At 36.3% G+C, this 144,179-nt stretch overlaps 7 protein-coding genes across 15 annotated transcripts; 3 read left to right on the forward strand and 4 right to left on the reverse strand.

Annotated features, from left to right (window-relative positions):
- Positions 1 to 4,880: 4,880 nt before the first annotated feature.
- LOC141435346 (uncharacterized) lies at positions 4,881 to 11,678 on the forward strand. The gene is made up of 3 exons (XM_074098061.1): positions 4,881 to 5,034; positions 7,546 to 7,606; positions 7,683 to 11,678. Exons 1-3 carry the CDS (start codon positions 4,927 to 4,929, stop codon positions 8,234 to 8,236), a joined length of 723 nt encoding a protein of 240 aa, XP_073954162.1. The 5' UTR covers positions 4,881 to 4,926; the 3' UTR covers positions 8,237 to 11,678.
- Positions 11,679 to 11,757: 79 nt separating this feature from the next.
- Positions 11,758 to 37,928, reverse strand: LOC141435330 (sodium/potassium/calcium exchanger 5-like). Of its 2 annotated transcripts, none has more exons than XM_074098048.1 (11): positions 37,820 to 37,928; positions 30,550 to 30,668; positions 28,881 to 28,983; positions 26,960 to 27,147; positions 24,341 to 24,488; positions 22,206 to 22,307; positions 21,087 to 21,209; positions 17,089 to 17,304; positions 16,640 to 16,741; positions 15,390 to 15,511; positions 11,758 to 14,691 (listed from the first exon to the last, which is right to left on the reverse strand). In XM_074098048.1, exons 1-11 carry the CDS (start codon positions 37,914 to 37,916, stop codon positions 14,479 to 14,481), a joined length of 1,533 nt encoding a protein of 510 aa, XP_073954149.1. In that variant the 5' UTR covers positions 37,917 to 37,928; the 3' UTR covers positions 11,758 to 14,478. The 2 variants fall into 2 exon arrangements, with proteins under 2 accessions (XP_073954149.1, XP_073954143.1); XM_074098042.1 differs by lacking the exon at positions 37,820 to 37,928 and adding an exon at positions 34,409 to 34,743.
- A 139-nt stretch (positions 37,929 to 38,067) lies between these two features.
- zyd (sodium/potassium/calcium exchanger zydeco) lies at positions 38,068 to 55,483 on the forward strand. Of its 3 annotated transcripts, none has more exons than XM_074098023.1 (10): positions 38,068 to 38,278; positions 50,052 to 50,240; positions 50,773 to 50,960; positions 51,349 to 51,535; positions 52,314 to 52,376; positions 52,461 to 52,759; positions 52,924 to 53,086; positions 53,657 to 53,758; positions 54,439 to 54,560; positions 54,729 to 55,483. In XM_074098023.1, the coding sequence occupies exons 1-10, from the start codon at positions 38,260 to 38,262 to the stop codon at positions 54,954 to 54,956; spliced, it is 1,560 nt and encodes a 519-aa protein (XP_073954124.1). In that variant the 5' UTR covers positions 38,068 to 38,259; the 3' UTR covers positions 54,957 to 55,483. The 3 variants fall into 3 exon arrangements, with proteins under 3 accessions (XP_073954124.1, XP_073954117.1, XP_073954133.1); XM_074098016.1 differs by lacking the exon at positions 38,068 to 38,278 and adding an exon at positions 38,333 to 38,636; XM_074098032.1 differs by lacking the exon at positions 38,068 to 38,278 and adding an exon at positions 38,633 to 38,683.
- Positions 55,484 to 56,611: 1,128 nt separating this feature from the next.
- LOC141435356 (sodium-coupled monocarboxylate transporter 1-like) lies at positions 56,612 to 71,499 on the reverse strand. Its single transcript, XM_074098069.1, has 13 exons — positions 71,228 to 71,499; positions 70,971 to 71,130; positions 70,459 to 70,576; positions 70,067 to 70,134; positions 69,784 to 69,938; positions 68,917 to 69,057; positions 66,065 to 66,283; positions 65,548 to 65,675; positions 64,901 to 65,043; positions 62,081 to 62,265; positions 60,563 to 60,683; positions 59,573 to 59,713; positions 56,612 to 56,817 (listed from the first exon to the last, which is right to left on the reverse strand). The coding sequence occupies exons 1-13, from the start codon at positions 71,410 to 71,412 to the stop codon at positions 56,740 to 56,742; spliced, it is 1,842 nt and encodes a 613-aa protein (XP_073954170.1). The 5' UTR covers positions 71,413 to 71,499; the 3' UTR covers positions 56,612 to 56,739.
- Positions 71,500 to 75,786: 4,287 nt separating this feature from the next.
- On the reverse strand, positions 75,787 to 92,683 carry Hk (potassium voltage-gated channel subfamily A regulatory beta subunit hyperkinetic). Of its 6 annotated transcripts, XM_074098109.1 has the most exons (18): positions 92,582 to 92,683; positions 92,135 to 92,229; positions 89,356 to 89,457; positions 88,746 to 88,874; positions 88,138 to 88,246; positions 87,691 to 87,823; positions 83,146 to 83,219; positions 82,700 to 82,933; positions 80,691 to 80,784; positions 79,318 to 79,460; positions 79,140 to 79,219; positions 78,649 to 78,781; positions 78,192 to 78,328; positions 78,015 to 78,114; positions 77,783 to 77,898; positions 76,364 to 76,512; positions 75,942 to 76,104; positions 75,787 to 75,853 (listed from the first exon to the last, which is right to left on the reverse strand). In XM_074098109.1, the coding sequence occupies exons 2-17, from the start codon at positions 92,141 to 92,143 to the stop codon at positions 75,993 to 75,995; spliced, it is 1,854 nt and encodes a 617-aa protein (XP_073954210.1). In that variant the 5' UTR covers positions 92,144 to 92,229; positions 92,582 to 92,683; the 3' UTR covers positions 75,787 to 75,853; positions 75,942 to 75,992. The 6 variants fall into 6 exon arrangements, with proteins under 6 accessions (XP_073954210.1, XP_073954181.1, XP_073954190.1 ...); XM_074098080.1 differs by lacking the exon at positions 92,582 to 92,683 and having other exon boundaries at positions 87,691 to 87,811; positions 92,135 to 92,223; XM_074098089.1 differs by lacking the exon at positions 92,582 to 92,683 and having other exon boundaries at positions 79,318 to 79,445; positions 92,135 to 92,223.
- A 2,888-nt stretch (positions 92,684 to 95,571) lies between these two features.
- On the forward strand, positions 95,572 to 109,633 carry LOC141435408 (uncharacterized). The gene is made up of 11 exons (XM_074098113.1): positions 95,572 to 96,417; positions 99,969 to 100,118; positions 101,099 to 101,231; positions 101,412 to 101,574; positions 101,878 to 101,993; positions 102,064 to 102,830; positions 103,070 to 103,217; positions 105,282 to 105,445; positions 105,943 to 106,067; positions 107,023 to 107,235; positions 107,639 to 109,633. The coding sequence occupies exons 1-11, from the start codon at positions 96,022 to 96,024 to the stop codon at positions 107,709 to 107,711; spliced, it is 2,448 nt and encodes an 815-aa protein (XP_073954214.1). The 5' UTR covers positions 95,572 to 96,021; the 3' UTR covers positions 107,712 to 109,633.
- Positions 109,634 to 116,039: 6,406 nt separating this feature from the next.
- LOC141435424 (secernin-3) lies at positions 116,040 to 119,494 on the reverse strand. Its single transcript, XM_074098114.1, has 6 exons — positions 119,025 to 119,494; positions 118,756 to 118,943; positions 117,775 to 118,078; positions 117,478 to 117,669; positions 117,229 to 117,363; positions 116,040 to 116,410 (listed from the first exon to the last, which is right to left on the reverse strand). The coding sequence occupies exons 1-6, from the start codon at positions 119,202 to 119,204 to the stop codon at positions 116,177 to 116,179; spliced, it is 1,233 nt and encodes a 410-aa protein (XP_073954215.1). The 5' UTR covers positions 119,205 to 119,494; the 3' UTR covers positions 116,040 to 116,176.
- Positions 119,495 to 144,179: the final 24,685 nt, after the last annotated feature.

Below are 144,179 nucleotides of genomic sequence, written 5' to 3' on the forward strand. Positions count from 1 at the left end.
CTATCGATTAGTACATACGAGATAAATAATTATGAGGTCACTTTGCGCGGCTACAAGGTACAGTGTCCGTGCGTGTCATCAGACGGGTTAAATTTGTCAAATGTTTTAAAGTTGCGCGTAGCCGTGAACGTATATATGATTGTAGCTGTTGTATTATTTGAATCCAGGGATGTTACGTGTAGCTTAGTTACCTACAATAAAAATCATCCAAAATATACCAAAGTATCGAATAACTTCGGGTAGAACTATCGAATAATCCGAAATTTCAATACCGGAACCGAAAACGTTGTAATACATATTCATAAGTCCGCATGTATTTGAATCCTATTTTTTTGTTCATGACATCCCTGGTTTGATCTTAACCTTAACCTGAGCATGATATCATTTCAGAAGTTGAAGCTTATGTAACGGTCAGTTAACAAAAATCAACCTGTAAGGTTGACTAGAAATGAAAGGAGGAAGAAATTATGTACAATATCACGTCCTGGGGGAAAAATATTATGTTAAAGCAAATGGGCTTGTGTCAAATACGAGCATGCGGCAGCATTTCTTCAGATGAACATCGATAAGAATAATAGAATTTAAAAATGGAACGAAAAATATAATTTTTAAAGTAATATATTTTAACCAGCAAATCATTTTGTTTTTAGAAATGTTGCGACAAAACTAGTCTTAAGCCCAGTTTAGACCTGCAAGAAAAAATGTGCAAGTTGCTTTACACTGCGGCGCTCAATTGACCACTTTTGAACTCGGTGGCTTTTTACGGCCTAGCAATCTATTGCAACTGAAACGATTTTTCCGGCTAGTCTAAACGCTGCTTAACTATACTCAGTGGCACGAAATTCGGCCCACTCTACATACAAAATGACCTGTTACTGTCTACATTTCAGGGCCAGATTTTTTGGCCGCTCAGTATATTTCAAAAACATTTATTTGTCGAAGGAAAATAAAAATAGGTCGGGGAGACCGGGGACAAAAGTATCATTTGGCATTTGTGCTCCGATTACTCGCTATTTATTATGTATTTGCTCAAATGAATATAGCTATATAAAACTTTTATCGCCCTTATGATAAATAAGCGCCAAATAGATCAATCTTCAAATTTTACTTCAGGGGTCTTAATCTTACTTGAGATATAGGGTTAATACCAAAAACAAGCATAGAAATGATATTTGCCAGCTCTGGACAGCTGCATGTGGTATTTTGATCACTGCATAACTCTACAAGCCGTTGTTACTTTCAACCCGCTGTTACTTTTATCCCCGGTCTCCCCCTACTAATAAATATATTGAAATTGACAAAAAAATTACGGAAACTTACAATCGCTCCTTATGCGTGAACTGGCATCAGTCTTGTCAAAATACTATTAAAAAAAGGAGCAGTCTCCTACGGGATATACAAAGCAATACACTATGTGGTAGGTCGCCTGGGCACGGTGAACACTACTTCCACAACGCTAAGTTTGCGTGTCTATATTATAGGAACTTTCACTGTTCCGGTGTAGGTACCTGATGATGACTGCAAATTTGATAAAATCCGCTGTTATAACAATAAATATATTTATATAACAGTAGTTCATTTTTTTATTAAGTATTTCACAGGTTCAACTGTATACATTTTAAAAATCGTCTGTACAAATCCGTTTACACAACAGAATGTTACATGACAAATAATAGCCGACTGAAAATTCAGCAGTTCTTTTATAAAGAATACCCTAATAATATTTTTCATCAAATAATTTATTTACCATGATTCAAATAGTATAATATTGAGTAACCATTAGAAATCTTTGTTTTAGACAAGGTGAAGACCAACCATGTTTGTGTTAACGATTACGCATTCCTAATTTTTAGCAAAACTTCTCTGTAGTAATAACGGAGGTGCGTGGTAAAATATTTATTATTTAAATTAAGAATTTTTAAATTAATAACTAGTTCGAACGAAAGTATAAAAAATAATTTAATTACCTAAGTAATTAGCGTCCTATTGTGTTTTTGATTTTTATGTGCGTTGCATGTTTGATGATTGCGATTAGTAGAGAACCTAAATAATTTAGGTTAAAAGTAATTGTAATATGACAGGAAAATGATTCAAATTTGTAACACTTTTGTTATCTGTAAATATTAGGTATCGTTTAAATATTTGTAATAAAGATACCTTACTATAAAATTGATGTTTTACTTGTGTATAACTATAACCACAGGTTGAAATATGAGTATACGAGGGGCACACTGAAATGATCGGGAATAGAATATTTCGGATTTAGTTACAATAAAACCTTTTTTAAATTTTGAATACTGGCCTCTTAGAATCTTAATGACATTCAAACAATAAAAAAAATGATTAAAAACAAAAAATTACCCCGACAATTAAACGCCAGCAAAAATAATAAAAAAATGCCCGAAAAAAAACGCCGCCAAAAAAGACAACTAAAAAGTAAAAAATAATTATGCACTACCTAGCTTAGAATAACAATTAAAATATAAACAAATAGGTGCTTAATGGTACAGACAAAATAATCATCAGTCAATTATTTAAATTTCATTTCACTGTACTCATTTACTGAGTACAGGGGAACCGCTCGATTTTAATGAAAATTTGCACTTTACAGTTCAATATTTCGCAAACATATCACTGAATCGAAAAATCGTTTGAGCAACCCCATAATGGTTTTAAAAGACCTATCCAACGATACTCCACACTATAGGGTTGGATGAGAAAAAAAACACCCCCACTTTACGTCTATGGGAGGTACCCAAAAAAAAGTTTTTTTGAATTTTTAATTGTACCATTTTGTCGGCATAGTTTACTTATATATCCGTGCAAAATTACAGCTTTCTAGCATTGATAGTCCCTAAGCATAGCCGCGGATGGACAGATTACAGACAGACATGGCGAAAGTAAAAGGGGTCCGTTTTTGCCATTTTGGCTCCGGAACCCTGAGAGGAATGTGGGATCTAATGAAAGGGCTTACTAAGCCGATTCTAAAAATATATCACATCAGTATATTTCAGTATGTTCGGGCGCCTCCAGATATTATACGGTTGAATCATTATTTGTAAAATGTACTTACCTAAAATGATATGTAATAGCCTCATATCCACCCCAAGAAAGCAATTTTGAAAATATTTGCATTCAGCGTGTAGTGACTGAAATGTGTTCTCGGGGTGTACCGCTAGCACTATTTGTTAGATTGATATGAGATTTGAAATGCATATTTAGGTTAGATAACCACGCAGCACAGTTAACGTATAACTATGGTAGGTACTTAACCTTTTGAACGCCACGGTCGGCCACAGACGACAAAAAAAATATTCGGAAAATCGCTTCATAGGCGCCACGTAATGCCGACATGGCACTTATGAAACGATTTTCAGCTGTCGCGTTTTGCCGACCGTGGCGGTCAAAGGGTAAAACCAGTGCTCGCCTTCTTTGTAATATTATAAAAAACGGAGTACCAGTAGTGGAGTATAATTAAATGCATATAATAAACTTTAACTGGAAATAAAATGCCCACTTCCATAAAAAGCATTAAGTACTTTTACCAGTACCTAATAATTTTATCACAACGCCTTTGTCTGGAAAACAAAATAGCTTTAAAAAAACTGGAGTTTTCCTGTGGCTCTAGCACGCTAGCGTTTATCGCGGACATAAAGCATTCATCATTTTTAGGGTTCCGGAGCCAAACGCAAATCTGCATATCGCTATTCTTCCTACCGACTACTCGGCGAAACAAATAACGCAACGAAATTACACCAAACTTTGCTAGGCCAAAAGAAAAATCTGGCAATAGTTGCCTACGAAACGAACATCTGCATAATTAAACTCGGCGAAATGACAGGTCACCATGAAAAATGCTACAGTTTAGTTTTTAGGGTTCCGGAGCCAAAATGGCAAAAACGGAACCCTTATAGTTTCGTCAAGTCCGTATGTCTGTCTGTCTGTCTGTTCGTCCGTCCGTCCGTATGTTAAAGGCATTTTACTCGAAAACTACAGGATTTAGATCAATGAAATTTGGAGTACAGATGTCTTGTCAAAGCCGCTATTTAGTTTTGTAGTTGAATTACAAAAAAAAATATTTATAGGGGTACACGTAACAGAAATTGAGAAAATTTTTTTTTAACTCATTAACGTTTGGCACATAGTTCGACAGCTCTTTTGAAAAGATAGTAAGGTTTCTCAAAAACTTTTTTGGTTAAGTGAAGTGAAGATTTCTGGAAATAATCGCTTCCAAAGTAGCAAAAATTGTGCCCCCCCCCTCTTCTTGTAAACCGTTTGTCCAGCAAATATGGAAAAGTAACGCTTCATAAATACTTTCAATGAAAATTGGTTTCAACATGATCGGAAATACCGTTTTTGAGTTATTGCCGAAAAACTGCGCTTCTCAACAAAAGGACGTAATTGCCGTGAAGATACGCTCTTTTTCTGGTAATAGATTGTAAGACTGTAGTATGTGTTTTAATTGTGTTATAACGCACATAATTGACTTGATTTTTTTCGTAATGGCTAAGGAACCCTATCTTGGGCGTGTGCAACACGCTATTGGCCGGTTTTTTTATTACTCTCTGGTTAGAAATGGATATGCCATACCTATCTCCGCGACAAAACCTATGCCCTATTTCACGAAGCTATAAGGTACAATTTACAAGCGGTAGTCTTTGTTTAACAGTATGTATTGAAAAGAGACTACCGCTTGTAAATTGTAACTTGTATACCTAGTGCCATCCACGAAGACGCCTGATTTTGTCAAAATTAGACATTAATGACATTGTAATAAGAACCACGGCACGCGTCATCGTAAATGACTCTACCTATAGCTTCGTGAAATGGGCCTATAGTCCCACTGTAGTACTAGTACTACCGTACGGGTGCTTGTAGAAGGGAGCTGGTGCGTTGACGCCGGCGCAGCGGCAGTAGTGAGTGAACATGCATCGGTGGGCGATTCTGTGGCAAGCCTCGACGCTCCTGCTCGTTGGAGGCACGCTGGATTTCGGATACTTCGCACGGCTTAGACCTGATATGCTAAACTCGCAGGTAATTAAACTGTATCAGTTTATGCATTGCGATATGAGTTGAAATTTTTAGTAGAACTGCTTTGTAAATTCAAATCTTTCGCATCTCTTGTTTTTGAAGATATTGAAATAACAAAATTGCAAATTGTTTTAGCAAATCGAAACAACTTCAAATAATGAGTGAAACGGTGCTCTGTCGAGTACCGTATTTAAACGAGCAATTCTTCGAGTACATTTAAACGTATCTATATTAAAATATTTCGGGAATCTCGAAAACGACTCCAACGATTTCGATGAAATTTGGTACGTAGGGGTTTTCGGAGATGAAAAATTGATCTAGCTTGGTCTTATCTATGGGAAAACGCTGGTTACCGAGTTTTAGCCCTAGCGGAGCTCGGTCGGCCAGGTACCTACTTATATTTATGTCAGAAAAATGTGTTTTCATTTATTTTAAATTCGTGCGCCAGCCGGTAAATTAGCAATTGCAAAAAGCGTACAGTCGAGTGCAAACATTAATTTATCCAACGCTTTGAAATATTTCCCATGGACTTTAATTCCGAAGTAGTATTAACTACGTCGGATTCCTACGTAGTTAATAAACTGTGGTAATAATAATAAGGCAGTGGTGACATAACATATTTTACAGTGATAGATTAGTTAGAGATTTTTATTAACTGTACCTACCCATCGAGCACTTACAGCTAGACATTTGATGTAGGTATATACTTTTTCTGCCATTTGTACAAAAAGCGCATAAAATGGGAATGGGTCATTTCGATTGCGAGCAAATGAAAGAGCAACATTACAAAAAATGGTTATTATTTATTAATTTCCTTGGCATATCGATGTTGCATATAATTTAGCAGGCACGGCGACTTTCTGCAGTCGTGTTGCAGTTATGATTGATTACCAACATGTTAACAATTGCTCAGCTTGTTATAGGTACTTGGCGACTTTTTGCAGCGATGCTAACGAGCATCGCTGGAAAAAGGTGCTTAAGTATAAATTTTGATGTACCTACTCGTATATATGATGCTTCAAAATTAAACTACTACTGTAAACAATTTAAGTCTATTTTCAAGTAGCAAAGCCTGGTCTAAATCCGTCATGTAATAGTACATTGTGTCTTAAGGGCGGTAAATAAGGAATTAAGAACGAGAGTCTATTAGAAGCCCGAAGTCGAAGACTGAGGCTTATATTTCAGACCTAATATTGAAAATTGTGCAGTCCTGTTGTGATAATTATGTGGCGCAAATTAATAATAATATTGTGATCTATATGGATAATGAACGACGGTAAAAAGTAGTCGATTCGTGCCCGCGAATAATTCTCGCAGCGCGGACATCGCGGTAATTGGCGATTTGGATCGTTTAATTACTTCTGACATGTGAGACATGCGCTAATATGCGTCAGTTAATTTCCATGTAGGTATGTAGAAAGTTAGATAATTCAATTTTCAGAAGTGTGAATAAGATGCGTTTTTAATCATACCTGTTGAATCACTGCCCCAGAATAATTTTTTCCGTTTCTTGTAATTCGTTAACATTACGGCGGCGCACCCGCAATCTAATGCCTAACTAGCAAAATGTTGGATCAATGGATACTGTACTAACCTCTTGTGTCCGTTGATTCGATGCTGGCAGCATAGTTCTGTTTTTGAATAATAATAGGAAACCCACTACAATACCTAGACGATAACATAACTCAGCTAAGTGCGAATCGGACTCGCGCTCAAAGGGTTCCACACAAATGTGTAGGTATTTTCTATGGATATTTATCCATTGTTAGAAACCTGCTCCTCAGCAAAATCTATGCAGTCTAGGGTCATTTTAGACTAATATAAACAGATAAACAGGCATAAATAACCCTTATTCTTCGCAGTCGGGTAAAAATTAAAATCTTCAAAGCTACCTTCGTATTGTAAGTTTCTAGGACAGTTGAAAGTAGGTACCCATAGGTTTTGACTCTCAGAAAATAAATACCTACTTATTTACGGAAACAATAATATTAAAAATCATCACCACTTTCAAATATTAGGTACTTAGCTATGCCAAATTACAGCTTCTAGTGGTCTCTGCTCTGAGGGACAGACGGATAGTTGGACATGGCAAAACTTGAAGGAAATCATTTTGTAATTTTTCCTACGGAGTCCTAGAAACGAACGGTGTTGCTATTTAGGCACTTTCTCTCATGAAATATATTGTTTGAAAAGTTATAAAAGTTATAAATCACTTACGAAGTTCGCTGTCGTGTTTATAGGCATTATTAATAACTAACTAATTCGTGAATACGGAATCGGATCTTTAATCACCATATCTTTAATCACCATATAAGTTTCAGAGCTTTCAACATTAGGTAGGTACTTGTATTGCTTGTTGTAGGTATGTATTTGTTCAATTATCAAGTGCGTGCTTAAATAAGTAGCAACGAAGCAAGGAAGTGCGGTTTAATGACAGTATGATATAATTTGTTATCATTGTTAAATTAACGTTTCTGTATCCTGTTTTATAATAACAATTCTCCTTTGTTTTAGGTCAATTGCGTTGAAATGCCGAAATACGGTTCTGACTATTTCACCCCGAAGTTTTATTACGGTAAATACGAGTACATTTATAATATTTTATAAACACACTTAGCTTTTCATTGTTTTATAGGTTTGACTTTTTATAGGGCGGCGTTTTCCTCGGCAAACCGGCGGTATATATAGAGCACCTACCGCTGCCTCGTTCCAAAGTGGACCACTTCTAAGCCTAAACAGAATAATGCCCCGGATGGACCGTCTGCTGCCAGACACCAACGACATAGTCAAAGAGCACGCCAAACTGGTGCAAGACATCAACAGCTTGAAGCAAGCCGTTTTTGTTTCCCCATTTGCCGAGGAAAGCAGAGATTACGAAGATTCCATATTTCATGAAATTATAGAGACGGCCACTAATTCGCCTAAGCAGACAACAAAACTGCCCCCAAAGAAAGGAATACCGATAGTGTTGCTCGGCGGCGGCTCAAATCAGCGGCAGACCGTGACTAGTCAACCGATCAAGTTTCCGGATAGAACATCGATAAGTCTGGTCGGGACTTCGAGGTCTCCTTTGCTTAAGCATCCCTATCCATTTGCGGTCAACGAGTCCCAGCGGACTATCAAGGTGTGTATGTCTTCCACACCCACACCCACGAGTCGACCTTCGTTGCTTCAGAGACTGCTGAGCGCCTTTATTCCAAGATAGGAATTAAGTACCTTCATGAATATTATTAAGATAACCAGAAATAATAAACGAATTTGACTGATTGTTCTTTGACTATAGTAATCAGAATAGTGATTTGATTACGTACGATTTGCAATAGTAAGGTACAGTAATGAATGATTAAAAAATTAATGTAACTATAGTCCATTCAGGATAAGATTGGACTCTAGAAGGTCACAGAACCAGGGGTTATAAACATTTTTGTGAAGTCGTAAAAATGATGATGATGATAATGATTAATAAAAGAAGTAATAAGATGAAGTCATCATTTTGTTTATTTTGTAAGTAGATTAATACGTTATTTACTTACGAAGTAACACAATATTAATACGTAATTTGCTACATAATATTTAAGTATACATAATTTAATAACTGTGTTTCGTGGACTCATCCGCTCTCATTCCCTGTTTAAAAATAATCTACTCGTAGTTTCTGCTATGAAGTTCAAGCTTTTTTCCATTCCAAATTTCATCAAATTTAGTGTAGTGTTGTAAGTCTGTATGTTTGTTTGTTACCTACTTCTTCACGTCATAATCGCTGAACCGATTTAAGTGAAATTCGCTATACAGATAGTACAAGGCCCGGGGAAGGACATAGAATAGTTTTTATCCCGGAAAATTGCATAGTTCCCGCAGAATAGCAATAAACGAATTTTACGTGAGCGGAGACCTGGGCAACAGTTAGTTAATGGATAATTGAAACTAATATTGACGTCTTCGATATTCAAAATTAGAATGAAATTTAGACCGTGTAAAAATGCATTTAAAATTACTTCCTAAAGCGTGCATTATAAAGAGTCTATTTTCCTTCTGTCCATTCCTATAGGTATTGAACAGACTGTAGTTACCTAAAGTCACATTTGATGAATTATACATTACTAAGTACCTCTACACTATTTTTTCGGAACAAGATTAAAAGATAAAAGTCGGCGAAGAGATCCTAAGTGTGTTTATTTTACGTTTAATTTCAGATTCTGATAGTTGAATTTTTTTAAATTGAAATTTGACACGAGCAGGCTTGTATCATATAGTTATACTTGCATCTATTACTTCAACATAGCTTTGTCGTAGACACAAGCTAAGTGTGCGTGATCATCTCAAACCTATATTTTTAATGCGCCCAATGTGGATTTCAGACATCAGACTAGCTCACTCGTGTCGAATTTGTCAATAACTATAGTAGTCAGCCGCTAAGAAGTCAATCCTGACACCTGTCATCTTGCTACTAAATACGTCAATGTTTTAGTTTTTTGACACATTCACTAACGTATTCAGTAGAGTAGAGATAAACTACACATGTCAGGATTAACTTCTTAACGGCGGACTACTAATATCAAGATGAAAACGATTCATCGTTACCTACCACTGCCTTTCTGTCCTAATTGATGGACAAAATATTGTGATTGAATTATTAATAAAGGTATAGAATGGTGCCACTGTTTTATTTAATAGGAACTCGGTGCATGGGAAGCGTTAATTTCCCGCTGTTACGTCGCGTCTCGCAGGCACAGCAGCGCACGCGCCGCGGGCGTTGTCACCGCCGATCGCGTGTGCTACTTCTAATTACAGATGCCGATTATGTATTGTCTACTTTTTACACTTTTACGCGTCGGATTGGAAAAGTTAACGTCTTATGTGTCATGATGAAACAGGCTGCAATAAAGTACATGACTACGGGTTATGACGTAACAGTATTTACTTTGATCACCACATACATCTCAATCAAAAAATTGCTGTGCTGTTCTTTGATGAAACTTTAGCGTTGGATAATTATATAGCGGAAAGAGTTATGACATTATTATAGCTGATTTTATTTGAGGAGTTTGTATAGAGGTACCTAAACAGAATACGAAAGTAATTTGAACCGATGATTTCAAAAGTTACTTATATTGGACCCATGCACGGCTGGTAATCATTTAATAGTGATTGTTTTTCGATTTGATTTGTTTAATTATTACACTTGTGCTAGCAGTACAACAATGTATGTTATTAATTAACGCGGTACTTGGAAGCACTTAATTAAAGCATAAACTAATCAGATAAAGCGATTGAGCGCCGGCGCCGCGCGTCGCCGATGCACTGTGCGTTAGTGAAAGTCGCTTTTTGTTCCTACCTCGATTAGTTTTGATTAGTCTGACTGCATATTTGGAAAAAAATACGGTAGAGGTGATAACAGATTCTTTACCCTTAGTGGGTTTACTGGAGCCCGATTTCGGCCTCAGCCCCTACTGCCAGTAAACAAAGAAATTAAGAAACGAATACTTACGTAAACAAGAATAGGGAAACGAAAACTAATTTTATTCCTTAGTTCACACTCGTACCTACTAATTAAGTTTTGTTAATTTTACAGAAGATTAATACAAGTGTGCACGCTCAAGAACATTATAAGTAAGTAGGTATGAATCAGTAAAGAATATGACGCGTCAAAAACATAAATAACAAAATAAACCTCGCAAAATGTTATTAAATTGGACGAAATCGTATTAAAAGAAGTAAACGCATCGATGCTTGATAAAATAATAGGATAATACAATTTAAATCGACACTTAAAACAAATTGTATCTTCAATAGGTACATTATAGAACGAATCGTAGACGTATTAAAATGGCTTAACATTTTTAGGCAAGTAACAAGTTCAAGCAACAAAATCGATTAAAACGCTTCTGACGAACGTGTACCTACCAATTTTTTTGTAAGCGTTTGTATTAAAACTACTTAATTTATTATTGCAGACAAAAAAGTATAACTTTTCGATGGAATTAAATGTTCTTAGGATCGATTATATGTATTTACAAAATGCTGTCTAGATTGCTGTTTATGGGTAGGGTCCCTAAAGGCTGGCTGTGTTTCCTCGTTGTATGGTAATGCCAATACGTTGTCTGAGGAAAGAGTAAGCACTATGATGGATCGCGTGTGGATTGGACCAGCTTTATTTTAATTAAAAAAAGTTTATTACTTACAAGGTGCTAGTTTTGGATTACTTTGTCTCTAAGTAATATGAGATGGTTTTGTTTGACAAATAAATATCATGTCTATGGAATTCAACGTTGAGAAAGAAGTTTTATTGAATTGTCATGGAAATAAAATATACGCTAGACGTTAAAATAATAATAATAAATAAGTTAATACCAATGACGAGGCGATATGGTCCCTGACTTTAGCCTACCTATCCCAGTGATGGGGAAACTTTTTCCTTCGCGTGCCAATATATAGTAACGAAATATATGGCAGGCCAAGATGTTGCATTTTTGGCTAAAATAAAAATATTGATATGTATTTTCTGAAACACTAATTTGGCCATTGCCAATGAGAATGAAATTTTGTAACAATACGAAATCTTCTCTTGATTTTTGTTTGATGGTTGCGGGCCGGATTTCAAGCCTTCGCGGGCCAGAGATGGCCCGCGGGCCGCAGTTTCCCCATCCCTGGTCTATCCGAAACATAAGAAAAACCCTGGAGGTAAGTAGGTATATCATAGGTAGGTACTCGTAATAAAATGCCACATTTATTTTCATTACGGATATTATTTTAATAAGTATATTATGACGTATGTTAGTATAATAGGTACTTATAATTCTAAATAGGGTTTTTGGATCTCTTGGCAGTTAAATTTCAATAATCAAAACCTAGTTATGTAAGTAACATTCGGAAATTTCACTTTGTAACTAAACTAGGGATAACACTGTATACTTAGCTTTATTTGGCTTTATGCTGCATTAAAATGCTTTTTTTCTCCCGGAAATACTAACCTGCGTTATTCGATAATTTAATATTCAAAACAAAGCCTTAAGAAAGTTATTCCATTACTATTTAAATAAGTAAGAAAGTACAGAAAATATGTCTAAGGACTGTATATCGGATGCGCACCGAAGAGTCTCTTCGAAACGTTTTTCGGGAAAAACACTTCATAACTCTGACATGCATATACATCCTATAATTATGTTTATTTGTTAAAAATCAGCCAGAATTCTTTCCAAAGAGATCATGTAAATTTAATGTTCGATCTCAATGTAAATATGATCTTAAACTTCCCAAGATCAACAACTCAATGAATAAAAAAAGAGCTTTAATATCAGCTATTCATGTAAGTATTTAATAATCTTCCTAATGATATAAAAAGTATAGATGATAGCACTTTTAAACGAACACTAAAAAATGGCTAATAGAAAAGGCTTTTTATGATTTATATGCTACTTAGTAAATTGTGAATTAGACTTTACGAAGTTTTGGAAACATTGTATGCCCGGAAGGGTAACTGTTGAGACACTAAACCATTTTCACCATCTTTGTACATACACAGATTATACAATAGTTTTTCTATTCTATTCTAAGGTACTACAGAGCGCATCTAATTAACCGTCGCTTTTCTGAATAATAACAATAACTTATACAGATGCGTTATCTTTTCATAAGCGAGTATCTAAGTAAGTACTTGAAGCGCACCTCAAGGCCGCGTACTGCAGGGCTACTACGAAACTCGAAGTTCGTGTCGTGCGGTCCCTCTGACACTTATGCTATTTAATACGAGAGCGAGAGGGACGGCACAATACGAACTTTGAGTTGCGAGTTTCGTATTAGCCCTGCTGGCCCTATAGTATGAGGTGCAAAATTCGAACTTCGGATCTTGCCGTCCCGCTGACGCTATAGTACATTACTGTAGAGGCCGGGAACCATACCTAACCGTCTATATCTGCTTGGCCGGCAACTCCGCGTTCCGGCCGAGGCTTGTATAGTGCTTTTCTCAAACATGACATAAAATAAAATTAAAAAAAAACAAGAAATGAAGCTGGCGGGACGCTAGTCTCGTCGCCGTGTTGTGTGGCGTGTGGCTGCGCAGCTCGCGTTGAAACAAAAGACGGTCGCATTGCCGGCCAAGGGCGGGAAATTTGTATGAAAATCTCTTTGCACCGCGCGCTGGCAGCCGAGCCGCAGCGCCTGCAGCGCGATACTTCCCGGCCTATTATTTGTACTTAATACAACGTCAATATTTCATGTCATGTTTGAGAAAATAGTACATTAATGTAGAGGCCGGCAACCCCACGTTCCAGCCGAGGCTTGTATAGTGTTTTTCTCAAACATGACAGGAAACAAATAAAAAAAAAGAAATCAAGCTAGCGGTACGCTAGTCTGGGCGCCGTGTTGTGTGAGCGTGTCGTGGTGGCTGCTGGCGTAGGCCGTGTCGCAAAGCGCGCGTTGAAACAAAAGACGGTCGCATTGCCGGCCAGCGGCCTGCAAAGTTGTATGAAATCTCTTTGCAGACCGCTAGAGTGACCGCGCGCAGGCAGGCGAGCCGCAGCGCCTGCAGCGCGATACTTCCCGGCCTAGCTATTAATATTTGTAACACAACGTCAATATTTCATGACATGTTTGAGAAATAGTACATTTTGTCTTAAAGGCGGTAAATAAGGAATTACGAACGAGAGTCTATTAGAAGCCCGAAATCGAAGACTGAGGGCTTTAATGAGGCGATGTTCGTAATTCTAGTACCGCCCGTGCGACATACGGATAGGGATGCGAGGCCGGCAACCCCAGGTTCCGGCCGAGGCTTGTAAAGTGCTTTTCTCAAACATTACATGAAATAAAAAAAAAAAAAGAAATGAAGCTGGCGGGATGCTAGTCTGGTTGCCATGTTGTGTACGCGCGTGTCGCGCTGGTTGCTGGCGGTGCTGCTGTGCGAGCTGTGGTGTTGCTGGGCGTGGGCCGCGTGCGTGTCGCAGAGCGCGCGTTGAAACAAAAGACGGTCGCATTGCCGGCCAGCGGCCTGCAAGGTTGTATGAAATCTCTTTGCAGGCCGCTCTAGAGTGACCGCGCGCACGCAGCTGAGCCACAGCGCCTGCAGCGCGATACTTCTCGGCCTATTATTTGTAACACAACGTCAATATTTGAGAAAATATTATTTAATAGGAGAGTGAGAAGGATGGTACGACAGGAACTTCGATTTTTGAATTTCGTAGTAGCCCCCCTTGACGTTAGCGGGCAGTGGGACGGGCAGCGGAGTGATCTAGACACGCGGTAGCGTGTCAAGCTAAGTTCAAGCTAATAAACGTTTTCTTTGTTCATTGCGCGGCCGAGAACCTCGTCACACAGTGGTTACCCGAGAGCACACACAATGAACAGCGAAATAATTCACCCTGCTGCTGTCCGCCCCATTGCTATCCAAGTATAAACCTTTGCTTTACCGACAAGATAGCAGTCCGAAATCTCTTTAATGGCTCCCATTTTGTCTTAATGTGGACAAATGGGCAGGTTGACAGGAAAGAAGACGTTGAGTTCAATCAGCGCTGCTAGCACCAAGTAGCCCACGTAGATGCCGGCACATGTGAGGCCGATCTTCCAGTCTAGCTGGAACTTGTTCAGAGCTAGGCACCCGTACAGTGCGAACAGCGTCGAAAGGAGAGAGATGGCATTGTACGATAGACCACTGGAGTTTATTATCACCTAGAACGTACAAAAAGTCTCAGGCTTATTATGTTTCTGTGTCATCAGGTCAGTAGGTCCTAGCGCATAGCGTAGCGTAGTATTTTTACTTCACAGCAATATTCAAGAGGATTATAAAAGATTTTGAAAATTTTCCTACAAAAATGAAGTGCTTTCACACTTGGATTTGAATTAAACGGTTTTGGAACCACTAAGTAACAATTAAATTAATAAATATAAATTAGGTACTTAAGCTAAATAAGTACCCAAGTTTTTTTGTTATTATATTTTGTTAGTTGGTACACTAAGGTACACAACCTGCCTGAATGAAAGAGATTGCTCTGTAGCAATAAGAGCGCCCTTAGCTTCCATGTTAATTTTGTATGAAGAGTTATTGTGTTGTATTGTGCTGTAAGTTATGATAGTAATAGTAACAAAGAATATTTTATAATAAGTACTTGAGTGAAGTGAGTAGGGCAGATACTCCGTCAGGTTACTCTGTCAAGTAAATTTAGCAAAATGCTCACTTGTTCGAATTTTCATTTAGGTAATAGAACTATTATACTGAAGTGGTATTTACGGTGCTTAGAGTAGGTATTTTTAAGGTTTAGTAAACAAGCATGAAAATTGAGTCAATTTGGTGTTTAAAATGTTCGTGATTTATTTGTTGGTGCGCTACGAAAATAATGGAAAAGCTTTTTGTTTCGGAAGTCACTTACCCAGTGGTCGCCCGGTGTCGCCGGATAATACAAGGATTTGACCAACCAAGGCAGCCCGAGACATAGGAGGATGTCGAACGTATTAGAACCAATGGAGTTACTGATTCCCATAGTACCGTGCCCTGAAAGTCATACACCTATTTAAAATGCAATCTAAAGGTGACTCTCGAAAGTATCGACAGAAATATCCTATTTTGTATGTGTATGTGCTTTTCCTCCTTCACGCTAAAACGACTAGACTGATTTGGACAAGGGCGTCGCGGGGGGGGGGGACAAGTTGATATGGAGAAGGAGAAAAGTATGAATTGTAGGTATTTATTGGAATTGGTGAATTCATTCGAGATTCGGTTTCGACGTACAGCAATGATCGATCAAGCAAGTCAAGTCAAAGACTTAGGACAGGTTTGGTTGCTTTACATTCGGCAACTTTTTTTGAATCTCTATGGGGGGGAGGGGCAGGGCAGCTCTCCCCTGGCGATGCCCTTGGATTTGGATGATAATTGGTGTGTAAATAGCTTGATGTCTGGAATAACGCTACCTATGTATTTACCTACTTCTATTTTCTAAAATCCTAATATCATCTCATCACAGCTAATTCTATTGCATTGCCATGAAATTTGGCATGGTTTTTCTTCATACAAATGAAGACCACAATATAGTTTTTGAGGATTCCCATGAGAATTTATCAAAATCTCGGAATTTCAACAAATACTATTTCAAACACAAAAAACAGGTAATTGTTTAATAGTCCAATTGCAACACACAATTGACAAGATTTCATATTTCTAAGACTATAATTTGATTCGTTCTCTGTATTCTTGTTGGAAAGAGAAAGACGCTGATATTTTAAAAATTTCGCTACGACTATTAATTAATTTATTACATTTTTTTTAAGAAGTGCTTATTCTAAAAGGGCATAACTCCAAAACTACCATACATTAGATCCATTACTTTTGTCTGGTCTTTATTTAAAAAAAGATCACGTAAATCTGACGTAAAATTATGTCAAAATTATGAGAGCTCCTTTTTCTGGTGAAAAAGGCAAAGTCAATATCTATTCTGTGGTAGTGTTGGCAAATTCAGCTATATATATATATTTTGTATTTTTTTAAAATATGGAGAAATAAATGATAATAAATATTTTCACATGTTCAGGAGGCAAAACTCTTTCGATTCCTGTAGTAATTTACAGGTGTTTAAAAAATGAAATCTTGTCAATTCCCACAGCCTCGTATTGAAACCAATTTTACCTTGGTTTGTAACGAGTACACTGGACACCGCCTCCGGAAGACTCGTGCCGGCCGCTAGTATGGTCAGCCCTGTGATGCTGTCTGGGACATCGAACGTGTCACCTGCACGAGTGAAATACAAGTACCTTTAATAATAATACAAATAATACTTAATACTTTTTAAGTGATTGCCAACTAGATTTAAGGTAGGTCATGCATAATTTCTTTTAATATTGACCTATGAGTCAACATTGATTAAATTGACAATAAAACACCAAATATTGTCAATTTAATCAATGTTGATGTCATTGTCAATAAGTTGACGATATTTTACATTTTTTTTTTCTGCCGGTACTTTAGCCGACTTTGGCATCTGTAGACGCAATAAACATCAGTTATTTGTTCTGTTTCTGTACTAATTCGGAGACACGAAAATTTGAGGCTCAAAACATGATTCATAAGGTTTGTACCTATTATTGTGATGATCCAAGCTACAAGGTACGACACGCCTCCGATCCAGACAATGCACATGATAAAGGTGAGCGGGTACAGCGCGCGGCGGCGGCGGCAGTCCGGTACAGTCATCCAAAGCACCAGGCTGATGGGCCATGTGAGGATCCACAGCAACCTGCGCGCTCCCGAAGTCTTCTCGTCGGGCCACGGCCATATGGTGCTGTTGCTTGAGTCTGTATAACAGACACATACATCGATAACGACGGTGCCCAAAAATATGCTGACTATATGTCAGTTATATGTGAGTCTTTATTACACTGCGAAAGGGGCACGATGATATCGCGCTATAGAAGCGTTCCCCATACTAAACTTTAGTCTCGTCGGTGTCGGGGGTCCGCTAAGGTTAACAGGAAACTAAAGTACATATGTTGAATTTTTTAAAGTATTAACCTTAGCGGTCCCCCGACACCGACGACGCTTATATAAAAAAATATTACTAGATAGGTACTTATACTAAATTAACTTCGGCTAATTTTGCGGGAAATCAGCATAGTCCCCACGGGATAGGGATAAACGAATTCTTCGCAGATGAAGTCGCGGGCAACAGCTAGGTAGTGCATAATTATTTTTTACTTTTTAGTTGTCTTTTTTAGTGGCGTTGGCAAATATTCAAGCTAGACGAGAGAGAATGAAGTCTACTCTTCAAGAAAGAGGAGTGTGCTCGATGGAGTACCCCTATAAAAGTTAATTGAACTCATACATTATTTATCTGATTATGGCTGTAGCATAGCTGATTGCAGATTTGGAATATATATATATATATATATATCCATATAATATTATAAATGCGAAAGTAACTCTGTCTGTCTGTCTGTCTGTCTGTCTGTCTGTCTGTCTGTTACGCTTTCACGCAAAAACGCAGTACCGATTTGGATGAAATTGGTACATGGATATATAGACCATGGGAAAGAACATAGGCTATCTTTTATTGCGAAAAAGAGGCTTTAAGGGTTGAAATGGGGGGTTAAAGTTTATATGGTGGAAGTTCGTCGCTGTCGGAAATAAAACATGAACTTGGCATTTAGGCACTTAATAAAAAATAAGTCGGGTGTGTTTTAGCTTTTTGAAAATTCGACGTATGTGGGGATGAAATAGGGGATGAAACTCATATGGGAGGTCGTCATTATCGAGACAAATCGATGTTTCTTTATGAAACTTGGCATTTGGGCACGTGATAGAGATAAATAATTGTTCACGCGTTTTTTAAATTCTTCCTGTGTGGGGTGAAATAGGATGAAAGTTTATACATGTAAGATCGTCATTTTTGAAGATAAATCGATGGTTCTTTATGAAACTTGGCAGTTGGACACGTGATAAGAGACAAATAGATATATATTTTCGCGCATTTTTTTTTAAATTGTCCTGTGTGGGGGTGAAATAGGGGGTGAAACTTAATATGAAGGTCGACATTGTAGAAGATAAATCGATGGTTCTTTATGAAACTTGGCATTGGGCACTTTGAAAAATAAATAGATTTTTGTTCAAGGTTTTGAAAAATATTACCTACCTGCGAGGGGATGAAATAGGATAAAAATTTATATGGAACGTCGACATTATCACAGATAAATCGATGAATCTTTGTGTTTAGGTATTCGAAAAAAAACAAAAAAAAACTTGTTAAAATCGACTCGGACTCGCGCACCAAGGGTTCCGTGCATAGGTATTTATGAATATCCAGTGTTAGCAGAGCTTATTCTAAGCTCATAAGCAAAATGTACGCAATGTGGGGTCATTTTAAATTACTAATTGACATAGACAGTCAGACATGAAAAATTATGATTTCAGATTTTTCTTACTTATTTTGCTATAAAGGGAATAAAATTTGCTATAAGTAAGAGCTTCCTTTATACAATATTTCAAGTTTCTAGGACAGCCGGAAGTACCCTATAACTTTTTTTCATAGCTTCCGGGACGTTTAGGGTTTTAATTTCAACTCGATACATACCTACTCCGTACGTTTACGGGATAAAGGGTCTTGACAGACAGATGGACGGACGGACAGCAAAGTCAACCCTAAAAAACATTTGTGCCGGCTCTTTTCAAATTTCTAAATTTTTCATACCTACTTGAAAATATGGGGATGAAAGTTCGTAACGAATTCCAAACAAATTTACTATAAGTATATTTATCGGAAATATGTGTAGCTATGCTTAGTAAGAATGCCGTCTTAATTATAATCCTACCCTCCTAACTTACAATACAGGACGTAAGATGTCAAGAGCTCACTATGAAGAATTAGTCCTTTTGTGTTGGCAGGTAGAATACTTATGTTTTACCAAAGAATGGAAGAACAAAAAAAAATAGTTTAGATATAAAGCAATTTATTAAAATAGGTTATTTTCAGTAAACCGTAGAAGTTTCTATCTGCTATTATTGACAGAATAGGTTACCCTATATAAATTAAATACTTTCCAATGTTACTATTCCACGCGGACGAAGTCGCGGGCAAAAGCTAGTAATATTATATTACTTACTTTTAAGGTTCCGGAGCCAAAATGGCAAAAACGGAACCCTTATAGTTTCGCCATGTCTGCCTCTGTCTGTCTGTCTGTCTGTCCGTCCATCCGCGGCTTTGCTCAGGGACTATCAATGCTAGAAAGCTGTAATTTTGCACGGATATATATATATGTAAACTATGCCGACAAAATGGTACAATAAAAAACTAAAAAAAGTTTTTTTTAGTGTACCTCCCATAGACGTAAAGTGGGGGTGATTTTTTTTTCTCATGAAACCCTTTTAGTGTGGGGTATCGTTGGATAGGTCTTTTAAAACCATTGGGGGGTTGCTAAGATGATTTTTCTATTCCGTGATCTGTTTGCGAAATATTCAACTTTAAAGTGCAAATTTTCATTAAATTCGAGCGTCCCCCCCTCTAAAATCTAAACCGGTGGGTGGAAAAATTTGAAAAATTCAGGATGGTAGTAAATATATCAAACTTTCAAGGAAAACTATAACGGCTATGTTTGCTTGAGAATTATTAGTAGTTTTACTCTTAAATAGCAGCCTAAGGTATAAAATATACCTAAACTTGGAAGATTCCCTATAAAATACGAAATCCTTAGAAAAATATTACTATTTTTTACGGAATGGCTACGGAACCCTATTTTGGGCGTGTTCGACATGCTCTTGGCCGGTTTTTTTCTTCCTGCAGTCTGCGCAACGCATGCATGTTTTATGTCAGCAATAAAACGGTGCTAGATGCCTCTGAATCTTTTTAGGTGTCTATATCATTATCATCCCTTTAGCAAAAACTTAGTCGTCATTTTAGAAATAAATAAACACTTTAATGTATTCGCAACAGTCGTTTAAAAATATTAAGGTAGGCAGTTTAAAATTATAGTTTTGTGAGAACAATGTATTTTTGTTGGAGTCCCAGTTCTAACCTAACCTAACCTACTTGCCTGGTAGCGATTTATTTTTGTTGGGGTCGCTGTTTTATCCTAACCAAAACTATTTTTATAATAATAGTAACTATATTCATTTCACTTTTCAGAAGAATATAAGATTTGACTAGACTATTCGATGAAGTGAAAGTACTCCAAGAGAAAATATTAGTATTGAATATTCGATATATCGTTTTCGATGATATGAAATTCGATAATTAGTTAGTCGAAATTTGCCTGCCTGCCATAAAAAAATGAGGGCGACGGAAAAATACTTAACGACCTATTCTCGTGCCTAACAAATATACAAAAAAAATCGGTCCAGCCATTTTGAAGAAGTGGGACTACAAACACATAACCAGACATTTTCATATATTAGAAGAAGAGTTTTAATTTTAATGTACCTTCCTATCTACACTGAAAAAGTTTCCACACTGTTACCTTTTCAAACAAACGCAGTACCAGGAAAACGATGGATTATATTATAACAGAGGAAACTAATTATATCAATACACAATTTAAGTAGTAAGTACATATTAGTGTTATCAGATTATTTGTATCAAACAACTTACCGGAGTCCGCGGAATCGTGCCTTCTTATCATTTCAATTCCATTCTCTAAGTCGCGATGTTTATTTGTTCGGCTGCTTGTTTTGCAAGGCTTGTTGAGAATGGTCTCCACAGAATATCCTTTTTCTGAAATACATTTATTTACAAGCTTTTATTCAACTTCACCTTGTATATTCGTTTGGTTGCTTCAAATATTTTGACTTGATATTTATTTGGTACATAAGAAAAGGTGAATGACAATAAAGTACAGTTAACAAAATGTAGAGTCAGTTAAAAGGCTCGTATTAAAAACTATTTTTTAACAAAAACTATTTTTTTTTTCTAATTGGTACTTTACTGAGACGCTTGGTTTATGCTTTGTCATCAAATCGACACACGTAAGCATATATAGTCGAGGAAGCTGAATCACTCACCAGGGTGAAATCTTTTCACAACGGTGTTAAAGGCAAATGTGTGGTATGTAAACATGGCACTTGCAGCGAAAAGGATTCACCCCGGTACCCAATGCAGTTTCTTCAAAAGTGGTTAAAGTTTACTCCCAAGATTTGATTACGTTGTTAATTATTTATTTAAACGCATCAAGCATATAACCAATACCTGATATTTAGGGGCTGTTTCACCATCCATTGATCAGTGTAAACTGAGGGTGAAATGTGATGCCGTCTCTATTTGTTTTGTTCGAAGAAACGTAGACGGCATCACATTTAACCGTCAGTTAACACTAATCAATGAATGGTGAAACAGCACCTTACAGATCGAAATTTCACTAAATGTTAAAAAAAAAAAATCGTGAAATCACCTCACAGCTTGAATGCTTCCTATTTTACTATCGATAGTGAATGTACTTACAGTTGCAGGAAGGTATAATGAATAACACGCACTAATTTTTATAAAAAAAAAATATGTACATAGTTAATCGTAATCTTAATAAATATAACGGTTTTGTTCCACGTAAGACAATGATTTTTAGAATTGTATGGCCGTTGCATTGGTTTATGTATGTGTTTCACAAGTAAAGCTTAAGCTTAAGCTTTTTAATTAAGTACAGAATATTTATCATTGGGCATTGTCTCCAAAGTAATTTAAAAAAAAGTATACACCCATAGGTAACAAGAAACATACCTTTAACAAGAAGTGGTGTTATTTCTGTATACATTTTCGGTTTGTTGAAGTAGCAAAGTCTACCTCTCACAAATTTTCCTAAACGATCGTTGAATACCATGGCTGAAACAAAATTCAAAAGCAGTTAAACTCTGTAAATACTTATGAGGAGAAAAATACTAGAAACGATAAGTTTGGGAAATGGTATCCTTTTTTTCCAGTGAAGTATTTAGTACCTAGATCTGTTTATTTTCAATTGAGCTACAAAGAGCGCATTTGTAAAAAAAAATGTGAAAAAATAACTTGTCTCTGCATATCGGGACTGAAGCTCGTTATTAATCTCTAGGAATTAAAGTATTATTTTGAAATTTACTCTGGAAAGCCCTAAACAGCCAGTCACGGAGTTTGTGAATGGAGGATTATCGCCATTTTCATTGATTGTGCCTAAAATAACCTCACAATGACAACTGTGCAATAGTACATTGTGTTTTAAAGGCACTAAATAAGGAATTACGAACGAGAATCTATTAGAAGCCCGAAGTAGCCCGACCAGCACGCCAGTACGAGCAGCACGCCATGCAGTAACAAACTCATTTACCGATCTTGGGCTTCATGAGAAGAAAATTAGTATGGGCAATGACTCATTTCCCGACCACGGGTTTCATGACAAGCACATTAAGGTCGAGGGTTTTATTTGGGGGGTTGCAACCAAGGTAGCCTGCATGTTACGACACTGTTTACGAGCAGGTGTAATGAAAAAATATAAAAATAAACGATTTAATTTCATGAACACGACTAATGATTACGTAAATGAACATATTTAATTATATTAAGGTTGAGGGCGAATATTCAGCGTTTTTGTAGCGTTTTTTTGTCATTGGTGTATTCGCAGGTGTTATTAAACGAGGTAATACTCAGGGTAGTTCTTTTATGAAAATTGAATACAATACCGACGCTGAATTTAGTGTGATTAAAATTCTTGTGACTTGTCTTTCTGTTGTGTTATATAAACGTGGGACGCTAATGAAGTTTGACCGCGCGGTCAGAACGCTCGAATATTTGCCCTTGGATTAATTTTATTACGAGTATGCATAGTACAATTAGTTTTAAATAGTTTTCAAGTTTGTCTTATCTGTTGGCTAAATGTACAAAAAAATGTTGTTGTTTAAAAAATTTAAAGCGTCACTTTACAAAAAAAACACGGTAGGTATTTTTTTTGCTATTTGAATTTTAAACAGATGTCCATTACTCGTATTGAGAGTACATTGTAAAAAGAATTTTGTAATTTTGATTAGAGAACGTTGTTTTTTTTCCTCGAACGAATCGAACGATCGAACGATAATGACACTTGAACTATAACCACCCTTGCTCGGGTGGCTAAACGTCTTGTGTCATTATGTCTTGTTTTAGTCCCTTGTTGAACAATCTACTATTCTTTCTTCTCTTTCTGTCAAAAATAAGTATGAAAATATATTTATTGATAATTGCCATTGTTCATATTTTAGCAATGTACTTACCCTGATTCGAAAAACATTTCGAGAGAAAGGGTTTTTTAACACTTTTGTCCTATTCTGATCCAAAAATACAAAATATAGCCGAAAATATGTTTGACCTATTTTTAGTTTATTCGTGCAACAAAAGCATGGTAACAACTCCCGGGAAGATAATTACCTATTCGAATTAGAGAAAATTTGCGACAATAATGGTGTACGGCAATAAATATTGAATACTGCAAAGTTTACGCACAGTATTGTTGTGAAGACCATTTCAACGTAAGTAAATATGAAAAACGTACGTAGTATATTTCTTAAACTCTTGTCTTGTACCATTTTATCGGCATAGTTTACATATTTACCAAAAGTCCCTGAGCAAAGCCACGGACCGACAGACAGACAGACAGACAGACATGGCGAAACTCTAAAAAGTGAATAATGTCAATTAGCTTATCGCAAACTGTATGACGGGCGTCACCTTAAAATAAAAAATAACTTAAATGTTAGGTAATTAATTTAACGTTATGAATCCGCGTCCAGGAAAATCTAACGAACTCTCGTCCTGAGTTCACCAGGATCCCCTGGGGATCAGGCTAGGGGATTCTGGTGAACTGAATGCAAGAAACTGCGTTTGATGCGCTGAAGCCTTGCCCAAGTACGTACCTAATATGTACAGTGTATACATGAGCACCAGCACAAGTGCTTCATGCCACAGCACCTTGTCGTCAAGTAGCGTGAGAATGAGCGCCACCACGGACACAGCGTACATCAGGCAGTCTCGTGACACCGACCACCAGTCCAGCTCTATAACCTGGAGAGAGACGGCAGTGCTTTCTAAAATAGATACTTAGATGACATCAATAATTCCATAACGCGGCTCTTGTATAAAAGTACTACACTTTAACCCTGAAATCTAGTTTTTTTATTATTTCAAATTAACAAATAGTTAGTTAATTGAGTTGGCAAAAAAGTGACGTTCTAATATGCTATTAGACAGTATTGGAGAGTCATGTTTTGACAGCTCATAAAAAGTATGTCCGAACATTCGGTAAATAAAAAAACGAATTCGGCCGAATTTCGGCCGAACTTCGGTTTAATGACTTGCCTCTAGTAAATTTTAAATACGAGTACCTACCTAGTATCTACATAGATGAGAAGAGATTTTTATTTTTGTTAAATTTACGAATTGTAATCAAGATGTTTATTGAAAGAATAGGTACTAAAAGTCTATTTCATTTCTGTTGCATATTTTACTGATATGACAGACTGCTTTCTAAATTTCAGTCGAAATAGTACAAGTCGGTAGCTCCTTTTTTTCTATTGCCGAATTTAAACCGAATTTCGGCCGAATAACGAAGATTTTTTTTTTACACAGAGAAGTTGGTCAGTGAGTACCTACATCAGTTGATGAGGGGTGTTATATATAATCCCTATTGTTCAAGGATTCATCGTTACTTTGAGGAGGGACTTTTTGTGTTGCTGCTCCGCTGCCACATACATATTCACATTAAGTATAGGTATGACAGCCACGTCTGTGCGAAACATAGGTGTTATCTAGAACCCATCCAACTTAACTTCTATATAAATTGACGCGTTTCGAACTATTTACGAGTTCATTTTTAAAGCAAAACGAGCACACAACAGTACCCAAACAAAACGAATGATGTAATCCGAAAGCACTTCCAACATTGTTCTCACAAAACTATAATTTTAAACTGCCTACCTTAATATTTTTAAACGACTGTTGCGAATACATTAAAGTGTTTATTTATTTCTAAAATGACGACTAAGTTTTTGCTAAAGGAATGATATAGACACCAAAAAGATTCAGAGGCATCTAGCACCGTTTTATTGCTGACATCAAACATGCATGCGTTGCGCAGACTGCAGGAAGAAAAAACCGGCCAAGAGCGTGTCGGACACGCCCAAAATGGGGTTCCGTAGCCATTCCGAAAAAAATAGTAATATTTTTCTAAGGATTTCGTATTTTATAGGGAATCTTCCAAGTTTAGGTATATTTTATACCTTAGGCTGCTATTTAAGAGTAAAACTACTAATAATTCTCAAGCAAACATAGCCGTTATAGTTTTCCTTGAAAGTTTGATATACTTACTACCAACCTGAATTTTTCAAATTTTTCCACCCACCGGTTTAGATTTTTAGAGGGGGGGGACGCTCGATTTTAATGAAAATTTGGACTTTGAAGCTGAATATTTCGCAAACAGATCACTGAATAGAAAAATCGTCTTGGCAACCCCCCAATGGTTTTAAAAGACCCATCCAACGAGACCCAACACGACGGGTTGGATGAGAAAAAAAATCACCCCCCTTGACGTCTTTGGGAGGTACCCTAAAAAATTTTTTTTTTAAATTGTATACTGTAGCACTTTGTCGGCATAGTTTACATATATATCCGTGCAAAATTACGCTTTCTAGCACTGATAGTCCCTGAGCAAAGCCGCTGACGGACGGACAGACAGACATGGCGAAACTATAAGGGTTCCGTTTTTGACATTTTGGCTCCGGAACCCTAAAAAACATGAAGTATTCACGATGTAAACTGCAGGGCAGGTGTTCGACACACACATTTAATTATTCACCTATTTTCGACCTTCTGGTACAAATTACATTGATCTATAGCAGTACTGGAGTAGGGCTTTAAACTTATAAAATTTAAGTACTTGCCTGGAGTATCTACCGGTATTCTAGTTTTTTAGGATTTTGTCCCTCCCGGTCAACATTGATAAATATATATGGGTCGTTAAAACACTGTAAATTTTCACAGACTGTGAATTGCGCTCATTTATTACAGAAGAAGTAATAAAAACCTGACAAAGTGAAAAAATAAATAAAGAGGGTCTCAGTGTTTGAAGATTTTGCTTGAGTTTGATAGAGTCGCCATAAATAAATATTGAAGCTATAAGCTATCCGAAATCTGAATACCAACGTACTGTCAATTGCCTAGGTACGTGCTCAGATATTTTAAAGTACTTAAAAAGTACCCTAGCCAATCCTGACCTGTGTTCGAGCCTGATTTAGAGAGGCATTATACGAGCGTTTGTTATTAATCATTTTCGTGAACATTTTTCTGTAAAATTAATAGAAAAATCTGATGTAGTTTTTCAGTTATCTGTTATGTATGTACTGGAACTCTAACAAATAATCGATAATGACATCAAAATCTACTTCGTAAAAAATGTGACCATGAAAGTAAGGCGGTTGGAATGCTCGAATGACCCACCTCCGGCCGGATTTTAGTTGGCTTTGATATCTAGCCTTTACCGTTCCCGCAATGAGCCCGCAGCAAGCAGGCACCGCCAGGACGTTGAAAACAGCGGAGCCAACGACGGCACCGACGCCCAGGTCGCCCTGGGTGACGAACGTGCCGACGCAGTTGATGAACAGCTCGGGGCTTGAGCTCGCCGCCGCCATGAACGTCGCTCCAGCTACGTCCTCCTCCATGTCCAGACCTGGTTCACAGACATGTGCCTTGATGATCTATCCTACTTTTGATGTCTGTTTGTTGCAAATTCTCATAATTTGCATGTATTGTAATGGGGCGGCTTAATCGGTATTGCGCGCGGGCGTTTAAACAGCTAGCGGCGGGCCTGGTTACAAGATTTGGGATAATTAGCAACGTTTGTATTAAAGTAGTTTATTTGTTTTGTTAATTAGTTTGTATTTATATCGTGGTTTCAAAATTTGCAAACTATTTTGAGGCTAATATTGAAAACGACATTTTTTTACAAACGCGCCCACAGTAGTGTTGCAGTAGTTGTAGTAGTTGCCATCTTTAACTTTATATTATAAAGAAATAAAGAAAGAATAAATTTATTTGACGAAATTCGGCACAGCAAAAAAAATACAATTAAAAATTAGACACCTGAAACAATTGTGCCGAAAGAAGCAAAAATTACCATACTCATAGGAATCATGCAGGTATCAATATTGACCTGTATTATGTATTATACATGGAAAACGCTTTTTAAAAATTCATTAGGTACCTACTTGTACGGTCAGCCAAATAAGTGGTCAATAAATTTTTAAACAACTTCTTATAAAATGAACATAAATTTTAGCAACATTATAAGTAGTTTTATGACATGCAAACGGTAATCAACTCATAATAATGATTGACTATGCTCATAACTTACGCCCAAAGTTGCAAAAATATGTGTACACGGCCTTAATGTTAAGTGCATAGAGTCGCGTATACATATTTTTGCAACTTTGGCCGTGTCGATATCTTTGCCCTTGACTGTACATGATATAGTTTAATTCTACATTTAATATTTTTATTTTAATAAAAAATAAATAAATTCGGAAGTGAAACTTCATGTAATAACGACTTATTTGTCAAAATTTCATAGCTTTCGTTCTATTCTTACGTTAAGTTTGTAAGCAGATAACGGTGCAATTGTAATACCCTATATTACATGTTGATATACCTATAGATGTATGGTGATACTTAGAGTAGAGTAACTTTGGTCAGATATAAATTATCATACCAATACTAATGCTAATTTATTTTGTAAATGTACTTCCTAGATCGAATTCAGTCTTAATAAACTGCTAATGGTAAGCATAAATAATTAATGCAAAAAAATAAATTTATTTCTTTTACTTTAAAAATCAAAACAGGAAAGATTAATGCTGTTAACTAAGACAATCAAGAGCTAACGATATACAGCGTGTATTTTTGATACTACCTCAAACTGTAACCAGACGAAGATTTAAGTGCTGTGAACCGATATCAAAACAAATTGTTAATTACAATACAATACACTAACTAACTACCAGAGCGTAATTAGTTTTTGAAATATTTTCGTGCAGCAATGTAATACAAGAGAGAAACTAGAAAAACAAGTGCGACGTTTTGAGAAAAAACAAAGTAGTATCAGGTAGTATCACGTAGTGATACATTGCGTGCTAATTAATTTTATAAGGAAAATAATAAGTATTTTTTTTTACTAATACATAATAAAATGTGTTAATTATAGGGCTTTCACTAACTACCCTTAAAGTTTGAGGTTGTATCAAAAATACACGCTGTATAAAACTCAATTTTGCTGGATAAAGACAGTGACAAACGGTATTAGATCAAGTAAGTAATATTGTCATTAAGGTGCCTGATAAGAAGTCATTGTTTAACAGTTCAGCGAAGTTTGTTAAACTTCTTTTTTTGTGCGTTTGAGATACTCACGTTCGCATATGATATCGATGGCGGGTACGAAGTATTGTTCGCACACCGTACCCAGCAGGAGAAAGCAGTAGATTGCCAGAACACAATGTATTACTACAAAGCCCTGCAATTTGAAATTAAATTCATTGTATATAATATGATGCTATTACCATCTTAAATAAGGTTTTTATATATGGGTGTTACAAAAAACACTAAAAATATGGTAAAAATTCAAATTCAAATAATTTATTCTGTAAATAGGCCGCAAATGGGCACTTTTACATGTCAATTCTTTAAAACTACCAGCGCTTTCGTAAAGACCATCATTGTCAAGAAGAATGCGCCGCAAGAAACTTGTCAAAAAGTATTTTTTTCAAAATAAGTAGTTACAAATAAAATACTTAAAAACTGCTGTATAAAATTAAAGAAAAAAATACATGAAAAAATAATAATATAAGGATGTATGGGCTCCCCTATAGTTATACCACTAAAGCTAAACATGTTGACTATTGGCTCTGTGCACGACATCAGCGCCACCTAGCGTCCGCAACTTTTTTGGCTCTGATGCTCTGACGTTTTGAAATTTCATCGCGACATTGTGATTTATAATACAAAATTACTGTGATACCGTGATTTGGGTGGACGAAAGGTTTTGAATTCATTTTTGGTCATTAAAATTAAATGAGGTAAGTAAAATTTATTCAAAAAGTGTGTTTTATTTTCGTTATGTCAGGGTTTGTTTACTTCATGTTTAGTTGTACTTTTACTGTAAAACGAAAAAGTTATCTTATTGGTTTCTTTGAATAATAGTAATCTCTAGTAATAAATTAAATATCGTTTTCAGATCAAAATGAGTATCATTTTGAAGACCGGTTTTGTGAGTATCACTCAATATAAAATTTCAACCCCAAACCGTTTCATAAGGAAAATTGTTGCTGGACATGTCCGAGATGTAGAAGAATTAAGAACAAAACAGGGATAGTGTTCAATAATTCAAGCTCGCATCATAACACAAACCTCTATTACTATAATTAGGTAGTTAAAGTCTATACAAATTGCTTTGTTAATGACAGATTCATATGAGTATGACAGATGACATAGCCAGAGCTATTTCTACTTTTGGCCACCATGAGCGCTGCGATAGATTTCATCACGCCCACCTAGTACTTCGCACCCTCCCAATATCCTAACCTTCACCACCCTATCTTGAGGATCACTGATAGGTACTTGTGTGTTGTAAAATAATATATTTAAATTATTAATCACTGCAACAACACTCACTTATTAATACACTTTTAATAGAGGTTAATAACATTTTTTTGGTCTTTAAATTCCTGAACCGTACAAAGTTGTAATTTTTTAGAGAACTACAAAGTCCAGTTTAGATACCTTGTTTGTCAATTATGTAGATCATTAATATAAATTTTTGTGTACCTTAATACAGTTTTACCCTCTTGGGGTACCCAGATTTGGAATAGTAATAGTAGTTAATATATACTTTATTTGTAATTATATATTTTGTTCGTTTTGAAAAAATAACTTTCTGCCAAGTTTCTTACGATCTTCTAGGCAATGATGATATTTGAATGAACTGGTAGCAATAATAAAGTGACACGTAAAAGCCCCATTTGCGGCCTAGGTACTTGCAGAATTAAACGATTTTGATTTTGAATGGTTTGAAGATACCTACATGCTGCCTTTGAATCCGGGTGAATCCATCGGACGGGAACTCCAAAATAGCAGCAGAAGTACAGTTAGGCTTCTCCGTTACAGCGAGTAGGCGTCGAACTGTGAACCCATCACCGAGACCTGCGGATGAATGATATAAGTGTGTCAATTATGTCTATGAGTACGCCGCCGCGCCGGTCAAACATGAGGCCTATTTGTCCGATTCTTTCTTTTCTAAGGAGCTATACTCTTGATAGAGTGGCCGTGGTCGTCGGTTTGGGATGAGCAGAGTCTGACTAATGAAAGATGAGCCTGCAAAAACGCGGCAAATTAAAAAAAATTGCAGTTGATATCACCACAGAATAAGTACCTAATAGTACAAGTTCAGAAGCTTCTTTGCCGTATAAAAGTGACGTTTAGGCATAAGAATTGTGCCTACTTTATTTATCTTCTATCGCATGCCTATTGGAAAATAAGTAATGATTTAAAACGATATGTTGAACATAAAAAGGATAATACGAATATTTTTGAGAAAAAGTGAATCTTACCAGACCAGTTCTGAAAGGGATATTAGTATCAAAATATTTTACCATGCCTATTAACCTACAAATACGGTCACCGCATCTAAACAATCTCTTTTCTGTTTGAACAAGGCTTCCCTCTGCTTGTTTTTGTTTGAATTTGCTTATCATGGTAAAAATAATCTGACGCACACCACTTTTGATTGTTTTACCTATGTTTCAGCAGAAAAATTCCAAAAAACTTTTTTTACCACATGAAGGTACTACTCGTACACTCAACAAGTCACAGAATAGTTCAAGCTCAAGTGTCTGTTTTCTTATATTCTTTGGTCTGTTTGCCCATGACATTTGAATAATGTTGCCACTCAAACAATAGCGGGTTCAGCTTTCATTAGCCAAACTTTAGTGAACCTTCATGACGACTTTCTTGGGAAAATAGTGTGGCAGTTTCCCCTTGCTTTCCACGTTGCAGTGCTGTAGTCCGGAGATCTTAGTAATCAAGAGACAGCGCTTCTGCCCACTCTTACATCAGGTCCCTTAAGTAGTTGCCTTTTACGACATCCTCGGGAAGAGATGGGTTATTTCTATTCTGAAACCGGGCACATCCTTTTTGAAACCGGGCACGGCACGGCACGGGCTGTGATTAAGCACTCGGAAATAGTTCAAAAAGGTCTGAATTCGGTTTCATACGAGTGTATAGAAATACATACAAGTAGGATAGGTAGTAGAAGACTACTGCTAGGGCTCATTTTCTGGCTCTGTAGAAAATTAAACTGTAGCAGTACCTCAGAAATCAATTTAACACTGATTTTTAGCATTTTCAGATATTATCGACGTCGTCAAATATCGATCTCAAGAGTGGATATTGGATATGTATTTTCAACAGACAATATTTAAAAATAATCGTAAATTCAATGAATGCACGTAAATATTATTTCTGTGGGTTTATTTGATCTAACTAGTAGTATACGAGTAGTAGTAGGTATTAATCTAGTATAAATCATTATTCGTATGACTTATACAGTATGTGTGTACTCGCAGTACCTAGGTTCAGTCGGAACAGCCCTGACTTCAACACCCATATACTAGTTTAACTTATGATAGCCAAATAACAAATTGTTAACAATGAATCTAGACAGTAAGTTTAAGGTAGCCGGCATATTCTTTGACCTATCTAAGGCTTTTGACGTCATCAATAACGACCTTTTACTGATAAAACTCAAAATGTATGGTATCAGACATAAAATGAGCGAATTCATTCAGTTATTTTTGAAAAGTCGCAAACAAATAGTTGAGATGGTGACGTCGAACGGAAAAAAAATTAGGTCAAAGCCGGTTTACGTCACTATAAGTACTTAGGTATTCCACAGAGATCCTCACTCGGAAATACACTTTTTCTGGCTTTCATAAATAACCTGCCAAGTATTATATCACTGACGGTCTCACTGTGCTGTTCGCTGATGACAAAAATGTTGTAGTGTGCGCCACCACTTATGAGCAGCTAAACGACAAGATACGAGTAAATAAAGTGTGTGGGCAGCTGCAGCAGTGGTTTTCAGCGAACGGGCTTATCATGAACCTCACCAAGTCGAACATCATGCTGTTCTCGGGTAGGGTTATCGTGTTACCGCCATCGATTGGAGGCCCCAATCCACTATGCTAGCAGTGCAGGTTCCTGGGCTTCACCCTAGATTCAAATTTGAATTGGAAGAATCATGTTGACTCCCTGTGTGGCAGGTTATCTGCCCCAAATACTTTGAGCACCTTCCCTCAGACCGCAAAAGCGAAGAGAACGTTTAGCCGTCGACTAAAATACCTTTTGTTAGAAAATACATTTTATTCGGTAAATTAATTTATAAATTTGACATTTGTAATTTTATTGCGAATTGAAAATTATTTATTTTATTGTTTAAATTATTTTTTATTTCTATTTTCTATTAGATTATGTATTTCTGTTGCTGCTATAACAAAAAATACCAAAAACAGAATAAAATAAATATTTGAGGGGACTCCCATACAACAAACGTGTTTTTTGCCGTTTTTTGCTCGATATTAATAACGGCAATAGGTACTCTTCTTCTTTCATAGAATATTCGTATTTTCACTTTTAATTAAATATAAATAAAATCAATATTTAATGGGGCCTCCCATACAACAAACGTACGGAACCCTTCGTGCGCGAGTCCGACTCGCACTTGGCCGGTTATTTAATGCGTTTTCATTATGACGATACGTAGAGAAGAACCAATCTTGTTTAATTGTTATTTTTTATTCACATCATGACATGCTTAGAATTTTATTTTTATATTATTTATACCCTTGACGATTGAATATAAACTCTTTTAACTGACGTTTATGTAAATTATAATGTAGTAAAATACTGAATGATTAAATAAACTAACCTATAAACTAACAGGCTGATGGACTTGAAATAGTACACATAAATTATATAGACTCCGATGACAATGAAATAGAGTCAAGTAAAACTAATTTATTTTAGTAATTTTTAATTCAAATAGATTTACATATTATGATTGGTTATTTGGAGTCTTTTTGTATTTTTTTTTTCAACTTTAAATTTGTTACTTTTACGGGTATCCCGTGAAACCATATCGAAAATACAAACTGAGACATGGATGCACAGAAAAACCAGAAAAAGACCAGCGCTGGGAATCGAACCCAGGTCCTCAGCAATCCGTGCTGCGTGCTATAACCCCTACACCACCGCTGGACAGGAATTTAGACACGAATTTTTCCTATGCATACATATCTCAGGTTGCTTATTTCTACTACGCTACTTATGCAGCAGCACTAGCGACATCTATGTTTCCGCTCTCATCGAGAGACGTCACATTCTTTCGGAACCAACCGCTCACCCAGACAAGAGATGTCGCTACTAAGCAATCAAATTATGATTGGTTGGAGTCTTTTTGTATTTTTTATTTCAACTTTTGTTACTTTTACGGTATCCCGTGAAACCATATCGAAAATACAAACTGAACATGGATGCACTCTTTTTCTGTTTTTCTGTGACGTCTCTCGATGAGAGCGGAAACATAGATGTCGCTAGTGCTGCTGCATAAGTAGCGTAGTAGAAATAAGCAACCTGAGATATGTATGCATAGGAAAAATTCGTGTCTAAATTCCTGTCCAGCGGTGGTGTAGGGGTTATAGCACGCAGCACGGATTGCTGAGGACCTGGGTTCGATTCCCAGCGCTGGTCTCTTTTTCTGGTTTTTCTGTGCATCCATGTCTCAGTTTGTATTTTCGATAGATTTACATAAATGCAGATGTTATGCATTTTGGATGAACTCGAACCCCTTTCTTAATATCTACATTCATTAGGTACAATCGTTTTACCTGAAGCCGTGTCGAATTTTAATAAATGACTGGGTGATACACTTGTAACATAGCGCGCTAAGAAGTAACACAACGGAATACCGAAAAACAAAATCACTCTTACAGCAACAGCCATTCTAACTTTGCACTTAACTTGGTTAGTCCTTATTAACATTTTTGCCATTTATATTTAATTTTGGATTAGATCTTTGACTAGATAAATGTGAGAATTAGGACGATTTGTCAAATAAAGAATTCGAATAATTTGCTGCGTTTACAGCGCAACTGCATTTGTAGGGACGCGAGGGGATTTGAACAATTAATTGTAACGTGTAAGTGTCGCAGACGCTGCCAAGGTACTGAAGATTGCTTTAAATAAAGTAAACAAGTGATGTTATCAATACAATCATTATTATTACAACTTATATTCACGTGTCAGTCTTGCCCTTATCGATTGTAATGTAAATAGAATTGTACAGGTAGGAGTATACCGGGTGTGGCCTGTAATATGAGCAAATAATTAAAAAAATAGATCATACTCGTCAAACTTAACAACATTAGTTCAGCGACTTTTAAAAATAATTAGTTTTTAATTATTATTACACTTTTAAATTTATTCGAAGAAGCAATGTAAAGCAAAATGCTTGATGTTTGTAGCGTGACAGGTGACGTCAGTTTGTTCTAGGATGTCGTACATTGATAGCAGTATTTAAATTGTATGAAAAAAGAAAATTACAAAGACTCCTTTATTTCTAAAAGTCGCTGATCTAATGTTGTTCAGTTTGACGAGGACGATCTATGTTTTAATTTTTTGCTCGTATTACAGGCCACACCCGGTATACAGTATGCCGGTAGTTAGCCCTCTCAAAACATTTGGGTTTAGTGTCACTTTTGTAAACATAGCTGGTAGGTACACCTACGCTAAAATATTATTTTATTGATAACGACTTCCTGAAAACTGACTGATGACTATGATCTATGCTCTTTGTTGGAGCTTTCAACGTTTGCTTAACGCTTGCTAAACCTCTGCTAACTTACTATTATTTTTTATTTATCTGTTTCTTTGACAATTGCGTTTGTAAGACAAAATCAAAACATGTACACGTAACTTTTTTGAATAGGTAAGGAGATTTTAGAGATATTAGAAACTTTGCAGTTCTGATACATTTCAAGCGAAATTAACTTCTCTGCTTTCCTTCCACGAATTTTAAAGTAGGTATAAATTCCTTCTGGGTAGGTACTTAATGTACCTACTTATATAAAACGTATCCTTCACTTATATCCGCATATCAGTTGGACCATATAACATCATTATTTTTTACCACGCCTTGATAAAAATAGGACGATATTGAAATTTTTTTTTTAAATACTGGCATCAACCGCACTAGCCTAATCTAAGTCTAGAAAAAAAGCGTACCTACTTAATTATCAGTTACTTGAAAACTTCCATTAACAACAATGAAGCTTATCTCTAGATTAAACTCTTCAAGTGGAATACATGTAACTTTCCGCTGTTTGTAAAGTTAACACGGCTAAGTATATCATTGCACTTCGTATCCACATCTATGTAACATTCATAGTAACCCATTGTTAAAAGAATTGATAAATTAGAGAGAAAAACTTCTTCTCATGTCCATGACGTCACGTCCTATTTTTGGTATTCGTTGAAGCAACTTGGAAACTTTTATCGGGGCTTAGTACTCAGGTAGGTACCCTTTAAAATCTCAAACAATCAGCCAGTTCTAATTTTATGTGTTGTTAAGACCGTTTTCAATAGCGTAATATTGAAATTTGCAGCTTCGAAAGACCTGTGCTATACACACAGACACAACATCTCTGACTACTGTCACATAACATGTCTTGACTGCCTCGAAGGTGAAATCCCTTTTGTTTCCTATCTCTTCCCTCCCTCTACGAGTATATAGGGAATTCCGATAAAATCCCTTCTTGGTGTATTTCTATGATCTTCAAAGAGTATGTCTGGAAAATTTCATGTCTCTGGCTTTAGTAGTTTCAGGTTCAGTAAACAGGACATGCCACGAGGTTAGCTCAGGTCTGTTGAAGCTGCAAACTTGAATACTAAATACTACTAGTAGATAGTGGCACTAACAATATATTAAAAAGTTAGTAATTGTAGTTACTTTGCAATTTTAACTTAGTATACTACTTAATAGACCTAGACTGTCTAGACTGGTCTAAATGGATATGAAAAAAGAAAGGAGAAATTTTGGTTTTCTGTTACCTCAGTATTTTAGTATTACTTATTCTGTGACTGTTACTGTTCACAATTTAAATAAATAAATATCACGGGACAATTCACACCAATTGACCAAGTCCCAAAGTAAGCTTAGCAAATCTTGTGTAATGGGTACTAAGCAACGGATCAATATGATTATATAGATGTAGATACATACTTAAATACATATTTAACACCCAAGACCCGAGAACAAAATCTGATCTGCTCCGACACGGGAATCGAACCCCAAACCTCAAGCTTCGTAGTCAGGTTCTTTAACCACTAGACCATCTGGCCGTCAAATTTCATGTCTTTCTTTTTGTTTTATTTATTCGAGTGCCCATAAATTAGATATTTCCCATTCACCCATTCATCTCTTTGAGTGAAGGATCCACAAAGTATATCACTCACAATTTTGCGTCAGTTTAAAGCAGCGTTTCCACCAATAACGTGCGAGGATATGTTGCGAGGAATGTGTTTTTCATTAACCAATAGAAACTCTTCATTTACACATCCTGGCACAGCACATCTCTGGTGGAAACAGCTGAGCGAAGCGAGGCGAGGTAAATGAAGCGTCTCTATTGGTTCAAAAAAGCTTAAAACTCCTATGTACGAGTATATTTAGATTGGCGACCGGATGGCCTAGTGGTAAGAGAACCTGACTACGAAGCTTGAGGTCCCGGGTTCGATTCCCGGCCGGGGCAGATATTTGTATATACGAATGTTTGTTCTCGGATCTTGGATGTTTAATATGTATTTAAGTATGTATTTATTTATTTAAGTATGTTTATCCATTGCCTAGTATCCATAGTACAAGATTTGCTTAGTTTGCGACTAGGTCAATTGGTGTCAAGTGTCCCATATGATATTTATTTATTATTTATTACCATACCTACCGTCTAAAATTGACAAGTCGTCCCGGGCTGAAGGCCTGTCGGACTGGCAAGACATAAAATTGGGCGATACCTAATGTATGATTGACATAACTTTACTAATTATTGACTCTACCGATATAATAGTGTCTAATTAATACCTACTTGATAGGCATCATGCTCGTTGACAACGAGCTAAATAGCTATTCGACGTCCGTGCCGGCTCAAATCTCATAACTGCGCTTAATTGTTATAAAGCCGCGTGCCGGCACGGCATCATCCGAGCACAAAGAAAAGGGCCGATTAAATTGACTTTTGACCCACCAGGATTATTGGTATTGCTGCTCACACTGCTGGACTTAATTGTGTTAAAGTAGCTTGTGACTTCCGACCGAATTGGATTTAGAATTTTCCAGTTCATTCAAATGTACTGCATTAAGTATGTATTATTTTAACTTTATTCTTTTCACTAGTATTTTCAGGTGTATTGTATTTATGAGCCGAGAGTGACGGAGAGCATGGAGAAGCCCGATGGCGCGCGGGCAGCTCGTGCGCGCTCAGGGAGTCACTCCCGGACTGCGCCCGAGCGCCGCCCGACGTACGTGTATTGTATGGAAATAAATAATTGGCCCCCGTATTCTTCTTTTGACGAGCTCTCCGACGGCGGGTCCATTATGTCCGTTTGAACGTGAGCGGCGGCATTCGGACGCTAGTGGCGACGTCCTCGGTCGCCTGCGCCGCGCTCCACACAACACCACGTCAGCATGAATACCTCCGATCGAGGTACGATCTTACTTATCATCGAGGGGCTGACTTCGGCAGCGACGCCATTCTCACATCGTTTTGCATCCTGATGCCGGCCGGTCATATTGTGCTTCTGCCTACTAACAAGGTTACATCGAAGGTGGTCGGAAGTGCGTCCAATTCTTCATGAATGGCTAGGTCACTTACTATAGCGGACAGAATTACTTACTCAAACGAAGCAGGAGAAGCATATATCATCTGATGTCCGAGTGGCAGTTATTGAAAGTGAATGTAGTGGCTCGTGTGTGTTGCGGCGGTTCCCGACTCCTGCGGCCGGCCTCGCCCCGCGCCTGGTATGTAGGCTACACGACGTGCCGCCGGTCACTTTCCCAAGACCGTAAGTACAGAAGACCCGGGACCTCATCATGTCTTTGCAAAGACTAGGTACGCATATTTTATAATACTTAATATCAAGTTACTTCTAAATATCTCCAAAATTCAAGTTGTTTACGGTATTGTTCAGGAATCTATTCAATTTATGTTAACAATTTTGTGTATGTACTTATCTACTTACTAACTCACAAGCATACAATGATCCTATTTACAATTACGCTACCGGTGTATCCAAAGTACCAATGAAACAGGGGTGGGGCAACTACGAACGTACGCGTAGCATGCGGGTCGGAATTATTGTAAACGAATTATGCAATGCCGATGATGGCTCAGCAGGCAAAATAGACAACATTACCTTAATAACGGCTTAATTTATAAAACTTGGCCTAAGCTGTTAGTGTTGTATCAATACCAATATAAGGCATTGCGAGTACCGAGAACACATCCATCATCTTAACTATGTAAGTTGATTAGATTACCTGTTTCCTTCTTTGGAACATTTCTTGGTCTTCCAATCATTGTCATCACGCAAGGCGTGCTTCTACCCTATACCTGCCAGTTGAACCGCGGAAGGCCACTTGACAACCGCTACCTATTTCTAGATCATGCTCACCATAAGTACATAGTTGTTGATGATGAATGCCTTCTCCAATATTATCATTAGTTCATCCAATTGTGTAGCTTCTGCGACCCGATTGATAGGTAATAAGAAATAAGGAAGGAGAAATTTGAACACTTTAATCTATTAGTCTTATTCGTGTCTTTGATGTTCAGATGAGTTATATGATAGAAGTATTTAGCTGTTTAATAAAACAACTGAATGAACTTTAGCGAGCGTTCATGATCACTGAACTTTAAGACGCATAATTGCGTGAACGTTTTGCAGTTATTAATGCACTGGGTCAATGATTAGCAACTTTGTAAAGCAATTTGAAATGAAACATCTGATAGTAAAATTTCTGTTGGAATCACAATTCTAACCTAAACTACTACTAGGTACAAACTAACTTATTTTGACGAGGACAGATTGTTAAAATTTTGATACCGCCGAAATTGTTTATCAGTAAAATAAGTCAGGTTAGGTTAGGTTTAATTTGAAATTTCAACAGGCAAAAACGGATGCTCCCCTTACAATAATAATCGATTAAGTATAATGCCATATAATTTACGGCTAAATTTAACCCGCTGTAATATATGTAACATGGCACTGTTTGAGGCTTAGGTATGTAAAATAGCTAATCCTACTAATATTATAAATGTGAAAGTTTGAGAAGATACAAATAAAACAACATACTGTTTGTGTGGATGTTTGGAGGCTTGCATGTTTGGATGTTTGTTACTCAATCACGTCTAAACCGTTGAACTTATTTAGATGAAATTCGGTATACAGGTATTTTGAGTCCCGGGAAAGGATATAGGATAGTTTTTATCCCGGAAAATTTCATAGTTACCGCGGAATAGCGATAAACGAATACTACGCAACATTCAGCTAGTTAAGCAATAAAGTTCTTAGCTACAAGTAGGTATGAGCGCAGTAGCTCGCTTCAAAAAATATTTTTTGCTTATCTTTCTATATGAAATTCAAAATTATTTCATGTGAAAGAAATTTAGGTAGTTAGGTACCTACTAAGAAAGCGTTTTTGAAAACAAAAATATGCCGGAAACTTCAGCAATGTTCCAATACGCTAAAGCCAAGGTTTCGTAGTCGTAATAAATGGTGCGGTAAGGTAAACGTATTTGGCGCGATTAGGCCGACGTTTCTAAAGTCAGAAGGGGGAGGCATGAGCTCCGCCTCGGCGCCTCATCCGGTGCTCGCGCAAATTGTCAATTGGCCGTCGTCGTCAGGGCTGTCAGCGAGCAAGGTTGAGCGCGCCGGTCCTCGTCATCTGCCTCTAACCCAAAATTTCAAGATGCTTTTCGCTTGCTAAGTTTACCGGTTTGATAGGAAACGAGATCTGCGTATAAATATTTAACTAAGTAAACACAGTCGTAGTCCCTTTTCACATGTTACACTGTGTTGAAGTTATTGTACCTATGACAGATTGAGTAACTAATTGAAATTGAGAAACATTAACAATAAATTAATACTTTTAATCTCCATCCATATTTATACTTAATCTTACAGTTCTATAACTTTTTATCAAAATATTGTCTTCTTAATTTTGAAAATCCCGTCGTTTAAACAATACTAAAGAAAGAGATCTTTTCGATTGTCTATACCTAATGTTCTAGCGTCAGCGGATCATTGGTATAGTTTTACAAGTGATAGAAAGAGCAATCGGTTCGAGGCACGACTTATGTGACGTTAATGGCAACTTCCGCCAGTCTGGTCTTTGATGGGTCAATTTCCTTCAGTGCATTCACCGTCGAGTTCGTAGCTCAACAGAACCCTTTAGGTAATGCTAGATAAAGTGGTGTTATCTGTACAAGATTGTTAATAGTTTATGGTTTCCAATTAATTCACCGAAATGTCTTTATGAGTAAAAACCAAATTCATCGATCTCAGTAAAACTACTTGATTAAGTAAGTAGTTTGAGGTTAAGTTACAAAACCAAATATGGACCCACTGATGTTAACCCGACAAACCTTAAGTAGTTTGAGGTTAAGGTACAAAACCAAATATGGACCCCACTGATGTCAATCCGACAAACTCACGTAAGGCGTTTTTTTTCTGCGCGTACCTACGCTCGTTTTTGGCATAGGTACGCGCTTACACGCCCGCTAGATTAAACTGTGTACGCGCTCATTCGTGCGTGTTTTTTCGTGTTTGGTCTAAAGGACATGTTCCTGCTCGTGCTTATACGAGCTTATAATGCGCATATACACGAAGAAAACAAAACCGCATATGTGCGCGCGTGCATACACGCACTTTAAAAAACGAGCTTATACCTACGCGCGTTTAAAACGCTAGTCTGAAACCGCCCGTAGACTATTTTCATCTTGGACGTTGCAGTAAAACATAAAAATTACAATGTAGGTAAACTAGACCAAGTCCGATATTCATAAAAAATACGATGGATTGTTGCTGAAGTGTACTACTGCACTACTGCCCAGTAATGAGGTTCTGGCCCGTTGCTTGAAAGGTTCTCTTAAAACAACGTAGTACAATCTACTAAGTAACTTATTTTTGAACCTACAAAGACAAGTGGTCCGTAATCATCGAATTTCACATCGATTACGTTGAATTAGATAATAGTGTCCTACGTGTAGATGAGAAGCAGCACGAAGTTGACCGTAAAGCCACCATATTTCTAAAATCAGTTAATCCAGTTAAACAGGGCAATGCAGTGGTCATTTGAGACAATTTGTCCAAGATTGTCTTGTTTGCTATCCGCTGGGGCCGTTCCTAAACTGCCGCAGGAAGTACTATTGGTGGTTAACCCCGCTAAGAGCAACACGGAGTCAGTCTCACGATCTAAAAAGATATTTTAGAGTCTTTCGATGGTTGTGTAATAGGTAGGTACATTTATGAAAGTCAACTTACGAAAGCCGGCTTGAATTTAACTTAGGAACCGTTATGCGTTATATTATTAGGAAAAAAACTATCAAAGCATAGACAATAGCTCTGTCTATTTAGTTCTATTAGTGATATTTTAATATGTACATACCTATAATATAATTGTCAAGGTTTTGATAAATGTAAATTGAAATGCAACATTATAAGTATTTAAGAGTAAGTACTTAAAGAAAATGTAAGAAGGCTATATGCTAGCTTTATTGTTTCTTTGTTATAAATATGCAGGCAAAGATATTCCGTTCCGATGCAGAGACGTTCGTTATTGAGGAGTCCTGGTGCTTCATCACCCGTTCCATTTCACCATATCAATTACGATGAGCTTCAACCTTCAACCTGTGAAGTACTTGTTATTGAGTAGTCGCTCCATTGGTCAAATTTGGTCTTCATCATCAGTTCCACTTCACCAAATGATGATTTTCAAGAGCAAATGCACGAGTTACTCCTAAATATATCGAAATTACCATAGGCGTTCCTACAATATTCGAAGATTTCCCTCAATTTTCAAAGGATCCAACCATCAGATCCTGATTTAGTGCAGATGAAACCTAATTGAAAGCATTCCTAGATAAACGAAAAAAAAAACTTTTTAAATCGGTTCATAAATGACGGAGTTCTGAGGCAACAAACATAAAAAAGAACAACTGAATTGATAACCTCCTCCTTTTTTGAAGTCGGTTAGAAAGTGGTGGATTTTTACATCAAATTTGTCTATTTCACCATAGGATAAAGTTTCATTTTTGACGATATTCAGAATGGATAATTTTCCTTGTTGATGTATTTTAAATTGTAATTTTTCTACTTTGGCGTATAATTTTGAGTTGTCCATTTTCCATTTGCACCAAATGACAGTAAATCTTTGGTACGAAGCAACGTCTTATAGCACAGATAAAGGAAAATTGCAAGAACCGTAATTTTTTAGTTACATCATATATAAAAATACTTTAATAATTTAAAAAGTTACTAGGTACCTACAGGTTTGTACGGAACCCTCGGTGCACGCAACACGCAATAACAACTTAATACAGCAAAAATAATAGCTTTAAGTCTACAACTATTCTAAAATTAATTGCATTAAACTAAGCAATAACACCATAAAAACAATATTTACGTTTAAAAGCAAAAAAATAAAAACAATAATAGGCAATGATCGGTAACATTACGGCGTATCACTTCGTATCAACCAAGATTTGATCCCTGATAGAAACAATTCATAGATATGTAAGTAGGTTTATTAGACTATTTAACTATCTTATGCGCTTATGTCACGAGCGATAAAGACAGCAATATCCCAAACGAATATCTAACGCGGCCGTGCGGCCGGCAGGGAAACTTCTCTTAGTTAATTAAAAAAAAAAATATGTTTTTCACTTCTCTTCTCATGCTCTTAAAATGTTACTTTAGTTTCTGCTTATCGGGATTAAAGCTCCTTTTTATTCTCTAGGGATTAAAGTTTTTTATTTTATATATGTTGGAAACCCCTAAACGGTATTTGTGAATGGAGGATTTTGGTGGAAAACCCTCAAAATGACAACTGCGCCAAAACATAAAAAAACACGATTTAATTTCGTGAAACACAATTAATGATTACGAATATCAATCTATTCAATTATGTTAAGAATTAATTCATTTTATTACGTAGGTATAGTCCAATTAGTTTAAAAATAGTTTTCAAGATTCAACTTGGCTAAATATGAAAGCTTTTCAAGCGTCACTTCATAAACAATAAAAAAAATACAAACATTGGAACATAGAACCTCCTCCTTTTTTGAAGTCGGTTAAAAGAAAAGAAAAACCGCGCAACAATTTTTTATGCTATTTGAATATTGAACAGATGGCCTGTCCATTAGTCGAGCGTACGTTTTAAAAAAAATATATTGTAATTTTGAACCATCTCCATCCCAGCCTATATACGTCCCACTGCTGGGCACAGGCCTCCTCTCAGAACAAGAGTAATTTTGACCATAACATTTTTTTTTGTCGCATTAAAAGTGAAAAGTAGAGTGTTTAACGCGAGACTAAACAACCATAATGCCACAAGAAATATAGCCACCTTCGCTCTGCTCGGGTGGCTAAACATCTCGCGTCATTATGGCTTATTTTGTCCCTTGTTCAACAATCTACTATTGACATTACTGCTGTTTTATTATAGCTTTGAGAATATGGCTCTTTGCCATGTGGTTGGTCTTAATTGAACGTTTTTATGTTTTTAATTTACGTTTTATTTTACGTTTTTTTCTACTTCTATACTGTAATCTGTGATTTACTTAATCACGAACAGTAATATAACAGCATACGTAACAAGACTCTGGAAAAATCTATATTGTCTATTCCCCATAACAGCACTGTATCAAATGTACCCCTGCAACCCCTTTTTAGGGTTCCGGAGCCAAAATGGCAAAAACGGAACCCTTATAGTTTCGCCATGTCTGTCTGTCTGTCTGTCCGTCCGCGGCTTTGCTCAGGGACTATCAATGCTAGAAAGCTGTAATTTTGCACGGATATATAAGTAAACTATGCCGATAAAACAGTACAATTAAAAATTCATAAATATTTTTTTTAGGGTACCTCCCATAGACGTAAAGTGGGGGTGATTTTTTTTCTCATCCAACCTTATAGTTTGGGGTATCGTTGGATAGGTCTTTTAAAACCATTAGAGGGTTGCTAAGACGATTTTTCGATTCAGTGATTTTTTTGCTAAATATTCAACTTTAAAGCGCAAATTTTCATAAAAATCGAGCGTCCCCCCTCTAAAATCTAAACCGGTGAGTGGAAAAATTTGAAAAAAATCAGGATGGTAGTAAGTATATCAAACTTTCAAGGAAAACTCTAACGGCTAAGTTTACTTGAGAATTATTAGTAGTTTATAAGTAAATAGCAGCCTAAGGTATAAAATATACCTAAACTTGGAAGATTCCGTATAAATCAAATAAGAAATACTTAATTTTTTCGTAATGGCTACGGAACCCTATTTTGGGCGTGTCCGACACGCTCTTGGCCGGTTTTTTTTCTTAATTCGAACGTTCAGATAGGCTAAGGTGCAGCCAGTTACATATTTTATGGTTTTATACAGAATAAAAACTCTCCGAACATAATCCATAGCCTGCCAACATAAGTAACGCATATTTTTAACATCGTCACAGCAAGTAAACGTTAATAAAAAACAAAATTAAACTTAGATAAATTTTGTCATTTTCATACTTGTTTATTGTTGTTTACCTTCTCTTTGCGTTTGCCATACTTTTTACTAAAGTATGAAAACATTTAAAGTTTACTTTTTGTCTAATTTTGTATTGTAATTAATAAGTACTCGAAGAAAAAGTATTGTATGCAACGTTGTAGGTACTAGGTAGTAAGTCAAAAAAGCTCGTGGCGTCTTTTTCTTACGATGTTCGCTAAAGCTCAAATCGTAACTCACGCCACTTTGAACCCTTTTATACAACTGTTGCATAAAATACTATTATGTGGTTTTCATATGGGCCAAAGTAATCCTCCAATGGGTCATAGTACCCCGACCATTACTACCTACCTAGTTAGCTCAGAATCAACAGTGCCGCCTATTACACTGCACTTTAAAGCAGGTTGTGTTTTTATCATCATTTTTTCTCTATTTTTATTCTTTTTTCTCTAAAAGTTACGAATGCAGCATACACTAATTAAACGAATTAGCGAGCTTGCATGTTATTTAAAAAATAATTTAATTCTAGCCATTTTTCTGTCAGTTTTAATTTCATCCAAAAATGTGCAAATTGCGAGTGCATTTCTGACACAGTACAGTATAGTTCTGACTTAGCAAAATATGCAATATTTTGTGTTTTTTTGTAATAATTAAAGTATTGAAAACGGATGCAATAAACTGGCTTAAAATAAAAATGGCTGTTGGAGTGTCTGACGTTTTCAGTTATTTAATTAAGACCTCATAGATATTTTTAAATATACCAGAAAATTCTTAACTCTTAATTCTCTAATTCTAAATTAATAATTGTCAATTTTTGTCTCCAAATCAGTTTAATATCCTCTTATACCAGTAATTATCCTCCACTCAAACACCCAACTACCCCACCTGTTGTCCTGTCTACGACATATATGGCCCGCCCACTTCCATTTTCTGCTAGCGATCACACGAGCTATGTCGACCAATTTCGTTCTCTTCCGGATCTCTGTGTTCCTGATTCGATCACGTAGAGAGATAGGTACCTAACATAGCCCGTTCCATGGCTCTTTGGGTGACTTAGAGCTTGTGTAACACCTGCTTTATCAGCGTCCATGACTCGGCTCCGTAGACCATGACTCGAAGGAGGCATTGTTCAAAGGTCCGACGCTTGAGGTTAATGTGGATACTTGTGCTCTTGAACACTTCGGACAGTTTGCCAAAAGCACCCCAGCCCAGGTGGATGCGGCGCTCAATCTCACTATTTTGTCCGAAATTGGCAAGGTTTAAGGTTTGTCCCAAGTAGACATATTCCTAAACTCTTTCTATCGCATGCCCATGCACAGTAATGTGATCTATATTGGAGTAGTTGTTGCACATTATTTTAGTCTTCGAGGTGTTCATCTTTAGCCCAACCATCACTGATGCATCATAAAGCTCTCCGATCATAGCTGATAAGTCCTCCAGGTTTTCCGCAAAAATGACTATGTCATCCGCAAATCGGAGATGAGTAAGGCGCTCACCATTGATGTTAACACCTCTGTCTGACGAGAAAATACTTAATACTTCATGTTTTACAAAATATACACAGAATTCTTAGGTCTAGACTAATATTAAAATTTGAAGGAACTTTAATTAGAAATTCTGATTATGTTACCGCAAAAAAAAAATGCAGAAGAAAATTAACGCTGAGCTACAAGCATATTGGAAGAACAGTATACCAATGTCTACGATTAAATATGCACGAAAAACGTCGCTAAAACATTTAATTGGCGTATGCTGCATTCGTGAATTTTATCCTCTGTTTTTCACCATCCATTGATTAAATTTATTTGATGGATAAATGTGATGCTGTCTCTGTTTGTTTTGTTCGAATAGACGGAGACGGCATCACATTTATCCGTCGAATAAAATTAATCAGTGGGTGGTGAAACAGCCCCTTAGACTTACCTATAAAATAAAATAAGAAATTAAAAACAAAAAAAACTGCTTTAACGTATAGTGTAATCGATTCTATTCTCGATTCTGAGCAAACTACTTTCAGGTTTTTAGTTAAATTAATTAACACCTTGTATAGACAGATCGGCGTTGAAAGCGACTTTGTTTTAAACAAGGTATGTAGAAATAAATGACGGAAGTATTTGTCTCTACATTCATCTATTGGGAGGGTGCGAAGTACTAGGTGGGGATGATGAAATCTATCGCAGCGCTTATGGTGGCCAAAAGTAGAAATAGTTCTGGCTCTGTCATCTGTCATACCCATATGAATCTGTCATTAACAACAATTTGTATAGACTTTAACTAACTAATTTTAGTAATAGATGTTTGTGTTATGATGCGATCTTGAATTATTGAACACTGACCCTGTTTTGTTCTTAATTCCTCTACTCGGACAAGTCCAGCAACAATTTTCCTTATGAAACGGTTTGTGGTTGAAATTTTATATTGAGTGATACCTACTCACAAAACCGGTCTTCAAAATGATACTCATTTTGATCTGAAAACAATATTTAATTTATTACTAGCGATATAAGAACAATTATATAATTTTACTTTTATTCAAAGAAACCAATAAGATAGCTTTATCTTTTCGATTTACAACATGAAGTAAAAAACCCTGACATAACGAAAATAAAACACACTTTTTGAATAAATTTTATATACCTCATTTAATTTTAATGACCAAAAATGAATTCACAACCTTTTGTCCACCCAAATCACGGTATCACAGTAATTGTGTATTATAAATTAATACGTTATAGGTTTGATTTATGTCACAATGTCGCGATGAAATTTCAAAACGTCAGAGCATCAGAGCCATAAAAGTTGCTGACGCTAGGTGGCGCTGATGCCGTGCACAGAGCCAATAGTAAAACAAGTGACTTCTGCTACCGAACGGGCCCTGAAGATAGCGAAAACCATTAATTTGGTAGATAAGGGTTCACCACTGTTTTTTGGGCAGTCAATTCAATCGATAGTAGTTGTCTCTAAGTATAGTGAAAGGTAAAATAATAAATGACATTTGTCATAACAAAGGTAAAGGCTTCGTAGGAAAAAAATACACAAAGTTATAAAAAAACGCCTACACAACTGGCAAAGAATAATAGTACATTGTGCATTAAGGGGCGTAAGAAGGGGATTACTAACGAGGGTCTATCCTTACGGCCCGTGATACACACAATGATTATCTTCACATTGCGAGGAAATAAATGCCAAAAATTAAATTATTTTATGTCCAAACACTTCACAGGTTGGCAAAAGAAAGGCGCTAAGAAAACAACTGAATAAAATAATGGCTCCCCGCCAGTAGAGGGGGCTTCTACAAAAATCGAAAATCAATGTTCGTATCGTACCGTCCCTCTCAATCTAGTATTAAATAATATATATTAGAGTCAGGAAAACGATATGAAGTTCGATTTTAGAATTTTATAGTACTCCCCCTGATTGACACTTTTATCGAGTCGTCTACCATAGATAATGCCAAGAACTGTGTTTAGTTTAGAATTCAAATGGTCTTACAGCCAGATAGTTCCAACGTCGTAAAAAAATATTTACTAAAATTATTGAAAAACAATTTTAATAGGTATAAATTTAAAATATAAAAATAACGAAGATTCATGAAGCGTGGCAAATTTTTATGGGGTAAAATTACGTTATAGCTAAGTTATAAATATGTTAATAAAACGTTGGCTGACTTGAAACCTCTTTTGTCCGAAATGACGTACCTACTTACTTTTTAAAACTAAAGCCATAACTGCCTTGGGGAGAAAAACAACAACTATAAGTAAATCCATAGTTCCCGCGGGAACAATTGAGGCCATTGTCATTTAGTAAACAGGCATGGAATAACATCATTGACGAGCAAGTGTGATGAACACTGATGAATAATACTTTTTTATCATCACGACAATGCCATTGTTTATCAATCAAGGCTCGTATTTCACCATTAGTAGGTAGTCGAGTTTTTATATTGACTTGAAATATTTTGTTTTATTTTTTTTTTCAACAAAAATCCTTCATATCTCGCAAAATATTGATCCTATAAGTATGGGTATGGTCAATAAGACCTACACTCGCCTAGTTTGTTTAATTTGCATTTTTAAAATTCTCCCCTCCCCTGCCCATACCCCCTAGCGTGAGGTATCATTTTCTATGTATTTTTTGCGCTGAATCGATTGAAACCATAATATACTTATAGAATCAATATTTTGCGAGATATGATGGGTTTTGAAAACATAGAAAACAAAATATTTTTTCTTTTAACTCAACCAATTTTGGGTTTTAGTAACAATATATATAGGCTTCTCAGGATCACTGAGAGCAATCAGCATTACCATCGCATCCACATCTTGAGAAACTATTGTTGCTAAGTGATTTTCAGACTGTTCAATGTTTTCAACAAAAACCCTTTGTACGAGTACTTATATCACAAAATATTTATCCTAAGCATTTTTTAAGCGTTGCCCCCTGCCCGTACCCTGTGGGAGGGGGTAAGACGTCTAAATTTTGGTAGGAATTGACAGATCCTCATTTCTAGTGCCAATATAAAGTTATAAACAAGGTTTCATTGATGTATATATTTTGGCGCCAAAAAATCCTGTTTTCCTGTACTATAATAGCGGTTAAGTGTTGATTCCTGTCGGTCTGCCGTTCAATTGCTTCAATAGCGGCACTTATACATTCAATTAAGTGATTGTTACTAATAATTAGAGGAATAGAAGTGGAACTTAAGATATAACGTTGGTGTGTTGCAGATGGGTATCTCCAAGGACGGAACTGCACGCCTCCTGCCATCGACGACTTCCCGGCCGAGCTGTTCTCGGAATCGCAACGGCAGCATGGTGCCGTCGTCATACACATCCTCATATCGCTCTACCTCTTCATAGCACTAGCTGTCGTCTGTGATAAGTTCTTCGTGCCCGCTGTAGATAGAATATGCCACGGTCAGTGCCAAAATATTTACAATACTTACCAATATCAACTAACTTATTGAATCAACCGTTACTATGCGCAAGTCCATGACAATAAACTAAAACGATTACCTACTTTACTCACCCGCGACCTTATGATAGCTACGTTTATGCAAGAACTGGGTGTTCATGCAGTTCCTCCACCTCCACACGGTAAGAGCACACACTAATCACACAAACCCATCTATCACCACCACCACACTACACTGACGCATTTCGAACCCAACCAGAGGTCATCTTCAGAGCAACACAACAGCATGGTGAACGGTTGTGTTGCTCTGGTTGAGTTCGAAACGCGTCAGTGTTTCAGTTTAAAGTCAGCGAGTGAAAGCACGAATGAACCTGAATCACCATTAATCTAGCTAGTTGAACATGTCTTGAGACACCTAGCTAAATATGTGTCGTAAAAAACTACGACGAAAGCAATGATTTTTGTTCAAAAGTTAGGAGTCTTAGACATAAGTCGGTATATAGACAAAGGACGAGGTACTTTTTGTTATTTCAGCGCTAAACATGAGTAACGACGTGGCGGGCGCGACGTTCATGGCGGCAGCGACTTCTGCGCCGGAGTTATTCGTGAACGTGATCGGCACGTTCATCACAGAAGGTGACATCGGCGTTGGCACCATCGTCGGCTCCGCAGTGTTCAACATCCTCGCCGTCGCTGCTTGCTGCGGGATCGGCGCAGGGATGGTATGTCACTTGCAGACCATCAGGGGTTATTGTTTCATCATTTTCAACCCTTTCGACACTTGACAGCAGAGCATCTTCCTCAGATTCTGTATTCATATTAAATCTGACCTACAAAATATTATCATATCATAATATGTGAAGTAAATCAAATAAAAATTGGTAGCCTGTACTCATCATGCTTTTTTAGTAAGTAGTTCCAGTATTAAGTCTAGGATTTCATAATTAGTCAGATTTATACTAAATTTGTGCAATTCTCTTACGTTCGACTAAAGACCGAAATACATAAATTTTTGCACACTTCTAAAATATTTCTACGATTTGGAGTACTTTTGTGCTGGTTATTTTTTCAGTAGGTTCTGGAGACATGTATTACAATGGCTATTTGTAGGTTGTGCCTCTCGACTGGTGGCCGCTGACACGAGACTGCCTGGCCTACGGTATCACGGTGTCTATACTGATTTGCATCATGCACGACGAGTACGTGCAGTGGTACGAGGCTTTCCTCCTCGTCCTCTTGTACGGCGTCTACATCTGCATTATGTATTATGACAAGTCTATACAAAGCTTTGCTAAAGGTAAGGATAACAGTTACTTACTCTTACTCTGGTAAACGGTAATTAAAAGCTGTCCATCCGGCTTTCGCGTCTTTGTATCATTTCATCATTCTTAATCTATCTATCAACGGCTACACTTCGAATAATTAAATTATATTATTACGCAGGTAGCTACTTCGAATTCATGAGCCGATCCGATAGGAATTCGAATGTAATATGGTTACGACAGTAATTCTTTGGTTTTCTCATCCCTTTGAAAAAGATTAGCAGTGAATACCGCATTTTATTTTTTAAACTATTATTATAAAACGCTACAAAACTTTTGACATATATTATTTTTAACGGTTACCAAAACAGGGATAACTAGCGTTCGCCTAATCCTACACTTCTTAAAAAAAACCCTGTTTCTATTTATCTGCGTACTTAGGTAGCTAGTACAGATACATACGTGTAATTTCCAGGTCAAAGCAAAGTCTTTTTGTCGATCGGTTTCTTTCACATACTTTTGGTGTATTCATATTTGTACAGTACAGAAGTACAGGAAAAGTTAGTTACAAAGTTGCATTAATACCTATGCTGTCTTGATATGGCCATGATATTATTTATATGATAAATCCGCGTAAGTGCCGTAATACACATAAACTTTATACAAATACAATTAATGGATATAAACTTATTACGTATATATGACTCTTTGTTGTTATTCGCTTACTATTTCTGGTGTACAATAAAGAGTCTTTGTATTGTATTGTATTGTATTGTATGTTTACAACGAGAGATAGATAAAATCTATTTTCAGGCAGCTGGAAGTGCTTGAAGAACTTCATGAACAAAACAGACGAAAAGCAGGACAGTGTAATAGGTAAAAAATGTAGTTTTTTTACTTAGTAGTTTTCAATATTACGAGTACGTTTGCAGTCAAATATTTTTCTGTCTCATTTTGTAGAAATCATAGATACGAAACTGCCAAGTTCAAACAAAACGGATACTCTTGATCACCACCAACATAACGGGAATATCAAAGCTATACTACCAATTTTCAATAGCGATAGCGACTGTGGAAAAGCACTGGAGAACGACGAACAAAATAAAGCAATCAGTGTTGACATAGACAAGGCGAACGATGCGGAGATAGCTTACGCGGACGACAGCCCGCCCACAGCCGCGGATAGCGATAAAAATGCCCCCGCGGAGTATGAGCACTCGTTGTGGAAATTTCCTTTTAAAAGAAGTTGGTTCACCCAGGTAAACAGCATTTGTCAAAGTAATTAAGTAAATTTATAAGTATAGAGACATTAAATAAAATGTACGTATCTAATGAATGTTCTTGGCTCTAACCGAAAAAATTCAGACAGGTATTATAGTTTAAGGTAGGAATTAACACGATACAAATCTGTTTTTTCTTTCAGACGACATGGTTCGTGACGTGGCCTATACACTTGGTATTCCTTTTCACGATTCCAGATTGCGAAAAACCTCGTTTTAAAAATTGGTTTCCTTTGACGTTTATTATGTGTATTGTTTGGATTGGTTCATTGTCATACGTTGTCGCCTGGATGATAACTATAGTCGGTAAGTATATTCCGCATTAATTATTAGTCCTGAGGCTTTATTGTTTAACACACTTAGAAATACAGTCGTTTTCACTACTTCTTTCTGTCACACGGTATAAGACGAGGGTAGAAAGCGATGGTGTATGCGACCGTGAACGTCAGCAGGTTAGACAATACGGCCTCTGATCTCAAAGGATTTTTGCGTTTAGAAAAAGAAGTTTTCTATAGTTTTACATAAAAGTCGGTACAACCGTTTTTAAGTCACCATATTCAAAGGGTGGAAATGGAATCTTAAAACCAAGACTGCACTGTCTGTCCGTATGTTTGTCCGCCTGTACATTTTAAAGCCGGATCCACGAAATTTTTACAGACTGTTTTACTGTGGCCGTAGAAACACTATCACGCAAGCAATATAAACTTAGAAATCCAAGGAGGATCCCATTCATGAAGCGTGATTTTTGGCATTTGTCTTAATTTTAGTAAGATTATTACTTATCTAAACGTGCCCAAACCGGCTCACCTTTTTAAACAAATCCTACTTACAGAACCTGCAGTTCTGTTTACATTTCATTTTGTTTTTCTAACGCAGGGGATACGTTAATGATTCCTGATTCAGTAATGGGAATAACGTTCCTTGCCGCCGGTACGTCAGTGCCTGAAGCTGTCTCAAGTGTTATTGTCGCTAAACAAGGTAAATTGATACTAGCAAGGTAATCAATTAATCCTATATTCGAAGGTTAATCTAGATATCGATTTAGAAAATAAATTTAATTTAATACTTAAAAATCCAAACTGGAAACATTACATAAATTTAAATTACGGCTTGATGAATTTTTAGTTTTTTCATACGATTTCTTTTTCTCTTCCAAAATATTGTAGTCTTTGCACACGTGTTTCTGGCTATTGAAATTTGAATGCCCTACTTATATACTTATATCTACCCATCTTACATGTAGGTGAACGAGTTTCCCATTATAATGACCGAAAGTCTGGCTAGGCTAGACATTCAAATATCTAAATATGATATTTTTAGCACCTTTACAGCTCCGATGTTTATACACAACTGATGGACAAGTACGTAATTAGGAAAAGATTTTACATCTTTTGTTTATTTAGTCATTTACAGCAAAGTTGCTGTACCTATATAGGTACGAATACTAAATCTCCTTTTCAAGAAATTGAACTGGCATAATGTTCTGTGATGCAATTAATGGCAGGTAAAACATATCGTTGAATGCACTAGTAGGTACCTACATCAGTTTTTCCTACGACTCATCGTTTTATCAGATAGGGACATTTGTTATTCAATAAAGACAAACAAGAGTAATTTTTCAAGTAGCACAAAGTGTAATGACCTTCTTTACTATACAGGACATGGATCAATGGGAATCAGTAATTCAATCGGCTCTAACACTTTTGACATCCTGCTGTGCCTGGGACTGCCATGGCTGATCAAGGCGTCGCTCACTCCAGCCGAGCCAGGACACTACTTGGTCAGAATTCAACATGTACCTATTGCCTAATGCGAAAAATAACTTTGATGCGATGTTTACTTGTTTTTGCTGCGCGAACGCAAATCGCTATGCATTTGGTATTTGCTGAGCGAAGAATGTTTTTGTTATGTGACGTAGTTGAAGTTTACGTTGAGACATTGTCTACAGGTGAAAATTAATTCGATGGGTCTGGAGTATTCGGCGATATCCCTGCTGTCGACGCTGCTGATGCTGTACCTCACGTTTTGGTTCAACAAGTTCAAGCTGGACGCGGCAGTGGGGCGCGCCTGCCTCGCCATGTACGCCATGTTTCTGGTCCTGGCCACGCTCATCGAGCTCAACGTCTTCTTCCCGGTCAACGTCCGCACGTGCCGGAGAACGGAACTCAAGTCCTAGGCCAGTGTCGGGAGTCAGGACCTAACGATTTATGATCCCAGTGTGTTGTACTGTATCAAGTTGCATCATGTGTGCAGTCCGAGTGTGCTTAGCGAGCATTCGATGAGTAACATAACCGTGAAACAGCCTTCTAAAATTAACTACCAATTCCTTAGAACCACATCACAATTTTGATACATTTTTGATAATTATTAGCGTAAGGAATGGTCGTCGCGATAGCATAAATCGCACTACACAAACAACTTTGGTAACATTCTTCTATTCGATTCTTGTAAACGAGACCTAATTAATTAAGGCATTGCTGAATTAAGTAAGTAATTTAATAGAGTTAACGAAAAACTTTCTCAATAATATCGAATCTCATAAGATTATTTCGTTACTGGCGAATTCAATTCTTGTTACTTATATTTCAGTATGTTTAATGTAATGCACATTATTTAATGAACGATGTCAAGCAAGTTGTTGTAAATAATTATGCGACTAAATGTAACACTTCTAGAATAACTAAATATATAGATTATCATTTTCTAAGATTGTTTTATTGCATCAGCATAATATTTGATAAACCTCAAACCAATAATCGACTAATCTAAGTTCCACTTTAACAGGTGACGTTATCTTAATAAATTGTCTAACCCAACCTAAAACGATCTTCATACACCGATAATCTCGTTAAGGTTCCGTAGCCCTATTCTCGTGTTACAATGTTTGTGACCAAACTCCTCAGAAACGGCTTGACCGATTTTTACGTTTTTTTTTTTGTGTATATTAAACTATTTTTCATACTTCAACGTGGAAGAAGTCGCGGGAAACATCTAGTAGTATCAATAAATACTTATCATGGGACACTTGACACCAATTGACCTTCTCCCAAATTAAGCAAAGCAATGCAAATTATATACTTAGATAAACAAGCTGTTGCCCGCGACTCCGTATGAAAAATAGTTTACGTCCTATTCTCAGACCTACCGAACAAGGCTCGGAATCGGTTAATAAAATAGCGGTAAATACCGGTTTACTTCGGTTTAACTCTAAACTTTCATAAAACGCGAACGTTTTTAAGAACTTAACCTACCTACCTAAGGTTTACCTATTCGACGACTGACAGCTGGCCGGCCGGCGGCGGGCGGCGATGTTTATCCTGCGCCGGAATAAACCGGTTTTTATTATTCTAAACCGGTTAATCTGACAAGAACTTTATGGAAATGTTCCCTTAAAAACAGGTTTGAACCAAAACAAAAAGGTTTTGAGCCAAGTACATGATAACGGTTTGGAAATTTAACCGGTATCCGAGCCTTGCTACCGAATATGCACTAAAATTTTCATAAAAATCGGTCAAGCCGTTTCGGAGGCGTTTGGTCACAAACACTGTGACGCGAGAATGTTATAAATTAGATAATTACCAAGACCCGAGAACAAACATTCGTATTATTCATACAAATATCTGGCCGGCCGGGGATCGAATCAGGGGCCTCAAGCTTCGTATTCAGGTTCTCTAACCACTCGGCAATCCAGTCGTCAAATTAATGCATTTTCGAATTAAATCCGTTTAATTAAAATATTATTGCTTTTACCTACTTATTTTTTAATCAAGGGAATAATCGAGTTTCAGTTAAAGGCGGGAAAACTAAGAAGGTTAATTTGTCAAAAATCTCTAAACATGTAACACTGTACTTAACAGTTATTTATTTCATTTTACACAATAGTATAACACAGTACTAGGTTAATCTAATTAGTCATATTTATTACACGATTAGGTTTAGGTTACGAGCACTCGTACAGGTTAAACTGAACTGAGAAAGTTGTTGTTCTGCGCAGAGCTGAGTCCCGGAGCACGTGCCTCAAGAGTTCCACAAGTCTTCTAAAAAATAAACAAAATAGGTATATCCATATCCATACTAATATTATAAATACGAAAGTGTGTTTGTATGTTTGTGTGTTTGTCTGTCTTTCACGCCGTAACGGAGCGACGGATCGACGTGATTTTTGGCATAGAAAATTGGCATGCAGCATTCGGCGAACGACTCAGTGTAATTGCCGCTTTATCCGCACTGAGACCGCGTAGGAACTACGGTCCAAGCCTTCTCATTTTGAGAGGAGACCTGTGCCCAGCAGTGGAACGTGTACAGGATGTAATCTTTAAGTACCAGGCGATTATCCGGTAAATATAACAGATATCAGAAAACTTTAAAATGTTATCGAAAATACGTTACCCAATGAGTAAAAGCACATTAATATCTTTTTTTAAATGAAAGTAGTAATATTAAAAATATCAAGTTTAAACGTTCCTTAAGGCTGTTTGCGTACCGCTAGAAACGTGGCGTAGCGAGGGCATCAGCCGCCCGGGGCGGAAGAAAATTTTGCCACCCTCTTATTTAGGGTAGTCATTGCAATCGGTCCGAATCGAAGATGTGATATTTTTTAACACGCTTTTATTAGGTCGACCTGTATGTAACTATGCAATGGAATCTAAGGTAACTAATTTAACCATCTCTTCCAAATACAACCGCTTTTACAATCAAATATTATAATTAAAAGCACATAGTTTACACTTCAGCCCAGAAATAGAGACAACTTGAACGATCCATTTTTATTTTCTGTTTTTACGTGCATTTATAAAAGCGTGTTTTTCTAGTGTTTTTTAAACTATTAATTTGTTATGCAATTATCATCATCATCCCAGCCTATACACGTCCCACTGCGGATTGGGAACTTCACACATACCATATTTTTTTATGGTGTATTGCCGCCCCCTAAATGTGTTGCCCGGGGCGGTGCATATCACAGTTGTATAATTTGCGCAACAACGCACGTGATATCAATACGACTACTTAACACACTCATTTAGAGCACGCATGTTGTAACTTTCATTTCAATTATCCGGTACCAATGATTAGTATTTCATGTGTGTTGGTATGAGAAAATTGACAATGTTTAAATTTTTGTAACGTGGCGGAAGAGACGATGTTGAAGTTTTTGTAGTATAATTATACATTATGATTTTGGGTTCTACATTCGTGCCGTTTACTTGAAGTTGCCTCTGCTTAGACAGTTACAGTCATACCGAAACACGCTGTAGTGTCATGCTAGTTTCTTTGGGCTAGATGCTTGGCAACAAACCTTGGACAGTATTGAATAGAGGCTCTGAGTGATCTCATTCGTTTGATGTTATTTACATTCTTGTGTTATACGTTTTTTTACATTATTTATAAACATTTATTGACCATATTCATGAACCTACGCATCTATAGAATTACTAACGTAAAAGGTGTCCCGACATGAAAGTGTTATTATCTGAATTTAGGACAGGGAAAAATTTATTTATTCCGTTCTGGAATGTTACGAAAACTAAATTGATAAATAATATCTTAATAAGTAAGAAAAAGTGAGCATCTTTAAAAATCTACGACATATTAAGTAATTCGACGGTAAGGTAAACCGACGACATGCCGGGATAATAATTTAAGTCGCGAATTTTTGTTTTAAGCTTCGTTATATGAAAACCTTATACTTATTATTTATTTAAGCGCCCATAAGGGTTCTTGTAAATATACTCACTACAGTGTTGCTTGTTTTTTTGATCTGACACACTGCTTTGTGTCTTAATTTTTTTGTTGTTGTTACTTGTATGAATATGACATTGCATTGCTCAGTGCCTATTTACACTAGGCGAACGAAAATATGGCACTTGTCGAAGTTAGTATTAGCGGCGCATTTTGCTAGACTAGACCAAATTGTCTTCGTTTTACCACAATTATACTTGAGTACTAATTTATACAGCAGGTTAAACACAATTTAAATAGACAAATGGTGTTAATACCCTTTAATATTTATTATATTTGGTAGGTATCTGAAACGGGTTTACTGGAAAAAAAAGCTGTGTCGTACCCATCATACAATGAGGGCTATCGTTTTTTGTCTCACTAGATGGCACACTGTTGCGTGAGGTTTTTATGTATGGCTTTGAAAAACTGTTATTACGGGCGTGAAAACAAAGTTTAGATTAAAATCATATTTAATACAACTTAAAACTGTACCATAAAAATATCGAGCATGCCACAGTGTTCCATAGTCCCCGTTTTGTTCGGAAAAAAGGGAGGACAAAGGTTTTCGAAAGACAAAACTGTCTCAAAACACAGACATTCATTGCCCCGGAACGCATATTTGCCATAATTAATTTCATATATTGCAAAATATTCACAAAAATTTTCTAATTATAAATAAACCCACGTAGCTCACCCAAAAACTATGAGATTTGACATTTCGGAGACCTCACGCTACACTAGCGCCTCTAGTGGCGAATTCATACGCGATAGCCCTCATTGATTTGGCTCAGACTCCCTTATGCTCACTTCCTTTATGCGTAGACTTACAAACACAAATTGAAGTATGAGACGATACGTGATTCATAAATTCATGATTGTTGAAATTGGTGAAACCGTTTAAATTGGTAATTACACGTGCCTTTAACAGTTCGACTCGCTTTCGTCAGGATCAAAACCCCCAGAACCTGTTGCAACCCATGAATGCTATTGCGAAGACTGTGGGTTGTAACATATCCAATCCTCGTAGAGGAAATTACACTAAGTAAAATATTATGGTGATATGAGACTTACAGCTAAGGATCGCGCGCGCAACTGCGCCATCTCTCGCGCATTAATTTCTATGTCGTGCTGCGTAAGCCGCGGGCGACGGCACAGCTGGTGCTGCGGCGGCAGCCAGCGGTGGATCATCGGTGTCAGAAGGTCACGGTGTACCTGGCAACACCAAGAAAAAAAGTTTGATTCTGGCGTTACTTTGCGGAGGTTCGAGTCAACTTACTATCTCCTTTATCAAGCGTAGGTACCGGTAGTCGTGGTAACCTTGTGGTTTTGGTTTGACCAATGGCCTCTCAAGCAGAGGGTCGTGGTTTCCAGCCCGGGCTCGTACCTCTGAGTTTTTCGGAAATAGAAACTACATTTGAAATTTACCACGAACTTTAGGGTGAAGGAAAACTTCGTAAGGAAACCGGCACATGACTACAATTACAAAGACACAACAGTGTGTGTCTGTGTGTGCTTCACACAAAGGTGCATGCAAAGTTTCTAATCCGCACCGGTCCAGCGTGGGAACTACGGCCCAAGCCCTCTCATTCTAAGAGGAGGCCTGTACCCTGCAATAGGACTTATAATAGGCGAAAGATGAAGCGGTAGCGGAGAGGTTTGATAGCGAAAAAGCAAGGTTACGGTGTAACTGAGAACACGAAAACGGACAATTCGATAATTTCCATAGCAAGAAATACTTACACTTAGAAAAAAAAACAGTCATACCCACATAGAATTTAGTTTGCGTCGTTATAAAGGTTTTCATCCAACATTTGCAAGCTTAAGCGTACTTACTTATGTAAAACCTAGTATAGACTAGCCACAAAAATCGCGCAAGTTGGATTACATTGCGATTTCATAAAGCGAACGAGTTTGAAGTGGTCAATCGAGCGAAGTAATGTAATGCAAATTGCACGATTTTTCTAGTAGGTCTAAGAATAAAAAGGGTTTAAAGGAGGATTCGATGAAATGTCCTTGACTCTACCTAGACTGAGTAATAATGTTATCCTTAAAAACACTTGCCATTGCCGGATCGTTTGGCTGCGTGAAATACGAGACCACGACGCCCACCAGTATACAGACGGCCATGCCAACGAACGTGTAGTATAAATAGCTCAATCTGTACAGGAAGAACGTCCCTGACCTGTTGATGAGATGGTTACAGTGTGACACTAGTAAATAAACAAGTGCTTGTCAGACGTGGGTTACAAATTGTACTACGCCAGATATCCGAACATTTAAGAAGATTCTAGCCGTGGTGCATATCCTAATTCGTAGACGCATTCCGGTGTTTGCATTGGCAGACCGAGTTACATTTATAATATTGGTAAGGTTATGTCCTGTAACACGCGTGGCCCGACACGCACTTGGTCAGTTTATATTTTATATATTTTTGGAGATGTTTATTAAGATTAAGCGGCCTATTCCGCCATAAAGACTGTAATAGATATCTAAGTCGAAGTTCGGTAGTAAACAAACCATCAAACAGAATTTATTTATTCGTATGGCTTATTATAAAATACAACCATTCAAATTCACAAATAATATCTGACAGACTTTATATATAAAGTTTCATTCAAATCCATTCAGTATGAATAAAACTTTACTATAATATAGCTCATACATCATAATAACACATAGGCTATAATATACAAAGATATTGTGTAAATTGGCCAAAATATAACAACAAGTATCACGCAAATCGAAAAAAAATCTCATCTGCGAGTTATTCTGGCGTGCGCTGCAAAAACCGTAAGACTTATACGAATAAATGTGTATCTAAAAATGAAGTTGGTTAAATAGTTCTATAAAGAATTCAACGATAGCATGTATCTATCTTTAACGTGTATATCATTATCGTCAAAATAGACAGTCGAAAATAATAATATTTTTTTATATAAGATATATTTTTATCGCTTTTCGCATTTAAATTAGATATTTTTTGTCTCTCATACTATGTATTTTGGAAAAATATTTATAAGTTGCGACGGTGACAAAGCGAGTGTGCGGAAATACTATAGGTCAAGCTTCGCTTAGTGAGGGGCTAGGTCAATTGATGTACTAGTTCGTTGCAGTCGTAAGATATTATTATTATAATTAATCTAGAAACCTGAAATTTGGAACATGGTATATTCTAAGTACTAAGGAAGGATTTCCCAACGATTCCGAGGGAACGAAACATTCGGGACATATAGGTACCTATATATTTGTGTGTTTTGTAGTTTGTATGAGAAAAACTCATTCCTATGGAATATTGTGTGAATATCAAAATCTTCGCGAAAAAGTCGCGGACAAAACCTAGTAAAAATATATAAAAGGTCGTAAATTAAATTGGTGCGAATTAGTGGAAGGATATGGGTTGGTGTAACCTGCATGTGCATTTTAATTCCACGCAACTATATTGAAGGCCATTCACTTGTAACAATCAATTTTGTCCTTCGTAATTTGCTATTTCCACCACTGCTATCGATCGTTGCCAACAAATTGTAAAAATGAATGCACGGTGATAACCTGCGATAATTTTATAGCAAAGTAGCATACCGGTCAAACTCCACTGTTTGCGCCATGGACATGGGCGTGGTTGGTAAAGTCAAGTTAGCGTCGCAGCCAGAAGTCGATACCGGTTTCGTTGGAAAAACTATTTCACCTCTCATCATTGCTGCCTGAGTGCCGAGAGATATCCAACCAACAAACAAAGTGGAAATAAAACCACCCGCTAAAGCGCCCTGTAATGAAAAGTTTTACTCTGAATTGCCTGAACGTGCATTCATATAGGGAACGGCAATATTATACTCAGCGGCACCAAATTTGGCCCACTCTTAATACAAAATTACCGATTACTTCATACATTTGAGGGCCAGATTTTATAATAAAATAAACAGCATCTTACTCGTATTACTAATAATTGATATTTTTATTTTTAAACAACTGAAAAACACTATCCAAAAGTCAAGATCGTAGGCTTAATTAGATAAGAATTATTGCCCGATGGCCAAAAGAGGACCAAGAAGGGCAGACACCCGCGGCGTCACGGTTAAAGACTGTCCACGATAAAATCCGGGCATCTCAGAACAGTAGGTACTATTTCGAACAAAAAAAGAATTATGAAAATCGGTCCACAATTCACTAAGTAATCGGTGAACATACATAAAAATAAAAATACAAACATTGGAACAAGAACCTCCTCCTTTTTTGAAGTCAGTTAAAAAGAAGTTTTTATATGGGAGGCATTTTTAAAAAAGGCAAATTCACCAAAGTTAAAACACTTCCAAACTACCTCAATCTGAAGTCAATTCGAAAAATATTAGCTGTCGTGAAAAGACAATGTAATAAGCTATACTTAAAGTGGATTGTCCAATTAAAAAAAAAAAACTACAAACTTTACATAAAAATCTAGAAAAGACCGTCAGAACACGCTGTACAAAATAATTTGGGCACAGTCTAATATATAAAGCTAAAACTCACAGGCGCCCTAACTTTTTATTATGATTATATATTTATTATGTAGTTTCATAACCACTAATTACTTAAAATAGTGCTGCTTGAAACTTAGCGTTAATTACAAAGATACACCAGATCAGGCATGCCCGGATTTTATCGTGGACAGTCTTTACATAGGAAGCAGGACTATCGATTACTTAAAAAATATTTATTTCATTGAAAAATCCGCAGACCTGATTAAAGTAACGTATTAAATCAGGGTAGGTAAGTAATATAAGATATGTATAAGACCTTATCATATAACAGTCATAATTATACAAGGTGTTAATTAAATAACTGAAAACCTCAGACACCCCAAAAATATATTTTTTAATTTTAAGTAAGCTGATTGAATTTATTTTTGAATATCTTCATTATTATAAAAGATATTGGAGTGTTTTGCTAAGTCAGTAATTCTACTTAATTTTTTATTATTATTATTATTCCCTCAATGGCGGCCTTAAGGCTTGGGCCAATGTCAGTTGCGATGACAGGGTTGCGGTTTTACTTTACACTCATGATATGATTTTGTCAGTTGCGCTTTGACGTTTTTAGAAGAAAATCACACAGTCACAGCAAACCAGTATTAAATTATAGTGGCCAGTATTAAATTATCGAATAGTATGCAACCTCGCTAAAATATTTAACTGGCGCCTGTTGCAGTCGTAACTTTTAGACTGGGCATAATAAAAAAGGGATTAAATAAAAACACAAACACAACCTGATTTAAAACATAGTGTAATCGATTCGACTCTCGATTCTGAGCAAATTACTTTCTGGTTTTCAGTTATTTAATTAACACCTTCTATACGCTCACTTTATATAACCTTGTTTAGTATAACGTTCACTGGATATAATGAACGAAAGGTATAATTTCAAAATATCTAATGTTGTAAGGTATTATAATGTTATTTAGATATAATATCAATTGATATAACGATTAAAACGTATAATATTCAAAACCCATAAGGTCTAACATCAAAAACTTTGATGCAAGCAAACAAGCAAGCAAGCTAAGTGTATATTTTTTCAGCTCTGATAAAAAAAACCTAACATAGAAGGCTAAGGCGGGAGCGAAGCGCAGCGTAGCCTTCTGAACCTAACCTATCCGAGTCGCTTCTGACCTGACTCGTTTTGCTCGCTCGTCGCCAGATAATTTATCATTTAGCAAACTTACACCACTCATGTTATTATATATAATAATTCATATACCTAATGTGCGATATGTTAGGAGAAATTAGTTCAAATAAATCTTATAGAAAATGATGTTATAATAAAATAAATGTTATACATTTTAAAGTTATACTTTTTGTTATTATAGCTAACGTTTATTATATCTTGAACGTTACTATTTTGAAATAAGATATTTTGTATGTATATCTTGTGAAACGCACCCGTTAAATCATTACTCACTATTGGTTAAAGTTGGGAGTTTAAACGGAATTCAGCTCTAGAAAAGGGTTCATGGAAAATAGATTTTCTTGTGACACGGTTATTTCTTTTTAAAAATATCAGGTAATCAAATGAAAGCTAAAATAATTTCTAATAAAATACCGACCAAACTGTAAGGAAACAATATTTATGATAAGAAAATATTGTCAAAAGGTGTATTTTTCGGATACCAGCTCTATCGCGTAACGGGACGGTGTGAGCGTTAGAGCTGCTGGCCGAAAAATACACCTATTAAAAAAAAAACCAAGAAAGTGTCATCGGAGATGTCAAATGTAGGTTTTTGGCGGTATTCGGAGTAAATGGTTGTTGTTCCTATCAAAGTATTTTGATTTCAAAATATACTAAACCTAAGCGATGTAAAAATAGCGATTTCAGCCGGGTGGATTCTTAAAGTTCATTCACCACTTTAAATTTACAAATAAGTTTTACCGTCGAGTTAGTCCAAGGCAAAAATAGTCCCATTGAGAATAAGCCGAGAAGGCTGCCTGCTGTAATTCCAGCTAGGCTTTTTCCGGCTTGGATCAGAGCCCCCATGTGCTCCACTAGAAAAACGAGTGCTACACATATGGCTCCTGCAAAGATACATGTAGCAATATGTATTATCAGGGGTCGGACAAAAAGTGCAGATGACGTAAAAATGACGTAATCTTGCACACAAGATGATGCTTTTATTTAAACTTCCGTGTGACATGTAGTAACAAAGTAGTATTAATGAAGTAACAAAATAATTGTAAATAAATCAATGGAATTCAGTGAATAAAATTAATTTCATATCGTTTAATAAGGAGGTTGATAAATGATAAGTGATAATTGTTTATGAAAATCAAAAATACTATTTAAAATCATCCTATAAGTGGTTTGTCGTCATAGGCACTTTTTGTCCGACCCCTGTGTATTATGTTTATTTGCGAAGATTTTTCAGTAACAGAATGTTCATCATCATCATCATACCATCATATCATGTAGGACGCACGCTGTTGGACATAGGCCTCCCTCAGGACATAGGGCTCCCCCATAGCATAGGCCTCTCCAATAATATGTTATAATACTATGTTACGTTGTGAAAAATACTTTACCAATGATAACAACAATAATTTTCATTACGAAGCTTGCAGTTTTTTCAGATATAGGCTTGTTGTAAGCAGGTCTGACGAGATCTTCAAATATAACTCCACACATCGAATTCAAACCGGTCGACATAGAACTAAAACATACACCAAGAAATATATATTTCTGAGTAGGTATATTGGAGGAACAATTTTCAAAGATACCGCCAACACACAGAAGACTGGAACAATTTGAAATGTTTTAAACTAGTGTAAGTGACCACGTTCAGTCAACGTCATAAATAAATGTACCTTGTCACTTTCATGTCGTGTTTGAAAAACCAAATTGTGTAACGACTTAAAGCGACTAAGTACAGAAGTGATCACTTATTTATAACGTTGACTTTACATAGGTACATACATACATATATAGTTCCTTTTTAGCTTGTGGAAAGTAATAATGTTCGGTGTAGAAATCTTTTCAGCAACGTCCCTGATCTCAAATGTTGATTTCTGTATAGCTTAGCGTCTTTTGTTCCGGTGTTACCTTAATGCAGCGCTAAACACGCCGCTCATAAAGATCCCCGGTAGCGCTGGTATAGACCCGGTTATCTTCATAACGAAGTAAGGTAGGAGCTGATCGCTTTTCCTGATGGCTCCGGTCTTCAGGGGGTCGCAAGTTGCGAATGTAGCATAAATCACCAGGCCAGTGTAACAGCAGAGAGACACGATGACGTAAATGCCCGCAGCCATTATGAATATCGTTCTGTGGAAGGACATTGATACTAACCTGTCTCACTTAAGGTGCGGCCTCATGCTAGTCGCTCGACGCTCGTTTCCAGCGATAAATCTGGTCACGTGACCCTATTTTGAATATCCCGCGACTCAAAAAAGCAGCGTCAAGTCGCCGCGTCGAACAGCAGCGTGCAGGCAGCAGGGCTACTACGAAACTCGAAACTCGAAGTTCGTATCGTACCGTCCCTCTCGCTCTCGTATTAAATAGTATAAGTGTCAGAGGGACCGCACGACACGAACTTCGAGTTTCGTAGTAGCCCTGCAGGACTAATGATTTGGTCTTGGAAGCTGATTTCTTAACCTCCTTTAGTGGCAGTCGTGGCAGTGGTATAAATAAAAGAAATCAGAGTGAATGAAAAAAAAAAACATTTTTCCGAAATTGAAGTGGATTTTTTTTCCAGCGATTAAGCTCAACATTATCAGCTTTATCTGTCACGTGACCAGATTTGACGCTGGAAACGAGCATCGAGCGACTGCACTACTTTACTAAGAGATATTTTAGTATGAATTAATCACTTGCCGCCGAAGGACAAAATTTTCATATAAAAAAAAAAAAACTCTCTTCTCGCTCCTCGCCGGCGGTGGGACTAGTGCCTGAAGAACTTTATTATACTAATCACTTACCTATCTTTGGTAATGTAATTAGCTATTTAGTAACTGGTAAATGTACATACAGTAGAACCCGCTTAAGACGATTTTGAGGGGACTAGCAGGGAAATTGTATTAAACGTGAAAAATAAAAAGCTGTTTCTACCTGATTGTTTTGTGATTTTTCATCGTAAACTTTTAATATGGTTACTTTTTCTTGCAGTGATTGCTTTTTATTTTATTTTTGCCATCACTGAACTAACGCTGACACGAATGAAGATAACAATTTTATAACTCACAACAATCGAAACTTACAACAAATCAAATCCGGGTAAGGCTTACGAGCGTTTTGCCCGCCCATTCCAGTGTGTTATGAATATTGATGCATACGAACGATGACCCGTTTCTACTAATATAAGGATGAATACTTACTTAAAAAGAGAAACAACTTGTATCAGAAGTTGACGCAAATAGTTTTCGTATGCATCAATATTCATAACACTGAAACGGGCGGGCAAAACGCTCGTGAGCCTTACCCATCTAAGGTAGGAATGCACGGTCAAGGACTTTAATTCATGAGCTATCATGGAACCATTTCACAGTAAACGTCATTGTGACACCGCAATAATTAACAATAAAAATCGTAATGATTTTTCCTTTGAAAAGGTTCCATGGTGGGCCATGAATTAATAAGTCCTTTACCGTACGAACATATTAGCCAATCGCTAGGCCTAAAATTGCAGGGACCAGCGTAAAATGGCGTATTATGAGGGAACTCGTCTTAAACGCAACATACTTAAACATACCATAATCGTATTACGCGAGTTCTACTGTATTTCTAAACTTTCGGCGTAGTTTCAATGTAGGACATGTTCTTATACAACTATTGTCCCTTTGTTCCCTCCTGAATAGATTTCTGTACGTAGTTATGCTTGTCTTTATAAAGGTTAATGATCAAACATAAAAGTTTTTTTTAAACTTAGCATGTGCGAAAGCTCAGCAAAGTGTGCAGAAAACCGGCCAAGAGCGTGTCGGACACGCCCATAATAGGGTTCCGTAGCCATTACGAAAAAATTAAGTAATATTTTCTAAGTATTTCGTATTTTATACGGAATCTTCCAAGTTTAGGTATATTTTATATCTTAGGCTGCTATTTAAGAGTAAAACTACTAATAATTCTCAAGCAAACTTAGCCGTTATAGTTTTCCTTGAAAGTTTGATATACTTACCATCCTGAATTTTTTCAAATTTTTCCACCCACCGGTTGCACTTTGAAGTTGAATATTTTGCAAAAAATTAATGAATCGAAAAATTATCTTAGCGAACCCCTAATGGTTTTAAAAGACCTATCCAACGATATCCCACACTATAGGGTTGGATGAGAAAAAAAACCCCCACTTTTCGTCTATGGGAGGTACACTAAAAAATTATTTTTTTAGTTTTTTAATGTACCATTTTATCGGCATAGTTTACATATATATCCGTGTAAAATTACAGCTTTCTAGCATTGATAGTCCCTGAGCAAAACCGCGGACGGATGGACAGACAGACAGACAGAAGACAAACAGACAGACATGGCGAAACTATAAAGGCTCTTTACACAAGGATGTCATTCTGAAGGATCTAGCTGAGAGAGCGCTCTAAATAGTTGCGCAAGCTTTTATAGCCCGTAGTACTATTCCCTACTGTCAAGCGATCACCGAGCATTCGACGTTAATAATTTATAAAGCAAAGCCAACGAGACGAAATAAATTTATGTCATGAGACAGAAAAGGAGCGAGATAGAGATGACGTATCAGAGAAAGATGAAGTATATCTCGTCTCGTTTACTTTGCTTTAGTCGAACAAATTGATTCATGTTACCAGGTGGAACCTTTCAATTTCACTATGATTTCCTTGAAGTACCTACTCGTAAGTATGGTGTGTCAACTTTGACATTAGTAGCACGAGGGTTCCATCCTGGTACACGATACAGTTTGTTCGACTGTAACTGTTAAATTCCCTGGCCCTACTTACGTGCGCGCCCTTTTCAAGGATGACAAAGCTAGACATCTCTGTACCATGGCCTGGCTCACGGAGCAAGATGCCAGCCAACTGAAGTAGTTACCGAATACCGTTGTCCAAAACGTATGCCTTATCGTGGGGTCTGGGTCCAAGCTGGAAATATGACGATTTATTCAGAGTTTAATTGACGTATCAGGACAAGGTCTATAAAAGCTATACATATAAATAAAAATGAATCGCTGAAATATATGTAGACGCATAACCTCCGAACGACGGAATTTATTAGATACCTACATATTTTTTGTTGTGTTAATTAATTTCATTATTGTCAGGACAAGGTTTGTGTTAAAAAATAATAAAAAAAGAAACTGTTGGGGCGAAGCCGCGTGCAACATCTATTATATAAATATATTTTTCTTGTATTATTATACCTAGTATATTTTGAATTAAGTTCACAAGTATTATACTCGTACCTAAATCTACCTATACTATTTTTTATCATAAAGAGCTATGGTTTCCAGCTTTCACTATTTTCACTAAAACCATCCAGAACTTCATCACGACAACCTTATATTGCTAATTAGCTCAACGATACGACCACATATTTACCCTACTTTAATTTACTTGTGACCACGGCCGCTGTAATGTGGTCGAAACATAGATGTAATTTTAGCAATATAACATAGTCGTGATTAATTCCCAGGTTGTTATAGAAAGATACTCGTAAACTTAGTATCTCTGGATTGTTGTTGGTGTTCAGGTATACATACCTATATATCTATCCCAGCAAAGTATGAAATTTCGCAACTGATAGATCGTATAATTTGCCTAAGAAGTTGCAAACAATACATAAGTCAAGTTTAATTATAATATTCTTACTTAAAAAAATCCAGTCGATCTCCTTCACTGTTAATAGCAAATACATTGCTTACACCCCCTAGTCTCCATGTTCCATAGACTAACACAAAGATAACGCCAAAATACATGAGCACAGTTTGCAGCGTGTCTGTCCATACTACAGCTTTCAGACCACCCTGCAATAACATTATTAATTTGAATTACTTAGTTATCCAGAAGAAGAATAATAATCCAGTAGTGAGAGAAGAAATCAGACGATACCTGCTGTATCAGAAGGTATTTTAACAGGAAATTGTATACTTACCAAAGTCGTGTAAAAGATGCACACTATGCAGACGATTGGTGTAATCAAATGGAGATTAATCCCTGTAACTGTGAAGTTAAAATGATTATAAGGCTCTCTTATCCGCCGAATAAAAATTTTATAAAATTTTACTTATTGAAAAAATATTTTATTTTTGTAGATCCTAAAGTTTCTGTCCTGAAAGGTTTGTTTCCAGATGCACATCGGTTGAAAATTAGTACGTGGCACGCCGCTGTAGCCTGTATCTATCTTGTGCTACATATTACAATCACATGTAATTTATTTGATACCAATCGTGCAGCCGAGCTTTTTCTCATCACTGCCACAGAAAACAACAGCTCAGTGAGCTACAAACCAAACGAGGACAAAAACTTTTGGACCTACCGTCGTACCTTGACTGAAAGCTAGTGCCGGCACGTAGATAACTATTGGTATGTAGAGCATCATCTTAATGATAAATATTATTGAACCCATAAGCCTTACGTTCTGACTAAATCGCAGGCGCAAGTACTGAAAATATTACATTGTTGAAATAAAATCTAAATTTAGAACTCAAATAAATAAATAGAGCAGCACGCCAGTCATAGACAAAGTCCAGCAGCCATTAAAATTAAAATGTGCACATTGGTATCTGTAACTATGTAAACTAATCTTCCTAGTCGGTTTTTACCGAACTCCTATGGTATATACGATTGACGTGAAATTTGGTGCTGTTCACCAATTTAATTTATTGATTGCCTTTTCAAATCATGATTGTGTATCCTATTTCATACTGAATAAGTATTTTTAAAAAAACTGATATGCGCCAAATTATTCAGGAGTGAGTTGTGACATGATTGAAGGTGCTGTGTGTACCGACAGAAATACAGAATCGAATAAAATATCTAAATGTCCACTGACTGACCTCATATGCAGACGTAATTTGTAGATTGTAGAACACAGGAAGATAAATAATAGCAATCGTAAGTGATACGGCCCATTCCGAAAACGTTATTGTCCATAGTTGCGTCCCGTAAGTATACATTTCTGCGGGCAATCCTAACAACGAGATACCCGATACATAACTGCAAGAATCACGAATATTAATATTATTTTATAACATTTTATCAGATCTTTGCGATATTAAATAGCAGCTAATATTCTAATGAAAATAATAGTTACCTGGCTATAAGTGACATAGATATTGGGAACATCCCCATCGTCTTTCCTCCCATTAGGTACTCGGATGTGGTATTTTGTTTCTTGCTTGCGAAGAACGCAAAGTAGATACCGATTAAAGCAGAGAGAAGCAGCATAGCACCGAACACCAGATAGTCCAACCAATCGAAATATACAACCGCCGTCATTTTGCACCGATTTTAAATCGGTGGCGACACGTCTGCGCTGCAAGACACTTAAACTACATCTCACAGTACAATAGGCATTTACCGAACGGAAGTTGCAGCTTGGACGAGCTATATTTATACTTGGTAGGATCTCGGACAGGCACTTTGGAGGGATGAGGATATTAATTGGCTAGTTACCGGTGTAACTGTGGCCGGTGGCCGGTGCATGTGTCGCCTGCGCCGCCGGCTGCGACACGCCCGGGACCGCCTGATGCTAGATGGACATAAACTACTTCCGACCTCCTCATTCTTCAATAATTGTATCTCAAACACGAAATGTACTTTGTATTTAGCACTACTAAACGTGATTTGCCGAGCGGACTCACAACAAAAAATAGAGCTTTTTCACATGCCTTTAATGAATTTTGTTTAATTAAGGATCTGATGTTTCAAGCTGCGTTTCTATGAATAATATGCGAGGATGTGTTGCGAGGAATGTGTTCTTCATTAACCAATAGAAACTCTTCATTTACCTCGCCTCGCTCCACTCTCTGCTTCCACCAGAGATTTACTGCGCGAGGCGAGGTAAATGAAGCGTTTCTATTGGTTTATGAAAAACACATCTCTCGCAATACATCCGCCACATTATTGGTGGAAATGCAGCTTCAGCAAGCGGGCTCACACACGTAGAAGTTTTGGCAAGTACTTTAGAAGTTAATAGGTATTTAAGTACTTTCTTCTTACTGGATGACGTCAATGATATTTCATTCGCTAGTCAGTCAGTCAGGGGTCCGTGAGGGATTTGAAAATAAATAAGGTCATATACAACCGTTAACAATCATGGCCTCTTGATAGACGCGCTCCATATCAGTTTAGTAGTTATATGCCGACAAAAGGAATACAATGGCACACTACTCTATTGAAATGAGGTCGCTCTATCCCTAGGTGGTGTAGTCGCATGAAAGGATTACTAAGGGATTACCGACCATTTTAAAAACTTTGAATGGGTAACTTCTACAACCGGTGCAATTGTGTATCGAGATGGAGAACTAGGAGGTGCCCACAACGCAACAACGTCTGCGTGCGTGCGAATTAAATGCATGCATTTCTCGAGATATAGGTAGGTATGTTTATCAATTAGGAATGCATATTTATATATACAAGGTGTTTATTAAATAACTGAAAACCTCAGACACCCCATAAATATTTTTTCATTTTAAGTACTTGATTGCTTTTATTTTTGAATACCTTCATTATTTTAAAAGATATTCGTGTGTTTAGCTAAGTCAGTAATTCTACGTCATTTCTAACTCTACACTCAAAATAGTATTTGTCAGTTGCGCTTTGACGTTTTTATAAGAAAATCACACATTGACAGCAAACGGTCAGTATTAAATTATCGAAATAGTACCTATGTAACTTTAAGACTGGGCACAATAAAAAAGGGATTTAAAAACACAAACACAACCTAACTTAAAACATAGTGTAATCGATTCTACTCTCGATTCTGAGCAAACTACTTTCTGGTTTTCAGTTATTTAATTAACACCTTTTATATATATAAATATGCACAGGTAAGTACAGTGTCTCACTTGTGTACACCACTTTGCCCTTGTAGGTGTACCTACCACCTTTGTTTTTCAAAGTTTTAATAATACACGTATATTTTTTTTGCAGATTAATTTAATCTTGAATAATAATAAGTACATTAATCATCTGGCTTAAACTTCAATAACATATAAATATGAATATCAAGCTATGCTTGATTGGCATGGTCTATGTAAACTTCTTGAAACAAATAACAATAAGTACAAAGATTAAGTGAACTTATTTCTAATGATATGGAACGAATGTTTTGATTGAGTAACTTTACTACAATATACTAAGTAACACCTTTACGCATCAAACAACAAGGTACGCTGTAAATCCAGCTAAGATCTGGCTACCTAAAAAAGGTGTTGAAAATATACGTGGGCAAATTTAGATCGTGGAATCGTCTACAAAGTTATGAATAAATTTAGAAGCCGTTAAACCTAAATTATGTTTGGAAGGAAATATCTATGAGTGTTGCCTATGTACACACAAAACTGGATATGGTTAACAACATATACTGTGAAGAGGCTTTTTAAATTATTTACGATTCTATGTCGGCTACCTCCTTCGTGAACAATCACATAAGATGAATGCTCGTTTTTCTACTGTAGTTGGAGACCTTTAATCGTACATAAGCCACGATTTTCTACATAACTGTTAAACATTGAATTACTGTTAAACTGACGTCATGCTCTTATTGAGACAGTTTGAGCAGATTATCAATTAAAATTTGAACCTACTTTTACTCATAGTAATTTTTATATTTTTCAACGTTCGTTTATTGGATGCTGGCGGTGAATAGTAGGTATAAAATGTGATAAGTATCAGTTTTACGAAAAAAGCGTTAGCGTGTAGGTAAGTACTTATGAAGTAGGCACTATATACCATTTCTTTGTAGTGACTGTTAGTCGTGCCAAAACATTTAACTTAATTGATTTGTAAACGTTACAGGTACAAGACTCTAACTTTAAATTTATTTAAGTATACTCTGACAATAATTAAGAAAAGAATTGCCATTAAACTAATTAAAGAGTTTTAAAAACTCATTAAACATACACTTAAACACTTTGAAACTATTTATTCACACTGGCTTTCAGCCCGAATAAATTTTAAAAGCTAAATTTTTCCCTAATTCCGTCACTAAATAATATTTTCTGTTGGTTTAATCAAAAGTTTCTAAACAAACTTCGCATAGTTACCAAATATTATTAAGTTTGTAATACAATGTAGTTACTTATTAAAACCCAACAGTTGGTTATGAAAAAAGTATCCTTATTCACTTTTCTTAATGTGTTAGTTTTGGTGCATCATGTTTTCAAAATAGGTCATTAACTAGCGCACTCTACATGTCGATTCAATCTGACGAACAAAGTCAGCTTCGACTCTACGTTAAATAAAAAAATGCATTTTAAAATGCTCGTTAGGTATTCATATTTTACCCCCTTATTTTAAAAAATGAATAAATAGTTATTGCAATTATACGTTACGTCTGCGTCAGACAAAGGTCAAACGTTTAAGTAACAGATTAAGGGCCTGTGTTTCACTACTTGTCGACTAACTTTAAGTGATGGATATCAGTGATGCCGTCTCTGTTTGTTTTGTCCGAATAAACAAAGACGGCATTACTTTTATCTGACACTTAAAGTTAGTCGACAAGTGGTGAAACAGGCCCTAAGACAAACGAATGTTAAATTAACGTAAATCTTTAAGCATTTATGAACACGGGGGTTAATAAGCACAATTATTTAATTACGACAACCAGCGCCTTCCATCGAACTACCATTCGTGCTGTTCGCTATAAATTACTATTTTTTCTTTCATGATATCTTATTTTTGAACTGTTTAAGCCAGACAGCCGAAATTGCGTGTCAGTAAAAGATTTAATAGAATTAGGCATTTTTAAAGAAATTTTCCTAACCTAGTACCTTCAAAGGAATCGCCTCCGTGGCGCTTGGCAACAACGCCGCTCTTTAGTTCAATTGGATTCTATGTTATACAATGTTTCTAACAAGACACTTCTAAAACGCACTGGATTAATCGTTTTCTTGAAATCTATCTAACTAGGACTTTGAATTACCGTACCAAACTACGGAAAAAGTACGATAAATTTGTTACTTAACCTTACTTCCCTATTTGACTCGTCGTATAAACAACTAGTTACTTACATGTTCAAAGGTGACAATATATTTTTCATACAAACCTAGATGTTACATTCTTACAATAAATCGTTTTATATATCAAGTAGTACAGATTCATAAGTTCTATTAGACAATTTCACAATTTTGTAATTTTTACATTACAGATTAAGGTCAATTTGATCGAACAATTTGCATAACATGTACTTAATAAATCTCATCACAGATCTTTTTAATCACTTTCAGTTTGTTTTTGTATGTTAGCTTCGCACGGCATTCAGACGGCAGCGTCGGGCGGCGCGCCCTGTTTCTTTCTTGTCAGTTTCCCTATCGTAAAATAAGTCAGGCATAATATTAGTGTTGCGGTGGAGAGTTAGAGAGCTATAAGTCAGCGGGGGAGACGAGGTCGAGGCGAGAGCGGCGGCGGTCGCGGCCGCCGGCGCCGGCCAGTTGGACCGACGACGACCGCTGCAGCGACGAGGAGCGCGCGCGCGCCGGCTCCGATTTCGACTTCTTCACCTTGCTCCCGCCGCTCGCCGGCTGCTTACCTTTCAACGATGACACCGACACCACCACGTCCGTCGACACGCCGTCTTGTTCTAAACAGAAACACTAGTCAGTCATGATATAAGGCTGCCACAGAAAGCGGAGTGGCGTCAATACTGACCTGTCCGCTTGATGACCTCGCCGGCGTTATTCAGAAAGAACTTCGGTTTTGTTTCCTTAAGTGATTCCTGTACAATGTAATCGGAAATTAGAGCGAAACAAGATTAGGGAGAGTCATGTTTTTAAAGATATCTTTTATGATAGGTTTGCACGTACCTTTGATTTACTAGATTTGGAAGCAGAGTCAGTGCTTCCGCGCCACCACGGTCACTGGATCTCACAGAAACCCCGCCCGGGCTCTTTGCCGGGCGTGGAGGGTTCGCCCTCAAGCACATCACCCTCGGGCTTCGGCGATCCCGCGCCGGAAGTTGTTGCTCCACTAATCAAAACAAGCATTAAACATTGTTATTAATTCAAGCTTAAAACTATTAGGTTTTACTGCGAAGATGTTTCATCACTTCTTGTTTTGGACTTAGTTGTACGTACGTACCTAAAGATTTGTATACCCATATTAAAAAATATTTAACTACAACAAATATAGAACTGAGTCACATTCTTACTTAACTTATGTGAGACAAAAACAAGCAGAGATCACACTCGTTATTTATCCTAAATAATGTGAATACGATTATACTAACGTCATATCAACTCGCACAGTGTTGCTGTTATTGAGATTATTCTGCTGGTTGCGCATGGCCAGAGTCGAGACCATCGGCGGCCGTTGAGGCTTATTTGCCAGAAGTCTCTCGATTTCAGACATCACTAAAGGAGTCAGCTGCGGGACAATCTGAAGCAAAAACCATACAAAAATGAGAAACATTCCACTTATACAAATAAGAGGTACATAAAGTATATAAAACAAAAGGACGTTTTTATGTAATTTATCTGTGAATGTTTAAAAAGCCTGTACTGCTACATACTTTAAAGAGCTGACTTATAAAAACGCAAATTGTTAAGATAACACAGCATGTAACAAACAGCCAGGCTTTTTTTTAAGGGTCGTTAAAGTAACTTATTTACTAAAATTCAGACCTTGTTAACTTTGTAACAAAATTATAATTGACAAGATTTAATTTTTTTAACATCTGTTAATTACTACAGGAATCGAAAGAGTTTTGCCTCCTGAACATGGGAAAATATTTATTATAATTGATTTCTTCATATTAAATTAAATACAAAAAATTTAAAAAATATGTCTGAATTTGCTCTGTTTCCTTTGCCTTTATCACCAGAAAAAGGAGCTGTCATAATTTTGATATTGTCTCTATGCAACGTCTACGTCTGATTTACGTGATCTTTTTTTAAGAGACTAGACAAAAGTAATGGATCTATTGTGTCGTAGTTTTGGAGTTATGCCCTTTTAGAATAAGCACATCTTAAAAAAATTGTAATAAATTAATTAATAGTTGTAGCGAAATTTTAAAAATATCAGCGTTTTTCTCTTTCCAAACAGAATACAGATAACGAATCAAATTAAAGTCTTAGAAATATGAAATCTTGTCAATTGCCAGCAATGTACAGCAAAGTAAATTGACAAGTAAGTGTAAATGACAGCCACCCAGCCTATTGCTTACCTTATATTTTCTCTCTGTGTATGTTTTCTGTATCGCTTACTATTTCTGGTGTACAATAAAGAGTCTTTGTATTGTATTATTACTTGTCAATTTAATTTACTGTACATTGCTGGCAATATTGACATATGTACGTTACGGCACTAGACTGGCTGTTTGGAACAAAACGCGCGGCGCATCAATCATCAATACGTTACTAACGTTACTTTGACGCAACGCAACTCCTGTCACGGACATCAAAAAACTATACTGAAAGGTTCACAAATCCGCGCTGTGAACAAATTTTGTGCGCTGTTTTTATGTAAGAAACATGCAGTCTATACATAGATGTCGATGGCGGACAATTATATTTTGTTTAAAAGTTTACAGTCTGAATTTTAGTTTATTAATTAAATTAGTGACACGGTTAAGTTACAGAAATACGTTACTTTAACGTCCCTTAAAAAAATCCGGGCTGCCGATAATACACTGTATTATTTAGCTTACTTGTAACGCATGTATATTTTCTTTAAACTGTTCCACGCTGGTAGCGCCTAAAAGAAGGCAGTTGACCGATTCATTTTTCAAGCACCATGCTACTGCGAGTTGACTCATCGAGCAATCTGAAAAGGTTTTATTTTTAAAAGCATTTATTTAACTTGCAATGTATCTTGTTATTTTCAACTTAAATGCAGGATTCAACGTAAGACTACTGAGAAAGTAAGTTGATGATACGTACTTAATGAGTTTGCCAGATTGGATAGGTCTCGCAGTTTGTCTCCGTACGTCCGAGGTTCTTCTCCTGTAACTTGTTCTTTGCTGCCAGGACTCCGCAATTGCTAATGTTAAGATTTTTATTTTTGAATTCAATATTTTGTTTTTACTAAATTATAAAGAGTCAGTAAACAATAATTACGTCAGGTACGGCCAAGTCTTCCTCACACCAACTGAACGTGCTATATTTTCTGTTGAATCGTGATTTTGCAAAAAGTCCTGTGATCTCCTCACGACCCAGTCCTTTACCAGTTGTAATAGCTGACCATGCCATCATTCCTGCAAGTTTCATAATACTTAGGTTTCAGTTCTACTTTCTTTCCATGGTACTCTCACATTACAACAACTTGTTGGTACTTTATTATACACAAGTAATCAGCTATGCAAATGCTGAGAGTGCGTTAAAATTGACTTGCAAAATTTAAACTATGTTTATTAACAGCACTTTACACGGTACATGGAACACGAGTGTCACGCGTGTACACACGAAGTGTATTGAATAAAGTGTCGTTGTCTGTTTGAGTCTTTAGTTATCAGTAAATATTTCCTGATCAAAAAACCTTGTGGCGGACTATACAAAAATAAAGCTCAATACGTACCGACTCCTAGTTTATGGTATAACTCTGGCATATACAATTCGGGTTTCTCTCGGCAGAACATATGGTACTCTGTCTGTTCTACTATTGGAGTTATACAATTAAACTGCCGGCAATTAGTGTATGCATCCATTATCTGAAATCAATACCATTGTTGGCTACTTAACTATTCGTACTGGTAAGGTATATAATAGTCCACCGAAAACACCACAAGCTGTTTCAGACTCAATAAAAACCGGCCATTAGACTTGGCTGTATGTATACGAGTACGACTTGTGCCAACAGTTCCATAGCCTTTTTAAGTTTAAAAAAAATTGTGACTGATTGCAGGCGCGCTAATTTATTATTGTCGAGATAACGCGCCTGCAATCTTTTTAACTTTTGAAATTTTGGCTGACTATAAACTATGCACTTCACCTTCTGATATGTAAAGAATAATGACAACTTTTACGGACATTTTTGAGAAAAACATGCTCGAAGCTGAATTAACTGACCTCTGCAGGAGACCAGCGCGCTGTTCCCCAATACATGACCCATCCTTGGTTTATGACAAAATTCATAGCCCGGACCAATTCTAAAAATAATTAAAAACGTGACATTGAGTGATATGACGTATAGGAATATGTACCTATACGATATTAGAATGATACATTCACAGTGACCCCTACTAACCTTCCATTGGACACACGGGGTCCACTTTGTGTAAGAGCACTACGTCGATGTATTCGACCTGCAGTCGGGCCAGGGATGCTTTAATGCTTTCAATTATATGCTTACGAGATAGACCTCTCTCATCCGACCTGTCATTAGCAAACCTAATGAATAGATAGTTCGTAACACATTAACGGGCAAGCAGCGCTAAAAGCACACATTTATAAGCGGAAGTGTAAACGGTGACAGCAAACGGTTGAAGAGCTATGTAAAGCATTATTCACTCATCTGTAGTAGGTGGGTACTTTTTGAAATAATTTATGCCTGTGGCAGCTATATTAAATTACTACCGTCGTTACATACACATTTAATCATAACAGTTGTTAGCTTACGTGACATGCAATCGTAACAAATGCTAAAAAATATTATAAGTACACATGTATAAGTTTTAGTGACAAAAAGGAAAACAAAACACTGGAGCAATAGGTACTTACTAACACAAATTAGAGAAGACGAGTATTTGGAAAGACAAAGGTTGATCAGTAGGATGGCTTGTTGGGCCACTGTTGTTAATTTACGTAGGTACATTAAACTAGAAGGCTAAAGTAAGTTGTTATAACTAAGTAGGTTTTGGTCCTTTCAATTCATGGCAGCCTTAAAAAGTAAAGTGTACAACGTATTGCGAAATGATGACGCACTAGGTTCGGTTCCTAGTCCCAGCTTTACTTTTCTTTTCTTTATGATCTAGTTTCGGTAAGTAGGTAGGTATAAAGTGAAAACGAAGAAATAAAAAAGAGATTGAAACTGATTGTCTGCTCGGAAGTTAAAGTAGGTAATACATTTTATTAATTAATATGTATAGATTTACTACTTGCAATATAATAATCACAACTCAAAGATCTCCTTTTAAAAATAAAGTGATTTTGAAGCATATTGTGCCAAATTGCATTGTATCTGTTTAAAAAATTAAGTGAATAAAATTGTTAATTATGTTTGCAACTATAGGTAAGTAGGTGTATAATAAATTACTATTTAAACCCCACAAGTTAAAGGCTAAAAGCCTCGTCTAATTTTTGAAGTGCAAAGCAAATTTGACAGCGAGAATTAATAGTTACTGCTGTAGAGATAACGTTGTTTTCGCTGTTTTTGTATGGAAATGTTATCTCAAAAGCTACCACGCACAGGAAGAAAACTTCGATAGAGATTAAGTAATCCAGTTATAATACACACATTTAACACTGTAATGCACATTCACAGAGTTGCATTATCTAAGTGACTTCTAAAAGTATTAAGTATAGTAAAAACATACACATCTATAGATCAACGTTCATACAGCGCACCATATCATCAAACAAAATCTAGGAATACTATAAACAAAAGTCATGCCAACTTACTTGGTACTCCAGTAAATCTTTGTCGTTATTATAATGCTTGTCCGTCTGACGTTTATTTTCTTTAGTATTCTTCCTAGTTCGGCTTCACCTTTTGCTGAACATGATGAATTCAAATTAAGTCAATTAAGTCATTGACATACTGCGAGCTCATTTAGCGAGAACTAATTCGCCGACAATAGCGCGGTATAATAAATAACGAAGGGGCCGAATTATTGTCTGTGAATTTGTTCTCGCTTAACAGCTGGGATTATTAGCGACCCGCCCCGGCTTCGCACGGGCAAAATAAAAATAAAACCGGCCAAGAGCGTGTCGGACACGCCCAAAATAGGGTTCCGTAGCCATTACGAAAAAAATAAGTAATATTTTTCTGAGGATTTCGTATTTTACTTATACGGAATCTTCCAAGTTTAGGTATATTTTATACCTTAGGCTGCTATTTAGGAGTAAACCTACTAATAATTCTCAAGCAAACTTATCCGTTATAGTTTTTCTTGAAAGTTTGATATACTTACTACCATCCTGAATTTTTTCAAATTTTCCACCCACCGGTTTAGATTTTAGAGGGGGGACGCTCGATTTTAATGAAAATTTGCACCTTAAAGTTGAATATTTCGCAAAAAAAAACAATAATTAATAAAATCGTCTTAGCAAACCCCTAATGGTTTTAAAATACCTATGCAACGATACCCCACACTGGGGTTGGATGAGAAAAAAAACACCCGTACCTTACGTCTATGGGAGGTACCCTAAAAACATTTTTTTTTTAAATTTTTTATTGTACCATTTTGTTGGCATAGTTTACATAAGTATATATCCGTGAAAAATTACAGCTTTCTAGCTTTGATAGTCCCTGAGCAAAGCCGCGGACGGACGGACAGACAGACAGAAATGGCGAAACTATAACGGTTCCGTTTTTGCCATTTGGCTCCGGAACCCTAAAAACGGCCAAGTGCGAGTCTGACTTCAGCACGAAGGGTTCCATACCTATACAACATTAGACATTAGCAAAAAACGGCAAAAAAAACACGTTTGCTGTATTTGAGCCCCTTAAATATTCATTTTATTTTATTTTAATTATTTATTTTTAAGTTGAATGAACATGATAATAAATATTTTGTGAATATTTCAAGCAATTACGAGAACCTGTTGCCGTTATTAATATCGAGCGAAAACGGCAAAAAAAAACACGTTTGTTGTATGGGAGCCCCCCTTAAACATTTTTTTTGTTCTGTTTTTAGTATTTATACACAGAAATACATCATCTGTGAAAATTTCAACTGCCTATTGACAGACAGACAAACGGACAGTGGAGTCTTAGTAATAGGGTCCCGTTTTTATCACCCTTTGGGCGCAGAAAGAAGTCTCTTTCTTTAGAAAGAAGTCTCTAATCAAGGGCACTTCACACACATTTTTCAGCTCCATTTCCCAAAAACTACACCCGAACCCGACCCGCGCGAAGCCAGGGCGCGTCAACGTAGAGTAGGGTAAACCATACAGTAATTGGCCACGATACAGTAATTGCCCACTTGAATTAAATCAAAAATTTACAAAGAAAAGTGATGATAAATCATAACAAATAGTGCTAATTATTATAATAATCTAGTCGCTTTTATCATTAAATTATTTGTGCTATTGTTGTTTCATATAAAAAAATCAAGTGGAAAATTGCTGTAACGTGGTCAATTACTTTATGGTTAACCCTAAATGCATTTTTTGGTTATTCCCCTCGCTAAGTGTGACGTAATTAATGGATGACCCCTTAGTATTACGAGGCATGGTGCCAACGACAGAGGCTATTGCAGCCGTGGGCCACGAGGCAACGGCGACTGTCGACACATTGGCAAACATTTTCGGCAAGGCAGTATGCCAGTGTGTAATTGTAATTGCGCGATGAATACAAATTGCTGGACTGTTTGCAGTCTTATATGCAAAATAACGCTTAAACTGCAAGTTTGCCCTTGGCGACATGCCACCCTTATATAACAAGTTCAGATAAATCACTTACTTACCGCAATGTGCCTCTGACAAATCGAACAGATTTATTCCATTCTCCAAAGCAGTAATTATGATATCCTCAGCATAATCCTCGTTCAGCATGGTCCATATCCCAACACCAATATTGGGGACCCGCAGGCCAGATTTGCCTAGATTCTTGTATCGCAGACCGGGAGTCACTACCGAAGGCATGTTGGCGTGATTTCCCATATACGTTGACATATGTCGAGATACGGTCATTTCCCCAGCTGGTGAATGCATAAAATGATGACTACTCAAGTGTGGTAAATTTAATACAGGATTTAGTGAAATAGTTACACAAGTGCTACGTATCTACGGCGTAGACGCTCTACGGATGATCAATACTTTTTCAATTTACTAAAAGTTTAACAAGAAAAGAACTAGGTACTTATTTTTATTCATTTCAATTATATACTGAGTAACTAAAATAATGACTTGCCTTGATCAAGCATTTGTTGTGAATTTGCACTAAAATCATCCATACAATCGAGCGAAGCAATTGGAGCGCGACATCTAGACAAATAAAAAATTCAAACGTTAGTTTCACCTTTTGATGTTTGCTATATCCATGTGCTAAGTATTGCTTATGCTATTTTGCATGTACTTATTTATAGTATCAACAATACTTTCGTATTTTGAGATTAAATTCCTAGTGTTGTGTTACTACTGACATTATTACCCAGCTACTTATTTTTAACAAAAGCTAGATCTGCTGTACGTAGGTACTTAGTGCCTATTTTTATGTCTACGACTAACATTGACAACTATGGTCTACTGTTACTACCATTGCGCCGTCTACGCACCACGGTAATTTATTATTATAAAACATAAACAGTTCTTTAATAACTTTAACTAGGTAGTAAAAAGTGATTATAAAAAGTAAAAATTGTGTTTTAATGTAAAGCAAAATCGAATAAAATTACCAAAAAAACTACTTTCTTATTCATTTAGTCATGTCCTCGATGTTATTTGTGTTTTTCGAGTCAAATCACTTTTCAGTACGAATAAAGCGCAAGTAAATATCTAGTGCCGTTTTGTTCTAAAATTGTAGCTAGTAAGTATTATTACGAGTAGGTAAAGATATATAATATTATTATTACCTAGTCTCAGTAAGATTGAGTTTATGCTTATGAATGTTGGTATTGTGGTATTAGCAACGACCATGAATGTAATTCATGGTGAATACAGCGCAAACTAAGATAATGATCACAATTTTTATGTATTTTAACGTTTATAACATTTTATAAATATCTACGAAATCAATAACAGTGATAAATTACAATCGAATAATCAAGGTATTTTTTTAACTAAATGATGGGTTCTACGATAAAGTACTTTAAAAGTTGACATTATTCTTTACATATCAGAAGTGAAGTGCATAGTTTATAGTCAGCGAGAAATTAAAAGTTAAAAAGATTGCAGGCGCGCTAGCTCGACAATAATGAATTCCTGCAATCAGTCAATTTTTTTTTAAAGTTAAAAGGCATGGAAATGTTGGCACAAGTCGTATACAGCCAAGTCTAATGGCCGGTATCAGATATTTATTGAAAGACTTTCTAGGGTCTGAAATAGCTTGTGGTGTCGGTGGAAAATAACTGCAGTTTTGATGAAAAAGGCGAAAGCATAAGAAAAATAGAATAAAATTAAATTTTACAATATATTTTGAGAAAAAGTTTATTCTATTTCAGAATTATTCACCATTTTGAGAAAAGCTTTATATTAGTCTCGGCTGGAATAGCAATTGCTGGCTTCGTATTAGTTAAACGGACTCGCAAGCTCGTCCGTTTAATACTCATACTCAGCCAGCTATTGCCTACTTCCAGCCACGACAATATCTACTATTAGACCTATTTATTTACGAGTGACTTTGATGTCTAAAATATGCGGATGTCAGTCTGTCTCTCACAATCCTCTCAGTTTCGCTATAATAAGCATGGCACTGAGGCGCACGGTATTATCAGCCGCAGGTTCACACAAGAAGCTTGCAGGCACTGGTAGCGAGGAAGAGGCAAGAAACGGTGTCGATGCAACAGTGCGAGACAGAAACAAAAGATTACCGTACCTGCGTATCACGGTTGCCAATTTTCCCAATGGCCCAGCATGAGACAAGCCAAGCGGTCATCATAAAAACTCCAGTATCATCAACCGACCGCTAAGTTTTACCAGGTATCATCTATGTTCTGTTCAGCAAGTGTTAAAACTTTTCGATTGGACCTCAGATACTGCGTTTTGCTGTCGGTACCTACTGGCATGCGACGATCGCGGTGCGCGATGTGGCGGAGTGCGCTGTCAGCTTTACTTGCCTTTCGCTTGTGGGAGAAGACAAAAGTATTCGAACCTTCTAGTATCTCAGTGACATTTTCGACTAATATGTATAAGTTTTAAACTGTATTCTATATGAAGAACATTTGTTTTAAACGTACGTAGTTAGCCCTTAGACCATAAATTGCGGGTTCTACTGCACTGCAATTCATGTGCATACCTTTTCTTTTGGCTTTGCCGTCGTCGGGTCAAAATCTTTATGAATTATATGAATACACTCAATTTTATTTGCTTATGGTAGGGATATTATTCCACCGTAATATAATTTGTTATTCCACCGTATTCGTGCTTAATAAAATCCTAATAATTTTCAAATTAACTTCATTTAAGTAAGTATTTAGTTAAATATAGGCATATTATTTGGAAGTTAAAGTGGCTCCACTGTCATAGATATTCCTTAATTAGCTGTAGCAACTAGTGTCAGTGGGCCGTAAACTAAACGCAGCAGATGGGGGGCGGCGCGCGAGCGGTCCGAGTCGACGTTTGTCTTCTCCCTCGGCGGCGGCGGCGCTGGCCGTGGCCTGAGCGAGTTACCGATAGATGGTGGGCATGTTGGAGTCGACGGAGGCGCTGGCCGGTGGGCCCGGCGGCGTGTGCGGCGTGCAGCTGGACTCGCTGCGCGACATCTGCGAGCCCTCCTTGCCGCCTCCCTCCGCCCCCTTGTACTGCATCTCGTGCCGCCTCATTCTCCTCCTACGCTTAGCAACGGCATCTCAACACCCTACAAAGGTCTTATCTGTAATGAAACGTCACACCACCCCACACGGCTGCCTGCAAACCGACCCCCGCAATGAACACGAGATCGGTTTCATAACACTCAAGGACAGTAAAGTAAACATAGAGAAGCATGCATGCCCTACCGCTGACATCTAACGCTAGTCCGCTAAAGGTTCAGGAATTTAAGTGATTCACATCGTTTACATCTAATCTAAGCACTCTCAAAATTCACAATTAAAATTATAAAGGAGGAAAGTAGGTAACGTTATTAGTGGTTGACATGTAAGGGTTTCGGTTGGTGATAGGCAGTGGCTGCACTCACCGGGATGCGGTCGGCGGTTTATGTACTGAGCATGAGTAGATATAGCCTAGCTGGGAGGTTGAGCAGCGGACTGGCGCCGCGCAGGCCACGGACTGTATTGCGGCGCGGCGCGAGGGCGCGGGGCGGGCACCCTGCGCAGTGCAACCCCTGATATCCGCACATGCGCACACCCCAACGCCGTACTGACCTATTTCCAGACTCAGCCCCGGATGAATACAATCTAGTCTCAGGTCACATTGTGCATGCACATATCTCACATCTCCGATATTAGTGCCGTAATGGACTTTTATTGCAAGAGAAGAGGGCGTATAATTTATACCATACCACACATACACATACAACCCACTCTGCTGCGGCTCGACTGTTTTCTTTTTAATTTTTATCCAGCCTAAATGATATTATTTAAATGAAAAAATATATAGATCAATTAGATCTTGTAGGTATACTCACATAGTTACTGTAAAAATCAATAAAATGACAACTACATAAAAGTGCGGGATCCCCTTTAATAGCATTATTTTTTTTAGACTATTATTGTTTTGCATAATTGATTTGGCATAATTTGTATTGGTATAATAGTAGCTGTCGCATAGTAATAGGTACTTTGGCCTACATATTAAGCTATTAGAATAATTTCAGTTGGACTAATTTGTGTGTTTGAAATTAGACTTATACACATTGTGCATATTATTGTTTGGGCTATTGATTATTTGTTATAAATGAACAACAAAATATTAGGTTAGGTTAGATCACGTTAGGTACATCAGGTTAGGTTAGGTTAGTATGATATCCAGGCGCGAAGCGCCCAAGCATTGGAGAAATAGGATGTCCGCTTCGCGGACCTCCGTCGACCTCGCCTTAGTTCCTAAAGCAAACTGAAGCGGCTTCCATGAGATGAGAAGACCCAAAAACGGAAGCGGTCAAATGCGCAGGATGGTGGTCGCCATGGCCGAAATCGTTCGGATCATCATCATCATCATCATCAAATATATTTTAACACAAAACTAACCTTGTCTCGTAGTGCACCAGGTTCGTGATTGTGGTTATGCACTTTGTAATGATGCAAATTTATTATTATGACTTTTTGTATTTATACTATTTGACGTTAGATCATGAAGATGATGCTTTATGTTTTTATGCTTTTTAATTTTATGCGTAAAAAAATATGTGTAATGATGAGTATGCACATCGCTAATTCGGCTAAAAGCAATTACCTATGCGTAAAAATAGTATTACAAATAATTTTATGGCATCCAATAGAGAACCTAAAAGTGCATAACACAGTCATCTATCTGCATTTATATCTGCCACAGCGGAGCGTGCAAAAAACACGTCCTACCGGCCCTAGAAGTAGAGTCGTATCAGATATTTATCCACGCTTGTTGTATCAGATATTGGTTCTGGTGACTGTACCTACATTAAAAGTAAAAGTAAAAAAAATAGTTCCTGCTCTCCTAATGGTTAGAAGGCACTTAGTACAAAGCACCAGAGTAATACGTACCCATAGGTATTCAATAATGCAGTATGAAGGATGGATAGGTTTCTCTGGCGCTAGCAGCAGTGATTCCTTCGACTTCACGTCTGTGCTGAAATTATTCGAGTGTAGTTGGTATATGGCCTCACCCGGGGCAAGAGGGCGCGCGGTCCAGGTCGATGCGCATTTGGGGGCTGACGTCGTTAGCGGAGGCGCGCCAGGCGCGGGGCTCGCCGCCCTCCGCGCCCGGCACCTCGCAACAGTCGCTGTCTACAGATTCGTCTGTGTCATTAAACAAATCGCTTACTATTTGCATATTTTTCTCCTATTAATATATTAAAAAACGAATAATTTTGGAATAAGAATGTATATTTAATATCTAAAATTTAGATTTAGATTCTAAATCATCATAATAACTATATACTTACCTACACCTATCGCAGATGAAAGCATATAAAAACATTATCTACGGCGAATAAATATCGCACAAGTAATTGATAAAAATCGGGTAAATTGAAAACTAGTAATTTATTCCTATCCGTCTGTTTGCTCGTTTCTACTTAATTGGAACTATTGGTGTTTGTATAGTAACGTACCTCTCCGGTTGCTAAGTCTCGAGAGGTTAATCCAGTTGTCGCACTCAGTGATGCTCTGTATGGAGTGAGGCTTCGTTAACTGAGCGCTGCAAGCTTTCTTCAGCATGTACTGTAGATATAGAATTTAATATATAAAACTATCCATAAGTTTCAATGGGTGATACGGGTGGGATATTGCCGATAAAACGTAAGTTGTAAAATTCTCAAAGGGATTTCAAGTCTTAGCACGCGTAGAAAAAGGCACGAACTAATTTTTTTGTTAGACATCCATATAAATTATTTTAATATGACAAAGGTTTCATATTGGCTCCACAATCAAAGCGCGAGACGGTACAAAAACATCACATGTAAAGCGGCTACCACATGGTGGTTCCGAAGTTTAGTGGTCAGGTCACCTTGATTGAGTCGGAACCCGAATCACTCGAGTAGACGCACTTCGCGCCAGCCTTCAAATCGCTTTTGAATGTTGGGATGGGACACAATGTTCCGCGACCTTATTGAGTATTAGGGACCTACGACTTAACTATAGGTGACCTGTTATCATAGCGTCGGAACGGCCGTTTGTTTTCAATTTTCATAATGACCATGCAACTATTGAACTAACTTACCTTGTAATGTGTGTCTGGTATAGAAGGGCGGCTATGGCGCCACCTGGTAGCCATGCGCGGTAGTTCACACAAGCCATGATGCGACCACGACGTATTCATGCCACGCACCTCTTCCACGGCTTCAGCTATCTAATTTTATGGTGCACGCACAATTTACGTTGTGAGAGAGAAAATGAATACATTTCATACAATCTCAAACAAACTTGGATTTTATAATTACTTGTTCTTTTAAAAATTTAGCAAATAAGTGTTTAAAAGCTTTTATTCAACTTTCAGTATTTGCTTGTTAAGGTTAAATCTCGCTACGAGTAGACGAATTTTGTCTAAGGATTGACTTAAAATTATAGTAGGTATGGACATGTAATTCGGATGACAATGCAAATGTATAATCTTTAAAAAGTAGAGTCAGCCGTATTTTTGTAAGGCTCGCAATGCTCTGCTTGCAAACTACTTACTTCGTCTGTCAAATTTCCTATTTTTGGGATCCAGAAAATATTAGAATAAAAATATCTTCCCCTTGTTTTTCTTTCAGTTTCATAATTAATTATTTTGAAAACTGTTTCTAAACCAAACTATATTACATTGCACATAAAAATAATTCCTAACTCACCTCTCGTTTTTGCTCTGCTTCTGCCTCGATGGCGCGTTGGTGTAGCAGTTCTATATCCAACTTCCGGTCCTCCTCGGCCTCCCGCGCTTGACATTCTTTTTCCTGAAGATTTTGCTCAAATACTTCAAAATGTTCTACAATTCCTCATTTAATGATATACGATTTATTATTATAAACAATGCCATTAAGGCCGCTTTTCCACCAGATACGAGAGGATGTGTTCCGAGGTATGTGTTTCTCATGAACCAATAGAAACGCTACATTTACCTATCCTCGCACGGCACAGCTCTATTGGAAACAGCTGATCGAAGCGAAACGCAGCCTAACAAAATCATGTTCTATCGTGACCTACAAGGAAAACAATCTAATTTCTAAAGCCCATCTAACTTGCACAGACCAGAGGCCGTAATGTCTAACGCGCTGACGTTCGCGATCACATTCACCATCTCATTCTACCCTAGTCTTGTGCCGTGTGACAGAAAGAAGTGGTGAAAACGATCGAGATTACAATTGCGTTAGACAATGAGGCCTCTGGCTTGACTAGACTACATAACCTTGAGCTAACTGTTACTTAGGGGTTGTGTCAAAATGTATGGTACTGTCATCTCTTATTCCGGGTAATTTTTTTTGAGCCTGGGCCGTGCATCACGCACTTGTGGCCATAACTGTGAGTGGAACGGTCTCAGGGTCAGAGGGGCTACTACGAAATTCGAAAGTCGAAGTTCGTGTCGTACCGTCCCTTTCACTCTTGTATTAAATAATATAACGGGACGGCAAGATACGACTTTCGAATTTTGCATTCCGTGGTAAAGGACCAGAAATCAAATCGCTCGACTGTAGGTAGTGCAGCATTACAACGCTGCATGCGAGTTGCTTGTTGCATACTTTTTGGTCATTTTCCAAGCATTTTTACTGGCCGGTTGTGTGCTGGCAGTTAACTCTTTTATATTACACATTTGGTTTCTGATTTGAAATTTGAAAATTAAATTCTTTGATTCGTTGGTTCGACTGATGTTTTTGTTTTTGGCCTCGATTCTTAGATCACATGTTGGATAGCGCAGAGCTCTCGTCCGAGTTGGAATTTTGATTAAAAAAATATTCTGCAACCAGTTTTTCCTTTGGTGTAGTGATTGATACCAGTGTCAGTACAAGTGATTTTACCAATTGTGTGTGGCCGGCTTGTGCCGCAAGATGTTAAGCGTTTGCCCGCTGCTTTTCTGCTGCACGCCCGTGTGACGGGGCGTTTTAACGATTTCTCCGATACTGCCGATTTTCATCGGGTAAGTTTTGATTCCGTGGTTGTCTAGGGACGTGTTAGTTTGGGTCTTTTCCTTGTTGTGGGCTAATTAAAATTCTCTTTTCAGTCCTACCTACACTCCTACTCACATCCTGATCTACCACCTACTCGTGATGGGTGTCGCCATGTGGTTATTATCAGCACGTTTAATCTCGGGAGACTGGAGCGTGTGACGTCTACTGCTCCGTGGGATCCGTTAGCGTGGAGGTTCAGAAGAGCATACCGTTTCGTAGTGAACTGTTTAAAAAGAGTTTAAATAACCTAATCATCCCTATAAAAATAATGCTAATAATGTTTTGCTAATATCATATATGAAAGACAAACGTATAATAGTTTTTTTCGCTCTCATAGATTTTAGGTTGGTCACCCGGTGAATACATGCATGTAGTCATTAGTACTAGCTTACATCATATCAGGGATTACCTTAGCTTTTGATATTGTCTTTTGTATAGGTTTTTAGGGGATGATTCCCTTTTCAAAATTTCAAAAAAAGGCCTTTACAAAAGCGCTTTCTACACTGTTAGTGGGTTTTATTTGGCTTGCGGCTGATTAACCTTTTTTCATAACCGTACAAATTATAATTTTCTTACGTACCTAATTCACTAACAGCTCTGTCTAACAACGTGTGATCCCAAAATTTGTTTATTTTTCGGTGTTTTCTTTTTTTGTGTTTATTTTATATATATCTTTTGTCTATTTTTTTGTGTTTTATAGTTATTTGTGTTTTTCTTTTATATATAAAGTGCGGCTGTTAAATTTTTAAATAAAAAATGTTTACTGCAAAATTCTACGTTTTTGATTTATGTCAGCTTGCTTAGGGTTCACGGGCACCTTATGAGCTCTTGGACGTTTAAGTTATGCTGCAGTAGGTACAATACCTACTTAACTATGAACAATCTGCAGTCCAAAAGAAATTACCTGCTTACAGTCGTAGAGAGCTCCATACTGGAACGTTTAATACAGCTCTATCTAAAGCAGTGCTATCCAATCTTTATAATATTCTCTTCATTTCAAAAATAATTCAAAACTCCTTGCTTTTCCCAAATAAAAATGAAATTGAACCTCAAAACAAAGCGTTGCCGTTGGTACAAAATGTACCTAACGAAGTAAGTAACTTATAGCTTCCTTTAATGAGGGACGTTGATTCCCCAAGCGCTCGTTATTCACAGTCTAATACCTATTTAACTTTGGCCTGACGCACTGCCCTGCGTCTAGATTAAGGTAACTTTTAATGTTTCAGTTAGATAGTTCTTTATAGTCTAGCTAGAATCATATGGATTTGGGTAACATAAGAAGATAATAGAAGAAAACGAGCCTATCAATTCCTTAAAGGGTCGGCAACGCACCTGTGATTCCCCTCGTGTTGCGGGTGTCCATGGGCGACGGTGATCGCTCTCCATCAGGTGACCCGTCTGCTCGTTTGCCCCCTCGTTTTATATATAAAAAAAAAGATAATGGTGCTTAGGTAGATACTATTTGTACCTTTTGCATTTGACGCTCGTGCTCGATCTTCTGCTGCTCCAATTCTTCTTCGGGTATGGGCGGAGTCTCATCCCCACTAGATGTGTGTTTCGCCCCTGCCGATCCGACCACCAACAATATTTTTAATTCATATTGTTTCTAGTATCTAGATGCTTGAATAAATATACTGAACACAAACGTAAACCGCAAAACTATATTTTTTATTCTTGAAAATTCCCCAGTATAACGATTAATTAATTCTTCGCAAGCGAAGTCGCGGGCAACAGCTACATAGTATACGATAAAACAAAGAAGGATCCAAGGTGACAGTTGACTATCTGCCGGGTTACGGAAATAAAAATGGATTTATGTCCGAATCTAAACACTTAATTATCAATGAATTCAATGAAGTTGAAATTAAAGGGAGAATCAGAGTTTACACCAATACCAGATACTAGTTGTTCTTACCGGTAGGCGGATGATACGAAATCCAAAATTGGTGAGCCAGTTTTACACAATTTTCACCTAAATATTTGATGCTCGAACTTCTTGGAGTATGTCTATGGTTAATTCAAGGCGTAGACTGAATCGTGCTGTATAAACCGTGAAATTTATTCATAGATGTTTATTTTCATGGTTATGTGCAGTGAAGTTATGTACGAAACCGATTTGGCAGCGGCCCAATACTCAGCGGTTCTCTAAAATCTCACGGTGGCAGTACCTTCCGTTGTTACTCGTGTTCGGGTATTCACGAGAATGAAAGAGATGTACCCACAAGTGAGATGAAATGATCAACTGCTAAAGCCAAATTTTTAAATATGAATGAAGTAGTGTAGCGTCTCCGTTATGTAAGGCTGTTGTCGGCATGACTGACTTTTTTCCCTAGCTACTGCCTTTTGTGAGACAGTTCAAAATATATAAATGAAATACAACTTAGTATATAATATCTAATATACAGGCATATAACTAAAAATCTTCAGTCGCGTCTGCTGGCTGTCTAGCCAGTTGCCTATTCTAAAGCGCTCGGCTGAATTTAACCCTGTGATAACGCAGTAGATAAATAATTCTTCCAAATATTGGCGATACCTTACGCTGTGCTCTTGGCAGCGTCGCCCTCTACCTCCCTCGGCATGCGCCGCAACGTGCGTGTGCATGTGGTCCATGTAGTCCTGCAGCAGCGCGCGCACGGGCTTGCGGCACGGCGCAGCGCCATCAGTACGGGCACCGACTCATTTACCGACCTTGGGCTTCATGACAACAAAATTTGTACGGGCAATGACTCATTTACCGACCACGGGCTTCATGAGAAGCACATTAAGGTCGAGGGTTTTATTTGGGGGGTTGCAACCAAGGTAGCCTGCATGTTACGACACTGTTTACGAGCAAGTGTGATGAAAAATTACTAACGGTCTCTGAGCTTAACTGCGGCCAGACAGACATACAGACAGACGGAGAGACATGGCGAAACTATAAGGATTCCTAGTTGACTACGGAACCCTAAAAAACCACTATGATTTTTTTCAGGCTAAAGTGAGAAATGGAGAAGTGTCAATAACACTAATAATAAAATTAATAAGTATGTGAGGAAAAGGCTATAACCTGAGTGTCCGAAGTAGTTAAAAACTTTAATAGTTAAAAACGTTACTTAAAAACAAAAGGTTCGTGAATGCGGCAACTCAATATTGTAGTGTGCGTAAGAACGGTGTAAGACAATTTGCAAGGATGCAAGTGTGCGTGACGAATTGTGTTGCCAGCTGCTCCACTGTTACTCGAATTATTGGGAAAATAAATTATTCTGTGGTCTATTAAGTAGAGATTAAGAAGTAATTAAGAGTGAATGTATTAATGTTTGTGTAGGTATAGGTTAGGCGTAGGTTTCTTCTTTAAAAAAATGGTAGGTATGATGTAGGTATATCAATGATCAGGCCTCACTTTTAATTATATATATATATATATATATATATATATATATATATATATATATATATATATATATATATTTATTTAAGGACATTCAATATTTACAAATTATTACTAAAAATTCATGGACTGAGTCACCAACTAAGAAGTTTTGCGTAGTTAAGATAACACGTTGCAGTCAAACCTAATATAATGTACAGGTTAATTAAGACTACAATAAAAAAAATGTTTACAAAATAAAATATACATACATACATACGCTTGAAAAATATAACCCTCCTTCGGGCAGTCGGGTAAAAAGTTAACATTTCAGGAAAATGGGTAGAAATACGAAAAAAATTTTTTTTTGTTTCCGTTAATACCTTAGTAAATCAGCTGATTGGGCTTTTTGAATGGGAAGACGAAAAACATTTTTAATTTTAAGACAAATTCACCCCTTAATTAAATAGTGTCGGGTAACAATTTATACACCTTCAGTGTATATATCACAAAGATAAACATTAAATAATATAGAACTAGATTATGTTTATATAATAATTACGTTAGATACCTAAATAAAATAAGTTATTAAAATTTATCATCATTTAATGATGATAACAATAAAATTCAATTTATTAAAATCTCAACCACGGGGAATTTGATTCTTGTGTACCCGGCAACACAGAATGGCGTTTAGGGTTCATGTTATTTTATTTTGTAATTTCGAAATTATACGATATTTACTGATGGTATGTGATCCCAGTGTCCTTCTTATTTCTTGTAGTATTATTTTTACACAGTGTCACTGCGAAAACTGGCATTTTATTTCGGTTTATGACCAAAATTTAACAAAAAAATCGGTACATGCACCTTACGCACAGTTGCAACGCGACTGACTCGCTTCGGGCTCGGGTACGCCGAATTCGGCGTACTATTTGTTGCCGCATTTGACAAGTACGCCGGCGGTATCTAGTCGAGCGAGCGCGCGAGACCAATCATTCATCTAAGGGTACAACTAACCTTTAATAATTATATCTAGCCTTTATTTAAGCAGTAAAGAGTTAACCACGGGGTCATGAGGTCCATGAATTAAATTTTTATTTTATATGAAGATTAATTACCTTAAAAGAAAAGAGAATAAAAAGAGAGAGCTACGTCAACTTTTCCGAGTCGTATCAAATTTTTTTTCGAGCCTTGAGCGGGTATTTACTTTTTTATCAATGGCAACCATAACCAACTATACTTGTTTAATAATGCTGCCAGTATTAAAAAAATAACTAATTCTTGAGATATATTTTATTTTATCGTGCGTAAATAATGCTTAATAATTTACTTTCATGGCAATTTCTTAATAATGGTTTAGGAACGGCTAGCTTAATTTACATTACACCGATATCGTTTGCATACTTGCAGCTATAATACCAGTGAAGAACAGCCACAGACTTGAAATATAATAAACATTGTGTCATGTCATGTCATGTCTACGATGTCTCTACGCTCAGAGGAAATATAGATCTATGTCTCTACGTCATACTTTAAAAAACACAAAAAAAAACAATTCTGTCTATGGTTGACGCCTTGATTGACGCTAGTTGACGATTTTTCTTACGTACGGTTTACGGTTTTATATCGCTTTAGTAACAATTAGAGCAAATATGATCGACGTTTAGACTATTCTAGTTTATTTATGATTTTTTTGTACAAATGCTTTACTTCACAATCAATTTAGAGCTTAATGTTCGCGATCGGAACAATTGCATACCAATTATGTGCGTCTTTTACAATTTTACATGTGCGTGAATGAAATGTCAGAAATAGTACGCATTTACATAGATTCCTATATGTTTTGACAATGTAATGCCTTGTGGACTTAAATATTTAGAATTGTTTCACACTAAAACAAATGTTCTATTCAGTTGTAATGAAACGAACAAAGTGTAGTGTCGGTTGGTAGGTTTTGACAGCCGGCAGGCTCGTCGTAAGTGACTTACGGTTGGCTCCCTATAAAAATGAACAGTCGTAGTAGTGTAAATGAAACGAATTTGGTGAATTTCTCGGCGGATCTTTCGACATTGAACCAATTGGAAACAAAAGACGGCTTGCTGAGTTTTCCTTTCGATCACATTTACGCTTGCCACTCGGAGAGTTCGGATCGCAGACCAACCCTAACCCTCGACAAGGAGGTGGAGATCACGACACATTGTGTCGTGTCTGAGGACAAGGAGCTTGTCGTGAGCCAGGGGCCCGACGTCGCTCGACTTTCGGAACAGCTGTCTGCTTCTGAGAGCCAAAACAAGAGGCTAAAAGACCTCCTTGTTTACCACTTAGACTTGATACAGCAACAAAATGAACTGATTACTAAAAGGGAAAAGTTGTATCAAGCATTAAAACAGGAGAATGAGACTGTAAGTGTTGACTATTACGTCTTATTTGTTAACCAAATTGTGTGCTTTTAGCAGATACTATTTTTACAATGATGACAATTTTAATTTGTTTGTTAAACACTATGATTGATTGCAATCCATATTTTTGCGCTCTGCGAATGATGCACTTTTACATTCTGCCAGGTGTAACTGTAACATAAATAAGCCTTTTAAAATGTTCAAGTACTTTTTGCTTAGTTCTGACAAGTGAGTTACAAACACCAAACAATAGGTATGTTATTCCATTGATAGTAACAGTGGTTTGACTCTTAGTATGAAAATGATTATGTGGTCCACTGAAGAACAGGACTTAATTTAGCCATCTTAAAATAAAAAATAAAACTATATCTCACAAACAAGCTTTGTACTTTTACATTATTAAAGAACTGCTACAACAAAATGCCTAGAATTCATTTAAAAGGTGGTTTCAGGGAGTATATACCACAAAATAATGCAATTTTACCGAAAAATTAAACTGATATTGTTAAATTGTTTGCAAACAAACAGAATACTTTTGACAGCTATTAACAGATAGTGTTGTTAAACATTATTGATTTAATTTCATCAATTTATCAATGTAAGGAAATGTATGATAATTTGATATTGATGAAAAACTTTCTGTGGTAATGATTGCTTACCACAGAGTTATATAAAGACAAACAATCTTCAATAAAATCAGATAGGAAATACTCAGTTATTATAAATGACTTCATTATTCCAATAAATCTTTGCATTTTATAACCAATTTTCTAATGTCCTAGCTTTTATCGATGGCTCCATTATGTCTAGCAATTTAACTGAAATTTCGAAGATTCCAATATAAATTACCTACATACAAAGAAACCCGTGCCAAATTTCATGTTTCTGATCGTAATGGTAAAAATTTAGATTTTGTTTACTGAAAATTTAGGTTGTGCAATTAATATGATATTGATAATATTAGCAGTTTAAATATTGTCACTCCTTTGAAAATATCTTGTATCTCAAATCAATATGTCAACAAAAGTGACTCAAAATAATGAGCATAATGTTCTCTCAGAAAAATTACTGATTCTTAGGTAAAAATATCCGCTTATTCAACGTTTCAAAAATATGTACTACAGGCTCTTATTTCAATGCAATAAAGCCGTAGTAAAATATTTTTGAGCGGTTTGAATAAATAATTATTGTTGCACTTGACTGTACAAGCTTTTAAGAAAGTAGTGACAAAATGGTTGTAATTTTCTTGTTTTGTGCACATCATTCTTAATTAAAAAAGAGATGGATAATGTTTATTGTTGTTCTCAAGTTTTAGCATGACCAAGGGAAATAGGTATTAATTATTATACATATATACAGATAATGTTGCAGCAAAGTATGAATTATCAATTCAAGTTAGTAGAATTGCAAAGCCTCAATACCTGAAATGAAAATGAAAAAAAAAATGAAAATTTTTATTATCACACACAAGCAATATTACATTTTTAGTAGTATACAGTAGACCCCAAACTAGGCTGAGCCTGTATCTTGGGGCCCAATGAGTTGGTTTACATCTCAGTTTACAGTTGCGTGCTTTTAAGAGAGCTTAAGATAGTCTAAACAGGCAAATAACTGATTTAAGTAGTACATTACAGAATTAAATAAATAGTCTGTTACCGAAATAATTTGTTTGAAAAATTTCAAACCAAAATTATATATTAAGGTATAAAACAAAGTAAAATATTTCCACACCTATACTCTGTTTATTAAACAAAGATACTAAAGTAGACAGTATGAAATGTGAAATGTATAAATAATGTGACCTGCATAGTATGAATAGAGCTGCTCTCTGATTTTGGATTTCGAAATAATTGAAAATAATCAATAAAACAATATTAAATTTAATATTTTACTTTTCATAAGCATTGAGCTTTTAGGCAGGTCTTGCTTAGAATCAAAATCAAAATTAAACATCAACATCTACAAAAAGTCGATATAGCTCCTAAATGGTGTCATTTTCATTAGACCCATTTTACCTTTTTTAGAATGTCTTAAGTGCCCTGTCTGTTAGCATGTCACAGATCCGTTCATATCTTAACATTTTAACCATATAACATAGGTACTTACCAAAACATTTAGGTGATAATTGGTGTGCCACATCAATATTTTTATGAGATGTAAAAAACAAGTAACACATGAAAAGTCATTTTATTATCTTGGTTTAATAAAAAGAGTATACCTAAATTCCGCATCCAATTAAGTTATGTTCTTTTTACTATTTTTATTAAGCTTTTTTTATTTCTACTAAATAATAATAATAATTGTGTTTATTGTGCAAGCAATGCAATTAATAGTAAATAAGACAAATACATTTAATAATTTATGGTATGAAGTTGTATTATGGTATTAAATGTATGGTATGCATGCATGTACAGTTGGACAAATTGAATTATAACCCAGGGTGAAACCTTTGTGCTACTAATGTCATGTTGACATCTTTTACTTTTGTCAAAGAAATCATAGTGAAATTAATTATTAAAAGGTTCCACCTTGGGTCATGATTCACTTTGTTCAACTGTAAAGACATTGTGGCTGTATAAATAGTTATATTATAACAGATCAAGTTTTTGTTTCTGTTGAATTAGGTAAGCTAACAGCAATGTCATCAAAATGGAATTAAGTATAATAGTTTTGACTACCGTAAACTCAGGTTTCTAAAGTCCCAGCATTCATCAATAGTCCAAACAGACTTTTTAACATTTCAAACAATTAGGGAACTGCTAACGCCATCTAGGAGGTTCATCGCAGCCTAATTCAATAGAAAATGCATGATGAACCTCCTAAACGTTAGCAGTTCTGTAATTGTTTGAAATGTTAAAAAGTCCATTTGGACTATTGATGAACGCTTGGGACTATAGAAACCTGAGTTTACGTTAAATACAAAAATATCATTCGGAAGCTGTTGGGTGCCAATTAACATTCCAAATACTGGATTGAAATGCTGTCCCTAAGTAGAGGTCAACATGTTCTCTTATTTTTTTTTATTTAGCAATTTTTTTGATCCTGTGTGTGCAGCATAATAACCCCCTAACATATCAGCCAATTCTAATTTAATTTTTCTTTGTAAACTGATTGGTTCTAGAGTGATCTTTTAACAAAGTACTTATGCCCAGAATTGGTTTGCAAATAAAAAAAAATTACCAGGATTATAATTTTTTTAAGTGAGATGCATAAGTGTGCATACTGCAGATAAGCGAAAATAACATAGATAATGAATGAAAATGTGCAGATTTAAATATAGATGTTATAAGATCTATGTCAAATAATTAGAGATTATTTCACAATACCACATTATCCTATAATTATTATATTTCAGCCATTGCTCTTTGCATTTTAAGTCATACCCAGAAAGGCAAGTAATGTTTTCCACATTGTGAAATGGGAGCTTTGCATTAGATACAAAAAGCAATGGCAGTTAAAATCCTAAAACTGGCATTATCTATTGGCATAAAAAACTTCGTATTCGTATTAATTATGTGTATTTTTTATATGAATATATAATTAAAATGTTACAGCTTAAGTCTAAGCTGAGTCGTATGGACAGACGGTTAACGGTGAATCAGAGACATTTTGCCAACCCACCCCCTCTGGTCCATGTACCCTCCTCAAGTGCAACAAGTGTGACTTCCACCGTAGTCAAAAGTGAACCAAGTCCACCTTCACAGGTATTTCAACAAATCTTAACCCAATTACAATAGGGTAGTTTCTTAGGTGAAAAAAATATTATTATATTTAGTCCATCAGTTATACCGTTAGAAAATATGTATTGGAGGCATATTTTTTCTGTTGTCAATAAAACAACAAATGACAAATATGAAGCGCGTCAAAGTTTGGGAGTAGGGACCCGTGACGTGACGTGACGCCGTGCTCAACAATGTCGCACTGCGTCACGTCACGCCGTAATTTAAGTGGCTAATCTTTATGGCTATCATATTTTGTTTCATTGACAAAAAAAAATATTCTGTCCAATACTTTCTGATGATTTCTGTTGGTATTTATGCTGGATCTAGGCGACATAAAATTCATTTTTATGCTCTAGTGCATAAAGTGAAATCTTCGTCTAAGGCCAAGGTAATCAGATGTCAACATAAATCATGTCTAAGATCCATCGCTAGAAAACCAGCTTTCAAATAAAAAAAACCGCATTCAAATCGGTCCACCCGTTTAAGAGCTACGGTGCCACAGACAGACACACAGACACAGACACAGAGACACACATAGCGGTCAAACTTATAACACCCCTCTTTTTCGTCGGGGGTTAATTATTATATGTAAAACTAAAATCAATCAGGATAAATAAATAAAACTAAATATTTATAATTATATAGCAATGCATGAAAAATAAAAGGTACCTAGTAAGTGAACAGTTGTTTCCACTGTTGCTATTTAATTTCCTCTCAATCAAAGTGAAAAGCAGTGTGTAATACTAGAGCATTAAACCCGTTTTCCCCTCGACGTGTCTATCCACCCTCGCCGTACCGGCTCGGGTGGCTATATGAACGACTCGGAAAAAAATGTCTGAAACTAGCTTATTACTAATCAATTCAATAGTGATTGTAAAGTTTTAATGTAAGGCCAATTGATTATATGTGTAATAACAATGACAATATATAATCTAATTAATAATTTATATTTTTTATTTCAGATAATGCTAAATAGTTTCACAGAGCTCCTCTTGACGGATAATAGAACAAATTCATTTATATTTGAAAGTGATATTAACAAAACTAAGCCCTTCACTCAAGAACCATTTGAAATTGCACGGGCTTCAGAGTCAGGTATTTATTATTCGCTTTATCAACTAGTTTATTTTACAATCGGTTTGTGTCATAGATTTTATGTTATCATTTTGTCAAACAAGTACAAATACATCAAAATTACTATCATGAATATTTTTTGCACCTATCAGAGTTTATTTATTTTGATACATTTCTTAGGCTAACATACACTTTTTACAGATGTAATTAGCTATTTACCAGATAATTTAGGCGTACCTACGATTTTGGATGCCAATATCAATTGTGAAAACTTCACGATGATTGAAAATAAGCGTTCCTTTGTCAAGAAAGAAATAAAGACTGAAAACCGGCCTGAACCACTGTATACGGTGACATCCAATAGGTAGATATTGTTTGGTTGATCCTGAAATCTCTTATCATATTTGCATAGCTTGAAATTTCAGTATAAAAAAACATGATGGTATTTACTAGCCAGGATCCATTTGCATGACCATCTCTGTTATTCATGAGTTTTGTGACTAATGAAACTACTTAACATTCTAACCCTTAACATTGTTTCTATTAGATGGATGTGCATGGACGATCCTGAATACGAGCCATAAGATGAACTGCTTGTGCTTATTGTTTATTCATATTTATATAAGTTACATGAAAAAAGGCTTTAATACTCCATAATGTTCTATAGTGGCAACCAGGTCATCCAAAGAATACAAAGGAATAGAAGAAGAACTACTTCTGGAATTAGTAGTTTAAATCGTATGTCCAAAAGTCCTGGAGCTAAGGTTGAACCGCTAGAAAGTGGTAAGTAACACTTCAACAAATGTTCAAACAACATTTTTCATCAATTTTATTAAATTTTTGATATTTTCAGCAAAATTGTTGGAGGACGACAAGGGGTTTGAACGTTCTTTTAGTGTAAATAAAAAATCTAAAATGATAAACACATATGGCAAATCTAAAACAAATTTTAAGAGAACTAGTCAATTCACTGGCTCTCTTTCGGATCGGCTTCAGTTGATAGACACGACGCCCACGGGGGAAGACCCGTACCAGCTCGGCGAGGCGGATATGCGCGAGCAGTCACCCATCCCCAAGCTGATGCTGCAGAAGACTAACCATGGGAGGATGAAGATATGTACAGAGACGGCAGCTGAAGGCACCGCCGCCGCTCGGCGCATCTACGACGCTCCGCCTCCACCCCCACCCGTCGACAACAAAGCCGCCACCAGAATTAAGTTGGACAGGTACAACCTGACTAACACCACGTACATGCACCCTTCTGAGATAAAGAATGAAAACTCTCCCAAAACGCTTATTGTGGTCGAGCCCGACTTAGACATAGTAAAAACGGAGCCCGAGATAGACTGGCGGATGTATAACCCCAACAAGCCGGGCAACGAGACAAGTTTGTGTGATTTCTCTTACGGCGAAAACTCAAGCAATTTGGCTTCCAATATTTTGCCTTCTTTGGATGCTGTTGAATTTCAAGATTTATTTTCATCCGAGTCTCCCTTGAATTTGGACAGCCTCACTCCTATGGAATACAGTCCTACTGCTTCTACTGACAAGAGTGCCGCGGATAAGTCTAAAAGACGGGCAGCGCGGACGACGAGCCTCGTGGGACCAAACACCTCAGGGGTATGTAACAATTATTTATATTCAATTTTCGAATTGTCTTCCGACTCATTGCTTAGGTTTAAGCTGAGCCCAATCTTAAATTTAAATGCGCGGCGATCGCATATCATGACCGCGTTGTATATAAATTTCGCTCACAGTTCCGCGAATCTGTTTACTGTAAAAGCTTCGCGAATTTGATGATCGAATCGATAGTAGAGTTAGATTGAATACCATAATCTAACAGTTTTCATGATTTCCAGGAGGAAGCTGCAGGTAGTAAACGCGGAGGCGACAGCAAGCGCGGCAGAAAGCGAGCTCTGTCCACTGGCCTCTTAAAAACAAAGCGAGACGTGCCCCAAAAAGGACCCGCAATACTTCCGCCTAAACCAAAGCTAATTAAGGGAAAATGTAAGTTTCTCTCTATATATTTTTAGGGTTCTGCATCGTAAAAGGAAAATAAAAACTGCGTCATGTGGTCTGTCAATGCATCAGGCTATAACCACAATTTTTTCAGGAACGGGCAAAGGTATCGATAAAATTATATCAAAGTAGCGACCCACCCCGGCTTCGCACGGGCAAAATTAAAAAAAAAAACGGCCAGGTGAGAGTCGGATGCCCGCACGAATGGTTCAGTTTCAGTTCAGTTTCTTTATTTGCTTTCAACAGATACAAGTATCATGCAAAATTGTGTACAATGGAAATAAAACTTAGCCTAGATCATGCATATACAATTCAAAATTAAATTCAGAATAACATTTCACAAAAGACTGATAAATATTCTATGAAGATGTCACATTTTAAGATAAGTAATACATAATTATTTTAACAACACTGAGAGATTGAACAAACGTATAGATACTTTCAAACAGCGAATAGACGAAGTAATAAAGTGAAGTGATTTTATAGATATATTATTATTATACGTATACAATAAAAACGGCAAAAAAAAACTATGTTTGCTGTATGGGAGCCCCCTTAAATATTTATTTTATTTTAATTTAATTATTTATTTTTAACGTGGATGAATATCAAAATAAATATTCTGTAAGTATTTCAAGCAACTACCGGTTGCCGTTATTAATATCGAGCAAAAACGCCAAAAAAAATCACGTTTGTTGTATGGGAGCCCCCCTTAAATATTTATTTTATTCTGTTTTTAGTAATTGTTGTTATAGCGGCAACAGAAATAAATCATCTGTGTAAACTTCAACTGTCTAACTATCACGGTTCATGAGATACAGCCTATTGACAGACAGACAGACGGACAGTGGAGTCTTAGTGATAGGGTCCCGTTTTTATCACCCTTTGGGCACAGAACTCTGGTCTCAAATCAAGGCACCTCACACACCAGTAAACCAGCCGGAGAACATTATCAGCACCATTTCTTAACAACTTCATAATATAAATAATTTTCCGTACACGACCCGAGAGGCTCTGAACATTTACACGTTGAGTTACATTATTGATGTTTTAGCACGGAACACTAATTTGTTCTGGTAATAAATATAGCCTATGGCACTTTGAAATAATTTTGCATTCTAATAGTGAAATAATTTTTAAAATTGGTTTTGTAGTTTTTGAGTTAATTCGTAACAAACATCCAAAAGTACAAAAATACAAATCTTTCCTATTTATAATATCATTGTATAGATACTTAGGGCTATGGTGGCTTAATGCTTTAAAAAAAAGTAAATTATCTAAGTCTACGCGAAAAAAACGGTGTGTATTAAATTTGTGTCCCATAGTTTTTTATATGGAAATACACTGTACCTACCCCTATGAAATACAAATTTATTTTGCTTTCTTTTAAATTTGCTCAGAACCCTCTGTATATGTATAAGTTCCTACAAGTCGAACGTACGAAAGTAAGTACGAAGTCGAATGGACGGTTTTTACGATGAAAGACTAGGAATTTTTACTCATGTTGGATTTTTATTTATAAAAGTTTTTATTCCAAGACTATTTAAAATCAAAATTAGATAGATATTAAATTGCGCCACATTAAGATGTTCAGGACATCGTTTTTATTTGCTTGTGTTGTGTACCCTCCAAAGATATTTTTGTTCTCGAATGTTAAATATGTGTAAAATTTACCAAAAATATTCAAATTTAGTAAATTTATACGAAAAACCATCATATGACGTTATGACATGACAGCGCGAACTAAAAAACGCGCGTAGGAAAGAGGTAAAACACCTTACCATTAATTTTATAAAACTTCTTACCATTAATTTGACTGTAGGTATACATGCCATTCAATGTTTTGTCACTATTGAGTTTGTCAGGCTGGTAGGTTAGGTACCTACCCTACTTGTATTTGAATAACAAAATAGTAAACAACTCGTATGAATACATCTCAATATTTTCAGATTTACCCTCAAAATAGAAATAAAATGATGATTTAAAACGATAAATATTAAAGCAAAGCGAATCAAAAAATGTTAAGTCCACAATTTTTCACTTCTATTTTAGCTGCTTGCCGTGGTAAAAAGTCGCCATTACCAGGCATGGTGACCAAAAAACCGTACCATACTCTGGTGGGTGATCCAGATATATCTTGGTACCTTGGCCTCGATCCAGAAGTGAAGCCCGATGATATAGACCCACCTGCTGACAGCAAGGTCTCCACAGTAGAGGTAAGTTCTATTTTTTCCAAGATTGGGTACTTTGTATCATTCATACCTAATTAATCAGACCAATTATGTGTTTATTTATGTCGAGTAAATTTTGATTTCGATTTATTTTTTACGTATTATTCGCAAAGTATTTGAAAGCGACTAGGGTTTGAAAATGAATTGACGTGTCAAACTTTTTCAAAATTTTTATTGATTTATACTATTTTCATAAGTTTTATTTCATTTGCCTTGTTAGTTATCTTGCAACTAAAATTTTACCCACCTTCGATGGTTAGTAATAACTATGGACTTGAAATTTGGAATTCACATTTAGATTGAATACAATAATACAAGTACTGTCAGAAAAAAGGCTTAACTTTCGATGTTCTCTCTGATTAAATAACTCAGTTGTTTTCACTATATTTTGGATGCTCTTTTAGTTACGGGGCTGAAGTGAGTTAGAATTCTGAAAAATTGTTCCTATAACTAAATGAAAATTCGAGCTTATATTTTTTAAGGTACCGAGATGGCGAGAGAAGCCCTACACCAGCTGCTACACGTTAGAGGGAACAGAAAATCTTGATGACAAAGTTTTTGAAAAACGGCATCAGAAACTAGAAGCTGAGGAGAGGCGGCAACTTCGGTAATTATTTCTACACTAACTTTTAAAGCAATTTTTTTTATCTTTAAAGATTACAATGTGTATTCTACTATTTTAATTTTACAAATTTCATTGTACAGATCAATTCACAAGAGCTGGCATGGCTGGATTGAACGAAAGTAATGTCACCTAGACATTTATGAAGGAAAATGACAGAATCTGTCAGACAGATGCATGACATTCTCATATTTGTGTGAAATGTATTCAAATAGGTAACACACAGATACTTTCATTCACTCCTTTAATCAATTTGTGCCAGCTCTCCTGATTCGACCTGTACTTAGTAGATTGTAACAATCATTTGACAAATAAATTTTCTTGAACTTATCCCTCGAGGGATCTCTTTCTTTTATTTATTAAGGGGCGGCCACATACTGTCGCTCGTCGCTCGTTTGCGGCGATAAATCTGGTCCCGTCCCATTTTGAATTTCCCGCGACTTAAAAGAGTAGCGTCAAGTCGCCGCATCGAGCAGCAGCGTCAACATGGCTGCTTGCAGGAAGAAAGTCTTGGAAACTGATAATCTCATTTAGTAGCAGTCGTGGCAGTGGTACAAATAAAATAAATTGGAGTGCATGAAAAAAAATAACAGTTTTTGCCAAAATTGAAGAGGTTTTTTTTCCCCAGCGATAAAGCTCAACATCTTCAGCTTTATCGCTATATGTCATGTGACCAGATTTGACGCTGGAAACGAGCGTTGAGCGACTTGCATGTGGCCGCGCCTTTAAGAAACCAATAAAAGACTGGGATAATTGCTCAAATAAATAGATCGTGCGATTGGGATTGGTTTCTAACTAAATTAGTCAATCTCAGGCAAGACTGAGACTTCCGACGGACATCACGATACTACCGCCATCTAGCGATCTTCAACAATGCCACAAAATAAACCCTTATGAAACAAACAAAAACAGTAAAGCTACCATGTGTTTCCTTTTGCAGATGGCACATGCGTCGTATACGCGAGCAACGGCACGTCGAGCGCCTGCGACAAAGGCAGCGCGACCCGTGGGGCGGCGGCGCGTCGCCCGCGCACGCGCCTCCCTCCGTCTTCACAATATGGCCGCACACGCAGCGTGACCTGCGCTTTATAGAGATCACAGACACACTGCCCGTAATGGCTTTCGGCGAGATCCTTCCGGCTATACCATCTGCGTTAGTATACTTACACCGTTGTAGTACCTAAATTGCATAGGTACCTACTCTCACCCATCTTCACGAATTTCACGATATCGCCCCACGCGCAGCAAGACTTACACGCCATAAAAACCCTGGCCGTCACTCCGGAGAGATACTGCTGGCTATTGAAACCGTTTTTTACGGCAAAGTTGGTCTCAGGTGCAAAGAAGGCTTACCAGATTGTCGATGCCTATCAGCAAAGTGTACACTTCCTGTATTGCGTTTGTGTTAACTGCAGTTATTATGTATTTATACGGACCATCCAAGAAAATGGATGTATCTATTTATTATCATTATCTCAGACTATAAGTCCCAGTGTAAGGGGGCTTGGGGTTACGCTGAAGTACGCGTCTGGTGATACTAGTTATTTTTGTTTCAGGGACTTCATGTTACCTTGGGTGAGGACTTCTAAGGCTTTGAAGAGATCTAAAAGATCTAAAACATTACATTAAAGTGTCAGACAGATGAGGTAGTGTTGCTGGTTCTATTAAAGCATACTTTTATAACGCAATCATACTGTGGTCATGTGACGTATGACGGTGGTCCGGTTTAATCAGAACTCACTACGGCAGACGTGCATAAGGTAACAGCAAGCGTGCTTCGAAGTTCACGTGAGCTCTCTAATATCTCTGTAAAAAGGTCTTTGGGTACAATAATGTTCTAATTAGCTCTTTTTGTAATGAAATGGATCCTAGTTTGGTTTGCGTTACGAACATACTGCTGCAAATTGACAGATGATAACTTTAACGATATGTATTTGATACCATAGCTGAGCAGTGTTAATTAGCAGAGTTGTGTTCGACTGAAGCGTTCTGTAACGACTATTATTGTACCGAAATAGGTCACGTAATGATTTTGGACTGGACTGAATAAATTTTGTGAATATTTGGTTGCAGAACATGAAATCTGAGTAAATATGTAATATAGTAACGCCATTTTATATCTATAACTAGCTGGCGGCTCCGAATGATATAATGTATTTCGTATTCTTACTTCAAGATTGAAACAATTGTACAAAGTTCTGTCGCAGTATTACTCTGGGAATTTTTAAATGATGTAAATTTACCTCGATCGATGTTAATATTATCGTAGTAATTATTGATACGTATTAAGCTGAGGGTTTATAATATACGACACATAACTGTTCCTTGAATTAAAAATATAGTGATAGTCTTAAATAATCCATTAGTTTACATGGACATGTACATATTTTGTTTGTTGTTTGACCAACTGCCTTCGCACGAGCAAGCTAAACAGCTGAAGGTAAACCTTCGATTTTACTACTTTTACATTCTCCAATTTTTCCATTAAATGGACTTTTCTCGCATCCTTACTATCTAACCTAACTCATACTTATTTTGAACATGAAACTACCGTGAGACTCACTCATATTAAATGATATTATAACGGATAACTCACGTCTTAAACCGAGTTTAGCTCGACATGTCGCAGTGTGCGTGTTGCGGCAGCCGCCGAGTCGCGTGCTCCTGAGAGGAAGGGCTACGAAATAGCCCGAAACATGTCGAGCTAAACTCGGTTTAAGACGTGAGTTATCAGTTATAATATCATTTCATACTTATTTTATTAGTTTGACCACGAGCTCTCTCTCATAGTATAAAATACTATAGTTTTTTCTAACAATAATAGATGGCGGTAAAAGGAATCGGTGTGTTATTCATGTTACGTGTATACATCTACTATCGACACGGCATAAAATTATTGTTGTGAAGAAATTGGACCAAAAATTATATTTGAAAGTTTATTTGCATTAAAAAAGTAAGCAATAGGTTTTTTTTCGAAAATATCCGGTGGTAGCAATTATGACTTAATTGGGCCGTATGAATAAAAAAAAAACGGGTGCAGTCAGCATCAAAAGTAGCAGATATATTTTTTACTCTGTTACACATTTGTCAATCTTGTATGGCGTAAAGTATAATGAAATGAAATGATAATTTATTTGCTGAACATGCGAGTAAACCGATGGACAATCACAATGTTTCACAATGTTGGTAGGTGGTACATATTTTAACCGGAAGCGTGCGTGGTGCGTAGCTGTATAACGACAAAGTACAAAAGTATGCAGCTATGTTTGATGCTGACCCTACAGACGGTGGAACATAGAACTTCCTACTTTTTTAGGTCAGTTATAAAGTATTGTATTTTATAGTAGTGTCATTATGAAGTATTTGCTTTAGGTATGTGAAGTAAAAGGTTATACATATGAACTATTGAGTTTAAGAACGGTTTGATTGACAGTGCTTGCCCGCTCACAGGTAAACATAAATGTATCTTTAGGTCAACTTAAAACAAAATAGCTGAGTAGCAATAGTTATTTGTGCAACAAGAGAGTAAAGTTGTTTTTTGTTGCGAGTGTTGGTTTTGAATCCCGAGTAAGCGAAGGATTCTATAATTGAATCACGAGCGTCAACGAGTGATTCTAGGTTAGAATCCTAAAAGCAGCAAGGGATTCAAATACACGAGATGCAAAAAAACTTTGGTCTCGTGTGACACATACAATTTTTCACCTCAGCAGCGAGAACATCCTTTAAATGTAACTTTATAATAAAACCACATATGCCTACCTGTTTACAAAACAAACACATTTTTTTTAAATACAATCCGATTATTAAGAAACAAATATAATAATCACATTTAAAACCATAAAATACATAAACCATATATACATACAAATCTCATACTTCTTGTGCTAAGTATGTATGTCACACTTATTTTTTAAAACTGCGAACAGCCTCATCTTGGGGTCATTAAAAAGGTTGGACAATAAACGTATAATTTATTATAAATGTTATTAAAACCTTTAAATATGAATTTTATTAAGATTTCTATTACATAAACATAAATAGACTTGTTAAAAATTCATTCAATTTAACAAATATTTATTCCAACTGTAGAGGAAGCATACGGAATTATTTTATAAAAAAAAACAAGAGAAGCGGCTTTCGTGCAACGAGTTTGCATACTTTATTAAAAGATCGGAAAAATTTACATTTTGGAAATATTTCGTTGTCATGTAATTTATTAGGTATCTATCGATATATTTTTAATATCATTTTTTTTTAAGATTGTAATCAACACATTTGATCCTATCTCGCTTTTTTCGTGTTGAAGTGAAATGACAGATCAAAGTAAAGTTCAAATATTTGGAATTCAGTAAGTAGACCCAACACTGTTACTCAGCATTTAAAAAAAATAATTAAAAAGTTACTTTGTCTCACGGAGTGAGCAAAATGCGATTTTGCGCACTGATTTCTCATAGCAAAACCTGCCTGTTTGGGGTGCTGAGGTGAAAATTCGATTTAACAATATCGCCGTCTGTTATATTATGTGCACTCTTTACCACTACCTAAGCTAGCAAAATAAGTAAAGTGGCATTTCAACACTACAATACACCACAAACTTATCGGACTTGGTGGTCGAACCTGGAACGAATGCAATAATTAGTCGAAATACTAAGTTCACTAACAGCGCCGCCGGCACTGGATCAGATAAATTTGTGACATAATTACTATATTACTCATTGGTGGTTCAGTTAAATAGCCCAAATAAGTACCTAAATGTCAGAGCTAGCGTGGTGGTATTTTCGTGTAAAAAAAGATGAGATGATGGCCCGCATCATGGGCCGATTTTGAAATTACTTCCGTGAAAATATCATTCTAAAGTTACATACTTACATTCTAAACTACGGTTTAATTTATTCACTATTCGTGTAATTTTTTTCACCGATATTATTTCCAAAATCAGCCCTCTGTTCTAGTATAAGCATTTTATATTAATTAACTGTGCTTTGACACATCTATTAAGTAATAGCCTTTTATAATGACTTTATATGACATTGACAATGATTAAGTTTTACCTAAATTCATGCAAAATGATCCTTTTTAATCCCTTTTTTTCAGATTTTAAAAGATGTCTAATAATGTCTATGTAGCTATTTATTTTTTCGATATTTTAGTTGACTTGCAGTTTTTTTATATTTTTTAACATAGGATATGATCAAACTGTTTTTTTTTCTTGTCCATAGACATTCCGCAATATGCTCTTACGTTTATTGTAAAGATAACAGACATTACATTTGCACAACAATGCAGATTAAATTTTATATTTTAGGCCAATTAAAATACAATCACGTAGATCATTTGCAATTTAAACCTTTTTTATCTTAAAGATACATTTTGGCAATCATTCTATTGCCCTCTTGTTCTGAGAGGAGGCCTGTGCCCAGCAGTGGGACGTATATAGGCTGGGATGATGATGATGAATCATTCTATATAATAGTAATAACGATTAATGTACCTACATGGAGTGAAAGAAATTTGTAAACTTTATCTTTTGAACTGGTGATCTTAGCGAACCCGATATTGTGAAACAAAACGATAAAGTCCATTACATTTTACGTTTATTAAGCGGCACTCGAATTAGCGAAATATTGAATAAAGCATAATAATATGTTTAGTACCGACCAATGAAAGTTATCTATCAGCCATCCGGAAAAAAATGTCTTTCAAGATAATGTACCTGACCAAAGATGGCGGTACCAAACCTATAATTAAAGTGTTATACTTCCCAAGATGATTTTTTCGTACTTTCGTTTCTTGACAGATCGATTTCTAGACCCCAAAAATAGCCGTAACCCAAGAATTTTCTCGAATTCGTTAAAGTCATGCGAGGTCGTTGTGACATTGTATTGATGTATTTGTTTATATACAAAATGTGCTCTTTTATTCGTAATGATTGTTTTGGCTATTTTAACTTTCTGCATTAATTAACTAACTTTTCTGTAATATTAGTCTTCCTGTGGACATGACAACAGGATATGGCTCAAAATCTCGAAGTATGACTTGGAAGTATCGAGCCATTTCCTGTTCTTCAGAGACATTCTCAGTTCATCCCGTTACTATGTCAAAACGTCAAAATTTATCTAAAATTATTAACATGACTTCCTAGTTTCGTAATAGGTTGAGGGCAATATTGAAAATTTACTGATGGTCGAGTTTCTTAGGAGGCAGTTCGGTTAAAATATTGTTAGTTATTTTATTGTGACGTGTTATAATATTATGTAACCAAGCTAAATGATCGACGGCGAGAAATTAGTTTTTCTTCTCATAATTCTTAGGTTCCAAGTGGCAGCAGTTAGGAGCGTTTGATCTTAGAATTTGATGAATTAACAAAAAAAAGATTTTTCAGATGTGCTTGTTAACTTTGCGGTTTTTAAGTGTTTTTTTATTTGTTACTATATTGGTTTTAGAAACTATCATGTCAAAATCGCCATTTTGATTGAATGTCAATGTAAGGCTTTTTTATGTAAATTTTGCTACTGCAAGATTTCCTGTGAATTTAATTGTTTGTATGTATATAAAATTGGATTTAGTTAACGATGCTTTATGCTGATCCTATTGGTCGATATGTTTTAATTTGTATGTAACAATTTAGTAACGTAGTGATGTAATTAAACATAGAATTTATAAATGAGTTTTGATTGACTAAATTGATTATGGTTTAGTGTTTATGATGTGAATTCATCAAGGCCACAAATTATTTCGTGTACAAATTACTTCTGCCGTATTAATACGACTATATTTAGTTTTTAACAAAGTAAAAGATCGTGGCAATTTGTGTATTAGATTTTCATTTCTAAACGGTTTTATTTAGCTTCACCTCGTTTACTTGGTTTTTGCTTCAAATCTCGCAAGTATTTTTTTCCCTCGCTCTGCAGCTTTAAGCCTATGCCTGAACTTCGTGTATTTACCTTAGCAAATAATGTACAGAGCAATCGATTATTAATAATTCATAAGCACGGCTTGGCAATCCTTGAAATGAACAAGGGTAGTAGTAATAATAAGTCATCAAACTCTAAATAATCATCTGGCTCAATATAAATGGGCAGCGATGAGCGAGAGCGCAACGATATACAACGTAATAATTCCGTTATTAAATTATTGAATGCGATCGTATATTATTCGATTGTACCGCTACCGGAATGTCGCCATTGCCTCGCTGCCCAACGTATTTGCACCCTGAGTCCCCATAACAAACTTATAATTATAAACAAAAACTAAAACTTTTTATACACCATCGTTTACCATACCTATTGTAAATCATAGCGCTCCAGTAACAATTTGTAGTAATTTTATCACATACGTCGCTGTTGTAAAATCATTGAGGTTTAAGAAAATAGATTAAGGTGCATTTAAAGGGTAATTCCGAAATAAGGACTGGAATGTTGGTCACCTAGCGCCGAAACGTTAATTATTTCAAATACATGAATCAATCGACCCAGCGAGCGGCGTTTTAGGTATAAATGGTACACTTATATTGAATATTTTCAATAAGTTCTTTAAAATGTTAGCAAATATAATATCAAATAAAAAAATATCTTACCAAATCCTTTCGGAATCATGCCAATGCACCTTAAATAAAGCCAAGTAACTAATGTAAATACTTATTTAGTAGAATAATGTAGTGACTGGGTGTACTTGTGGCTGACTGGGTTTACTACCAGTACTCTAGTCGATTAGCTTTTACTTCTGCTCGAATGTGTACAGCCAACCAATTTAAACAGTGGGCCTTTGTAGAACTTCATAGCAATTTGTCCTAACTACCTATAAAGTTTATAATGGACAAGGTTCCAAGGTGGTCCACTATATTAGAGTTGAGTGTACGGCGATGTTGACAGAATGAAACATTTATTTATATGTTAACTAAGCCAGTTAGCCAACCGATAGGTTAGTTAACCAATAGGTTAGCTAATAAAAGTTCATACATCTATATACTGACAGTGAAATATCTTTAGGTACTGCGCGGTAAACAGGATTGTACATAGAATGATTTGGTTGTAATAAAAAGCGCAGTGAAGTAAACAGTTTATCTATATACTTAAAGTCATGTAATGCCCGGTTCACATTATTCCAGTGATCGATCTTGTGTAACTCGTTTGGATTATGACCCCGCAATGTATTGCCACTGGCACGATTTTACTGGAGTAATGTGAACCGGGCATTAGGTCCACATATGAAAATGCTTAGGTACACATGCGAATCTTTTTCGGATGAACAGGCCACTTGTTTTATAAATAATAAGGATCTCATTATTAATAATATTTGAATAATATAAGAATTTATAGTAAATTGTCGTACCTATTTTTGTGTACTCCAAGCGCCACATTCTAGTATTAAACCTATGTCAAACTGCGAGCGTGTTTGCTTGACGTGATGACGGTACACTCCTACCGTCGTGGCATGGTCACCTGTGCGGTATATTTGTATGTAATGTATAGTCAGCAATAGAAGTGTATGCCCGGTTACGGTGTTCAAAATGATCTACACACGACTCTACTGCCAAGGTAATAATAAGATAGTATTTAAATCATTGTGAGCACCACAACTGCTCATCTACTTCCGCTGCTGATTGTACACTGTCAAGTGGACGCCGCGCCGCGCCCGCAGTGTGGCTAAGCCTTCAGTGGATGCATTGTTTTATACCGTCTAATGCATTTTATAAAACCTAAGCAGGGCAGGAGAACATTGCATATCATTTAATAATTTTACAATAATTTTGATTATAGTTCATTACAACATGTCGCACTGACCGCACTGTATTTGATCCAGTGACTTAATTATAAAAACCCTTTTTGATGTAAGTATGACTTAATATGTAATGTTTTTATTTTTTTTAAGACAGTCTTCGACTATAATAATGACGAGACTAATAGGGTATTTTTATATTTTTGTTGTTCGTTGGTTTTTTGTGTTGCAATTGAGAAAAAAAAGTGTAAACAAAATTAGTGTAGATAATAATAATATGGCATTTATTAAATCTCAAAGAATGTGGTATGTTTAAGTGTACAAGTTGCCGTTTATTTGTAAAACTATTGCATTAGGTAGCTTAAATATTTATCTTTCCCTAATTTTACGAATTCATGTGATACTTCAGACTAAGTTGTATAAGTACATGAAATTAAAGAACCTTCACTCTTTGAAGTATTCGTTATTTGATATTTATTTTTTAGTTTAATAACAGCTATAGGACGCCAGTCACTGTCCGTAAGTTTAGTATACCTGCACAGTAAAAGGAAAGAAATTGGTTTTATTTATATTGGTCATTGCGTCTTTACTTTATTATTAGTATTTATTAGGTAATATGACCATTAAGGTTCATAAAAGGGCTGCCCTTTACTTATACATGCCCGTGTAAACTAGCAGTTATGTTATAGGTTTGACAGACCAAGCTCTTATAGCACATAATCTACATAAAATATGAGGACGAATAGCCTCGTTTCTTTCGAGCTAAAGTTAAAGTGCGCATGTAGTGAAACCAGATCATCTGCTACTTGTCCAACAGTAACATAATAATAATTGAGTTCAGCGTACTAGAACGATGTCGGATTGTATAGCCAATAATAATATACCTAGTGCCATCCACGAAGACGCGTGATTTTGACAAAATTAGACATTAATGACTGATTATTGATGAAACCCTATCGTAATATTTGTGTTAATTTCGAATGAAGCGAAACAGTCATTGCAGGAGCACTGACAGGAATTCGATTTGATAAAGTGACCTGTACAGTCGCTATCAGATATTTCGGAGCTGCCAAGGTGGCATGCACTCTATTATTAAGGTAAGAGTTTGGCACCTTGGCCGCTCCGAAATTTCTGACGGCGATTGTACGTTGGACCTGAAACGGTACCTACGAGAAGATGGGGTGGCAGCTTCACGATGAGGGAGTCAGGCTAAAAAGTTGTAATTAAAAATACCATGCATTCGCGGTTAGTACGATTTTATCCTTAAAAATAATACAACAACAATAATAAATAATCAAATTCAAACTTGGTAACTATGCATACCTAATTAATGCTAGTTCTTAGCTTCATAAGCTTTGGTATGGTCCTAAAAATTTTTAATCTTCGTTTTGGTGATCATTAATGTACAGATTAACTTCTTTCATAACATAGTCTTCCATTATACTATCTATTTTCAGGTCTTTGCTGTCTTCAGAATTTTTCTGAAATAATTCCATTTTTTGAACACATTCTGCTTCAAGTACTCGCAGTGCCGTGTACAGCTGATCACTGTTGCTGCCCTTTATGACATGATCAGCATGCATCTTGTACAAATCATGTTCCCGCTTTGGCTGAAATAACAAAATTAAGTACATTATTTTGTTTTACTCATTTAGTATTTATGGCTGTCACACAGAATTAACGACTGGCAGAGGTTAGACACACTTATTTATTAGGTAGATACCTTTTTGTTTAAACCAACGGTTTATCTATAATTTTAATAATGTGATCACTGATCAATATAGTTGGTCATCGAAAGGAAGACCTGAGGCCCTATTGTCTAACGCAACGCACTGACTTTCGCGTTCGCACTCACCATCTCTTTCGTTCTTCGTCTCATACCGTGTGACAGAAAGAAGTGGTGAAAACGATTGTCCAAGTATGTTAGTCACTAAGGCCTCTGGGTGAATGCAAAATCGTTACTAATTGTAAAGCTCGTACGCCAGCATCAAAAGTAGCGGATCACTTTTTTGCTCTATCGCATTGACACATTGACATTGGCTGTAAAACGACAAAGTACGAAAGTGATATAGCTACTTTTGGTGCAGATTGTACCTCAAAATCGATAAATCTATTTTGTTGCCGTACAATTACTTATTGATTTGAGATACCTACAACATTTTTGCAAAGCAGTGACGAAACGAAAATTTGCCAAGGGCTTCCGAATTCCCTTAATTGAAATAGCTTAATTAAAATAAGCCACGTCAGACTGAGATTAAAATAAACCATAGCATAATAATTTGTTAGTGGGCGTTGAGTGTCGGCGCGCAGTGAAGGTCGGTCTAACTGGAGTTGGCGAATTAGCGTTGAGAAGAGTTATCTCTTAGTTGTTTTATTACTCTATTCTAAGACGTAACAGAAAATATTAAGAAATAGATGACAATGTTACCTCATTAAGGCTCCGAGTGTAGCTCGAAGTGTTAGCAGTTGGAGTAAAGACAAAGGGTTTGAACAGAGAAAGGCTTGGATCAGGGGTAGCCGTGAACCAATGGACACTTGTGCCATCCTGCTTCAATATGGAAACCTGCAAATAGTTTTTTCTTTCAATTGAAACAGAATAATAATTGTCATCTCTGTGTGCAACAGTAAGAGTTAAAAAGGAATCCATATTCACATTCAGTATTAATGAAATCCTTACCTGACTTCCTTGAGTAGGAAAGCCATCATCACAACCTCGGCAGATGCGACTTTTCTTGTGACGCAAGATGTAGAACATGTCTTGAATGTCAAACTTTGACTGAGTACAGCCATTTCTCAGGAGAGACTCACCATCTAGCTGCCTGTTTAGATCACCGCCCGATGAAAAGCACTTCATAAAGTTGAAGTCACCCTAAAATACTTATAATTATTTATATTTTGGTTCAAAAGATATTTGAGTTTCTGCCTACAATACTACATATTTGATAATATTGGCTATCATAATAAAACTGAATACCTGACCACTCCAAAGGCCTAACTCTTTGGCCTTTTCTTTTAGCCCTTCAGATTTTTTATCAATCTTCGTAGTAATAGTCAGACCATTGGAAATGTTTCTGTACTGTATGACTTTTTCTGCTGCCCACAAATTACCACTGGTTTCTAAAACCCATGCCACAGTTGGATCCGCAATTAAAAAGGAGTTGTGGTAGAAGAGATTATTATCATGTTCAGAGCATGGGCCTCCTTGACCATACTTCTCAAGAAGAAATGTTATGACACCCATGGCTTCTTCCGCTGTGTTGCCTCTTTCTAAGCCCAAGCTGAAAAAAAGCAAAGCATACTATAAGGTCAGGGTACTTGGCCCTTGGGATTAACTCAGCCCTGGTTTTATTATTGCTTTGAGAATATGGCTCTTTGCCATGTAGTTGGTGTTAATTGATCAAACATGTTTATATTTTACGTTTTTATGTGGGTTTTATATGGGCCAAAGTAACCTTCCAATGGGTCAAAGTACCCTGATTATACAGTACTTAAACAAATAAAAGTAAATTCGCAAAAAATACTTAGTCCTAAGACAAAAGCTGTGTCAAAAAGGATGAAACTGTCAATCCTAACCCAGATTTAATGATTGAATTTTTTAACCCATAATATAATATAAGATAATGGTTCATATCAAAAGAAAGAAGATTTTTTGGTATTTTACTTTTTATGTATTTTAAGTTGGCTCCAAAATTATCACCACCTTAGGCGCTGTTAAACTAAGATGTTGTTAGCTTAGCAATAGGGCTTCTTAAAAAAAACTAATAAAACAAAACAATGAAATTGAGGGTGAATTCTGTTATTAATGAAATAAAACTGCATTAAGGATTACCACAACACATGCATAGGTACTTAAATTTTGTTTAGTAACTATTGGTTCCTGTTTACATATAAAAGTCACCATCAGATGCTCTGACATCTGATGGTGACTATATCAAAATTTCAGCTTTCGCTTTACCGGACTAAATCCATTCCCAACAAGCGCTTCTCTTTAGCATCCCCGGGGCCCTTGGTCCACACCGCTTCATTGCCAATCACCACATTCTTATCATTGGCCCCCATCTCAGCCCCCCACATCCACGCTGGTTTACTCAGTATCACGGCGTTTATTGGTATAGGACTTTCTTCTATTTCGATGTGTGTGCACTGTGCAAATGAAGCATGTTACACACATATATATAAATTAATGTCTTTATCTATCTTACTACATAAGTAGTGTTTTATTACCTTCAACGGCCCTTCTCGCAGACCTCCAGGAAAGTATACGACCTCTTGAACTTCATGACGAGGTCTGTCTGAATTTTTTCCAAAAATTATATCTCCGTTCTTTGTGTATGGCGGAACCACAACAAAAGTATCACAAGACTGCGGAATTTGTCTAAACAGCATTTTTAGGTCGGCGGTCATGTCAAAATTTTTTTACTAGTATAGAAAAGATTTGATTTCCCTATTATTGATTATTATGACAAAGACCCATTCGATGGCGCGCAGCAACTAACAACGCTCGTCACTTGCCTTGCGGTCGTTAGATCACTAATTCCCCGGCCAACATCTGTTGCACTCGCATTATTTATCTTTAGCGTTATTGCTGTTAATGATTATTTTCACACAATAATGATAACTAATAATATTTTTATATTTTTTTGTGGACCGTACGATGTGTATATGTACACGGCCGCAATGTTGCCAGCCCAACTACGCACAGCACTTCTGCTGTCACTGTCAAAAATCTGTCCCATCTCCAGGATTTCATAGATAAAAAATATCGGCTACAAATATGCAACTAGATACATTGAACGACACAATGTTTTAGACTATCGCGGTCATTAGGAGAGAATTTATGATTTTGTTCTGAGAACCTTGATTTTAGAGAAGCTCGATATTTCGGGACAGTTGCATGTGCCCGTTGTCTCGTGATTTTGGCGCATGCAACTGTGCCGAAATATCGAGTTTCTCTATTATGTTGAACGAAATGAAAACATTGGCTACTGAACTGATTCTTAGGGTTGCTGGAAACGAGGCTTGCTTTTCATTGCTACTGCAAAGACTCGCTGGTTCTACTCTAGAATAGATCTATATCGCACTTACTTAAGTACTTCATTCGATTCCTAATGTTGGCGAAACTATGTTCTTTTAATATCGCGCAAAAAACGTTTTCACCTCAGCACCTCAAACAGGCAGGTTTTGCTATGAGAAATCAGTGAGCAAAATCGCATTTTGCTCACTCCGTGAGACAAACAAAGTAACCTTTTTTTTAAATGCTGAGTAGGGGAGAGCACTGGTAGGCTTTTTACAGAGGGAGCATTCGTACAGTAGTCATATCTCCACTACCAAACACATTGACGCGATTGTATTTGTGTGCGTGACTCCCACTCACACGCATAGGCTAACCGCGAAGCGGGGTGGCACTGCAGCGGCAAGCTTCGTCAGGGCAGATCGAAACGTGTTTTCGCTCCACGTAAGTAATTTTTGGATTCAGTTTTGAATGCGTTTATCTCTAATAACTTTTTCTCGAATCGTTTACGTTATTATCCATGGGTTATATGTTAATGCTCTAGTTTTTCGTGTTAACGTTATTTTTGACATAATCTTAACGGGTATTTTTATTTTGATTTAATTTCTTGCTTTTTTGTGTTGGGGTGCCTTCGTGCATTGATGAGTGGGGTAGATTCGTACTGTACGAATGTACCCCGAGTTAGTATTTATGGTTTTTTTTATTGTTTCAGAGTCTTGCCTCGAATATACGTAAATAAAAAACTGGCAAAGTCGGACTCGCACAAAGGGTTTCGTACCATTATTAAAACCATTAAAAAAACGGCAAAAAATCAAGTGTGTTGTATGGGAGCCCCCCTTACCTAAATATTAATTTTATTTTTATTTATTTTTTCTTAAAGGGATTATAAAACTAAAAAATCTGTGAATATTTCAAGCGTCTACCTGTTGCCGTTATTAATATCAAGCAAAAAAACTGTAAAACAATTACGTTTGTTGCATGGGAGCACCCCTAAGTATTTATTTTATTCTGTTTTTTGTATTTATTGTTATAGTGGCCACAGTTTTGCTTAGTTTGGGACTAGGTCAATTGGTGTCAAGTGTCCCATGATATTTATTTATTTAGGTATTTATTTATAATCTGTGAAAATTGTAAGTGTCTAACTATTACGACTCAAAGAGACCTGTGTCAAACGGACGGACAGACAGACAGACAGACTGCGGAGTCTTAGTAATAGGGTTACGTTGGTACCCTTTGGGTACGGAACCCTAAAAAGGGAACTCGAACAGGGCAGGTAGACGAAGAAACAATGAAATCTGCTATACAGGAGGTCTTAGACAAAACCTTGTCTATTAGAAAAGCTGGTCAAAAGTTATGGTATCAATCGACAACACTTAAACTCGCTTAACTAAGTTCCACAAGAAAACAGTTGCTGAAAACGATGGTACATAGGTACAATCCCAAAGCGTGTGTTTAGCTCGAAATTTGCATCGAATCAAGTTTATCGACTGATGAAGAGGATGCTTTGAACAATTACATCACGGGGTGGATTTTGGACTAAGCAATTAATAAAAAAACTGTTATTTTGATTAAGACTGAATTATAATATGATTATGTGTTATTTTCGACCTCATTAAAAATTTGTATTTTGTATAAATTGCTTTTTTGTGACTCTGTACGGAGGCTCCCCACTATGTACGAATGTGCCTTCCACCGTGTACGAAGCTACCCGAGCGTGGGGTGCTTTCGTACGTTTCTCATTTTTGGGGAACAGTCACAACTTTGAAATGTTGCTATTTGGCAACTCTAACGAATACTACTATGGTAACTAGATATATAGGCAATGTGGAAGTATTTCAATTATTTTGAAATTAGGTACTGGTTAATTTTTACAAGGCCTAGAGTAAAAAGTGTACGAATCCTACCTGCTCTCCCCTACAGTGTTGGGTCTACTCACTGAATCCCAAATATTTTAACCAAAGAGGATTTGAACTTTACTTTGATCTGTCATTTCACTTCAACACGAAAAAAGGCGAGAGATAAGATTAAATGTGTTGATTACAATCTTAAATTAAATTTCTGGTATTAAATATATATATATATATATATATACCTAATAAATTACATGACAACGAAATATTTCACAAATGTAAATTTTCTCGATCTTTTAATAAAGTATGCAACCTCGTTGCACGAAAGCCGCTTCTCTTGTTTTTATCTCTTGTTCTTTTCCGTATATTGCCTCTACAGTTGGAATAAATATTTGTTAAATTGAATGAATTTTTAACAAATCTATTTATGTTTAAGTACCTATGTAATATATAATTTAATAAAGTTCATATTTAAAGGTTTAATAACATTTATAATAATTTATACGTTTATTGTTCAACCTTTTTAATGACCCCAAGATGAGGCTTTTTGCAGTATTAAAAAATAAGTGTGACATTAGTACAAGAAGTTCTTACAATGCATGTTATGAGTATGAGATTTGTATTGTATCTACTGGACACTTTTTTATGGTTTTAAATGTTATTATTATATTTGTTTCTTAATAATCGGATTCTATTTAAAAAAATGTGTTTGTTTTGTAAACAGGTAGGTATATCGATGGTGGAAGTCTCAATTGGCGTAAGGGACAAAATACCGAAAATCACTTTTAAACATAGAAAATTAGAGTTTTTTTTTCTCTGTCGATTGGTAGTATTCAAGTTACGATACGCCCCTTACTTTTGCTGTTATCAACATTTATTATTTTAAAATAAAATAGCTTAAGGGACATGATATAAAATATTTGAGCTGAAAAATGGCGTAAATGTAATATTTTTATAATATTTGGGTCGTAAGGGGCTGTGGCAGTCTCATATGTCCTTTACGACTCGGCTCATGTCGTTAAAAAAAAACCAACAAATATAATAAAAGGGCGTATGGGTCAATTATTGTTTCATTGCCCTTTACACCCCAACATTTTATAACGAATAAGATAAAAAAGCAAGAAGTTGTTGGGCGTAACCTTACCGCCTGTACCTATTTCTTGTACCTAACATCAAAATACTAACGCGTCTACCTACCTTCCACGCGCCAAGCGTTTGCGCATTGCACATTCGGTCAGTCTGACACGACACGTCAAACACGGAGGATGTATTTGATTGCCTACGTTTGTTTTTTGTCAACGCGCGTATTTTTTTATAAGATGCCAAAAGCAAAACAAAAAAAAGAAGATTAAGTTGATGGATCCCCTAATGGCTTGACGTCGAGCTAACATTTCCGTAATGGAATTTCAGTCAAGGATGTTGAGGTAAATTTTTCTTAGCTACTTTGTTTATTTTAAGCTGTCCTGACAGATCCTAATAAAGGAAGCCTGTGCCCAGCAGTGGGACGTATATAGGCCGAGATGATGATGCATACATAATAATAATTGGCCTGCATAATTTTAATTATGTATGGTGAGGGTTAAAAATGGTATAATCGGAACGTCGTAAGGGACATTAAAAAACAGCAATTTATAAAATAATAGATACTTTTATGGGCGTAAGGGGTATAAAAGGGGCATTAAACAACAGCAACTTATAAAATAAGGAATACTCTTATGGGCGTAAGGGACATCAAAAGCTAAAACTAGAGTAAATTTGTTAGTCGTAAGGAACAGTAACAAACAGACATTTTAAAAATTGAGGTTACTTTATGGGTGTAACTTAAAGTAAAATACTTAGCTTGCTTCTTTTAGTTCATTAAAATACCTTGTTAATGTTAGGTCGTAGGAGGCATCAAAACAGATGGTTTTTAGAACTTTTAGTGATTGAATGAAACAACAACTCAAGCAAGCATACTCCCAAATGTGCAAGAAATAGTGCAAGCAAGCGTGCAAGAAAGCATGCAAGCAAGCAAGCATGTAAGCAACCACCTAAGCAGGCTTGCAAGTGAGCATGTAATTTTGTCAATCAAATCAACAAACATGCAATTTTATCGGCCTGGGTTAGATGAACATCGCGGGTTACCCCGATCCCGCGATGACCGGTCTATGGTATCTCCTCCAGCGCTCATGAAGCGGGCTGGCGTCCCACTCCCTCACAGCTGCAATCAGTGTGTTAGAGGAAGCATAAATAGTGCAAGCATGCATGCAAGCAAGCGTGAAGCCAGAAGGCAAGCATGCATGCAAACAACAAATCAAGCAAGAATACTCCCAAATGTGCAAGAAATAGTGCAAGCAAGCATGCAATCAAACATGCAAGCAAGCATGCAAGCAAGCAAGCAAGCATGTAAGCAATAATGCAAGCAAGCAGAGTTAGTACGCCAGTGGTGGTAGTGAAAATCATTTCATCATCATCGTCATCAACAACATCATCAGTTCGTTTATCGCTACCCCCCGGAACTATGCTATTTTCCGGGATAAAAACTTATTTACTTGGCGATTTTTAACAGCTGCAATATCTTCCTTGACCCTCACAGCTATAAACAAACAAGTCAGCCATAGCCGAGCATTTGTTGGAGTCAGGACCAAACCACTGGATTGAGCTTCACAATCCCAAAATTCTGTCCACGGAACGTCATTTCTACTCAAGAATGGTACGTGAAGCAGTTGAAATAAAAAAGCATAAAAAAATGACAACCGGGACGATGGATATAAGCTTTCATCTTCGTGGAATCCCGTTATTAATAAGTGTCGACGTCGGGATGAGTGTTATGAGTCGGTTTGATGGGGTGACAAATAAAAATCACCAATTGCGGGTAGTTCGTGATACGAGTGCTGGTACTATTAGTGATCAACTGCGGGTAGTTCGAAGGACTCGCGCTGCTAGGCAGACTTGACACCCCACACTTCAGTCCACTCGTAACCACGGCCACTGCAATGTTGCCGAAACGTCGAGGTAAATATTACTCGTGTGTGTTAGCGTGATAAGTCCCGTTGGTGGTATTTTGACTATGAGTGAGAATCACGAAAGTTTAAAACGTTATAAAATTTATTTGAGTTTTATTTAACTTTTAACTTATAATGTCCATTTAAAGAAAATGTTACAAATCACATATTTTTTAAGGGGACGTGCAAAATTATGGGTTTTGCGCGTTATTTTAAATAATTAAAGTGGTTCTTTGAGTTAATTCACTATTTTTTAAAAAAATTCTACAGGAACTTACGTCCAAATATGTAGCAAATAAAATATAAAATGTCCTATAAGACCAAAAATCGGTTACTACATTATTTATTTATTTACGGTTTATGGGTGTAAGGGGCTATGACACCCGTATGTCACGGGCGTAAGGGACAGCTATTTTTCTTATTAAGCTTTTTACGAAAATGTCTATAGTTTCACGTTGAAAAGCAAGAAAATTCAAGATTTTACGTAATTATAACGTCCTGCTAAGTTAAACATTAACAATGCTGTGAGGGTTTGAAAATTACCAAAAACTTCTTTTCGCTCTCCTGAAAAGTAGCATTTTGTCCCTTACGTCAATTGAGACTTCCACCATCGATATGTGGTTTTATTCTTATGTTACATTTAAATTATGTTCTCGCTGCTGAGGTGTAAAATTGTATGTGTCACACGAGACCAAAGTTTTTTTGCATCTCGTGTATTTGAATCCCTTGCTGTTCTCAGGATTCTAATCTAGAATCACTCGCTGACGCTCGTGATTCAATTATAGAATCCTTCGCTTACTCGGGATTCAAAATCAACACTCGCAACAAAAAACAACTTTGCTCTCTTGTTGCAAAAATAACTATTTAAACCATATTCTTATCATAAACCAAGGTGTAGGATAAACTCAAGTTAGATATTACCTTGGGACTTGTAGGGGACTTGGCTTTTTGTGGGAATTGATAACTTTTTTACAACGAAAGTCTTTGGAGCTTGTGAGTTGACCGCCAATTTTAAATCAAATGTTTCTGAGAGGATCATATTTCTTTTTCTCCCCGGTGGGAGGGTGAGAATTACAGATTTCTTTTTTTTTTTATTCTTATTATAAATCCTGGGCATCGTGCCATATTCCAGCTTTTTAGGATATCCATACGAGGTATCCTAGAGGTTTTAATGAATGAGCGCGTGGCTAAATCGTCGTATTTTAGTTGTCAAATAAAATCTACAGTATGAAAGCTAGATAGAACAATGAAACTTAGTTTATTTTTAACCGACTTCAAAAAGGAGGAGGTTATCAATTCGTTTGTATTATTTTTATGTTTGTTACCTCAGAACTCCGTCATATAAGAAACGATATGATTTTTTTTGCGTTCGTCTAGGAATGTCTTCAATTAGGTCCCATAAGCACCAAATCAGGATCTGATGATTGAATCTTAAGGAAATCGAGGGAACTCTTCAAATGTTGTAGGGACACCTATAGTAAATTGGATATATTTAGTAGTAACTCGTGCATTTGCTCTTAAAATTCATCATTTGGTGAAGTGGAACTGATGATGAAGACCACAGTTGACCATCGAAGTTACTACTCAATAAAAAATATATCACTGGTTAAATTTTAATTACTTTGACACAGTTGCTAAGCAATTTATGCTCCTCGTAATACATAAGCTCGTAATACATAAGCTCATAATACATAAGTAAAGTAATGATAAAACGGGGGGTGAAGCACCAGGACTCCTCTGAAAGATCTTTTTCCGATGAACGCTCTGCATCGGAAAAAACAATCTTAACTACATAAAAGGTGACGAGCAGTTGATTTGATATTAAGCTATATTATTTAAGTACTTACACTAAAAAACGTGAAAAAAAAATTCTAACAAAAAATTTAACCGAGTACAAAAAACCATGAAAATAACTTTCTACCCGTCTGAAGTCGGTCGGTGCCTCATCACGAGCCAGCAGGAGCGTGATTGAAGCCGAATATAAAGTGCGTACCTATGTGAGATGACTATAGGTCCACTCCTGAACAGGAAACGATAATCGATACAACAATTTTCGGTAAAATGATGGATTACCGGCGGGAGCACTATCATGCTCTCTATGAATCGATTTTGTAAAAGAAGAATAGAGGGCCCTCGTGGTAGGGACCTATTAAGCTTTAACTCTAAAACAAGGGTCTCCCTACATCTATCGACGCGTAATCGGCTTATGTCGACCATAAAACGCTTTAGGTATATCCACGAAATAAGAGCGAAAATTTCCATTTCTTAACATAATATTCAACGATACAAAAATTCAAGTAGGTAGGAACTAAATTTGCTGGAGCGTCTTTTATCGTCCCAGGGCAGTATTGCCTAATGTTTCTGAGACTCGCGATCACAATCAAATGAACGTTTTCACATCCAAAAACTGTCATCTGATTGTGATTGCGAGTGTCAGAAACTTTACGCAATGAGGGCTATCGCGAATGAATTCGCCGCTAGAGGCGCTAGTGTAGCGTGAGGTCTCCGAAATGTCAAATCTCATAGTTTTTGGGTGAGCTACGCGGGTTTATTTATAATTAGAATAATTTTGTGAATATTTTGCAATATCTGAAATTAATTGGACCTATTTATGCAAACAGGATCCAACCCACACGTGGCTAGTTTTGAGAAAAATCGGTTTTTGTTTAAAACATGCGAACAAAATTTTCTATAAACATCTCAAAAAAAGTTTGAATGCAAAATTTTAGACAACGGTAAGTTTTTTGTTGTCTTATACTCGTTTTCCAAAAAATAATAATATTTAGGGACGTTTTTCTTCAAAAAGTCAATGGATCTTTTTTGCAAAAATGCTCATGTGTGGGTTGGTTCCTATTTGATTTAATAGAAATTAAATTTGTAAATAATATAATAAAAATACATATGTTATTTCAATTTACTTTATTGAAAATAAATGCTTATACTTACAGGAAATCTTTTTACCATTAAAAAGTTCTAGAAAAAAATAAAAATTGTGAATAATCAAATCATACATTTCAAAACATCACTCATTTACTAAAAGAATATAAAACAGAATCTCAGTTTTCTTTTTTACCATTAAAAAGTTCTAGAAAAATAAAAACTTTTGTGAATAATCATACATTTCAAAACATGAAAAGAATATAAAACAGAATCTCAGTTATCGAAAAAATTTCTTCCAACTCGAAGTCAAGTTCACCAGAAAAGCCTTCCAGGTCATCTTCAATATGTTTGTCTGCATCGAGATTGACGTAAAAACTGTGGTACTCCTGAGGAATCAGGTGCAGAAGGCTCTTTAAGTCTTTCAACTTTGCCTCTGGTATTGGTTTTCCTGTAGGCCAAAGAGGCTCCATTATTTCTTTTGAAATAGCTGGTTGCCTCACGCGACCAATTTTTTTAATGTCTAATTCCTTAAATGTCTATCATGAGCGGATAGTTCACCGCATGAACCAAAACGACTTTTTATCGTCTCTAAAATTAGAGAAAAGCATCACAAACAGAAAAAAAACTACTGATGGGGATAAAGTGTCATGGTTAAGTACTAAAGAAATTGAACTAAAAAGGGTGAAATGTACAAGATTTACATGCGGTCGAACTTTTATGAAGATTTTAAGGAATTAGACATTAAAAAAATTGGTCGCGTGAGGCAACCAGCTATTTCAAAGAAATAATGGAGCCTCTTTGGCCTACAGGAAACCAATACCAGAGGCAAAGTTGAAAGACTAAAGAGCCTTCTGCACCTGATTCCTCAGGAGTACCACAGTTTTTACGTCAATCTCGATGCAGACAAACATATTGAAGATGACCTGGAAGCTTTTCTGGTGAACTTGACTTCGAGTTGGAAGAAAATTATTTCGATAACTGAGATTCTGTTTTATATTCTTTTCATGTTTTGAAATGTATGATTATTCACAAAAGTTTTTATTTTTTCTAGAACATTTTAATGGTAAAAAGAAAACAGATTCTGTTTTATATTCTTTTAGTAAATGAGTGGTGTTTTGAAATGTATGATTATTCACAATATTTTATTTTTTCTAGAACTTTTAATGGTATAAAAGATTTCCTGTAAGTATAAGCATTTATTTTCAATAAAGTAAATTGAAATAACATATGTATATTTTATTATATTATTTACAATTTTAATTTCTATTAAATCAAATAGGAACCAACCCACACATGAGCATTTTTGCAAAAAAGATCCATTGACTTTTTGAAGAAAAACGTCCCTAAATATTATTATTTTTTGGAAAACGAGTATAAGACAACAAAAAACTTACCGTTGTCTAAAATTTTGCATTCAAACTTTTTTTGAGATGTTTATAGAAAATTTTGTTCGCATGTTTTAAACAAAAACCGATTTTTCTCAAAACTAGCCACGTGTGGGTTGGATCCTGTTTGCATAAATAGGCCCAATTAAATTTAACAAGTAACCATATTGTGTGAATCTTTATGAAAGTTTAGGCTTTGTCAATTTTTGTTTTACAAACAAGATGCATCCCGCATGGTCCCTTGTGAAAATTTTGAGTCCGTCAGTTTTTATTTTGCAAACGAGATCCAACCCACATGGTCCCTTCTGAAAATATATAAATTTGCGATTATGGGGAACCAAGCGACATGGATCCATTTATAAAAAATAAAACATTAACATTTTGTACAATACAGAGTTATCATACAGCATGAATCTTATTAGCTTATTATGAGGTTGTTGCTATCACGTTTGGTAACTTTGTTGACTTAATGTTTTGATATGAGATAGTTGCCAGATCAATTTGATATTTAAGTAGGTCGATAGAAGGTGCATTTTAAAAGCTTTCTGTGTATTTAACTCAATTTTGACAGGAGTGTGGGTTGGATCCTGTTTGCATAAATAGGTCCAATTATGGCAAATATGCGGTCCGGGGCAATAAATGGGTGACCTGTCGTTTTGCCGAGTTTCATTACGCAGATTTTCGTTTCGCAGACAACTGTCGGCAGATTTTTCTTTTGGCCGAGCAACGTTTGGTATAATTTCGTTACGCCTATTATTCGTTTCGCCGAGTAGTCGGTAGGAAGAATAGCGATAAGCAGATTTACGTTTAGTAGATTGTTTGTTTCGTAATTGTTTCAGTTAACCGAACAACTGTTCGTCGAGACACGATAAGCAGAGTTATCACATGGCATTCATATTGTTAAGTAGATTTAATGTTCAGTCGATTTTTGTTTCGTAATCTGCGAAGATAAAATCGGCCAAACGACAGGTAGGATTTTACTGAGTTGACTATATAAATATACTAGCTTTTATCAAAATGAAGTTAGGTGCGACGACGAGCGTCAGCGAGGAGGAGTGTTAGGTAGAATTGCGACCAACAACGCACGAGCCGAGCGAGCAAAGCGAGCGTGCCGCGGTAGCGGCCGGCGAAGTGCCAGAACCGAACTGCTAGCATCGCGACTTGGTTTGTTTAAACTCCAATGTAAAATAAATACAAATGATGGTCAAAAATACGTTTATTACTTGCGTTATACGTTTGAAACTTGTGAGCGTACATAAAAAAATCATAAAGAATGCCATAGTGTAATCCACACATATTCACGGTATTTAATACCATTCCCCATGCGAAACGAAAAGATGCGAAAAGTTGATATGCGCACTGAATAATAGTTCAACCGTTACAAAAGCGAAAGGTTGTTCGACCAAATGTGCAAAATGTGTAGTGATTAATAGGCTAAACGAATTTCTGTAAATAGTTGTTCGGCTTACTGACTCATATGCCAAGTAAATAGTCTGCTAAAGGTTGAGTTACGAAAAGTTAGTCTGCGATACAATACATCTGCGTACAAATTCCTCGGCGTACCGTTACTCGGCGAAACGTTGTCTGCCAATCAATAATCTGTAAAAAAAATAGTCGGCGAATCATTAGGTAACCCAATAAATGTCTATGTTTTGAGACAGTTTTGTCTTTCGGAAACCTTTGTCCTCCCTTTTTTCCGAACAAAACGGGGACTTTGCAACACTGTGGCATGCTCGATATTTTTATGCTACGGTTTTAAGGTGTATTAAATAATTTTAATCTAAACTTTTTTTCACGCCCGTAATAACAGACTTTGAAAGCCATACTTAAATGAAAAACCTCACGCAACAGTGCGCCATCTAGTGAGACAAAAAACGATAGCCCTCATTCGGCCTCCGGTCCGTACCTAATGACCGCAATATGCAATTGCAATGCAGTGTAATGTTACCGAAAAGTACCTACTAAGATGAGATTTAGATCACCATTCGGCCGTTTGCATGAAGACGTTATACTTACTGTTACGTGTAAGTACATACTTTGGTCTACTGTAACAGTCGGGAGGCACGACGGGCAAAATTACACAGATTTGATACTGTGTAGGTGCGCCTCCTGAGGCTTCGATCATTAAATGAAAAGGAATTTAGGGGCACACGAACGTATAATAAAGAATATCAAAAAGGAAAGTATTTACAATGGAATATTAAACTAGGAAAATGGAAGGTTATGAGTTTCGCGTAATGGATATAGCTCTGTTCAGGACCGCGTCGCCGGAAGGACGCTTCTCGACTGGCCTTCTGGGTAATTCAAATAACTTTGAATACGCTGCGCAGTTCCACGCGCCGGTGTGCAGATGTTTAAACAGTATTGCCATCACGTGGAACCGACTGCGGCTAAGGGGTAATGGTTTATCTGGACGCTACACCTGCATGGGCGCCGCGTCTCTACTCCCGGTGAAGCAAGCAACGTTGCTACTGCAAGAAAAAAAATTAGAATTGCCGTATCTGAAAGCAGAAATTGTCGTATTTCCAAGTAAAATTAATAAAATTTCATATGCGAATTACCGCAAAAATTTATTTATACGGTAGGTATACGGGAGCTATAACTTTCCGATGTCGAATTACCACATATCACATACCAGAGGCCATATTGCCTAACGTTTCTGATGCTCGCGATCGCAATCAAATGACAATTTTTGTATGGGAAATATGACATTTGATTGCGATCGGCGATCGCGAGCGACAGAGACGTTAAGCAATCTTTACGTTACGTTACGTTAGGCGGTCTTAACCAAGTCGTCGCTCCATCTTGTTTGAGGCCTACCGACAGCTCGTCTCCTGGTCCACTCGAGAACCTTCTGACGCCATCGGGCATCACTCTGCCTGAGAGAAATGTGCCCTGCCCACTGCCACTTCAGTTTCGGTAGGTACCTACCTTAGTTCTACTGCGGATATCATCATTTCTGATTTTATCCCGCAGAGAAACCCCAAGCATAGCCCTCTTCATAGCCCTGTGAGTGACTTTGAGCTTCCCCATGAGGCCCATTGTTAGCGTCCACGTCTCAGCAGGGCTACTACGAAACTCGAAACTCGAAGTTCGTGTCGTGCTGTCCCTCTCGCTCTCGTGTTAAATAGTATTAGTGTCAGAGGGACCGTAAGACACGAACTTCGAGTTTCGAGTTTCGTAGTAGCCCTGCAGATCCGTAAGTCACCACTGGCAACACACACTGGTCATAGGCTTTTGACTTCAAACACTGCTGTAATTTGGACGAAAAGACACTGCTAAGCTTCCTGAACACTGCCCAGCCAAGTCGGATCCGACTAGTGATCTCTTTCTCGAAGTTGGACCTACCTAGCTGGACCGTTTGTCCCAGGTATACATAGTCGTCAACAACTTCGAGCGCAGAGACCTCTTGTTAATTTTCATTTTTAGGCCAACTCGGCTTTTTTACTCAGCCAGTAATTATGTCAAAACCATTATTTATTTGAAATGCAGATTTTTGCCATGGCTCCCCACGAATCTGCGTAGGTAGGCCATTAATTTATAGAACACCATAGAGACGCTATCATAAAGAGCAATCTCGCAATATATTTCCCTTAATGTATTCGACTTTACAACTTACAAACTTGAGTCAATGAACAAAGTCGAGAGAGAGCAGATCGGAGTTTGTCCTGAGTTTGCTCTGGGGTTAAATTGTTATATTATTATTTATGAAAATGAAAGCTGACTTGACATCTATTAACGGCTTATTGAAAGTTAATGTTAACATTGTTTGAGACTTACGAGACGTTCGAGACGTACTGACCTTAATTAACCAACTTCAAAAATTAAAGGTTCTGTAGTTTTATGTGCGGCCGACCCGAGGTAGGGAGGTAAAAGTCTACCCACCCATCTACCTATACGTATTCGGTAGGTTTAGGTTACTTAGGTACCACATTTGAGATACATATTTAGACGAGCTATAGTGATAATGCCTAGGGTAGGTGGGTAGGAAATAGTGAAGTGTATTGTATTGTATTGTAAGTGTGACGGAAGTAGTCGTTATGTTATGTTAAGCTAGATATCCTTCAATATGAAAACAAAATAATTTATGTAGGTATCTATAAGTACCCTACTTCGCAAATGTTCAGTTTCGATAAACTAGGTAAGATTCGTTTGTTAAAATTTCCGGACAAAATTTTATATCTAAGCATCAGAAACAGGTGTAGAAAGGTGGGCGAGCTCAAAATGTTTTCACTGCGCCTAAGAATACCGGTGCCCATAAATCATTTATGTAAATAAGCAACAACAATGAAGCAAAATATAGAGTGCCCTACGGAGCCCGACACCGGACGTACTAGCGACTTCCCGTCGGTTTCTGGCGGCCTTACCTCTCGTTTCCTTCCACAACGCAGGTTTATGCCGTGGGTGTGTACGTAAACCGACTTTCTCAAAATAAATTTTCAAAGCTAGTTTCTGCTATCTTAAAAAGTCAGTGCTGGTATGTTCACGCGGCAGGGATTTAACATAAAAAAATATTGAAATTGGTACGCAGGATATTATTAAGAGGTTTTCCTTTACCGAAGAACACGGTCAATTTCGAATTAAAATCCTACATATATCCCGAAAAACTCAGTAGGTACTCGGGGTCTGATTTGAATCGGCGACCACAGCACAAAATGCATTAAAGTAAAGCGCTGTAATAAGGTGTATCTTCGATTCTATTCAAAAAACGAGTCAAATTGATTTTACCCGATCCGAACCCGGATATCTTTTTACCATGTGACAGACAGGGGCTTTATAATGTTATAATATATGTGTATGTGCACGGTAAGATGATTGGCAATTAGGGCTGTGGCGAGAGGCTTCATTCGGCTGAACATCAGCCGGCCGTTCGTCGCTCGATGCCAATTCTAAGGTACTTGCGAGGCCTCAGCTATCCATTACTTAGAGATGTAGCCTACTTCATGAGACAGCGGATATACTAAGAGCTGGTCGCTTTCTGATTAGCTAACAGCTGCTGAAGGACTACTAGATTTCTTAAGCCTCGTGCTTATTATCTGTAATTTGTAAATGAATGTAGAAAATTATCCCATTATTAAATAGGTGGGTACTTTATGTTATTTTAATTGAATGATGAGGAATTGAGTCAAAAAAATAAACTAAGCATAATTTGGTAAAAGTAAACGTTTCTATTTAGGTATATTGAAATTTGAACATTTCGGTTGGCTCTCGTTACAGATCTCTTATCGATTGTCAATAATAATCAGCAGAATTAAACTGCAATTGGAATTTGTCTTATTTTAGTACCTATCGTAACTTTAAGTCTGTTCAAATATAATATGAAATAGTTTCATCCATTCATTTCATCACAATAAAACTGCGTATCGTAAAAGATCCTACCTACTAACTCTCTGAGCGTTCTACCAAAGCGCACTTCAGTCGAAAGCAATTTTTTCATGGATTTGAACGTCATGTATGTTTTGCTTGAACGGTTTTTAATGGTTTTTGTGACAATTTGAATTTTAATGAGCGCAGGCGAGCCGTCGCGGCGTCCGGTCCCGCGCGGCCGCCGGCGCAGCGTACCCGACTTCACGCCTTAAATACAATCGACTTTTAGGGAAGCGATCCCTTGACGTTAACAAAACGGAAACTAACTACTTTTACCTCCCCTTTCTTTACAAAAGATTGTAACTATACCTCTGTGACATTACTATCGTCGTACTGGTTAATGAAACCACGGAGTCGAACTAGAACTCCTTTTCGTTTTAGTCTACGTGGATCAGAATAAGTTGTATTTACGAATATCAGTATTTGGATAGAACTTTGAGCGTGAGAATGAAATAGAGATCGACTGCGTTATTTGGAAGAAGCGAGAAATTCAATTTTCATTTTTTTATTTTGCTTTCCCTAGTTGCAAAGGTTGTCCATCACCGTCTACAGTGGCAAAATGGTAACGCGTAGCAACGATTTGTAATTTTTATTCCTATGATAATGCTGAATGTAAGCCTCCAGCAGTGCACTCTATTTTATTTTTGGTCTTGTATCTTTCTCAACTATTCTTTTTCGAAAATTTTGACCATTGATCATCGGTCCATCGTGTGAGTGGGTTACCGACATTATATATTATATACATTTATTTAATTAACCAAAGTTAATATGGAAATACACCGGTGTTGGTTAAAAGATAAAAAAAGTTTATCCACAGCCACCTAATTGTGGCAAGCTAAAGATATTTTTACCATACTTTCCTATATTATTTACTACTATTTTCGATCGTATTCAATACTAAAAGTTGGTAAATAAGTTTCTTATCGGCCGACTATAAAATAATCTCTTTCACTTATGTAAAATGTACAGGTAGATGTAATGTAATTGCTAATATCGATGAACGAAATGGGAGATATTGAAGCACAACTTCTGCCGCTGGCTGAATGGATAGAGGCGGGGTTTAATATTATTTTATGCTAAGCTCTTACTGAAGAAATTGAAAATGAGATAGTAGGACCGGTGGTAGGACGTAATTAATACTCGAAAAACGGATCTTAAACTTGTTTTGCTTCGATTCCGGCCAATTGTTGGCGACTTCGTCAATGCATTTATTCAACTCTAGATTTAAACTACGAAGGAAATCAAAATTACTTAGTTATAGTAAATGTTCAATTTCATTACGAAAACTAAGGTATTTTTTTACGTTTATTATATTTATATTTCTTTACATAAACGTAGACATAGTTTAATTATTTAATACCTACCGTTATTAAGCAATAATACCCCTGAGGGGAACACTACCCGTTGAGATATATGTGCATATGGGTACATATGCGTATATTTAAAAAAATCTAATGTTTCTAAGTCCAAATTTCAAACAATATCATACTCGACTCTTAACTTTTGTTTAACTTAGGGTATTTTACATAATTTGACCGTTATCAAATAGAATATTTACTACTTACCTACTAAATTAAAACAAACAACCGTGTCTCGATTTGAACATAACTATTTACCTTTTTTAACCCGTTATAAGCCCGGTGTTATAAGTTTGATCGCTATGTGTGCTTGTGTGTCTGTATGTCTGTGTGTGTGTCTGTGGCACCGTAGCTCTTAAACGGGTGGACCGATTTGAATGCGGTTTTTTTTAAATTGAAAGCAGGTTTTTTAGCAATGGTTCTATATAGTAGTTTATGTATTATATTGTTTAAAAGACTGTATAGTAGCTTCCACAATTATTTTATATATGTGTGTGTATATAACCATAATACATACCATATATGCGAATATAAAGCAAAGGAAATGTCCTCAAATGTTTAAGGAGAAGGTGTAAGCCACATCCTTCTCAAGCCCTCCCTGAAAGATCCTACAGTGGGAGATTGCCTGATTGAGGTCGGTAACCGATTCCACAGCCTTAAGTTACCGGAAATGAAAAAAAACGCAGTGTAGGAGCAGATAATGAGCACTAAGTTGGCTACGGGCAGTATCTGCCAGGTCGGGAATATAGATAGTGCTACATGTACCTTGAGAGAGGCGTGTTAAATGCAATACCGATATAAGTTAATCAAGAGGAACACGTCAAAGTTAATGGGCTTAAGATGACTATCAATTTTAACACGTCAGGTAAGATACGATGGAGGCTAACTCAACTACACTCAACTCATGTTTAGAATCGAGTAAGTCCTAACATTACAAAGTGCCGTGTCACTAAATTTATTAGAGCCCAAGTTTAATAAACAAATAAATTATTTAGACGACCAAATGGCCTAGTGGTTGGAGAACCTGACTACGAAACTTGAGGTCCCGGGTTCGATTCCCGTGTCGGGGCAGATATTTGTATGAAAAATACGAATGTTTGTTCTCGGGTCTTGGGTGTTTAATATGTATTTAAGTATGTATCTATCTATAGGTATAATTATATTTATCCGTTGCTTAGTACCCATTACACAAGCTTTAAAATGAATATGCTATGGTATATGGTAGCTTTAAAATGATTTATTAAAATAAATGAAGTATATCTCTCAACAGTTTTTATGTACAGGATGAAATTTTTTAACACCACTCGAAAGGAAAGTACCTAAGTAAGTCTAAATTCGGAGATAGAAAAAAATAGTGAAAGGAAACAAATTATTTATAAAGAGATATATTTTTTTAACATACTTATACACTTTAGAAAATCGGATACCGAACCGAAAAAAACATTTTTATGGCATAAATCGACAGGGTTAATCATAATTACTTATCAAAGTGGTAAATAAAATGAAAGGAAGACTATTAAATGTAAACATTCTTTTTATTAAAATAAATATTTAATATTTTTATAAAAAACGTAACGTAAAAACACTCCAAAAATCTTTGATTGTATGATTTCATTATTTTAACACCTGTAAATTACTACAGGAATCGAAAGAGTTTTGCCTCCTGAACATAGGACAGTATTTATTATAATTTATTTCTCCATATTTAAAAAAATACAAAAAAATGAAAATAAATATCTTACTTTGACAACACTACCACAGAATAGATATTATTATGTTTCTTTTGCCTTTTTCACCAGAAAAGGGAGCTGTCATAATTTTGACAACGTCTCTAATCGCCGTCTACGGTCGCCGTCTAAGTCAGATTTACGTGATCTTTTTTTAAGAGACTAGACAAAAGTAATGGATCTATTGTGTGGTAGTTTTGGAGTTATACCCTTTTAGAATAAGCACATCTTAAATAAATTGTAATAAATTAATTACTAATTGTAGCGTAATTTTAAATATATCAGCTTCTTCCTCTTTCCAAACCGAATACAGAGAACGAATCAAATTATAGTCTTAGAAATATGAAATCTTGTCAATTAAGAAACGTTTCCTTTGTAAACACAACATTACTTATATTTAAAGACATACCTATACAATACACATAGATGTTATTGGAAGAGATGTTTTACTTAAATTTCAATTCTTACAGTAAATTTAACAAAAAAGTTTAATAAAAGTTTGTACAAATATTAGCGCTTCTCTTTCGTGCTAACATCAACACGCAAAAATCTTGATCTGTGAAGTTGCATAAACCATTTAGCAGTCAAAAACTTGGGCGGATTTAGTTTGAAAGCTAATCTGTAAGTTACCTACTTCTCGGCGCCTTAAAATGCTTTGCATAATCTGCCAGCGTTTCGTGTATTGGGTAGTCAGTTATTTTTGTTTTTGACTTGGCTAAGTTAGATAAGGACGCTAATGAGAGCGGCTTCCTTCCTGCCTGCACAACAAAGTCACAAGCCCCACTTTTAAGCTTTTCCGCCGTTTCATTATTTTTGGCTGTTTATTTTTACACGAAATAGTTTGTAGATCCTGAGGAAATTAAGACGCTTACGTTTAATATCTAAGAAAATGCTTTTAAAGCTTCCCGTTAGGTTAATATCACTTGGCTTAGCGACAGTTTTCTTGTTGAAGCGTCCCTTATTAAAATACTGACTAGGTACCTACGCAATTGTAAGAGATTAATTCTTTTTATAAGCTAGTTATGTTACGAGTATGAGAATCAATTTCATCTTAAACCAGTTTTACAAAAATATAACATTTTTTAACCTGGTGAAAATCTATATGTATTAAAAAGCATAAAACTCAAGAACGGCTGGACCAATATGGCTAATTTTATTTTATAAATATCTATTCCAGTTCCCGTGGGATAGCGATAAAACAATTTTCAACGGCCAAGGTCACAGGAAAAGCTTTTAATATTAGGCATTTGGCACCACTTGTTTGTTTATTAAGTACCTATGAAAATAGCATTTTTTCTGGTTCTATTTAATGAATAACAATGCAAAGTAAAACTTTACCTGAAACTACAGCAAGCTAGTAAATATTTGCGGTCAGCGTGTAATTTAAAATAGTAATATTTTTAGGTCTACAAAAATAGTGCTAATAGTTCTTTATTTTGGTGCTAAAAATGTTTTATTTTTGTAACTATTTTGAAAAAAAAACATGATGCAGAAATATTTGCTTGTAAATATTATGTACCTAGTACGAGAGCTTAGTGGAGTAAACAGGGTTTGCTTTTTTAGGACCAAGCTCCATTAAGCTTGGTAAACGAAAAGCCAAGTGGTCGTGCCGCGGATCCGTTCGATATTTCATGGAGGACGCAATTCGACCGCAAACTAGTGAAGCTTTCACATTGAATTGATAGGTTCATTCTACTAACTACGTATCGACTAGTTGGCTACCAAGTTCACAAAGTCGCGATTTAAATATTTCGCACGAGAACACAATGCGGGGATGGGATACGGAAAATTGCTTACCTCTTTTTTTCGATTCCCTAAAAAACATTGTACGATAATTGCTCGTTTGGCGAGTTAATGATGATCAGGCGATGAATTAAGTGTATTTTGTATTTTTTATGGGTTCGATGGAGTCTAAGAGGAGGTTGAGGGAGGTTGTTTAGCGGGTGGACGGTGGAGGGAGGGATCGGATATTACAGGGAAGTCCCGAAGCCATCGATCATCGTTAATGTCAGATGAGCGAAGCGCCTTTTAACGAGGTAGGTAGGTGGCCAGACCACACTGCCGCGGGTGTTATCATTACGGATTCACGTCTCGCGTAAAATACAACAGCTTCATGACCAGCGGTTGTACAAACTTAACTTCCCCAAAGTTCCCTGAACTCGCATAACAGTTTCATAACTATTTTACATTGTTTATTTTTATATTAAGAAATGTCACGGTACATTTGACCGTCTCAAACTAAACAAATGGCTTTTCCAGGGTTTCAATCTATTTGTTTGTCCATGCCAAATTTCATCCAAACCACTTGAATACTTTAAGCGAAAAAGCGTAACGAACAAAAAAACTTACATTTGCATTTTTATTATAATTTATAATGAATAAAATACATTTTTAACGGGAAATGTACCTATCGTAATAGTATTTTATGCAACAGTTGTATAACAGGGTTCAAAAAAGGTGAGTGGCGCGAGTTACGATGTGAGCTTTAGCAAACATCGTACGAAAAAGACGCCACGAGCTTTTTTTGACTTACTTATACAATGTTGCATACAATACTTTTTCTTCGACTGGGTACTTAGTAATTACAATACAAAATTAGAGAAATAGTAAACTTTAAACGTTTTCATACTTTAGTAAAAAGTATGGCAAACGCAAAAAGAAGGTAAACAAGAGATAAATATGAAAATTTTGTTTTTCATTAACGTTTACTTGCCAGTGATGATGTTAAAATACGCGTTACTTATGTTGGCAGGCTATGGATTATGTTCGAAAAGTTTTTATTCTGTATAAAAGCCATATGAAATATGTAATATAACTGGCTGCACCTTAGCATGCCCGAATGTACGAATTAAGAAAAAAAAGTAAGTGGTTGCAGTATCGTTTTAGCAACATTACGATACAGTGCTGTTATGGGGAATATATAATATAGACTTTTCCAGAATCTTGTTATGTATGCTGTTATATTACTGTTCGTGATTAAGTAAATCACAGATTACAGTATAGGAGTAGAAAAAATACTTTATGAATATACTCAGCTCTTCAGTAAGAAAATGATGTTTAAAAAGTAATTAGGTGAATATAAGAATTAAAGAAAACACGTAAAAAGCATGTTAATTTTCAAATTTTAATATATTTTTCTCAAAAATGTCCGTAAAAGTTGACATTATTCTACATATCAGAAGGTGAAGTGCATAGTTTATGGTCAGCGAAAAATTAAAAAGTTAAAAAGATTGCAGGCACGCTAGCTCGACAATAATGAATTAGCGCGCCTGCAATCAGTCACTTTTTTTTTAAAGTTAAAAAGGCCATGGAAATGTTGGCACAAGGCATCTGAAATAGCTTTGGTGTTTTCGGTGGAAAAATACACCTGCAGTTTATTTTTAATGAAAAAAGGCGGGAAAGCATAAGAAATTTTTAAATTTTATAAATATTTTGAGAAAAAGTTTGTTCTATTTCAGAATTATTCACCATATTTGAGAAAAGCTTTATATTAGTCTCGGCTGGAATAGCAATTGCTGGCTTCATATTAGTTAAACGGACTCGTCGTCCATAATACTTACTATTTACTTCTCAAAAATATCCGTATAAGTTGACATTATTCTTTACATATCAGAAAGTTAAGTGCATAGTTTATGGTCAGCGAAAAATTAAAAAGTTAAAAAGGTTGCAGGCGCGCTAGCCCGACAATAATAAATTAGCGCGCCTGCAGTCACAACTTTTTTTAAAAGTTAAAAAGGCCATGGAAATGTTGGCACAAGTCGTATAATACAGCCAAATCTAATGGGCGGTATCAGATATTTTGTTGGAACTTCGGACTTTTTTTATTGGGTCTGAAATAGCTTGTGGTGTTTTCGGTGGAAAAATACAGCTGCAGTTTATTTTTAATGAAAAAAGGCGGGAAAGCATAAGAAAAATAATTGGAATAAAATTAAATTTTATAATATTTTTGAGAAAAAGTTTAGTCTATTTCAGAATTATTCATCATTTTTGAGAAAAGCTTTATATTGTTGGCTTCGTATTAGTTAAACGGACTCGCAAGCTCGTCCGTTTAATACTCATACTCAGCCAGCAATTGGCTACTTCCATGCCACGACAATAATCTACTAATTATCTACATGCATATCATAACTTCCCTATTATATGTTCAGAAACGACTATCAAATGGCCTTTATTAAGAAACCTGGTATCTGCGGGTGCATCTTAATGTTCACATTAAAGTATAGTGCATCTTAATGTTTACATTAAAGTATCGGTAATACTTTTTTTAACAATGCATATCTGTACATATTGTAGAAAACTTATGACATGCATGTAGATAATAATTATTATTCAAAGTCAAAGTCAAAGTCAAGTCAAAGTCAAAGTCAAAGTCAAAGTCAAAGTCAAAGTCAAAGTCAAAGTCAAAGTCAAAGTCAAAGTCAAAGTCAAAGTCAAAATACAGGCCATATCTGAACATATTATAGAAAACTTATGATATGCATGTAGATAAAGTTATGTATGCGGCTATACATAATTAGGCATTAAAACACTCGTGTGATCTTATCATGAAACTCGCCTTCGGCTCGTTTCATAAAACCACACTCGTACTTTAATACCTCTCATTATGCACCAGCCACAAAATTATTAGGTGTATGCATATAAAACAACAATGTTCCACTTTCAATATTTATATTTCAGCGGGCTCATCACACCCACTTCGTAGGTAGGTACTGTCGGATTAATATTGGTACCGCTGCATCACAATTCCCTAGTGGGAAGTATAACCCAATTTCCGCTTACGAACAATCGGCCATCACGTGTATTTGATCTACATAATGCATTTAAAATTTTGTCAAAAGTTTAACCTGTACGTTTCAACAATTTTATTTACCGACTGGCCGTTAATAAAGTTAAAAAGTGTACACGTGCGAGTCAGCCAGCCTACACAAAGGGCCCCTTTAATTTTTTATCTTATTTTTCTTAGGTATTTGCTAATCGGCGGCTATACACATGCACACTCTGGAAATTGAAGTTGAGTTAAATGGAAAAAAAATATTGTTTTTAATTTAATATTAACTTTTGGTATATTTTCTCTATTTCAACGAAATTATGGTAATTTATTTCAATTTAATTTAATTGATGTAAAAATCTACCAAAAGACCTGAAATAAATGTTTTTTTTTAATTATTTATTAGGTATTAAAATGTTTCAGGGATCTCGGAAAGCCCACTAACAATTTTGATGAAATTTGATAGGTATGTAGGGGTTTTCGGGGATGAACAATCGATCTAGCTTAGTCTTAACCCTAGGAAAACGCGTGTTTTTGTGGTAGTTTAAGCTTCTTCTATAATTGGTCATCTAATAAGCATGTTAGTATGTAGGTACCTATAATGTGGCACAAAATTTCTTCTATTAAACTATACTACTTTATTCCCCTCGCTGACGGGACAGAATAACAACAAGAATTAGTTGATCCACCCAAATTGAACCCCATTTTGTACCTTCGATCAAATAGCAGAAAGGTGCAGAAATATACAGTATGATCTTACCTACTATTATTTTACATTAATTGATGATTTGATGGTTTAGGTAAAACCATTTATGATGTAATTACGAAGGCTAGGTAGAAATAATTATAATGCATATTTATCTGAAGGGAAATAGAACGATAAACCCATGCCTGTGCCTTATGCGAAAGATATTTCTCCGAATTAGATTATTAGGTCCGAATGCAGGCCAGTGATATAAAACTTTCCGAACTTGAGCGTAGTGAACAAAAGGCTAACAAACACAAACTTCTCATACCATTGGTTTTACTGATTTCCTTTTTAATTATGGGTACCTATCTCAAAAGTAAAGTTAAATAAATTTTCAGCATGAGGCCGAAAATTTTAGCAAAAATTACATACTTTATAAAAGCATTAATGTCTTGATAGATATGGTTTCGTTACCCACCTAATAAGACGGAAATTTAGTTTTAATTTATTTCAAAATGCACGATCACGAAAATAGATAGTGCTGGCTAAATAGAGTTATGCTAACGGATAAGTACCTACAGTAAAACACTTTCTTCGAGAAGGAGACACTACTTCACATAAAAATACTGTCGTTGCGAAGAAACAAATGAAGGGTCCAGGGAAAGAACATGTCTAATAGTCACTTTCTTTTAAATGAGATTTTAATCTCAAAAAATAAATAAAAGAAATGCACGCATCAATAAAAACTTTTCATTTCATTTCATTTTTATTTTCAAAATGTAGTTGCAATAACTATGACTTACCATTGAAATAAATATGGTTATCTGAAAACAATATATTTTATTTTCACTTTTAAAGAAATGGTAACCATAGTAATTGTTTTATTAAATACCACTATAACTCAAAAAGTTGCTTAGGTGACTAGACATGTTCTTTCTATGGACCCTTCAAATGCGGTTAGCTTTTGATTCCGGATAGAAATCAGGCTGGGTCGTCACTAACTCTCCTCGAAATATTAATCGAGTTAAATCGATTTGCAGCGAATAAGTTAAAAATATGAAAGTCGAGTTCACCAGAATGAAGAACAATTATTATTTTCAAAAATATGTGAAACAATTCGCTTCTACATAAATAAAGGACAAAGTTAAATCAGCTAAAAAGAAATGCCTATGAGTTTATAACACATGTAACGAGAGAAGTATAATCATTTTTGACGACGAAACTTGAGTTCCGTTGGATCCTGAGTTAAACCGTTAGGATGCCTGACGATGTTCCTGGAAAACAGTTTTTTCCAATTAACTAGTCGTAACAATGTGACTTAAGACCAAAAAATAGTACATAAAGCCAAATTATTCATGAAA

The sequence above is a fragment of the Choristoneura fumiferana genome, chromosome Z, assembly GCF_025370935.1.
Source record: "Choristoneura fumiferana chromosome Z, NRCan_CFum_1, whole genome shotgun sequence".
NCBI lineage: Eukaryota > Metazoa > Arthropoda > Insecta > Lepidoptera > Tortricidae > Choristoneura > Choristoneura fumiferana.

Excerpts from the sequence above, each read along its gene's own strand:
- LOC141435346 (XM_074098061.1), top strand. The coding sequence starts at position 4,927 with ATGCATCGGTGGGCGATTCTGTGGCAAGCCTCGACGCTCCTGCTCGTT. Across the intron at positions 5,035-7,545 it reads CTGATATGCTAAACTCGCAG|GTCAATTGCGTTGAAATGCC; the intron begins GTAATTAAACTG and ends CCTTTGTTTTAG. Across the intron at positions 7,607-7,682 it reads CACCCCGAAGTTTTATTACG|GGCGGCGTTTTCCTCGGCAA; the intron begins GTAAATACGAGT and ends GACTTTTTATAG.
- LOC141435330 (XM_074098042.1), bottom strand. The coding sequence starts at position 34,571 with ATGGCAAAAATGTTAATAAGGACTAACCAAGTTAAGTGCAAAGTTAGA. Across the intron at positions 27,148-28,880 it reads CATCGATATCATATGCGAAC|GTCTGGACATGGAGGAGGAC; the intron begins GTGAGTATCTCA and ends TCTGTGAACCAG. Across the intron at positions 22,308-24,340 it reads GTATACACTGTACATATTAG|CCATGGTATTCAACGATCGT; the intron begins GTACGTACTTGG and ends ATTTTGTTTCAG.
- zyd (XM_074098016.1), top strand. The coding sequence starts at position 38,501 with ATGTCCGAGTGGCAGTTATTGAAAGTGAATGTAGTGGCTCGTGTGTGT. Across the intron at positions 52,377-52,460 it reads AAAGCAGGACAGTGTAATAG|AAATCATAGATACGAAACTG; the intron begins GTAAAAAATGTA and ends CTCATTTTGTAG. Across the intron at positions 53,087-53,656 it reads CTGGATGATAACTATAGTCG|GGGATACGTTAATGATTCCT; the intron begins GTAAGTATATTC and ends TTTCTAACGCAG.
- LOC141435356 (XM_074098069.1), bottom strand. The coding sequence starts at position 71,412 with ATGACGGCGGTTGTATATTTCGATTGGTTGGACTATCTGGTGTTCGGT. Across the intron at positions 70,577-70,970 it reads AAATTACGTCTGCATATGAG|TACTTGCGCCTGCGATTTAG; the intron begins GTCAGTCAGTGG and ends TAATATTTTCAG. Across the intron at positions 65,676-66,064 it reads GTGTTTAGCGCTGCATTAAG|TTCTATGTCGACCGGTTTGA; the intron begins GTAACACCGGAA and ends TGTATGTTTTAG.
- Hk (XM_074098109.1), bottom strand. Across the intron at positions 87,824-88,137 it reads GAGACTTAGCAACCGGAGAG|ACGAATCTGTAGACAGCGAC; the intron begins GTACGTTACTAT and ends TTAATGACACAG. Across the intron at positions 76,513-77,782 it reads AAAATATACATGCGTTACAA|ATTGTCCCGCAGCTGACTCC; the intron begins GTAAGCTAAATA and ends TTTTTGCTTCAG.
- LOC141435408 (XM_074098113.1), top strand. The coding sequence starts at position 96,022 with ATGAACAGTCGTAGTAGTGTAAATGAAACGAATTTGGTGAATTTCTCG. Across the intron at positions 100,119-101,098 it reads AACCAAGTCCACCTTCACAG|ATAATGCTAAATAGTTTCAC; the intron begins GTATTTCAACAA and ends TTTTTATTTCAG. Across the intron at positions 105,446-105,942 it reads GCAAGGTCTCCACAGTAGAG|GTACCGAGATGGCGAGAGAA; the intron begins GTAAGTTCTATT and ends ATATTTTTTAAG.
- LOC141435424 (XM_074098114.1), bottom strand. The coding sequence starts at position 119,204 with ATGACCGCCGACCTAAAAATGCTGTTTAGACAAATTCCGCAGTCTTGT. Across the intron at positions 118,944-119,024 it reads TGCGAGAAGGGCCGTTGAAG|TGCACACACATCGAAATAGA; the intron begins GTAATAAAACAC and ends TCATTTGCACAG. Across the intron at positions 116,411-117,228 it reads ACACTCGGAGCCTTAATGAG|CCAAAGCGGGAACATGATTT; the intron begins GTAACATTGTCA and ends TTGTTATTTCAG.